This window comes from Crinia signifera, chromosome 3, assembly GCF_055691185.1.
Source record: "Crinia signifera chromosome 3, ASM5569118v1, whole genome shotgun sequence".
In the NCBI taxonomy this organism is placed as follows: Eukaryota; Metazoa; Chordata; class Amphibia; order Anura; family Myobatrachidae; genus Crinia; species Crinia signifera.
In genome coordinates this window covers 306,920,238-307,064,416 of record NC_139219.1, presented here as the reverse complement: position 1 = coordinate 307,064,416, position 144,179 = coordinate 306,920,238, and the positions used below count along the sequence as shown (strand labels likewise).

General features: G+C 45.9%; 1 protein-coding gene across 1 annotated transcript; it reads right to left on the bottom strand.

Moving 5' to 3' along the window:
* Positions 1 to 63,104: 63,104 nt before the first annotated feature.
* Positions 63,105 to 134,548, bottom strand: KCNS3 (potassium voltage-gated channel modifier subfamily S member 3). Its single transcript, XM_083178583.1, has 2 exons — positions 134,378 to 134,548; positions 63,105 to 65,268 (listed from the first exon to the last, which is right to left on the bottom strand). The coding sequence occupies exon 2, from the start codon at positions 65,220 to 65,222 to the stop codon at positions 63,756 to 63,758; it is 1,467 nt and encodes a 488-aa protein (XP_083034709.1). The 5' UTR covers positions 65,223 to 65,268; positions 134,378 to 134,548; the 3' UTR covers positions 63,105 to 63,755.
* Positions 134,549 to 144,179: the final 9,631 nt, after the last annotated feature.

Sequence of the window (144,179 nt, the reverse complement as noted above, 5' to 3'; positions counted from 1 at the left end):
GCGGAGTTTGTATATTCTCCCCGTTCTTGCGTGGGTTTCCTCCGGGTACTCCGGTTTCCTCCCACAATCCAACAATATACTGGTAGGCTAATCGTCTCCCAACAATTTAACCCTAGAATGTCTGTGTGTGTGCGTGTACATGTGGTAGGGAATATAGATTGTAAGCTCCACTGGGGCAGGGCCTGATGTGAATGTGCAAAAAATATTCTCTGTACAGCGCTGCGGAATATGTGTGCGCTATAAATAACTGGAAGTAATAATAATAATAGTTGCTATTTAATGCCAAACATTACTAATGTACTAATGTACTAAGCTTTGGAGAGAGATAAAGTGGATAGGGAAGTACCACCCAATCAGCTCCTAACTGCCATGTTATAGTGTGCGGAGGAGATGAATTATAGCGGCACATAGCGTTATAGCTCTTTACTATAACGGATGCAATAAGATGTAGTTACATCTTGGCTGCCGAAGTGGGGGAGTGAATACTTCCACCAATGGTGGTCCCCACCAAAGCCCACCACACATCCTATTAGTGCTGTTGCTTTGTATCTATCACTGCAGCGACTGTGAATGGGACGATGACACCTGCAGCTTCCAAATCAGCGCCACCGACTGTTCATATATTGTGCAGAACATTGGCGCCTTATCCAGGGCCGGTGCAAGGCACCGGAGCGCCCCAGGCTGCAGGGGTGTCTGTGCCGGGTACCTGCGGCACTGTGTGATCTGGCGGCGGGGTCCCTGCAGTGATGCGCGCTATCCGGCAGCCAGGCGGCGGCGCGGGATGCGCTGATGGGTTTGAAAACTCGCCGTACGCTGATTGGCTGAATCTCAGCCAATCAGCATGCGGAATGTTTTCAAACCCAGTAGCGCTTCCCGCGCCGCCGCCTGGCTGCCGGATAGCGCGCATCACTGCAGGGACCCCGCCGCCAGATCACACAATGCCGCAGGTACCCGGCACAGACACCCCTGCAGCCTCCATGTGAGAGGCGAAGTGCCGCTCTCCAGTGGCTGGCGCCCTAGGCAAATGCCTAGATTTGCCTAGTGGTGGCGCCGGCCTTGGCCTTATCTTACAGATAGCAGTACCGATAATTACAGGGGGAAATTCCTCCTTCATACAATGGGGAGAAGAAGTATCAACGTTCGTTACGTAATAACAATTAATGCATCCGCTCCTTTAGATTTGAAAATGATTATTGGTTGTTTATTGGGGGTGATTCAGACCCGATGTTCGAATGCTTTTCGGCATTCGCGCACAGCAGGGCGGTTAGTGGTTGGACAGGGGGCTGGCGCATGGGGATTCCTATTAACAGTGCACATTGTTAACAATATATCGCCCATATGATATAAGATATAAATATGAATCCCCGTGTGTTTTGGATGGCATATAAGTCCCCAACCTTATGATTTTAGGGTTCCATTGCATTTGACCACATTCCTCTGTTGCCGGTACTTCTGTTAAGCGATCCCACATATGAAGCCGTTAAAACCATCATACACTTCATAACTCACGTATTGGTGGCACCAGACTAGATCAGGGGTAAGCAAGTCATTTTTAATGGAGTCCGTATATTTATAATTATTTTGGTCGAGGTCCAGAATTTTTATATAAACAGGTTGAGTATCCCCTATCCGAAATGCTCGGGACCACGAGCATTCCGGATAGGGGAATATTTCGGTTTTTGGAATACATTTTTTTTGCCATACTTACCTGTCCCCTAATGGTGTCCGGTGGTCCCTCTGCGTCCACGCAGTCCCCGGGCGTCCACAGCAGGCCTCCGGCATCTTCTCTGGGTGACGTCACCGGCGCGCGTGCACACCCGCGCAAGGCATTCCTGGGACCGCTGGAGACCCTGGAGAAGATGCCAGAGGCCTGCTGTGGACGCCCTGGGACTTGGTAAGACTTGGTAAGTATAAAAATGAGGGTTAGGGGGGGAAAAAAATTATTCGAATGATTCCAAAAACCACGGTTAATGGATGCACGGATACAGGATACTCAACCTGTATATATATATATATATATATATATATATATATATATATATATATATATATACACAAAGAAAAACAGAGTGCGCTTAAGGTGAAATACACAATTTTTCCTTGTTTGTAATAAAATAATACAAATATTGGTACTTATGTAGTATCTGGGCTGCCGATTTCTAAATCGGGTCGGATCGGGCACATCACATCGCATCGCATGCGACCATCGGATGCGATGCGATGCGATGACCCGATTTTTCCATAGGAATCAATGTTAAAATGGACTGAGTCCATTTTAACATGTAATTCAATGGGAAAAAGGGGTCCTTTTCATACCCCTACTATCCAAGTGGGCATGGAGTTGGATATAAACCTGTGGCGAGTGTAGCGAGCCACCGAGCCTGAAGCGTGGCGAGCGTAGCAAGCCCCGCGAGGGGACACAGAATACCGTCCGCTCGCCACGCATCTGATTGTATGCCTTAACTTAAGGCATACAATCAAAAAATCGGCAGCCCAGATACTACATAAGTACCCAAATATTTAATAACAAGGCCTTCAGTAAGGCCTGCCACTATATTGGACTGTATGAATTGACTTTGTAAAATGACCGTGTATACGCTGTATCTTTTATAAGCCTTACTGAAGGCCTTATTAAATATTTGTATTATTTTATTACAAACAAGGAAAAATTGTGTATTTCACCTTAAGCGCACTCTGTTTTTCTTTGTATTTCTATCTGTCCTGGGTCCTGGCTAACAGGGGACTCCCAGAGGTGCTGCTGTCCATTATTAGGGCGCGGTTTCATGTACCGCTGTTATAACTCTTGTACTTATGGAATAAACCACATCTTTTTCTTCACTACTCGTGTGCCGGTTTGGACTCCTTCCGCAGTGGGGGAATTCTACTGTTTAAATGATTGGAGTTCCGCCCTGTTACCCAATCCCTTAAATATATATATATATATATATATATATATATATATATATATATATATATCAAGTGCAGGGTCTAGCACTCACTTACATGGGCTGTAGTGGTGAGGTGCCTTCCCAGGAACATGGACCGCCAATATATCGTGCTGTAATACAGGCGGCACTCATCAGACTTGTTTGTTGCATAAAAAGCATTTAATCTCCAACGGCGTTTTCAAGGACATACAAGTGAACACAACCACATTTATAAGACAGACATAACCCACCCCCCGTAACAATCAGGTCGCACCTGAACTCACCAGACACACCGGCAGGTAGACGCCAAACCCAGCACCCAGCAGAGAGTCCTCCTTCCCCGCCTCGCCATGGCAGCGGAGCATGCACACACTGCTGCGCTCCGTCACCCGGAAATGACAGGTCCCGGCCGCACTCACCTCTGGTCAGCAGACCGGCGCCGCTCAACGCCCGGCAGCATCCTGGACATCCCTGGGACCGCTGCAGGCGGATAGAAAAGCGGACCGTCTAAACTCCTGAAAACTAGTAGCGCCGCACTGCTAGTTTCAGGAGTTTAGACGGTCCGCTTTTCTATCCTTTGCGGTCCGGAGATGGACAGCGGTCCGCCAGTTGCCGGTCCCTGGACTAGATGCACACATTGTCTAATTTCTGTTCCCTCTGCATGCCGATAAGTCTTGTACTTACACACATACAGTATCCTGCATTGCTCCCTGCAAGATGCATAAACAATCTATAGCCTTATAATAAATCATCTCCACCTCACCGTAGTGTTTGATAAGACGCATGTTTCATAGCAGAAAAAAATTGTTGTCGGACTCGCGATGCATCACAAATTGGAAAGCTGCAAAGAGAGGAGTTTAAATCTATATTGTTCTGGTGCCGAATCTGCCATCCCGGTCCTCTAGGGTAGGATAGAACAAAACTAATCTGTATAATATTCATTAGGTACAATACAAATCCAGCGCCGACACACAGCGAAGTTTGTGTTTAGATGAAAATAAGGCGATGCGGGTGTTAATGTTTATGTTTCAGGGGGAGATTCTCTAACCTGTTACGCAGTGGTCAGCCGTCTTTTACGGCGCCGCTGTGTCTTCTCCATATGTTCAGTCCCCCGACGGTGTAGTGCGCGTCTCTGCACTTCCGCATTCTTTGTTTCATCGGAGCGCAATTCTTTCCCCATTGATTTGTATTGGGGAGGCGCGCGCACCGTATGCTGTAAGCCCCGCCGCGGTAATCTGAGCTGTGTTCTAACTCGCCTCTTCAGGCTAGCGAAGACACACAGCCAGGACCGTGGAGCCGTGCAAGCGCTGCCTCAGACTGACCACCTCACGTGACAGGCGGCGTCAGGAAGAAGCAAGTGCGCATGTCTGCCCAGAGCTCCGGCCGGGCGCATGCGCAGAACTTAAAAAAAAAAAAATAATAACATCGCCGCAGCACTCTATAACGCTAACTGCAAGCGTTAAGCGAAAGGACAGAGAATATGTAGAAAAGGGGAGACATAACGTGGCGATGCACAAGCGGTAAATACCCGGAAATTAGCAGGACTCGCAGCGATTGTTAGAGAATCTCCCCCTATATGTGATAATCTGATAATAAGGTTCATTTTATGAGCCATCATTTATTGGAGGCAGACACAGGAGATACCAGAGTAAGGCATTTTTTTTTTAATGGGGGCTGCAGAACACTTGGTCCCCTAATGCCATCTCGAGATGAAGTTAGCCTAGGCTTTAATTTCACAATTTTTTCTGATGGGTCTAATATCTGCTCATGCACATACTGAAACATCTATTTGTCAGGAGCATTAGACTTCCAGGGGTAAATTTACTATGATCTATAATGGGAGTTCTATTAAAAATGTGATGTTGCCCATAGCAACCAATCAAATTCTACTTATTTATTTAGCACCTGCTACAGAGTAGTAGATATAATCTGGCTTGTTGCTATGGGCAACATCCCATCTTCATTGGGACCAGCGAGCGGGGGGGGGGGGGGGAGAGGTCTCACTCCAGATTGCCCTGATGCTTGGTATGTGGATTCAAATTTTAGAAAATTTGATGGCACCATTAACCCTTTGATTGCCAAGTCATTTTGTCAAAATAGGGGTAAAAACTGCCATTCATCATAATGACCTGTAATATTTACCTTATATTTATTACTAGCTGACCCGCCCGGCGTTGCCCGGGACAACCTCTTGTTTTTTTTTTTTTTATTTCCAAAATTGCTGTAAAATGTTGTCTTATGCTGCATTTATGGCTCAAGATTGTAATTTATAAAAGCCTCCACCATAATGTTAGAATGTGTTTGCATTGATACGAAATCAGGTGTGGTATTGTTGTTGTTGTTTGAAACGCACCACTCCTGACTTGATAGCTGGTGTGTGTTGATGAATTCCACATCCACTCCTGAGATTTAGCACCTATGATTAATTTTTTTTGTGTGTGTTTGTGTGCGTTGTACTGTTTTTGTGTGTGTTGTAGTGTATGTGGGTGTGTGTACTGTGGAGTGGTGTGTTGTGTTGTATCTGTCCAATGTGTGTGAGGTGTGCTACGTATAAATATGTGTGTGCAATGGTCGAAGTGGAAATTTTGAAGTGGGGGTATGGGAAATTAAAGGCTGAAGTTATGTGCACACTCCAGAAAAAGAGGGTGGCGCCTCTCAAAAGGGGGCATGTCCTTGAGTGTAGTGTACCATGCTGTATGCCCCTTATACACATTATGCAAAACAGTAGTAGACCCCGTTACACTTGCCCCTTAATTATTATGCCATGCGGAAAGAGCCAAAATTCCACTTATGCGACACAGAATGAGCAAAAAAATACACATTATACCACCCGGAAATAGCCAAAATTCCCATTATGCTACATAAATTGAGCCAAAATTCACATTATGCAACATGGATTGAGGCAAAATTGACATTATGCCACCTGGAATAAGCCCAAATTCACATCATGCCTCCCGGATTGAGCCAAAATTTACATTATGCCACACAGAAAGTGGCAAAATTCACTTTAAGCCACACGGATTGAGCAAAAAGTCACATTATGCCACCCGAATTGAGCCAAAATTCACATTATGCCACCTGGATTGAGCCAAAATTCACATTATGCCACATGGCGGGGTGACGCATGGACAGAGACGGTAGGGTGATACAGGGGCAGAGATGGCGGGGTGATGCAGGGACAGAGATGGTGGGGTGATGCAGGAACAGAGATGGCAGGGTGATGCAGGGACAGAGATGGCAGGGTGATGCAGGGACAGAGATGGAGGGTTGATGCAGGGACAGAGATGGCTGGGTGATGCAGGGACAGAGATGGCTGGGTGATGCAGGGACAGAGATGGCGGGGTGAAGCAGGGCAGAGATGGTGAGGTGACGCAGGGGCAGAGATGGTGGGGTGATGCAGGGACATGCACCTCTATGTCACACTTCATGTCACATTCATCCCACCTGCTACCTGTCACATTCATCTGACCCGGCTCCTGGTTACATCAATGGGGGAAGCCCAACCTCCAGACCGCAGCATCCTGTGGTCAGTATGGAGGTTGGATGGGGGTCACACACCACCTCCGCTGCTGTACTCTGCAGACAGCAGCGGAGTCAGGGAGGAAATAAATGGATGTCTGTGTGCGGCATCCATTCACCTCGCAGACTGGGGGTGCACGGGGGCTGGGCTTTCCCCCAGGGCGATGATCGGCGGTCCTGGCAGGGGTGATCGCGGTCCCAGCACTTGGAGATGATGTCATCTTCAAGCGCCACCTTCGTCTACACTTCAGGTAGGCACCACAGTGTAAACGGTTATGTGCACACTCCAGAAAAAGAGGGTGCCGCCACTCAAAAGGGGGCATGTCCTTGAGTGTAGTGTATCATGCTGTATGCCCCTTATACACATTATGCAAAACAGTAGTAGACCCCCTTACACTTGCCCCTTAATTATTATGCCATGCAGAAATAGACAAAATTCCCCTTATGCGACACAGAATGAGCAAAAAAATTCACATTATACCACCCAGAAAGAGATAAAATTCCCATTATGCTACATAAATTGAGCCAAAATTCACGTTATGCAACATGGATTGAGGCAAAATTGACATCATGCCACCTGAAATAAGCCCAAATTCACATCATGCCTCCCGGATTGAGCCAAAATTCACATTATGCCACACAGAAAGTGGGAAAATTCACTTTATGCCACACGGATTGAGCAAAAAGTCACATTATGCCACCCGAATTGAGCCAAAATTCACATTATGCCACCTGGATTGAGCCAAAATTCACATTATGCCACATGGCGGGGTGACGCATGGACAGAGACGGTAGGGTGATACAGGGGCAGAGATGGCGGGGTGATGCAGGGACAGAGATGGCGGGGTGATGCAGGGACAGAGATGGAGGGGTGATGCCGGGACAGAGATGGCGGGGTGATGCAGGGCAGAGATGGTGAGGTGACGCAGGGACAGATATGGCGGGGTAATGCAGGGACAGAGATGCTGGGGTGACGCAGAGACATGCACCTCTATGTCACACTACATGTCACATTCATCCCACCTGCTACCTGTCACATTCATCTGACCCAGCTCCTGTTTACATCAATGGGGGAAGCCCAACCTCCAGACCGCAGCATCCTGTGGTCAGTATGGAGGTTGGATGGGGCTCACACACCGCCTCCGCTGCTGACTGCTGTACTCTGCAGACAGCAGCGGAGTCAGGGAGGAGATGAATGGATGTCTGTGTGCGGCATGTATGCACTATGTATATATGTGTGTGTAGTGTGCTGTGTGTATCTGCGCAATGTCTAAATGTGTGTTCTGTGTGTTTCTGTATGTGTGCAATATTTAAGTGTGTGTGTGCGTGTATTTGTGAGTGTTGTACTCTTTTAGGGTATGTGTTGCAGTGTTTGTGGGTGTATGTTGCACTGCATGTGGTGTGTTATGTGTGTGTTGTGTGTATCTAACTAATGTATAAGTGTGTGTAGTGCGCTATGTATCTATGCGTGTGGTGTGCTGTGTGTGCGTATGTGGTGTACTGTGTGTGTTATGTGTGTGTGAAACTTGCCTACCTGACTCTCTCTTTCAGGGAGAAAATGCACTGTTCCTGGACTTCCCTGGTAATGTCTGATTACTGTCACCTGTGGTGAGATGGTTAATTGATAAGAAGGGTATTTCATCAAAGGGTAACACATTACCAGGGAGAGGGTGAGGTTGTGTGTGTGATGTGTGGCATATGTATATCCCCAAATATTCCTTATTGTTGAAATCCTTCACCATAATGTTGGAATGTGTTTGCATGCATATTCAATGGGAGCAAAGAATTCAGGTGTGGTGTTGTACTGTCATCATCTGTTTCCCAGATCATCAATCTTTTTTTCCAGATCCTGATTCAAGGCAAATTTAATCTTGGTGTTTTTTAAATTTCAGAGTGAAATTTCCCAAAAACGGCTTCGAGGTGCACACCACCGGGTATAGAGGTACTTTGTTGCCAAATTTGGGGGCTCTGAGTGCCACGGTGTGTCCGCAATTATGCAACGGACACGCACACACGCATACACACTCTTCAACTTATTATATAGATTATTTATTTATTTACAGTTTGTTATATAGCGCAGCAGATTCCGTTGCGCTTTACAATTGGAAACAACAGTGAATAAACAAACTGGGTAGAAACAAACCGACATAAAGGTAGGCGGGCCCTGCTCACAAGCTTACAATCTTTTTTTACACAACATTTTTTATTTGAATTTATATAACACATGTGAGAGACGCCGGCGTTTTTAGTGGATATTTTGAACATCCCTCACAGAGATGGTGGCACTCAAAGGGTTAATAAGTGTCCCCCCTATTTGTGTAAGTGCTTGTAGTTGTCTGCCCAATGCTATATACAAGGCGAGGACCCAATTCACCATCATCGCAAATCCCAGGCAGCATTAACCTGCACCAAGATTGGCAGAGACTGTTTATAAACCCACAAGGCGTATGGTGATTACAGTATCCGAAACATTGGTAGACACTGATTATGTGGACGGTTAATAGTTCGACGTGGTCAAAAGGACGACACAAGCAATCAGTTGACCTGAGTTTTTCCTTGTTTGTCTATGTCGACATAAGTTGACATGGACACCATATAAGTGTACCGCATCCCCCTTGCATGGTTCACTATTCTCGGCACCCTATTATCCCACTCTATACCCACTGGGATAGTAAAGTAAGAAAAAACAAATGTCGACCTTTTCCATATAGACCTATTGCTTGTGTCGACCGTTGGGCCATGTCGACCTAGTGTCCAACTTTTGACTGACAACCTAATTACTGTCCACCTATTAACCGCATCCCACCTTAAACATGGCTCCTGTCGACTCCTTCCAACAAGCTAGGGCCTGGGTAATTCGTACCATCCCCCCACCCCCAGCACCGATGGGCAGCGGCATTTGCATATTTTTGCCTACTCATTGAGTAGTAGATTTATTAAGCTCAGTGAAGTGATAAACTGTCTGTTTTTTTATCACCAGCCAATCAGCTCCTACCTGTGAAGCTACAGGCTTGGTTTGAAAAATGCCAGGTAAGAGCTAATTGGACGGTGATAAAAACCAGACAGTTTATCACTTCACCGAGCCTAATAAATCTACTCCTGAGTACGAATTTGCAGCTTTACTGGCATTTGAATGAGACACAGAGGGGACTATGTAAAAACCGGACCTGGACCATACCCCGGACCGCCGGACCAGATATCAAAATCTGTAGTCCGGAGCTTGTAGTGTCCGGTCCGGGGGGTGTCTTGTCCGGGGGGGTCCCTGTGATAGCTATCATCAGGGACATGGGGAAGGGGAGATCACAGCCTCCCCGTATGGTCCGGACCGTCCGATTTTTGCTACATGCCCGGACCATACAGGGAGGCTTTATTCTCCCCCTCCTCCTCTCCCTGGTGACAGGTGTCACAGGCAGCCCCTCCGGACAGGACACCCCCAGAACCGGATGCTACGAGCTCCAAAATGCAGAGTTTGATGTCCGGTCCGGGGGTCTTGTCCTGGTTCGGTTTTTACCCATACCCGACACAGAGGTCACATGGAGGTCCGACACTGAAGGTCATTCGGTAATGTTATACACGCGGCCATTTTTCTCAGTGTGAACAGGGCCGGTGCAAGGCACCGGAGCGCCCCAGGCGAGTCCGGGTGGGGGCGCCCCGGTGCCAGGGGGAGGGGGGGTGTACCTGTCCTGCGGCTGTGTATATAAAGCTTGCGGCGGCGGCGGCAGCGGGGGGTCCTTGCTGATTGAATCTCAGCCAATCAGCGTGCGGCCAGTGTTTCCACAACAGAAGCGCTTCCGCGTAGCCAGGCGGATAGCGCTCGTTATTTCTTGACTGCAGGGACCCCCTGCTGCCGCCGCCGCAAGCTTTATATACACAGCCGCAGGACAGGTACCCCCACGGCACGGGGGGGGGGGGGTGAAATGCCGCCCTCCAGTGGCCGGCGCCCTAGGCAAATGCCTAGATTTGCCTAGTGGTGGCGCCGGCCCTGAGTGTGAAATCATGTTATGGTGGAAGAATGAAAGATTCTACATCACTTTCCCTGTGACAGAAACATCTCCTCATTTGGGCATATGTGGAACTATTTGCTAGCGAAGGATTTGTGAACTATTCCACTCTTGACACATTTTACTTGTTGGAAACTCTTCAGTAATTCTTAAAAATCAGACATGTAACAGTACGGAGAGCCTATTTATATTACTTGCTAGTGGTTAGCTGCTGCGTCGTTCTGTTTGGGATAGTTTAAGGGAATGTGTAAATGCATTTTTAGCTACATCAGTAATACTGGATAGAGTATGGTGGGGTGATCATTTCCAGGGGACAATATATCATTCATCACTGGCGTTTTTAGAAGACTACACAATGGGGGTTATTCTAGTTCATTCTTTCTGACAAAATCCTTCTTAGATGGACAAAACCATGTGCACTGCGGGTGGGGCAGATGTAACATGTGCAGAGAGAATTAGATTTGGGTGGGGTTTTACTTCAAAGTAAGATCTATATTGCAGTGTAAAAATAAAGCAGTCAGTATTTTCCCTGCACAGAAACAAAATAACTCACCCAAATCTAATTCTATCTGCACATGTTACATCTGCCCCCTGCAGTGCACATGGTTTTGTCCATCTAAGAAGGATTTTGTCAGAAAGAATGAACTAGAATAAACCCCAATGTCTGAACTGATTGCTATTGCTAACAACATGACCGTAGTTTGGAACTGAAACAAGTTCACTTTCATCCATTACGGAACGTTCTAGAGGCTGATGTCAGACTCTGATCCAAATGTATAATAATAATAACCATTAAACTATAACTATACAGTGTTTTATTACTTTTTGTTCCCAAGTGTAAATCTCAATGTAATATGCTGCTCTACATAAGTAACTGTGAATTAATAAATAAATATATTTGAAAACATGCACATCCCAATAATATACAGATATTACATTATGGATAGAGATGGTCTCGGCACTCCTAGCATTTGTAAATTCACAATTCTGCCAGGTGCCTTCCCGTGGCAATAGTATAATTTAGAGGTAGAAGGTGGCACTATTGGGCTTTCATTAAATAAATACCTTCACAGGTATCAGGTAAATCATTATATATATACAGAGTTACTATAAAAAAATTACACTTTTAACAAGGGGCAGATTGGCAATTAAAAGTGGCCCTGGAAAAAATTCTAGAAGTGGCCTCATGGGGGCAGCAGCAAATCAATTTTAGGCGGAATTAATACCAAAATAGGTATTAACACATCACTACTAGGGATTCCTATCCCGGGAATGGGATCGGCGGGGTCCCGGGATTTAGGGCATTTTTCACCGGGATTTGAATCCTTGGATTGGAGGCTCCAATCCTGGGATTACGAGATCAAAATGCACATGCGCATTTGATCCCTTTCTCCCGTGTAGTGCTGAGCGGGCCGGGGAGGAGGCTGGTAACTCTGAGTCCGGGCAGACGCGGCGGCGTGAGAACACTGTGTGGTTGTGCAGCGTGACCTCTAACATCACGCTGCGCTGCCTGGCAACAAGTTTGTGTGGCTGCGCAGCATGATGTGAGAGATCACATCACACTGCGCAGCCACACACTGTTTCCCATGCCACCGCGTCTGTCCAGACACCAAGTTAAAAGAGTTATTTGTACTTATGTAGTATCTGGGCGTCCGATTTAGAAATCGGATCGCATCGCATAGCATGCGACCAAATCGTATGCGATGCGATGGTCAAGATTTTTCCATAGGATTCAATGTTAAAATGGTCTGAGTCCATTTTAACATAGAATTCAATGGGAAAAAGGGGTCCTTTTCCTTTCCCCACTATCCAAGTGGGCATGGAGTTGGATATAAACCTGTGGCGAGCGCAGCGAGCCACCGAGCCCGAAGCGTGGCGATCGTAGCGAGCCCCGCGAGGGGACACAGAATACTTTTTAAGAAATATGCGTCCCGCTTCGGGCTCGGTGGCTCGCTGCGCTCGCCACACAATATAAAATCAACTCTATGCCCACTTGGATAGTGGGGAAATGAACAGGACCTTCTTAACATTGAATCCTATGCAAAATCGCTAAGGCATACAATCACAAAATCGGACGCCCAGATACTACATAAGTACCGAGTTATTTGTGTGGGAGAAAGGAGGGGACTGTGGCCATTACTCTGGGCAGAGACACATCTTAAAAAAAGAATAACTGGCTGACAGGTGGCCTCCCAGGTGCATCGGCCTCCCATGAAGCTTCACTATGAGGTCCGTGGCCAATCCAACCCTCCTCCTGCATGTCGGACATTTTTAGGTGTCAAAATAATTACTGTCGACCAATAAATGATCGGCCTAGTGACTGCGAACCTAGACACTGTCCACCTGTCAACCGGATATCCCTCAGACATTCCCTCTATCTGGATGGATGATGAAACTACTGTGGTAAATACTTTTCCCGCCATTATTGGCTGATGTGGCAATGTAGCTGGGTTGTCTGTCATTTGGGGGGAGATTCTCTAAGAATCTCCGCCCCCCTTCGCCGCCCATCGCATTTATAATTATCGCATATGTTCTAACATATGTGATAATTATAGCAAAGGACAGCTCTTGCGTTAAGAGCTGTCCTTTGCGGTGAGAGTCGCCGGGTCCCAGCAGGTCCCGGCGGCTCCCCCCTCCCTCACACACCCTGCTGCTGCTGCGCTCGGCTCTCCTCCTCCCTGCACCTGGTGCCTGCTGCCCGGACACAGGTGAGGGGGCGATGCGGGGCGGCGGGGGTCCGTGCAGGGCGGCAGGGGGTTGGCGCGGGGCGGCGGGGGGATGTGGTAGAAGCCCATTGGCTTCTATGGGGCATCGCCAGATTTTTCTGGCGATGCCCCCCGCCGCGTTAACCTGGCGGGGGATGCTTAGAGCATCCCAAAATGCGGTAAAAACCCTGATAACGGGGTTTTTACCGCATTTCTTGCTTAGAAAATCTCCCCCTTGGTGCGATGTATACACCCAGGCAGAACCAATTACCTGACACGTCATTTAGAAGAACAAACATCAGATGATTTGATTATTTGTATCTGGTATAAATACATTTTGATCTGCACTACTTCTGTGACCCCTGGAGATACATTGGGGGAAATTTACTAAGATGTGTATTCGACTTCACATGTGATGTTGCCATGGGCAACCAATGAGTTCCTGTCTACTATCTTCTATAAGGTGCTTAATAAATATGAAGTAGCTTCTGATTGGTTGCCCATAGCAACATCACATGCGAAGTAGAATACAGATCTTAGTAAATTTCCCCCATTAGGTGGTATTAAATAGTGTTGTATTAGAAGAACATATGTATTCAGGTCCCTTTGCTCCGCCGCGGATTCGCACGGGGGAGCAATGTTTTGCACCTGCGCATGTGCAGAAAAGATGCACATACCCATCTTTGCGGGCGGAGGGCAGGGGGAGCAATGGGCACCGGGTGTCGCATTAGCTTATGGGAAGGCCCAACGTTTCATGGCCATTCTTATGAGAAACGCTGGCCGCTCTCATGCTAATGCAGCCCTGACAGACATGCGGGGGGCGGTCAGCTGACATCACCGAATGTCACTTCATCCCGAACGCACGAGCTCAGAGCAATGTTACATATGCGTGCACCTTCCACATCTTTCGATGTTCGGCGACCATCAAGAGATGTGGGAGGGTCCCAGTGGCATGCGAATGCACCTTGCGAATGGTGGGCTGGCGTACCACCATTCGCAAGGCGGAATCTGGGCCACTCGCAAGGATGCAAATGAACCAGAATAACCCCGATTGCTGCTCCTCACCTCTATGGGGGGGATTTAAGGGTGTTGTGCTCTGGCAGCCAGTAGATGGCACCTGATGAAGCAATTAAAGTGTTCCTCTGTTCGGATGCTCAAACTGATGGTTATCCATCAATTAGTTTACCACTATTGATGGCTGAGTGCAGAAATGCCATCGATGGCAACCATCGATGGCATCTGCACCAATGGCCATCTCTATCACTAACTTGTCCCAGCTTGGCTTAATATGTACAGACTCTCTTGGGCATCCTAGGTATGGGTAGACTATATGGGTGCAAAGCATTTCATTTTATTTTGTGTTTTTAAGATTTGTTCTTAACTTGTTTATGGATATTGGATAATATACAATATCTCTTTTGTGTGTATTACTATGGACCTTATTCTCGTCCATAGTAGCAGCGCTACATGTAGATTTAACTCCACCCACCGCTCGCACAGGCCCCCACCCCTCTCACTTGGTGAGTTCCCCGCACAGCTGCAGATGGATGTTTTGCATAAACATCCATTTGCTGCCTTGGGTGCGGGGGACAAATCATCGCCGACCACTCTCAGGTGCCTTAGCTTTGCGTGTTCCCTATACGGGAACAGGGAGGACAGCTGACATTCGGTGATGTTAGCTGCCCACCCCCAGCAGCTGCGTCACTGCGTAATTCACATAGGAACATCCAACGTTTTCATGGGAACACCCCTTGGTACTTGTTTCCTAGCACGGCCACAATCGCGGGCATCGGGTGTAATTTTTAGTGGTCTGCGACGCGACCGACGCGATGCCCCCGATTTTCCCATTGAAATGCATTGAAAAAAGTCAAAATCGCGTCGGTCGCGTCGTATGCGGCTAAAAAAGGCTTAAATGGTCCAGACGCGATGCCCCCGATTTCCCATAGGAAACAATGTTAAATGCGTCAATTTACCCGCGATGCCCCCGATTTCCCATAGGAAACAATGTTAAATGCCTCAATTTACCCGCGATGCCCCCGATTTCCCATAGGAAACAATGTTAAATGCCTCAATTTTACCAAATCATCATAGGGAACAATGGTAAATGGGCCAGAAACCCCTAAAAACACCCCTGAACAGTGAAATGTCCCCACAAAAGTAGTTTACGCCACCCCACGATCAACGCGAACCCGAAGCATGGCGAGCGCAGCGAGCCCGCGAGGGGCGGCGGTACGCTTCCTCCAACCTTTTCATACCCCCACTATCCACGTCGGCGTGGAGTTGAGAATAGAATAGTGTGGCGAGCGCAGCGAGCAACCGAGCCCGAACCGTGGCGAGCGCAGCGAGCCCCGCGAGGGGACGCGGACAGTGGCGGATTCAGGGGGGGGCACCTGGGCACGTGCCCCCCCTTCCATGAGGACCAGGGCTTTCCAACGAGCCCAGCCCCGTGTCTCTAGCCCCCCGGGAACCGGAGATATCGCCTGGCAAACCTGAAACGTTTTTTCCCCATAGGATAATATGGGACCCGTCAATTCCGACCCCCACCCGGTTCCGACGGCTGCCAGTTCCCGTCCTGGCATCACAGAAGCTTGTGGTTGATTTCATTCAATTCCAAATAGCTGTGCCTTCAATATGATACCAGGCTGGTCCAAATCGGTTAATCGATTCCAGAGATATTGCGTGTAAACCGATTTTTTTTATTTTTGAAATGTAATTTCATGGCTGTTTATGTTTTTTGAGGGCAGATTACTCTGGAACCAAACATTCCAGTTTCACTGGACCAAAATCATTCAAAGCCCACTCAAAAGTTCTTCAATATGATATTTGTCTCATGTAAATGGGTCAGTTGGTTCCGAAGATATAGCCGGTTAAATGAGAAAACTGGTTAAAGGGGGGAGGGGTGGTTTTCTCTCCCCCTCACACCAGAAAATGCAGGGACTAGGCTGGTGTAAAAAGGGCCAACCTGGGAATGCATTTTCTGGTGTGAAAGGGGTATTATTTCAAATAGCCGGGACCTGCAGTGCTCTGAATACAGCCAGGCTCTGACACTGTCAGTGGCTATCACTTCTGCCTGGCGGCTGTCCCCCATTTACCACAAGCATGTATTCCCCCTTGGCAATGAGCATGTAATCCCACATGGCAACGAGCATGGAAACTCTGGCAATGAGCATGGAACCCTTGGCAATGAGCATGTAGAGAAGCAGCATTTATGTAGCATAATTTTTAATAGGCATTATGGTGTTTGGCATAACACATAATGGACATAATGGCGTGTAACTTAACGTGTAATGGACATTATGGTGTAAATGTTTAATGCGAGCCTTTGGTGGACAATGTCCCTGTTTATGAAGTGTATTGTGAATTTTGGCTTAATCTGTGTGGCATTATGTGAATTCTGGCTCAATCCGTGTGGCATTATGTGAATTCTGGCTCAATCCATGTGGCATTATGTGAATTTTGTCTCAATCCGTGTGGCATTATGTGAATTTTGGCTCAATCCATGTGGCATTATGGGAATTTTGGCTCAATCCGTGTGGCATTATGTAAATTTTTTCCCAATCCGTGTGGCATAATGTGAATTTTGGCTCAATCCGTGTGGCATTATGTGAATTTTTGGCTCAATCCATGTGGCATTATGGGAATTTTGGCTCAATCCGTGTGGCATTATGTGAATTTTTTCCCAATCCGTGTGGCATTATGTGAATTTTTTCCCAATCCGTGTGGCATTATGTAAATTTTGGCTCAATCTGTGTGGCATTATGTGAATTTTAACACAATCCATTTGGCATTATGTGAATTTTGGCTCAATCCGTGTGTGTTATTATGTAAATTTTGGCTCAATCCATGTGGCATTATGTGAATTTTGACACAATCCATGTTTCATTATTTGAATTTTGGCTTAATCCATGTGGTATTATGTCAATTTTGGCTCATTCCATTTGGCATCATGTGTAAGGGGCAAGTATAATGGGGTCTAGTATTTTGTTGCATAATGTGTAGAAGTTGTATATGGTGTTGACACGCCCCCTGTTGAGTGGCCACACACCCTTTTCTGGAGCGCACCTTTGGCGCGCGCACAACTACATCCTTCACTTTTGTCGCCATGGTGGGACTGTGTACTTTAAATGCCAGGGCCTATTTTTAATTTCATTCCCACCCTCTCCTGCCGCTCTCTTAGCATGTACACTGGCACCACTAACACTGCCCCTCCCCCACCCAAACCCTTTTTTATCATGGTGCCCCCCCTGTCATTTTATCCTGGATCCGCCCCTGGACGCGGATACCTTCACAGGTAAACGTGTCCCTTCGCGGGCTTCACAGGTATCCGCGTGCGCTCGCCACGCTTTGGGCTCGGTGGCTCGCTGCGCTCACCACACTATTCTATTCTCAACTCCACGCCGACGTGGATAGTGGGTGTATGAAAAGGTCGGAGGACGCGTACCGCTGCGCTCGCCACGCTTCGGGTTCACGTTGATCGTGGGGTGGCGTAAACTACTTTTGGGGGGACATTTCACTGTTCAGGGGTGTTTTGGGGGGTTTCTGGCCCATTTACCATTGTTCCCTATGATGATTTGGGTAAATTGAGCCATTTAACATTGTTTCCTATGGGAAATCGGGGGCATCGCGGGTAAATTGAGGCATTTAACATTGTTCCCTATGGGAAATCGCGGGCATCGCACCCGATTTTTTAGTGCATGCGATGGCCGCGATGCCCCCGATTTTTACTCACGATGCCCACGATCATGATCGTTGTGGCCGTGCTAGGAAACAAGTACCCACCCCTTTTCCCCCCTTTTTCGCTCATCCATATCCCAAGACTGATTATCCTGAATCTAAGCAGCTGCTGGCTAGGACAATCCCTGTCACAGTGCCATGACCTACCCTCCAGGGGGACCTACACAATCCCTATTCAATGCAGTCTTATTTGGCTGGTTCTTTTTTTTTTTTTTTACTTATACAGATTCAACTCTGTTTAAAGCTAAAATCTGCATCTGCGGAAAATATATGCCAAAGGCCGCAAAATTTATTTGTTGAAAAGTGCTATTTTAACGTCTATCGGATATATTGTCACAATTTTAATAACCCCCTAAAACGGTATTCAGTAATAAATTAATTTTCCATGTATGGTTTATCAGAATACCAGCAGTTAATGTAATTATAAGTTCCGTTGAAAACTAGCATCCTGCGGCACAAGCGATGGCTTCCTAACTGTCATATCTTGTTGTGAAATAATTTTTAAAAAGTTGAAATAGTCTCTGAAGCCATTATTTCTTCTAAGGCACAATAACATCAGGGTACAACAGGCAAGCGTCCGGCATCGTACAAAATGGTTTATGGAACGAGCACAAAAACCTATACCATATACTGTGCTTTCTACAATAAATGTGTCTATGCAATCTACAAGGTCATTGTGGTGAAATATGACGGTCTATGGTGCTATCTCTAAAACTATGGGGGAAATTGAATAGGACGAGCGATTCAGAAAGTGAGAGATTTGATAAGAAATCTCCATTTTTTTTTTAAAAGCGACAATCATTTACACTGCAAAACCAGTTGGAAAAGCATAAGGTCGACAGTGTCTTGGTCCGCAGTCAAAAGGTTGACAAAAAGTTTTCACTTTTATTTGTCCCGAATGTCAAATGGTGCATATAAAGATAGGTAGGGGAGCGTGCATGCACATAGGTGCTAATGAACATGTGCAGGCCCTCCGAATTTCAATTGCCGGGGCGCTCGCTGCCTGATTGACAGGGTGGCACTTTGGGGTGGACACCTGTCGTTTCATGGAGACGGGCAGGCTTGGGCAGAGGGCTACTACAGCCTCCGGCAGAACGGGGTGCTCAAGTGTCTTGTGCCCGCCCCATTCATGGCTATTCTATTGCCAGGAGCCGCTCAGCTGCCATGTTACAGGCTGGAAGCAGGTTATCTGGTTTTTTTCTGCATATTTGTAGCAAGCATTCCGAGTTTGAAAAAATGACAGTTAGGAGCTGATTGGCTGGTTGTTTATCACTCCCCACTTTATCACTTTTAAAAGCTTGATAAATCTGTCCCTATATCTGTTAAACCTTCTAAAGAATGGAGAAGTGGACAAATGGTCATGAACCTGGAAGTCCAGAGACTGGAGCCCATCTGAAAGGACAACTCTTATCGGTAGAGCTGCCCTTTGCGTTACTAATCACATATTAGTAATAATGTTAGTAATCGAATACGTTAGTTAGTGATGTGTAGCAGGACGCCCAACAAGTGCTTGGTACATCCCGCCCCCAGTGTGCTATTAAATCCAGCGAATTGACTCATTGGGACATAGTTTTGACACATTAACACAAACACCGAACAAGTGATCATTGTTCCGAGCAGATTATTTCATTGTTGGCAAGTTCTTTGCAGCTTCAGCCCAGACTGGAAACACAATCCTGATTGCTGCATTAATGTTTTATGCCGACAGAACGCAGCGAGAGACGAATCAATAAGACACGGTGCAAACTGTGTGCGAACACCTAGGCATGGCCATTCCTAGTGTAATTACAGTATGTTCTATGGCAATCTTGTAGTTTAGCTTCATATGTATGCAAAGGGTAGTCTGAATCGGCGATCTGCGCTGTCCAAGGTGTTGGAATAAATCATGAGGCTGAAGTACAATAAAATATGTTTCCATTTTTGTTTTATTAATATTTTTCTTTATTGAAGCATGACATACAGTAAATGTACAATATATCTCAGGGTTGCCGACCCTCCCGGAATTTGCGGGAGTCTCCTGAAAATCGGGTCCTTCCTCCCGGCCCCCGGAAAGGTGGGCAACCCTCCCGGAATCAGGGGGACCCCCACTGAGGCCCCCCCCCCCCCCCCCCGATCGCGGCATTTATATGCCGCAATCCGCGGGTCTCAGGGGAGGGGGCGGAGCTAATACGGCACAATCGTGTCATTTTAGCCCCGCCCCCTCCATGGACATCAGTTATTTCAGCTATTTGTCATAATGGGACGGGGCTTAATGACGTCACAGTTAAGCCACGCCCCCAAAACTCGTAATGCAAGATTCCTCTACGGGCTTCTCCCGGAGAGGATTTTTTTAAAGTCGGCAACCCTGATATATCTGCTCCTTCAAAGATTCGGACAGGGTTTGTATGTAACTTTCCCACGTTTCAAAGAATTTCTCAGTGAATTTTTCTTTTTGTAAGGAAGCCTCGAGCCACGCCATTCTGAAAATATAGAATCATTCATTCAATAGTGAGGGGCTGTGGGTTGTATCAATAATTGAAGGATGCATTTTTTGCAGCCGCGGATACAATTATAAGCAACTTTTTGACTCCTGGTGCTATTCGAGTTTGTTCCGGCGTTATAACGAATATCGCCCATTCAGGGGCAGGCAATTAACTAGATGCTGAGTGACGAATTTCCAAACCTGAATCCAGAATCTGCTTATTCTCGGACAGTCCCATAAGCAGTGGAATATTTCCACCCTTTGAGAGCCACACGTAGGACATGTCATACTCACAAGCATAAGGTATCAACATTGGCACACACTCAGCCAGGGACCAGTGACCGGAACATTGGCTGCCGGTCATTGGGTCCTCCTGGATTGATGAATGACTCCCAGTGCAGTAAAGTGATGCTCTGAAGCGGCAGCTCACTTTACAGCATTGGGCTGGCGGTAGTGGTGGCGATGTCAGCGGCGCATGCGCAGTATATACTCTGAAAAGGCTACGGAGGGCAGTCAAAGGGACAGAGCTTTCTGGCTAGCTGTGTCCACACATGCAATAATTGATACATCAATGTGATATAATAAATTATCGCATTGTCGATTGGGATGATTTTATCATATCACATCCACATCTGAGGATGATAAATCGGCACTATAATGTTTACATGAGTATGTTGACATATACATGATGATAACCTTATCCATGTCAACGTTCATCATGTAGACGGTAATGAAAAGTCAATAAGTATGTCAACATATTGTCCCTGGTGGCCCAGTAGACACGTACCTGTTCCTGCTGGCTACAACATGGCTTCTGGAACCCAGCTGTCATGTCTTCTGGTGCTCCAGTGTTCTGGTAAGTATTTCTCCCGTAACTCTAACCCTAGGTCAAACTATGCACTATTTTGGTCGATATAGCACGGTCCCGCTTAGACTGCTTTATCCATGTCTGTGCTGCTCCTCCTGCAGGGTGGTATATTGCTGTTTCCCAGATACACCTCTTCTGGCCGGCCTGGATGACCAGTGAGCTCTGATGAGGTGAGGTCACACCCAATGTGGGATCCCTCTGTTGAGTTGACATTTATGAAGGGCTTATTGTGTGATGTTACAGCAGTGTGACTAGTAATGCGGGGGGGGGGGGTGGCCAGTGTAGTGTTGGGTGTGGTGTACATAAGAGGAGGGGCCTGTGTCATGGGTCTGGCTCTCACCATGGACAACATAGCTAGCATCTACCTTCAAACACCTGCGCATGCACTGCACACGAAAACTCAACCATGCACAGAGATCCATTAGGCTCAGAATTAAGCCGTGTACTTTTTGAAATCACATTTGGCTGACCTTAAGTCTTTGAAGAGAATAGGGATGATGAGGGAGCTGCAGTGCTACCACTGTCATCACGAACTCCGGAGGGGTAAGTATTGAAAAAATGGGGGCAGTTTGTGCGATGTGGGCCCCCCTGGGCTTAGAGCCTCGTCTGCTCCACACAACACACACACACACACACAATGCACTCACTATAAACACAACAGTACAGTGATCTTAGGACAGAACTTGGAACGTGCCAAGGCAAATTCTGTCAGCATGAAATGCAATATAATGAACGCAGAACAAGGCAAATATTCAGCAGAACAGTTTTGTAAATGTAGATCGTCTCTAAACTGAAACTCATCATCTCTGTAGAAATAATAATTACGGGATAAATACCAGAAGCTCATTGTCCTTTCCTAGGAGTCACAATTCATTACTGTTCAGTGATAAAGGGTGAGATTAGGAAGCAACTCCGGAATAATAATGTTCTTTTTTGCAGTTGATGCTAAACATAGAAAGATGGAAATAAATAGCTGAAAATAACCTATTGATCAGTTAACTCTGCAATGTTGGGTGTTATTATGGGTTCATTCACATTTTACATATATTATTGTGAAGCCCCATTAGCACGGTCCAGAGGCGAAGGGACTAATGCAGAATCTGGAGCAATTTATTAAGCTCTTGGCTTAGCTTTGTGGAGGTCAAACCTGACAGCTAATGTCACCCGCTGATGACGACAAATGGTACTTTCTGGGGGCACGGGCACATGTATTAAGCTTTAGAGGGATTACTCTGTCGATCCACCAACCTACTGTATCTGATGTTTGTTAAGTGCATACACACTTACCAGTCGTCATTCCGATGTGTTGTGCCTGACATCACAACTACAGTAGGTGTCCACATGTGATGTCAGTCACCAAAAGCCTCTATAGCGAGAGTTGGCAGATATATTGGCCATTGGCTGTGCTGCAGGGCCGACACGATATGTCTGAACAACGTCGTTCACCGACATATCGTCAATACGCACCAGCTGACATGCCCACAATGTATCATCCATTCAATTGAACGGGACATATATCAGCCATTGTGTACCCAGTTTAAGTGTGGACAGAGATTAAGCTCCAACCAGTCAGCGCCTTAGCTTGGAACATGAGAGGAGATGATTGGTACTTTGGGGTCTATGTTCTAGCCTTGGAGAGTGATAAAGCGAAGAGAGATAAAGCACCAGTCCATTAGCCCCTAACCAGTGTGTACAGATGGAGCCATCCTCATCTAGCCCTATTATAGGATTAAGTGAGCCAGAGCTGTCGCACTTAATCCTATGCTAATCCCCTACTGTATTGTTCTATGTACTGTATTGCAGCTGAGAACAATAGGTTTTGGCTCACCATGGCTATCCAAGGCTAGCTGAAGAAGGCTACATTTTTACTTTACCTCTCTCCACTTTACCTCTCACAAACAGCCAACCACCCACCAGGTAGGGTGAGGGTCAGAGCCATCATAACGTATTGGCCAAGTGAGCCCTCCAATTCTAGGGACCATCAAGCTGGGGCAGATTGGGCTCTGAGCATCTGCCCCCTGAGCTTCTTGGGAGGCAGCAGAGAATATCAGAGCGGTCAGTTAGCCTTCTCTTCCACCAATCAGAGTGAAACATTCACTTCCTGCTTCCCAGCCTGCAGTCAGACAGTGAATAGCTGTTAGCATTCTTATTGGTGGATGACTGGAGATATCTACCAATCAGAGTGCTGACAGATATACATAGTATGAAGCAAGGGGGAAAATGGTGCAGGACTGCAGGAGGGACAAGTTACAGTATGGTTTAACAAATCCTTTTAATGGTTTGGTAGGGGCCCCAGTGCATTGCTTTGCCCAGGGCCTACAATACTGTAAAGATAGCCCTGGCTAGGACACTAAGCTTCAAAAGTGATAAAATGGAGAGTGATAAACAGCCAGCCAATCAGCTCCCACCTGCCTTGCCACAGACTGTGTTTGAAAACTGTCAGGCAGGAGCTGATTGGTTGGTTGTTTATCAATTTCCATTTTATCACTTTTGAAGCTTAGTACATCTGGCCCACTGTCACATCATGGTGGTACAGTGAATGAAGGCAAGGGCATCTACAACTACATCAAATCAAACATACTGTAATACAGATTCCGCACCAGAACTTTTTTTGCCCACATAAAGTAGCCAACAAACAAAATCTCCAAACCCAACTCACAACATTTGGAGGTAGGGTATGGAGGCCTTGAGGTGTAAAGCCCTACATTCTTGTGGAATCATCTCCGCCCCCCCCCCCCCCCCCACACACACACACACAGACACACACACACGAGTCATTTAAACAAATTCCAGAGTTTGTGGGTCTGCTGGGAGCGGGCAGGACTAAAATGATGCATCTCGCCTCATTTCGCATCACTTTAGCCACGCCCCCTCCCCACATAACCGCAAATCGCTGAGTTTGTGTGGATTGGGGCCAGGGCATTGTGATGTCAGCCTTGTCCCTCGCCATCCGACGTACAGCATTGGGGTCCCCCTGGAGAGGCAACTTTAAAAAGTCGGTAAGTTTGCTGTAATTTAGATTTTTGATTCAACACACCCTACCCAAATCCAACTCTCTCTGCACAGGTTACATCTGCCCCACCTGCAGTGCACATGGTTTTGCCCAGTTGCTTGCTTTTTTACTTTACAAACATGAATCAGGCACTTATCTCTCTCCAAGATGTGATCTCCTGTTATCTATTTACACAAGATCATTATGTACAGAAAATAAGCAGAACACATGTGTACTGTTTGAAACTATATTCAAGTAAATCCTATTGATCCACTACACAAAATTAATAGGTAATTAGATTATTCTACATGCGGCTGATTTACCGAGCTGGCATGGTTGCTGTAGAGATAGTAATACCTGGACCTCTGCTAACACTCATTTCATTAGTTTGCGGAAAGTAATTTTGAATTAGTGTCTAGCGTATAGTAGTAAGATTAACGTTGATGTTTGGAATCACTGCAATGCCTCCGTATAACACAATTTAGACTTTTCCAGGCTTCTGATAAACTGACAAATGGTTCAGGGAATTTTCTTCATTAATAAATGACCTTTTATCATTATTCAGTAAAAGCAAACACATCAAGGTTGTCTACCCTCCCGGAATTGCCGTGAGGGTACCAGAAATCGGGTCCCCCTCCCGCCACATACACACACCCCCTTTCCCCCCCCCCCTGGAAAGGGGAGCAACCCTCCCACATTGCCCTCTGTCTCCAGTGAACTGCCCTTCGGCGCAGGGGGGGGGGGGGTGTCTGAGGGTCAAATGACGTGATCACGCCGGGTCCATGGGCCTTGAACAAACTGTCAGGGCTCGGGTCTCTGGTGTTCCTGGCTGTGGCAGCAGTGGCCCAGTGGTGGATGCTGGGAACTGGAACACAGGAGGCTTTAGGTAGGGACAGTTCATAGAAGTATCACTGACACTGCGGGCACAGCAAGATGGGGGGAGTTGACGAGAATCAGGTCAGAGGCGCGGAGTCTAACAGTCTAACACCACCAACGGTTTTCACCAGGGACCCCCGCAAGGAGGTTTGGACTCTGCTGCATTCGTTGGCAAGGTTGCGGCCCTCTGACCCCCCACAGCTAACTGGCCAGTCACGGGAGATGGACGGTGACTAGTGGCAGAGAGCTTGGAACTGAGGAACTTGGAACTTGGTCTGCGCTGGCCTGGAAGGCCGGAGTGATAGCAGTGGTTTGAGAGATTGCAATGCGGTACTGTAGATTGCCTGGTAACCGGAGGGTAGGCGACGGCCTGGGAGCCAAAGTGATCTTGATGACCTGGGAGTCGACAGGAGCTTGTTGAAGACCTGGGAGTCGACACAGGAGTTGACAGGAGACTGGAGAGCTGACGCCTGTGTTGACTTAGGAGTCAAAAGGTGGTATGGCTCATAAGGGCAACAGCAAACTCTGCTTGAAGATGCTGGAGTGCTCTATCCTCTTCCCTTGGGAGCAGGAGATGTAAGACAGCGAGGAAGGGAACCTGGCAGGTGAGGAGAGCCAGGGAGCTTTAATATTAGCAGCAGATGACAGCAGCAGCAGGTTGCTCAGGGTTTTGCACAGGGCAACAGTAGCACACGCAGGGGGGGGTTTATGAGTACCCAGAAACCCCCCCAGAAGTCTAAGGGCCCTATGCTGAAAGCTGAGGGTCCCCTCTTTCCATAGGTACAAGAATTTAAAAAATCGGCTCTTGGGAACCGGAGATATTTAACTTCAAAGCAGTGGACCCCATCCAAGCCTGTTAATTGCTCTTCCCAGTAAGATATTTCAGGTTCTGTCTGACAAAGTTTTTTTGAGGATAAACTCCAAAATCTGGGACTCTCCCCCTTTGATGGACACTTGTAGCTTGTCTCTACTGTTCCCAGATCCAGAGATATCAGCCTTCCAGCAGCTGGTTACTGCTCCAGCCCCACACACCTGGTATGTAGTTTTATATTCTCATTGGCAGATTGCTCTGCCTCCTGAACTCTGATCCCCTAGTCCATAATACCATTTGGTAGGTGGGATTCTCTAGTTTTTAATTCCATTAAAACTAAGAAATTTATTTCCGGGAACTGGAGATATCTGCAGTCAAGCAAGCTGTCCTCCCACCAGAAAATTATGAATAATAAGCCCACTCCACTATACACCCCTCCTCTGCTTATTAAACATCCTCTACCACCCTGGAAGTTATGTATCAGGGCCCCTTCATTCAGCCCAATTCTCCCTTCTCCCACCCCATCTCCCACCATCTGTGCAGTAAAGGGGTAATTAGTGGAAATTACTGATCCAGGCCCTACATGCTGAGCGGTTGATATAATACTCCCTACAACCCGTGGGACATCAAAGCTTCCCCCACCCCTACCGCTGGAGGATCGGTAGGTGCCCCAATACATTGCTATGCCCAGGGGTCTACACTGCTGTTGACGCCCCTGTATGTATATATGTATGTATGTATATATATATTTTTTTCTTTTTTATTATTATTATTTATATTCATTTGGTCTATCTATAACTTTAACTGACCCGGCATATAAGTCACCTAAGTGTCCATCTCTGTGCTTTGCTCCGCCCCTCTGGAAACCCCCTTCTGAAAATCCTGCGTTTGCCCCTTGGCAACCACAGGGACTCTGGACAGGATCCTGAAACCTTGGACCGCTGATCTTTGATTGGCTGCAAGCTGCAGCAGCAGTTAAGTCCAGGAAGTACCTGTGCACACCTTTGGTCACATGATTCAGTGCACAGGTTAGAGCAATAAGGTCACAGGGAAATCATTGGACGACAGAGTGATATTATTGCAGGTGTCATGGTGGCGTCCATGTTGCGTGGGCCCAGCCCTGGACCAGCGTGGGACGCTGGCAATAGTTCAGGGCAATGCCACTCAGATCCTGCCATGGAGAGTACCCAGGGACAGCACAGGAAAGGGGCCTGCGCCGCAATACACTCCAGTGAGCGGGTAAGGAATGCGGATGTGTGCGCCGATGCGAACGCGCACCGCGGTTTCTGACACACGCAAATGCATCTTACACCAATGAATCCATGCAGAGCCTCCCACTATTCAGTTATTTAGAGCAAAGCTTTTCCATGTTTTTCATATTGAATGGGTGGAGGCCTCCGTTCCAAAAGAGGACCACCTAGGAAACTTTTTGTGATATGGGAAGATATTCATTCACTATCAGTTGATCTTAAAATACAGATTTACAAATTTTATCACTCTACTCAATGGTATGAAACTGGAACCGCATCGGGGGGTGTCCTGATTGATCTCCCAACACACCAACCACAGGTCTGATTATATATGGTCTATCAGTCATGTCCATCAAAATCTACATGTACGTATGCCATTACATTGTCACAATTGCAATGTTTTGTTCTTTTGTAAATCAAATTTTTATCACATCTGTTCAACACCATGCACAACTGTAATTCAATGTCTGCATTCTTGTTATGCTCAATTCTTAATAAAAATGTATTTAAAAAATAAATACATGAAATATATCATTGATATGTATCATGGTGCCCGATTTGGGCCCTTTTCAGTTTTCACCCAGGTTCGACTGATCGGATCGAGAATTCGGGTGAAAAGTGTCAAAAAGTGTTTTATATCCAATTCCGATCCAATGCGTGTACAATACAAAAGGACCGCTACGGTGTATCGTATGTGATGCTGCCACCCAGCATACTGCAATGTCACTTTCGGGGGTATAGCCTGCGATGCTGGCATGTGATACCTCTACGTAGTGTATGGGCATCTTAAGAAAGGACATAGATGTATAAATCTTGTCCCCTCGTTGAGTTGGATGTGAAGAATAATTTATTTACACTTGATTGGTCAAGCTGATTACCCAATTACAGCTCTGCTGAGCAATAAACATGAGCACGGGAGATTTTCCGCTGCTGGGTCAGATTATTGCACAGTGAATACACCGGGCCTGTTACTTTTTAAAAACCTGTCAGATCTGCTCAGACCATCTGGCCCGCTGCCGGAATTAGCTCCCTAACAATATCAGACTCCCCATTAGACATGCACGAGACACCGATATGAACATAATATACACATAATACCAAATGATAATTAATAGACGGGGACAAACATAAAACAAATTGTGATGTTTATTTAACCCTTTGATTGAAATGAATTTGTCAAAATAGGTGTGAAAACTGCCAAGCAAACCTTTTTATTCATCATATTGACCTGTTTTGTTTACCTTATAAGGGAAATATCTTATTTCACACTACATTTTTTATTTGAATTTATATGACAAATGTGAGCGGCGCTGGCATTTTTAGCGGATATTTTGCACATCTCCTACCGAGAGGTTGCCTTTAAAAGGGTTAATGAACAGCTGATCTGCAAGAGGGGAATACGGTCACTAGGTCGACAAGCATTAGGTCAACACCACTAGGTCGACATGCATGAAGATCGACATGACTGAAGGTTGACATGGGTTAGGTCGACAGGGTCATTAGATTGACACAACCATTAGGTCAACATGGAGAAGGCCGACAGTCAAAAGGTCGACTTAGGCTTTTTCACTTTTTTTTTTTTAGACAACATGTGCCGACAGGCGGTATTTCATGCCCGACTACTATCCACTAGGGCATGGTGGGAGAATAAAATAGTGTAGCATGTGCAGTGCAGCGAGCCATGCGATGAGACGTGGTGCCACGTTTCAGTGTCTATATCAAATGTGTCGACATTCGGGTAAAAAACAGTGAAAAACCCCATATCGACCTTTTGACTGTGGACCTAACCCATGTCGACCTTCCGTCATGTCGACCTTCAGTTATGTTGACCCAATGCTTGTCAACCGAGTTTGTGTCTATCCAATGATCCATACCTGCGAGAGGACATTGAAACAGTAGTGTGTGGCGGGGGGGCCCTAATGTGTAGGGGCCTGGGAAGGCTACCACTGGTGCCCCTCCCTTGATTCGGCCCAGGCTTAGTAAATATGGAAATGCAGTAAAAATAAATAAATGGGTTGTTACCGCATTTTCACATTATTACATTCCGCCTATACAAACATACTTGGGATTAACCATGTGCCTGCAAAGGGATGCAGTTAAAATCCCGGCGGTCGGGATCCCGGCGTTCAGAATCCCGACGCCGGAATCCCGACCACCGAAATACCGACACATTCTCCCTCCTGGGGTGTACACGACACCCCTGGAGGGAGAATAAATTAGCGTGCCGAGCATAGCGAGGCACCGGGCCCACTGCGTGGCGAGTGCAGCGAGCCCGCAAGGGGGGGCGATCCACGTCCCCCCCTTGTCGGCATTTCGGCTGTCGGGATTCCGGCGTCGGGATTCTGAACGCCGGGATCCCGACCGCCGGGATTCAATACTGAATCCGCCTGCAAATATGTCATTAATGGTACAACAGGCAAGGGAGATCCACCAACTGGTCTTTATCTCCCGCAGTTACATATACTGAAATATTAACTATGCAAATTGGAAGTGTATTAGTTATGGGATTGCAGGACGGATAAGAGGTGGGTTTCACAGATGGATTTGAAAATTCATTATTTCCTACAGGGAAATATAATTTACGACAGAAAACCATATTCTATTAACAGGTCATGCTACACGTACCAAGGGTTTTGCTAACCAATTAATCACTGGCACACATCGCCTGCATATTTAGTGTAGCAAGAGCAGCGCAGGTCACGGTGTGCGCAAATCAGTTACGTATAAAACATATTCTCTTTATGCACCTAATTTATTGTGGATGGTATTCATTTCTAAGTTCTATAGCTGTGGGAATATGTACTGTGTCATCATTATTACCTAGTCACCAGCAGTATTACTGCACAGTTGGAGAATGAGGTTTATCCGTAGTCAGAATGATGCGTGTTACCCAGGTACCTACCAGATATATCACTCGGGTTCCCAGGGCTTAAAGTCATACTGGGAAGGTGGTGGGGGATGCAGTCAATTTACCAACAGACATTTTCCTGACCTGTTCAATTGACCGACATGGTCAATATACCGACAGGTCAACATGTCAATATGAGGTTTCAAGCTATTTTTGCCCAAAAAGAGACTTTTTCATACTTCACCATCCCAGTGCACCTGGAGGGTGAATATAATGTTGTGCCAAGTGCAGCAAGGCACCGTGCCCGAAGCATGGCTGTGGTACACTCAGACGGTCTCTTTGTCGACCTAGGTCAACATCAACACCCAAAAAAACATAGTAACACATGTTGACCTGTCAGCATGTTTTTTTTTTGTTTGTTTTTTTAAATAACAATTTTTTATTGTTTTTTGTTTTATCAATAATACAAAGAATACACACAGGTAACTCGGACCATTGAACAGCTCAAAGTGACCAATTTTGGAACATTTGCATCTTACATTTGGCTGTTCGTTGCTTTTGAAAAATATAACTAATTTAACTCAAATTAACAAGAAAAGAAGGGGGGGGGGGGGGAGGAAGGTTACATTTTGGTAAACGTTTTGTATCAACAGATTCAATCCAGTTATACATACATAGCATGAGGGTTATATTTGAGTCTAAACCATTTTTGACTGGTGTAATCCTTTATCTGCAGGTGGGTCCTGTTCACTATCCACATTTACAAGAAGACTAGCCTGTCGCCTGAGAGTAGTTTATCCCTCTCCTCATCTAGCTGGTGTTAGTCCTGGATATGGATCCAACATCACAATTCCCTGGCTGCAATCTCAAAACAAAGTGCAATATGTTTCCTGTATGAAGCATGAGATAGATGTGATATATGAATAAATATCTTTTTGTATTGTTTAGAAATATGTGTTCTAGATTTATTTATCTAAACTATGGATATAGTAAATAAAACATGATTATACCGTGGCTATTGTTGACCAATTGGTTATATCAAAGGATTTCAAAACTTTTTCCTTAAGGTCTGGATCCAGGGTTTGAATATAAGCAGACCATTTGCGTTCAAAGGAAGACAATGAAAAAGCTGAGCCTGTTAACCAGGACTTTCTATCAAAGTAAAGTTGTTGAATAATAATTTTTTGCACCTGGAGCATGTTTGGGGCAGTTTTGACTGTCCAATGCTTTAGAATAAGCTTTCTGGCTATGGTGAATAGCATAATGAACATATTCGACAGTGGTTTTACAGCCGGGATGTGATTCCACTCTTCAAAATTTAAGCATAGACTTGCTAAGGTGGAGGGGGTTAAGGACGTGGTGAAGTTCTGATTTATAAATTGGTATACCTTGTTCCAAAAGCATCTGATCTTGGGACATTCCCAGAAGGAGTGGAAATAATCAGCTCTCGATCTCCCACACCGGAGGCACGATCCATCCACCATCGGGTCAAAGTGGGATCTCGTGGATGGAGGCATGTATGCCCTGTGCAGTGTTCTTAAATGAACTTCCTGCAAGTATGCTGATCCCAGCATTTTTTGTATGAATGGAAAGTTATGTATTAATGTGTCAATTGTACTAACTGAGGGGATATCCTTCTGCCAGGAGGTTAGGAGGAATGTGAGGTTTTTTGTGTTTGGAATGTTCAGAAGTAGGTCGTATATATGTTTTAACTTGCATGGTTTCCCCTCCCATCTCCTGAGAAGACCCATCAAAGGATTTAAGGGAGCTGAGTCCCCCCATTTTATTGGTAATGAGGTCACGTAGTGACGGGTCTGGAGGTACATAAAGAAATGTGTATTAGGTAATGTATATGTGTCCTTTAATAGGGCAAAGGTGATAATATTTCCTCCTGGATCAAAAATCTGTGATGCCGCGCACAGTCCCCTGGCCCTCCACTGAAGAAAGAGAGAATTTGAGAGGCAAGGTGGGAAAGAGGGATTTCCCCATAGTGAGACTCTGGATGTAGCTGTATGATTAATTCCCATTTTCTTGTTTAATTTCACCCAATTGAGGTATGTATCATGGAACAGAGGATGGTTCAGTATGTGTGTCGGGATGAGAGATTTTTTGGTATGAAGAAGAGCGTTAAGAGAATAGGGTAAGAAGATCTCCGAGTCTAAATTATAGTCTGTGTATATATTTTTCTCTAGAATCCAATCCGCTGCGTATCTTGCTAAAACCGACATGGAGTACAGAGAGAAATCCGGTGCATGGGTTCCTCCTCTAGTTTTATCCATATTTAACTTGGTCAAGGCAATTTTCGGTTTCTTACCCTGACAAATGAAATTTGTGATGACCTTTTTTAGCCGTTTATCGTCCGTAGGAGAGAGGCAATAGGGGAGGAGCTGCATGACGTATAGTAGTTTCGGGAATATTATGGATTGTATTACAGAGAGTCTGCCTAGCAGTGAAATTGGTAGTTTTTGCCAGCCTTCTAGTTGATTTGATATTTTGGTGACAACAGACCCAAAATTTAAGTCATATAGTTTTGTGGCTGTGTTCGGGATTTGTAGGCCTAAGTATTTGAAGTGAGTGGTGTTGATTGTGAAAGGGAGCCAGTAAAGAAAAGAAGGGACGGTGGCGTTAGGAGGGAGAAGCTCAGATTTTGAAGGATTAATTTTGTAGCCTGCTTTCGAGCCGAATTCATTAATTAGACTGAGTATTTCAGGAATTGAATCTTGTGGCTTAGAAATGAATAATAACATATCATCTGTGAATAGGGAGATCTTGAGCTCTCCTTTGCCAATGGGGATGCCTCTATATATTGGTGATAGTCTGAGGGCCATTTCCAGGGGTTCTAGCGCGATAGCAAAAAGTAGGGGGGAGAGTGGGCAGCCCTGTCTCGTTCCCCTCTCCAATGTGAAGGGATCTGAGAGAAGGCCATTGCAGGATACTTGGGATAGTGGCTTGTGATATAGCGTCTTTACTATGTGAATGAAGTCTGGAGGGAATTGAAAGCATCTAAGCGTATGGATTAGGTGGGGCCATTCAACTAAATCAAACGCTTTCTCTGCGTCTAGAGCAAGGATGACATGGTCCGATGGGGGTGAAGGTGATTGAAGTTGTGCTAGGGCAGCAATCACTTTGCGTACATTTGTGGAGGAGTGACGTCCTGAGATGAACCCTGTCTGGTCAGTGTGTATGATAGAGGGGAGGATAAGTTTCAATCTGTCTGCGATAATTTTTGTTAGGATTTTGTAATTAAGGTTTAAAAGGGATATTGGTCGATATGATCCAGGGAGAGAGAGGTCCCTTCCTGGTTTGGGGAGGATCTTGATTATGGCCGAATTGAAATGTAGTGGTGGGTGGTTACTGTTAATGATTGAATTAAAGAGATCGGACAATAAAGGAGTGAGGTCCAGTCTCATGAGTTTATAAAATTCACCACAAAACCCGTCTGGCCCTGGGGCATTATTGGGTTTAAGTTGTTTTATAACTAAATCTATTTCTTTTGTAGTTATAGGGCCCAGGAGGGAGGTGGATTGTTCCCGTGTGATCGAAGGGAAGTTCAATTTTTCCCAAAGTGGAGAGGGATGAGTAATATGATCATCACTGTTGCTGGGGGGGGGGGGGGGGAGGAGGGGGGATGTGTATAGGTCTTTATAAAATTTTTGCATAACTTGAGCTATTTCTTTGTTTGAAGTGGTATGAGTGTTCTGGGATGTGCGTAGTGGATGAACTATTGCTGGCTTACGGGCTACCTTCAGTAAGTTTGATAAAAGTTTGCCAGTTTTATTTCCAAATTTGTGGAATTTATAATTGACAGAGAATAATTGCCTCTCTCCTACTTCAGACACATAGCTTTCCAGATAAGTCTTCGCCAAAATATAGTGTTCTTTATGTATAGGCGTGGGATCTGTTTGGAATATGGTATAGGCAATGGAGGAGGTTGAAATGAGTGGAAATAGTGAGGGGGTAACTAGTAGAAAATCAATGCGAGAGAAGGAACCATGCGCGGCAGACAAGCACGTGTATTCCCTGTCTGTAGGGTGCAGAGATCTCCACACGTCTATTAGGTTCAGGGATTTTATCAATAGATTTAGGCCAATTTTTGGGAGTTGATTTGTCTGTATCTTTGAGCGGGATCTGTCCAGAGCCTGAGAGGAAACCATGTTGAAGTCACCTCCAACTATAAGATTGGAGACCATGTGGGGGGTGAGTAATGCTATAATATGTTTGTAGTTGTTTTTGGAGTATGGGGGGGGGTATGTATATATTTGCAAGGGTGTAGTGTTTACCTAGATATTTGACTGTTGCTATCGCATACCGTCCGTCCACATCTGAGTTTTCACTGACCACCTCCAGTGCGAGAGACTTCCGAGCCAGAGTCACCACCCCTCGGGCCCTAGATGAAAAGGAAGAGTAAGTAATCACAGACCAGCCCATTATTTGCAATTTCATCACCTCTGTTGGCATGAGATGAGTTTCTTGCAGATAGGCTATGTCACTAAGGCTTTTGTTAAGATATACCAGCAGTTTTCTTCGCTTAATTGGCGAGTTTATGCCCCCAACATTCCAGGTGCTTATTTTAGTAGTAGAGATCATGGGGGGAACCAATAGGAGGGATACAAGAGAGTGCAGAAGGCATCTATCTTAAATAGATGAGATTTGTGATCATCACAAGCCTCTGTACAGGTAATTTGTTCAGACTTATGGTTTTTTTGTGGCAAATCTGTTGAGGTGTTAAGCACCTTTGGTATGGGGAGGTAGGAGTGGAGGAAGGGGATAGGGAGAACAAGAGGACAGGAAAGACAAGCAAAGTAAACATCCCACCAGTATTAGAACTTGGGGATAGGCTTCCTATATGAAATTAAATTCAATATTCTAAAACCCAATATTATGTTTTCCAGGGATACGATGTACTTTCCCTTTAACCCTAAACTGCCTGGGCCATGGCAAAATGTAAACTACACAGATTAAGCATATTTATCCGTATAGGTCGTGTATCCGCTGAAGGGGGGGGGGGGGGGGGGTAATACAAGATAACAATCTTATTCTATTTCTATTAGAATTAACTCTAGCTAAGCTTCTAAACTGATAAGACATGAAGAAAATCAACATAGTCGAGTCTTATTCGCAGACAAAGATTAGTTCAACTCTATGAAAAGGCGCATTTGTCTCTGTGATGCTTAATGGCATCATAACTTTAAAGCAGTGTTCCATCAAGTAGCTGTCCATGTTAGACATATTAATTTCGCTGCTTCGTGAAGAAGGAATTTCTGTCACTGTTCCAGCGAAGTCAGGGTGGGGTATCCGTAATATCCTCTGCTGCTGCTCTGGTAAGCTCTTTCAGATACGCCGTTGCTTCAGATGGGTCAGAAAAGTCTTTGAAGTGGGATCCATCATAAATCCTCAGCTTTGCTGGGTATAAAAGGCCAAATTTTCTGCCTTCAGAGGCCAGGGTAGAGCATATAGGAGAAAAGGTTTTTCTTATTTTAGAGAGTTCGGCAGAGAAATCTTGAAATATGTACAATTTATTGCCCTCCCAGGTGAGGTTCTTGATTTTTCTTGATGCCGACCAGATTTCCATCTTGTGCAGGTAGTTCAGGCACTTGAAAAGGGTAACACGTGGTCGCGGTCTGTTTGGGGTCGGTGGTGGGCCCACCCTGTGAACCCTCTCTATCACCATATCCTTACAGGCTTCTGTTATGCCTAGGAGCGAGGGGAGAGTGGTGCGGACAAAATGAGCCAAGGCGGGTCCCTTAACAGCCTCGGGCAAACCCACCAATCTTATATTAGATCTGCGCAACCTGTTTTCAAGCTCATCAATTTTGTCCCAGAGTTGGTGATTTTCTCTGGTAAGCTTTATAATGTCCACCTGAGATTTTGCAATATCATGCGCAGCAATCCCCATTTGATTTTCCACTGTAGTGACTCTTTGGGATAATTTCTGTATCTGGGCTGTGATTTCATCCACTGCTTTAGATAGGAGCGGGGATATCGCTGCATTAATAGCCTCTACCACTTCTGTATATGTGACAGGCGTCTCCAATCCCCTTTGGGGGTATCCCCCCTGAGAAGTACCTTCTGTTGCTGTTTTTTTTTGAGCCGGTAGAGAGGAGGAATCAGCGTCTCCGGGCGCCATATTATCAGCCCCGCGGCGTCTGTCTGGCCTTTGGTGCTGCGGCTGCGGCTGCTGTGTGGCGAGTGATCGCTCCATGCCAGTTGGTAAGCAGGGTGGTCAGGAGGGGTGAGCGGTACTGCTTGTGCAGTTTGGAGGCTCCAGAAGCCGTGTAACTGTGGCGGTATGGGTTGTGGGAAGCGGAGCTCAGAGTGGGAGCTCCGTCGCCATGCCGACCTGTCAGCATGTTAAATGTCGGTATTTTGACCATGTCGGTCAATTGAACATGTTGGTATAATGAATGTCAGCATATTGACCGTGTCGGTATTTTGACTGTCGGTCAAAGAATGTCAGTATAATGAAATTCGGTCAAAGTCTGTCTGTAAATCATACTGAATCCGGTGGTGGAACTCACTTATTTACAGTTTCTTATATAGCGCAGCAGATTCCATTACAGTGTCTTATATAGCGCAGCAGAATCGGTTACAGTGTCTTATATAGCGCAGCAGATTCCGTTACAGTTTCTTATATAGCGCAGCAGATTCGGTTACAGTTTCTTATATAGCGCAGCAGATTCCGTTACAGTGTCTTATATAGTGCAGCAGATTCCGTTACAGTGTCTTATATAGCGCAGCAGATTCCGTTACAGTTTCTTATATAGCGCAGCAGATTCGGTTACAGTATCTTATATAGCGCAGCAGATTCCGTTACAGTGTCTTATATAGCGCAGCAGATTCCGTTACAGTGTCTTATTTAGCGCAGCAGATTCCGTTGCGCTTTACAATTGTAGACTGTGATAAAACAAACTGGGTAACAACAGACAGACATGGAGGTAGGAGAGCCCTGCTGCAAGTTTACAATCTATAGGGATATAGGAGGGAGACACAAGGACAGACACTTCCCCTGACACCAATTCCACCCCCCTAAGGCAGATGTCGGGACCTCAGGAACACCTCCAATTCGCACCCCTGATTCATATAACACCATAATAATGCTGCTTATTCACATTATCTCACACAGTAGTGCCCCTTTTACATATTATGCCACACATTAGTTTCACTTATACACAATGCCCACAGTAGTAGCACCCCATACACATAATGCGTGGCTCTGCAAATGGTGCGGCTGCTCCATCTGTTTATCCAATTTTCCTTGTTTTCACTGCATTCAGATTAAAACAAGTAAGAATTCCAATTCCTGGATTTGGCTATGGTCCCGTCACTAGGAAAATAATCTTATTCATAACTGTAGATACTTATTTACACCCATGGTTATCTTGTTATAGATCCACCCTGGGATTACAGGAAGAGCTAAAACCGCGCTAAAACCTCCAGTAGTCCGGTATGTGGAATATAAAATTCAATATTTAATAACACCATAAAATTATATTAAAAACAATTCATTGCAATGGATCCAGAAATAATGATAATTATTTAGACAGATAGTCACCCTTATTGACCACCAGTATGCAAACAGGTCATTGGATAGGCATAAACTAGGTCGACAAGCATTAGGTCGACACCACTAGGTCGACATGCATGAATGTTGACATGACTGAAGGTCGACAAAGGGTTAGGCCAACAGGGTCATTTGGTCAACAGTCGAAAGGTTGACGCCCTCCACCCGTTGTTGCTTGGACAACATCTGTCAACTCTATTCTTTCTCATGAAAGATTTATGTATGCTAAACGTAAATGTCCAGCAAAATATGATGGGGTCTGGGGCAGTGTTTCCTCTAAGCTGTGTGCATGTGCGCGCGCACACAACTCGACGAGCGTGCGCACAGACATTACAACAGAGCGCACAAAGCAGCAGTGGTCCATTTTTTGCAGTTGTGGAATAAATTAATGTGTGTTTCACCCATTAACTACATTGTGTGCTGTGTTTTGAATGTTTACATTTTTAATATCATTTTGAAGTAAAGTTAACACAAATGTCGAACGTCATTTTCCAGTTATATATAAGTGACGCACAAAAATGTAAATTTCCTTCCAAAGTTGCACAGCCAAAATCTTTTGCCGCACACAGCCTTTGTAAAATAAGAGGGAACATTGGTCTGGGGACTATGGCGGGCCTCGCAATATTTTCTTTAACATAATAGCCAGGATGAATTGTCCTACTGATATGTTGTCACACGGGCCCTTATTCTGGTTGGTGCGGTAATATCCGCGTGCGTTCGTGCCGCCGATGTTTTGTGTCTGCGCATGTGCAGAGGCGTCTTTGCGCATGTGCGAGCGGGACGCATGGCCACATTCCGCATGAAATGTGTACACTACGAACAGGGGGTGGAGAGGGGTGTGAAGGGCTGTTTGGGCTCATTACCATATGTTTACACCCCGCGTTTCATGGGCGTTCCCATGCAAACGCTGGGAGTACGTATGGTAATGCGTCCGTGACGCACGTGTAGGGGGCGGACATATGACATTGCCGGATGTCAGCTGCCCGCCCAGATCCCTGCTTTTGCACGGAAAAATGCCCGTGTGGTCTGAGGTTGCGGGAGCTGCCTGGCCACTCGGCCCTGCATTCGATGGTCTGCGATCCGGCCGCACCGATCAGAATAAGGACAACGGTTCTTTTCACGTCTTGAGTCGCATTCCTCTGCTGTATTATTACACCTCACTTGATATATTCTTCTGCTCACTGTTGTATATATGTGTTGGTTTTATTCCTATCCTACTTTGAATATATTATTATTATTATTATTTTTGTGATATTTGCAGGACTACTGATGTTACTATTTGAATTAATCTTTTGTATGTAGGATGCATATAATGTTAGGCGCACCTTATTGTTTTTTTTTTGCTTTGTTTTGTTCTCTTGTTTTGTTTTAAACCTGTAACCTGCTAAAATAATAAAACATACTTGAATTAAATATAAAATAAAAACATTTGTTATATAAATTCAAATATAAAATGTTGTTTAAAAATACATTCTATTTCCTATATAAGGTAACATTACAGGTCATTTTGATGAATACAAATGTTTGCTTGCCAATTTTCACACCTATTTTGACAAATTCACTTGGTACTCAAAGGGTTAAAGCTGAGACATTTAAATAAAATATGACACATATAGTATTGCATAGAATGAGAGAACATTGGACATACTGTATTTAATCGATTATAGCACACCAATATATTAAAGTTCCAGATAGCGGCTTTAAATTATCTTTTCTATGCAGAAAAATGTTGCTTAAAATGAATGGTGTTTGGAATAAATCTTCCTCTTCATGTGGTGTTGTCCAAGGTTCTAGGCTTGGTCCCTATTTCTTGCCTTTGCACCTCCTCCCTTGGCTATGTCATCATCTCCTTCAGTATAAAACAACTGTCTAATGCTGATCATAGATGAATTTACGGTACTCTTTACCTAGAACGGCGCCCGCGATTAGAATCGCGGGCGTCGGGGGTAAAAAATCGCGGTCATCGCGGGCATCGCGGGTAAATCGCGGGTACATAAAAATCGTGTACCCGCGATGACCGCGATTTTCCCATAGGGAACAATGTTAAAAAGCCTGATTGACCGCGATTTTACTTTAAAATGCCTCAATGCCCGCGATTTTCACATAGGATTCAATGTTAAATGGGCTACAGAGCCCGAATAGGCAGAATTAACCCTTAAATGTCACCCCAATTTTTGTACGCCACCCCACGATCCACGCCAACCCGAAGCGTGGCGAGCGCAGCGAGCCCGCGAGGGGCGGCGGTACGCGTCCTCCGACCTTTTCATGCCCTACTATCCACGTCGGCGTGGAGTTGAGAATAGAATAGTGTGGCGAGCGCAGCGAGCCACCGAGCCCGAAGCGTGGCGAGCGCAGCGAGCCCCGCGAGGGGACGCGGATACCTTCACAGTTATACGCGTCCCCTCGCGGGCTTCACAGGTATCCGTGGCGAAAAGCGGACACCTGTGAAGCCCGCGAGGGGACGCGTTTACCTGTGAAGGTATCCGCGTCCCCTCGCGGGGCTCGCTGCGCTCGCCATGCTTCGGGCTCGGTGGCTCGCTACGCTCGCCACACTATTCTATTCTCAACTCCACGCCGACGTGGATAGTAGGGCATGAAAAGGTCGGAGGACGCGTACCGCCGCCCCTCGCGGGCTCGCTGCGCTCGCCACGCTTCGGGTTGGCGTGGATTGTGGGGTGGCGTACAAAAATTGGGGGGACATTTAAGGGTTAATTGTGCCTATTTGGGCTCTGTAGCCCATTTAACATTGATTCCTATGGGAAAATCGTGGGCATTGAGGCATTGAATGCAAAATCGCGGTCAATCAGGCTTTTTAACATTGTTCCCTATGGGAAAATCGCGGTGATCGCGGGCATCGCGTCGCGGCCGTTTATGTACTGCCCGCGATGCCGCGATCACCGCGATGGGCGCCGTTCTAGGTAAAGAGTACCCAATTTACTCCTCCACCACTGACCCATTCCCCTCCACCATCACTCTCATTCAGGTGTGGATCATAGGGTCTAAAAGTTATTAGGTCAACAGTGTCTAGGTCAAGTGGCGGAGCTTGTGGGTTGTGGGCCCAGGTGCAAAAATATCATTTGGGTCCCCCTCCTCCACCCGAACCCAAGTTCACAATATGCAACATGGCACTGGGTGACAGGGATAGGCAGGGGGTGACAGGGAGAGGCAGAATGTGACAGGGAAAAACAGTGGGTTCCAGGAAGAGGGTGACTGGGGCCAGTGGCGTAACTATAAATTGTGCTCCTCCCTGCCAAAAAGTTTGTGGCGCCCCCCCTCCAGCATGTTTCCCCAGCGTGTGATGTGATGACGTCAAACTCATATGTGAGAAGCTGAAGCAGGATAGAGGAAGAGAGACCAGCATACTGTACACTGCTGCTTCCCTTGGCTCCGACGCATCCCAGGCCACCCTAGCACGCCCATCTGCCCGCCCATCCTGTACACAGTAGCCAATAGCCGGCTCTGTGTACAGTCAATTGATTCAGTGGGGGAATTTGTCATCTCTGCCATGGCCCCACCTGCACTGCGGCTGACTCGCCTCCGGGGCTCAGTCAGTGGGCAGCGGCAGGCAGCAGCATGTCAGTGTGTCGTGCGGGTGCCGGCGCCCACACAGACCCTGCTGCTGCTTGCTCCCCCAAGCGGCTGCTGGGGCTGCCTTACAGTAGTTACGCCACTGACTGGGGCCCAGTTAGAGTACCGCACCCCCCCCCCCCCCCCCCCCCCGCATGATGCACTCACCATGATTAAGGAAATCATAGTCCGTGTGGATGGTAAAGTAGGAAAAAGTTAACAAAATGTTAAAAAAAAGTTGTGCGAAACTCATTTCAGCCACATGATGTACCATTATCACGTCAACCTACTGACCATATTGAATTAATGTATGTCAACCAATAGTGGTTGACCTTTTGATTGTTGACCTAATAACTGCCTACCTAAATTACGCATGTCCTCTGTTTCAATATAGTGCCTGCATATTCCATGGAGCATGACAGTTGGGAACAAAATAGTAGTAAAACGAGACTGGGTAATAAAGAGACAGACCTAGAGGTGGGAGGGTCCTGCTTGCAGGCTTCCAGCCCAATGGCGGGCCTGATTAAGAGATCCAGCCTCTCTAGTCTAATGCAGAAGTGGCTGGGAGGCACAACAGAATGCTGGACAGCCAGTCCTCCTGGTTGTGACCCCAAATGTCTAAAAGTTTACTGGCCTAGGGAGGCATGTGGCACCCTGCCCCCAGGTTTCCTGAACCTGGAGGGTATTTAATTTCTTAATGAATGGCCTTGATATCTTCCACCTGGACTACGGCAACCTTCTAGTCCCTTGATGGCTAACCTTTGACACGCGTCTGACCACTTGGTGTGTGGAGAGTGAAAACCTGGAAGTGCGCAAGGGATGCGGCTAAGCCAGCACAGCGCATCGCCTGTCCGCTGGATTGTTTGTACTTGTATTATATGTTCTGAAAGGGACAGGGGGACAGAAAGGACAATGTGCAATGGAAACAGTGTGGAGCTGTTATGATGGGGGGACAGTGCTGGGCTGTTGTGATGGGGTACACTACAGTGTGGGGCTGGTTGGTGAGGACACTACAATGTGGGGCTAGTGTGATGGGCGACAGCATGGGGCTGGTGTGATGGGGGATATAACTATTATGGCTGATCTTTATTATGGCTGCAAATATCACCAAATTATTGATATTTCTGTGACATGCGACTCGAGGAAGGCTACACCTTTCTACGATTTTTGACACACCAAGCTGAAAAGGTTAGCCATCACTGTTCTAGTATCTGGTCCTCTGCTCAGCTTCATCTCCTTTCAATGGCTCCCCTTCCCTCAGTTTAAGCTGTTACTCTGCCAAGCCAAGCAAATAGACCAATCAGTGTGTATGGGAGGGTGCAGCGCCGTCACAGTTTGCTGCTCACACCGATGCTGCAAGACACCACCCACCTGCCGATGTCTGCAACTGCCCACCTGCCGGTTCTTCTCGCTGCCTGCCAGCAGATCTCAAAGCCATTCTGCAGGTGGCTAGGCCAGACCAGGAGGGGAGAAGACAGAGCTGGAAGAGGTGTCTATGCCAATGGTGTAATGGGTCTGGGGGCAGGGTGCCACATGCTTCCCTAGGCCAGTAAACTTTTAGACATTTGGGGTCACAACCAGGAGGACTGGCTGTCCAGCATTCTGTTGTGCCTCCCAGACACTTCTGCACTAGACTAGAGATGCTGGATCTCTTAATCAGGCCCTGGTGGTGTTGTTACCCCATACCTAGCAGTAAACTCTATCACTCACCAAACTCCTCCCACTGCCCGATGCAAACGTCTGTTCCTCTGCAACCGCTCTGTCAATCAGTTACAAGTGATCTCGCAGACCAAGGGGGCATCTGTGCGTGTGCAGATCTCACTCCATCGGAGATGTACGTGAACCATCGGGTCTGCATCTATGAATTAAACCACCTTGTCTGTTTTGTCATCGCTATCTGTTGTGTTAGTATTTTCCTACCAGGTTGAGTCTGGAACTCTGCACAGAAGAAGCAAGGAACTTAATTTATTGCTGCAGCTGGGAAACCTTGGATGAGACTCAATAATTAATTTTATTGAATTACCTAATTTAGTTTCACCAAGGAATGGTTCTCCATGCCTAATTAATTTTATTAACTTCATTTAGCTAAGGCAATTATAAGACAATGCATTTACATGCGTCTTGTTATTTATACTGATCTCTGCTCTGCACTGTACAAAACCGCATTTCAATCAATGATTATTGCTTAGCGTTGTTTTGGCTTATCGGGTTGTATCAGCTTATCGGGTTGTGTCAGCCGGTCAGTACCGTTATCCTAACTCTTCCTGTAACATGGAACCAGTTTCTGCGATGAACATATCCTGTAAACTTAAGTCACTGTCGATTATGAACTTGTTTGTAATGAGAACCTATCAGGGCCGTCTTTTCATATGGGCTTAATGGGCACTTGCCCAGGGGTCCCAGGTGTATAAGTTACTGCTCCAGGTCCTACATGTTGAGTGAAAGATAGAGCACCCCCTGCCACCCGTGGGACATCAATGCTGCTGCTGATAGCACCCCCCACCCCTAGGAGGGGAGAATGGGTAAGGGCCCCAGTGCATTGCTTTGCCCAGGGGCCTACACTGCTGTTAAGACGGCCCTGGAACCTATCGCAAGAGAAGAATTCATAAAGAGGACATTCACATTGCCAACCTTCTATAATGACATTGAATATGACAATAGACAAGGTGATGACCATCTTCACTTCAGCAGATAATACAGCTATCATGCTACTTCCAACTGTTGTTCAGAATAACCATACACAACGGCAAACGACTAATGTGGACTTATTGGGGTCTAGTCCTAAAATAATATTTGTGACATATATCCCAAAAAAAATCTGTTTACATGAGTAACCCAAAAATATTAAGGATCCCTCTAATGTGCCATAGAGCGTTGGCAGCCACAGCCCATATAGGTGTCTTTGTAATCTGCTAAACTGTTAGATTTACCAGGTTTGGCCCAGGCAGCTAACGCCATCTGAAGATGATGTTAGTCATTGTAGCTTGTGGGCTACATTTAGCAAAAATTAAGGTACTTGTGTACTAGCACAGCGCCCACGATAATTAGTCGCCCGGTTTTTGATCGCATCGCATGCCATACACCCGATGGCATGTGATGCGATGCGATTTTGCCCCATATGCGATGTTAAATTGTATAAGCACCCTAATGGGTGCTTACAATGTTAAATGCACCCCCACGCCACTCCCCAAGTAGAAACGTGAACCCGAAGCGTGGCGAGCGCAGCGAGCCCGCGAGGGGCGGCGGTACGCGTCCTACGACCTTTTCATACCCCCACTATCCACGTCGGCGTGGAGTTGATTTTATAAAGTGAGGCGAGCGCAGCGAGCCACCGAGCCCGAAGCGTGAAGGTCTGCGCGTCCCCTCGCCACACTTTATGAAATCAACTCCACGCCGATGTGGATAGTGGGGGTATGAAAAGGTCATAGGACGCGTACCGCCGCCCCGCGCGGGCTCGCTGCGCTCGCCACGCTTCGGGTTCACGTTTATACTTGGGGGGTGGCGTGGGGGTGCATTTAACATTGTAAGCACCCATTAGGGTGCTTATACAAGTTATAATCGCATCCCATCGCATTGCATGGCATTGTATGGCAATTTTAAAATTGTATGACATTGTGGAACATTGCGCGATATCGCATCGCATGGTCTGCGATGCGATGGGCGCCGTGATAATACACAAGTACCAAAATTAACATGAGAAGGTTCTGGAGGAACTTTCCCTGGAAATGATCGAAGCCTAACGTTTAATGGTTGGTTGACTATTCTGCTGACCCCAAGGGATGCGTTCAGCATCCTGGCGTACGGGATGCGGATAGTCACAATACCAGCTCTGGCATCCCAACTACCGCCAAAAGACCAGTGCCGAAATGGCATCATGCATGTAAGTATGCATTAGAAGTGGGGTGGTTGGAAAGGTTGTAGGATTAGGCACTAGGGCGTACTTAGGGTTAGGCTGTGGGATGGGAAGGTTACGGTCAGGCTTTGGAGAGGGAGGGTTAGAGTTAGGCACTTAGATAGGGGTTAAGGCGGCATGTGCTTTAGGTATAGGTACCAGCAGGAAAGTTATGGTTCGGCAGCGTGGAGGGAGGGTTAGGGTTGGGGAGACAGAGGGAAGGTAAGTATATTTACCAGACCCCTGTTGGGATTCCATCTATCGGAATGTTGCATCTTTGTTCTGACCACCAGAATTCCCATCATCAGTCCTCCATATGTATCCCGATCACAGTATTTACTAATCACTAGGTGATTCATCGCGCCCTACGGGCGCTCTTCACACCGGCGTAAGGGGCTACGCCCCTTAATTTGTGAACATTTGTATTGTGAGAAATATGGTTAGAATTGTATGAAAGATGCCCTGTATTGCAGCTTCTGGCAGTGGGTGAGGGTCCAGCGTGGCAGCACAGGAGTACCGGACGGTGGCCCTGAGTCAGTGTCTCCTCCTACTGGGTGGGAGTTAGGGTGCATGAGAGCAGGAGGCTGGGATATGAGGCATGATAGGGGTATGTGGGCAACACAGCGTCAGCGATTACCCAGTGGTGGAAGTTACGGTTCAGGAGAGCAGGAAGCTGGGTAGTGATAGGGGTGTGTGGGCTTACGGGGGACTAAAGAGGGTGGTGGACACTGTGCAGCTTCTGCCAGTGGGTGAGGGTCCAGCGTGGCAGCACAGAAATACAGGAGTCAGTGTCTCCTCCGACTGGGTGGGAGTTAGGGTGCATGAGAGCAGGAGGCTGGGCGGTAAAGCATGATAGGGGAATGTGGGCAACACAGGGTGAGCGGGTCTCCACTGGCGGAAGTTACGGGGCAGGAGAACAGGAGGCAGGGCAGTGTCCTCCCACATTGATGGCAAAAGTATTCAACATCGGCCATAAACCATCGATTATTTGAAAATCATTGATGGTCGATGGGCATCCCTAGAACTGGAGGAGGGTGGGGGACAGTATGCAGCTCCCGGCAGTGGGTGAGCGTCTCCTCCCACTGGGAGGGAGTGAGCGTGCATGAGAGCAGGAGGCTGTATAATAGTGGTATGTGGGCAAGACATTGATAAAAGTTGTGGCGCTGGTGCAGAGGGCAGTGGGGAAACCTGCAGTGCGGCAGCCAGGGCCGGATTTCCCACCTAGGGGCAGTACCTGCTTGTGGTGGTACAGGATCCCCCATTGTCACGGGGGTACGTGAAATGCGGGAGCGGGGGCCGCGGTGGTCCGCTGGGGGGTGAAATTGCCGGAAGGGGGTCTGGGGGGTCTGCAAATTGCGGGTGGGTGGGTGGTGTGTGGGGATCCGTGGTTAGCGGGAGGGGGCGGGGGTCCGCAAATCGTGGGCGGGGGTGCGGGGGGGCTTGAATCGTGGGAAGGGGGGTCCGCAAATTGCGGGAGGGGGGTTGTCGGGGTTAGTGAATTGCGGGAGAGGGGGTTGCGGAGGTCCGTGAATTGCGGGAGGGGCGCGTGGGGTGCCGTGAGTCAAGGGGGGGTGGTGCGGGGGTCCGTGAATCACGGGAGGGGTCATGAATCGCAGGAGGCGGGGGTCGTAGGGGGGGCTGCGAATCGCAGGAGGGGGGGTGTGGGGGGTTGCCGTGAATTGCATGAGGGGGGCGTGAATCAAGGGAGGGTGGGCGCAGGGGGGTGGTGCGGGGGTCCGTGAATCGCGGGAGGGGGCATGAATTGCGGGAGGGGGGGTCGTGGGGGGTTCCGAATCGCAGGAAGGGGGTATGGGGGGTGCCGTGAATTGCGTGAGGGGGGCATGAATCGCGGGAGGGGGGGTCCCCGAATGTGTGAATTACGGGGCGGTCGCAAATCGCGAGAGGTGCCGAGGGGGCCCGCAAATCGCGGGAGGGGGGCGCTACGGGGGGTTTCGTGAATCGTGGGAGGGGGGGTCGTGGGGGGTTGCGAATCGCAGGAAGGGGGGTGTGGGGGGTGCCGTGAATTGCGTGAGGGGGGCATGAATCGCGGGAGGTGGGGTCCCCGAATGTGTGAATTAGGGGGCGGTCGCAAATCGCGAGAAGTGCCGAGGGGGCCCGCAAATCGCGGGAGGGGGGCGCTACGGGGGGTTCCGTGAATCGCGGGAGGGGGCGGCGCGAATTGCGGGAGGGGGGTCGCAAATCATAGTAGGGGGGGTGCCGTGAATCGCGGGAGGGGGGGTCGCGGGGGGCCCTTTTAATGCCGGGAGGGGGGGTCGCAGGGGTCCCGCGAATCGCGGGAGGGGAGGATGCAGGGGTCCTGTGAATCGCGGGAGGGGGCTCGCGGGAGGGAGGGGTCGCTGGGGTCCCGCGATTTGCGGGAGGGTCACGGGGGTCCCGCGTTTCGCGGGAGGGGGTGGTGGCGGAGGTCCAGCGAATCGCGGGAGGGGGTGGTCGGGTCTGGGACGGATATTAGACAGCACTTACATCGACAGCCATTACATCGACACCATTAGTTCGGCAGCTCAATAGGTCGACATGGTTTTAGGTCGACATACCATTAGGTCGACATGTCATTATGTTGACAGCTCATTAGGTCGACAGCTCATTAGGTCGACAGATCATTAGGTCGACATGTTTTTAGGTCGACACTGCCATTAGGTCGACAGAGTCTATGTCGACAGTCAAAAGGTCGACATGGGTTTTTTCACTGTTTTTTGGCCGAAATGTCGACACAGTCGACATGGACACAGTTTGAAGTGTACCGCAGCCGCTCGCTATGCTTCGGGCACGGTGCCTCGCTGCGCTCGGCACACTATTTTATTCTCCCACCACGCCCTAGTGGATAGTAGGGCATGAAATACCGCCTGTCGGCACATGTCGGCTCAATAAACAGTGAAAAAACCCATGTCGACCTTTTGACTGTCGACATAGACACTGTCGACCTAATGGCAGTGTCGACCTTAAAACATGTCGACCTAATGAGCTGTCGACCTAATGAGCTGTCGACCTAATGAGCTGTCGACATAATGACATGTCGACCTAATGGTATGTCGACCTAAAACCATGTCGACCTATTGAGGTGTCGAACTAATGGTGTCGATGTAATGGCTGTCGATGTAAGTGCTGTCTAACAATAGTCCGGATACCGGGGTGGTCGCGGGGGTCCCGCGAATCGCGGGAGGGGGGGTTCGCGGGGGTCCCGCGAATCACGGGAGTGGGGGTCGCGGGGGTCCCGCGACTTGCGGGAGGGTGGAAAGCGGGGGTCCCGCGAATTGCGGGAGGGGGGGTGCGGGGTCCTGCGAATGGCGGGAGGGGGGGTCACGGGGGTTCCGCAAATCGCGGGAGGGGGGGTCGCGGGGGTCCCGCGAATCGCGGGAGGGGGGTCGCGGGGGTCCCGCGATTCGTGGGAGGGGGGGGTCGCGGGGGGTCCTGGCAGAGGGTAGGGATGTGCAGGAGTAATGGTGGTTGGTGGCTGTGGAGTAATGGTGGATGGTGGGCGTGTACTGTAGCCCTGGCTGGGCGGGGGGAGGTGATGTCAAGGGGGTGGAACGTCAGACACATGAAAGTGAAACTGTTCTACACAGGAACGTTCTCCACAGGGGTTGAGTGACAGATCTGGCTAAATATATAAGAGATTCCATTATGTGTGGAATATAACTATATTGTGTGAACAATATTTAAATCTCAACTCGCTCAATAGACAGCAGCATCAACGGTACAGGGTGACCAATCCAAGAGTAGTTACACTGTAAGATATAGAAGCAATCCATAAAATGTGCAGGGACAACTGTTAAATACTGTAGTAACTTCGAAGCAATGTACTAGAATATATCTATGCAGTACAGTATTGTACAATAAGTACCATAGGCAAACACAGGGAAGGGGGGAGGGGGTGTTATGGTTGCCCGGAAACCCTCCTCCTCTTGGCAAGTGCTTTCAATTATGACAATAGCACTCGTATATAATATGATCAGTAAAGATGCCACCACACCATGCAGTGTAAGGGACAGAGCAGAGCTGCTGCACATGCCCAGTGTACCAGCTTCTTCTACCACATTTACTGTATGTGTTGATCTGAGTCCTCAAACATCGCACTGGACAGAGAGCAGCTGCCAGGAGGAAGGGACAGGAGCCTTTCCATGAAGTGGGAGATTGTGAGCTTAGAAAGTGCAGAAAATTCATTCTGCGTTCGCACGGGGGAGCAAAGTTTTTCATCTGTACATGTGCATACGCTGAGTGCGAACGGCATGGCAAACTCCTAGTTCGTGGGGTGGCCGCGACGGGCTGCGCCCAGCGTTTCATGGGTGTTCGCATGAAAACACTTGGCGTTCCCATGGAAATTAGGCAGTGACGCAGCTGCCAGGGGGCGGGTAGCTGTTATCACTGGATGTCAGCTGCCCGCCCTCTTACCGTACAGGGAGCACACAAAGCTAAAACAACAGAGAGTGTCTTAGATTTGCGTTGCTCCTTCCAAATCATTTGATGGCTGTTGACCATCGAATGATTTGATCCCCGCACCCAAGGTTACGAAAGGATGTTTATGCAAAACATGCAGGGAACTCGGTAAGCGCGGGGGGGGGGATGTGCTGGGGGCGTTTATTCCACATGCAATTCAAATTCACAGCGTTGCATGTGCATCAGAATAAGGTCCCAGGTTTCACAAAAGATTACTAAACCTTAAGGTGGCCATACACACGCAGATTTATCTTCAGATCTGGCTGGTTGGAACAAAAACATGGTTATGGATGAGAGCAAATGACAGTTGACCATTTGCTTGGAAATGCTGGAAAACTGACAAACTGTCACTGATCCATAACCATGTTTTTGTTCCAACCAGCCAGATCTGAAGATAAATCTTACTAGTGTATGGGCACCTTTACACTGCAGCCGAACGTGTCACATCTCCTTCTTAGTGAATGCTGGGAAGTCTGCGTCATCCTAATTCTCTACCGTACATCTATCAGCTTCTTTACTTAGCAAGAAGACTTAAATATATAAAGTGATCCACGTCAGTAGCATCATCATCTCCCTAAATGATCACATTAGCAGAGGAATCAGTGCCTAATGCAGCGCAGAATTATTACACGTTGTGTCCCGGATGCACCCAGGTTCCCTGCTAATTGCTAGACAATTATCTCTATTAGCATACATTAGTTAAAGCTAATTTCTTGGAACCGTGATGAGTGGAGCTTATAATGCCAAAAGTGTTCTTAAGATATTTCTCCAAATTGTTAGAAGTTACAGTATATTGAGTGCAGCCCGAGAAATTCTGTTTTAAAGACACAAATTATATAGGGGCTCATTTATCAAAGAGAGATAAAACTCGCTGTGGTGTTCAGCCCCTAACTGACAGGTGTTTGAAAAATTACAGTTCAGAGCCGATTGACTGGAGTACCATTTATCATATACGACGAGTCGGCAAGTGGCCCCTGATTAGAGAGGCTCTGTTCCATTGTTTACAAAACAGGGGCAAGATGTAATGGTGTGCGATATTGTGACTATTGCGATAAGATCTCAAAAAGAAGTCAGAAATCGCACTTTTTCCGAAAAATAGGATACAAATCGCGGGGAAAAAAAATTGCACTTTTTGCAACGAATTCGCACAATCTGACCTGGCGATATTTAGTCACACTTCAATTCGCATCTTGATGTTTTCCCATTATAAAGTATACAACTCGCAAATGTAATAGGGTGCGATTTTTGGTAAAGGTTACAAAAAAATCGCCAAATAAATTTGATTAGGCGAATTTGACAGAAACCATGCACCGATCATTGAGATCTGTGCATGGTTTGGTGTGAAAATATGTCTAAAAGTTACAATTTAAAAAAAAAATGGCATGGGGTCCCCCCTCCTGGGCATAACCAGCCCCGGGCTCAATGAGCCAGACCTGGTTCCAAAAATACGTGGGACAAAAAGAGTAGGGGTCCCCCGCAATGTTCCCTCTAAATTTATGAAGGCTGTGTGCGGCAAAAGATTTTGGCTGTGCAACTTTGGAAGGAAATTTTAATTTTTGTGCGTCAATTATATATAACTGGAAAATGACGTTCAGCATTTGTGTTAACTTTACTTCAAAATAATATTAAACATTCAAAACATTCAAAACACAGCACACAATGTAGTTAATGGGTGAAACACACATTAATTGAGTCCACAACTTCAAAAAGGGACCACTGCTGCTTTGTGCGCTCTGCTGTAATGTCTGTGCGCACGCTCGTCGAGTTGTGTGCACGCGCACGTGCGCACAGCTTAGAGGGAACAGTGGTCCCCCGTATTTCTGAAACCAGCCCCGAACTCTTGGACTGATCCTGGTTCCAAAAATACAGGTAACAAAAAAACTGGGGGTCCCCCGTATTTTGGAACCAGCACCGGGTTCCTATACCCCGCGGTGTCATGCGACAGCCGGGGGACACTTTTTACATAAGGTCCCCCGGCCGTTTCATGCTCACCGTGGTGAGTCAGCTCTCGACGGGATACCTGGGCAGAATGTACGCCGGGCTGATACGCGTAAAAGTATAAAAAAAAACCATTGCTTTTTACAGGTGAACTACAAGTCCCAGCAGGCCTTCTCCACATGCTGATACTTGGTGAATCACAAGTCTCAGCATGCGGAGCATTAATGGGCCCCCTTGGACTTGTAGTCCACCTGTAAAAAAAATGTTAAAAAAATCTCAGGTATATGAGAGCGCAACTGAGATTATTGAGATTATTTGTGCTACATTGTAAAGTGATACAACTTGACCCATTCCATTAGGTACAAAATGATTCTGGACTTCTTCCTTCATTTAGGATTGCCTTCACCTTTGCTGGAACACTGTTATCGTCGCTGAACTAGTTCAACACAGGTGACTGCAATTATCAATTAAGAGGGAAGTCCAGGAGCAGAGCATTTTGTACCTAATGGAACGGGTCATGTTGGAGGGTATGCAGCGCCACTGGGAATACTGGTGACAACCGCTGCCTCCGCAGACTCGATGCTGCAGCTCCCCCTACTGACAGCCAGCAGCCGTACAGTCAGCTTCGTCTCAGTAGCGGTGTAAGGAGGAGATAATCCTGACGTGCTGCATGCGCGTATGGCGGGGGTGACTAGAGAAACGCAGATGTGTCTGGACCGTAGTTCTCTAGTAAATACATGAGAGGTCCCGGCCTCTTACCTGCATAGGGATGCTGAGAGGTCCATTGCTGCATCCGAAGTCCGTCCGATGTTCCCGGTGTTTTCACTTATATACTGTATGTCAAGAGCAGATGTGAAACACCGGGTGTGAGGGTCTCTGTGCACAAGATGGCGGATGAGTCATTAAGATACTTTTGCAAGTACATTGCAAACAAAATCCAGCTGCACATGCGGGTTACATACGATATCTCAGCAGTCAGTATGTCTTCTGATGGCAGTCATGAATGACGGCATTGGTATATTCAGGGCAGTCATCCTGACCACATGCAGCTGCCTGCACTTCTGTATCAGGCCCTGAATCCTGTACAGGCCCATTTTTACAGTCAAATTTGGATTGTCATGGAACATAAGGGACATATGTACTTTAGAAGCCAACCTCCGCCTCCCTACAGTATCTACCTAATGCTGCTGCCATAGGTGCCGATTCTGTGGCCCGAGCACCCACGGGCCCGAGTCCCACTGCTGGGCCACCATATTATCTTGCTAATTTGCGGCAGCAGCACCTACATCGCCGGACCCGCCACCTGGGAAACAGTATGCCGGGAAGAGTGTATTCTGTCCGCGGAGTACCTGCACTGTGGGGGCATTTATGTATCTGCAGTGTGGGGGCATTTATGTACCTGCACTGTGGGGGCATTTATGTACCTGCAGTGTGGGGGCATTTATGTACCTGCAGTGTGGGGGCATTTATGTACCTGCACTGTGGGGGCATTTATGTACCTGCACTGTGGGGGCATTTATGTACCTGCACTGTGGGGGCATTTATGTACCTGCACTGTGGGGGCATTTATGTACCTGCACTGTGGGGGCATCTATGTACCTGCACTGTGGGGGCATCTATGTACCTGCACTGTGGGGGCATCTATATACCTGCACTGTGGGGGCATGTATGTACCTGCACTGTGGGGGCATTTATGTGCCTGCACTGTAAGGGCATTTACTGTATGTACCTGCATTGTGGGGGCATTTATATACCTGCACTGTGGGGGGGGGGGCGTTTATATACCTGCACTGTGGGGGGATTTATGTACCTGGACTGTGAGGGCATTTATGTACCTGCACTGTGGGGGCATTTATGTACCTGCACTGTGAGGGCATTTATGTACCTGCACTGTGGGGGCAGTTATGTACCTGCACTGTGAGGGCATTTATGTACCTGCACTGTAAGGGCATTTACTGTATGTACCTGCATTGTGGGGGCATTTATTTGCCTGCACTGTGGGGGCATTTATGTACCTGCACTGTGGGGGCATTTATGTAGCTGCACTGTGGGGGCATTTATGTACCTGCACTGTGGGGGCATTTATGTACCTGCACTGTGGGGGCATTTATGTAGATGCCCTGTGGGGGCATTTATGTAGCTGCCCTGTGGGGGCATTTATGTACCTGCACTGTGGGGGCATTTATGTACCTGCACTGTGGGGGCATTTATGTACCTGCACTGTGGGGGCATTTATGTATGTGGAACTCTGATGCCGTAATGTGGGGGCATTTATGTACCTGCACTGTGGGGGCATTTATGTACCTGCACTGTGGGGGCATTTATGTAGCTGCCCTGTGGGGGCATTTATGTACCTGCACTGTGGGGGCATTTATGTAGCTGCCCTGTGGGGGCATTTATGTACCTGCACTGTGGGGGCATTTATGTACCTGCACTGTGGGGGCATTTATGTACCTGGCACTGTGGGGGAATTTATGTACCTGCACTGTGGGGGCATTTATGTACCTGCACTGTGAGGGCATTTATGTACCTGCACTGTGGGGGCATTTATGTATGTGGAACTCTGATGCCGTAATTTGAATATTGGAGACAACTGTGCTCCGTAATATAAATTGGTATTATTTTGTGGCCACACCCCTTCCCCATAAAGCCACTCCTCTATATTTTTGGCTTGAGCACCCACCAGCAAAAACATAAATCGGCACCTATGGCTGCTGCTTTCTCAAAACTCTGGTTGTTACATGTATCGCGCTGACCAACCAATGAAATAAACCATTAATCCGCTATCAGCAACATGCACGCGGCATAACAATACGCCAATGTGCGCCCACGGACATGAGCAAGTCAGTCATGTAAGATAACTAGAGGAGCTGCTTCATAAATGTTCCTTTCCTAGAGAGACTTTGAGTAATGTACACAATTACTGCTGTAGAGAGCAGGACACAACATGACACACGCTTTGTCAGTTGCAGGCAGCGCAAAGGGGTGATAAAATACGCTACAATGCCAGGCTTTAGCCTCCAGCTTATCTCCAGTAACACAAGTTAAGATCCCACAAGATAATTGATACCATGCAAATTTCAGTGCATAATGGACAAATGCAGCATTATGTAGAGTAGAAGTTAGCAGTGGCGGATCCAGAGGGGGGGGGGGGGGGGGGGAAGGGCGGTGCTGCATCATAGTTCAGAATTAAAATAGGCGAGCAACACCAACTGCCAGTGAGTCTGTTTAGAATGGCAGTTGGTGGCTGTATAAGTGATACAGTGCCTGGTAGTTTATCACCTGCCAATCAACTCCTAACTGTAACTTTTTAAACCCAGTCTGTAACTTAACAGTCAGGAGCTGATTGGCCGGTGATAAAGTACTAGGCACTTTATCACTTCTCCTCCCTTACCACTGCTTCATACATCTGCCCCTCAGTTCTTGGGTTCGAATGATACAAAGGGCCTAATGTGGAGTTTGCGTGTTCTCTCCATGTTTGCATGATTTTCTCTGGGTTCCTCCTCTGAGATTGAGGTTAATTAGCTATTGACAATAAATTATCTCTAGTGTATATGTGTGTCTACATGTGGTAGGGAACATAGATTGTAAGCTTCAACGGGGCAGTGAATCATGTGAATGGCCAATACTGTATTTCTCTGTAAAGCGCTGCGGAATATATAAAATACCGGTAATAAACCACTGGTCAACCTTCTCAGACTTTATGGGACTTACTAAGAATGTCTACTTACCAGCTGTCCTTTTATAGGTGAGTCAGGGTGAGATGTATCAAGCCTTGGAGATAAAATGGAGAAATTGCCCAAAACAACCAATTAGCATTGATCATGTAGCTAGCACAGTATTTAATATCAATTAGAAGCTGATTGCTTTGGACAGTATTTTTTAAACATCATAGGAACTGAAGTGTGACCTGGTGTTTTGCATGATAATTACCACTAAACATAAACCTGAACTAACGACCCGGAGACTTCAGTTTGGCAGAAAGTGTTAGCTGTATTTATTAAAGAACTTTAAACTAATTTAATTGATTGTAATTAAAGGTGGCCAAGATTAAACGGCTAATTATTTAAGCTCCACCCATAACTATCCTTCCTAATCAACAAATAACCTAACAACAAGCAGTATCCGCTCAGTCTTCTACATTGACTGCCCACCCATCAGGGTGGTGACACTGTCCCCGACTGGGTGATCCAGCGAAGCCCTATAGTCAACGAAGGGGAGTGCACCGAAAAAAAAAACTATATACAACAATTCATCGTTTAACGAAGACCTTAAATCAATTGACCAGCCTTTCTCTCCAGCCAACGCAAAGAAACACCCACCCACATCCAAATAAAGGGGAGGGAGAGCGGGAAACTCAGAAAAACGGGAAGACTCCTCCTCTTCCTGCAACTCATATCCAGGGCTAACTTTGCCATCCCTGCATCCATTTTGGATGCCGAGTAACATGCTTCACTACGTCATCACAGCCTCGGATGTTTAACCCACTACATGCCTAACTCAGTAATTCCATTCTTCTTCTATCAATCAAGATTCAGGAGGCAGACGTATTTATACCGTCTCTAAGGTGCTGGAGATTGCCACGCTCAGGGAAGCCTGACGATACAGATAACTGCGTAAGATTGCCACGCTCAGGGAAGCCTGACGATACAGATAACTGCATAAGGGAACGTGAAGCAGCTACTTAACTGCTATATACAGTATGTAACGCCAACAAAAGAATATAGCCACATGGGAAATTTATACCAATCTGTTTGTAAATAACAAGTATCCATAAATGTCCACAGGAGGGGAGGCTGAGCCGCAATCTTACCCTATTCATATCCTAAATTTATGGGAGTCCAGAAGGAAGGACAAAAGAGAACCATACAGGTTTTTTGGGGCACTCTTAACAATATTAATTAGTAATTAATGACTGTATAAAACATAACTTTTAATAAGAGAATAATAAAAACTCACACAAAATGAAATGATATCTCAGGAAGGAAAAGACAACACACACAAATATAGATTAATCAATGAATTAAACGCATACAAATATTACGATAATAAATAATTAATCATAAAATCACGCATCAAACAAGTAACAATTAATCAATAATGAATTAAGAGTTATTATGAAAAGTAATTTTTCAACAAGCAAAGATCTCTAAATAAGGGCGAAATGTTTAAATAACCCCACAGAGCTTTACATATCTCTCATTCTCAGTTTAAAATACATAATCTTAGGGGTTTTAAGGAGGCCACTATCAAGTATTTCTTCCACACCCTGATGGTGTGTGGTAATGTCTAACCATTTAATAGGATAATAGTGACGTAACTTCCAATGCTGATTCGACACAAAAGGTGAGGGAAATAATCAAAGCATAAGAAGGCAATTGGGATATGTTGAAGGGAGATTTAGTTGAGATAAGAGTATTAGGGTAATGTATCCTTGGTGCATACAATAGAGTGGACACATATGGTCAACATTTATATGAAAATGCCGATCATTAGTGTAACCAAGGACAACCACAAAGTGATTTTTAATAGATACCAGGTACAGAGTACGATGACTGACGTAAGTCCCGTCACAGTTCTGGACTTGGAAATTATAATTATCACTTAATAGAAAAGATGAAATGAAGACAATTGTTAAACAAAATCAAATAACTTAGCAGATCAAAATTTACTTAATGGAAACAGAAGGTCAACATGCACATGTCGACCATATACATCACCAGGGACAAAGGAATGATAATATAAGAAGAACCGGGTTAGGAGTAATTATAAAGCACAAATTATAATTAGTAACAAGGAATCAGTGAGAGTAATAATAAATAGTGATCAGCAGATGAATAAGTATACAAATATAGAATCGGATAAATTAGCAGATCAAAATTAATGTTAAATCAAACTGAACACATAAGGGTAATGTGTCCTTTATGTAGATTTGGAATGTAAAACCAAATAATGGAAAACAAATTTATAAGTAAATATAGAGCACAAGTTATAAGTAGTAACACAGGGGTCAGTGAAAGCAATACTAATTTATGATCAGCAAATGAATAAATAAATATAGCTAGATCAAGTACCCACATACGCATGTACGTATAAGCTACATCAATTTTGGACCTGAATAGGTAGCAAAATCAGAGGGGGCAGTGTCATACGCTCGGCACCCAGATTGGGCCGAGAAAAATATATTACCCCTGCTTCAGGTCCCGGCACGATCGGCGCCGCCGTCAGCCGCCGCTAACTACAGAGAAACGCTGCTCATGGCTGTAGCGGCAGGAGAATCATGCCCGTGGGCTCAGTGTTTTGTTTCTATGGGCTGCCGAGGGCAGTGAGGGAAACGTAGCCGCTATATAAGACACGGCGTGCACAATTGGATGGCGTGTAACAACCGGTGCCGGCGGTGGTCCCAAATTACCTTCCCGTGGTATGCACCGAAGTGCAATAGCACGGGTTACGTCAGGGAAGGAGTGGCCCAATCTGGGTGCCGAGCGTATGACACTGCCCCCTCTGATTTTGCTACCTATTCAGGTCCAAAATTGATGTAGCTTATACGTACATGCGTATGTGGGTACTTGATCTAGCTATATTTATTTATTCATTTGCTGATCATAAATTAGTATTGCTTTCACTGACCCCTGTGTTACTACTTATAACTTGTGCTCTATATTTACTTATAAATTTGTTTTCCATTATTTGGTTTTACATTCCAAATCTACATAAAGGACACATTACCCTTATGTGTTCAGTTTGATTTAACATTAATTTTGATCTGCTAATTTATCCGATTCTATATTTGTATACTTATTCATCTGCTGATCACTATTTATTATTACTCTCACTGATTCCTTGTTACTAATTATAATTTGTGCTTTATAATTACTCCTAACCCGGTTCTTCTTATATTATCATTCCTTTGTCCCTGGTGATGTATATGGTCGACATGTGCATGTTGACCTTCTGTTTCCATTAAGTAAATTTTGATCTGCTAAGTTATTTGATTTTGTTTAACAATTGTCTTCATTTCATCTTTTCTATTAAGTGATAATTATAATTTCCAAGTCCAGAACTGTGACGGGACTTACGTCAGTCATCGTACTCTGTACCTGGTATCTATTAAAAATCACTTTGTGGTTGTCCTTGGTTACACTAATGATCGGCATTTTCATATAAATGTTGACCATATGTGTCCACTCTATTGTATGCACCAAGGATACATTACCCTAATACTCTTATCTCAACTAAATCTCCCTTCAACATATCCCAATTGCCTTCTTATGCTTTGATTATTTCCCTCACCTTTTGTGTCGAATCAGCATTGGAAGTTACGTCACTATTATCCTATTAAATGGTTAGACATTACCACACACCATCAGGGTGTGGAAGAAATACTTGATAGTGGCCTCCTTAAAACCCCTAAGATTATGTATTTTAAACTGAGAATGAGAGATATGTAAAGCTCTGTGGGGTTATTTAAACATTTCGCCCTTATTTAGAGATCTTTGCTTGTTGAAAAATTACTTTTCATAATAACTCTTAATTCATTATTGATTAATTGTTACTTGTTTGATGCGTGATTTTATGATTAATTATTTATTATCGTAATATTTGTATGCGTTTAATTCATTGATTAATCTATATTTGTGTGTGTTGTCTTTTCCTTCCTGAGATATCATTTCATTTTGTGTGAGTTTTTATTATTCTCTTATTAAAAGTTATGTTTTATACAGTCATTAATTACTAATTAATATTGTTAAGAGTGCCCCAAAAAACCTGTATGGTTCTCTTTTGTCCTTCCTTCTGGACTCCCATAAATTTAGTTTGTTTTTGAACTAACTTTGGGTGCACCACCAACCCTGTGAATATTAAGGATGGCTTTTTCATCCCCGGGTATTAAATACTGACATGTTGGTTTCTCTCATCTAACACTTCAATAATTTTCTATATGATTTGAAGTCTGTGCCGACCTTTGCCTTAGATATCATCCTATTCATATCCTGTTATGTCATACCTTAGACTCAAATCTGCATTATGCAAAATAACTTACAGAGATACAGGGCCCAATTCAGACCCAATCATCACGGGCCGTATTCGGCTCTGTCCCCGATGTTTGTAGTCTGTGCGAATATGCGCAACCCCCAGTAGCGAACAGCTTCGGCGAGTTTTACACTTGCTGAGCCGTTCGCTCAGTAGTGAAGGGAAGGGGGGTGGTAGCAGGGGAACAACCAACCTTTTTTGGGCGTTCCCCTGTAGACGCAGGTGTGGCGATGCCTGATTGGGGTGGGCGGCTGACGTCTGATTACGGTGGCCGCTAGAAAAGTCAGTCCAGGCTGACAGGAAGCAGCATGGCAGCAATCAAGATGCACATCACTAGATAAATGGCCGCTGCGTGATTTTTGCATGCGCACTGGATATGTCCTCGGTAGCAAAGCGCAGGTACCATGTTCCCGGAGACCTGCGCACAATGCCCGAGTCTACTCGCCCCCAGAGAGGAGGGGACCCTAAATGTGGCTGCACTCGACTCTGGCCGCCTGTATTTAAAAACAGTCCCTAGTTAATAGATTATAGGTCATGAAATGGACAGCATATTGTATATTGGTTCCAGTTCATTAATCTACAGTATCCAGATAGTTCTATCCCAAAAGGTCGACATGCAATACTTCGACAGGTTCAAAATGTCGACAGGGTCAAATTGTCGACACAAAAAAAGGTTGACATGAGTTTTTTTTTTTTAATCCAGCTTACTTCACCACCTACGTCGACACAGAGGGAAAATATAATAATATAATAGTGTGCTGAGCGTAGGGATTCACCAAGCCCGAAGCATGGTCGAGGGTATGCGTTACACTAATTGGGGGTCCATGTCAACAGTTTTCGACATGGACACAAAAAATGTGAAAACCGCATTTTGACTTTTTCATTGTCGACATTTTTTTTACTTTGTCGACATTTTGACCTGATTGCATGTCTACCTTTTTGGGATAGACTTATTGAGTATCTATCTAATAATCAACACCAAATGCCACACTTTATTTTATTTAGAAACCCACAAGCTCTGGAAGAATTTTAGAATCCATCGCACAAATCAAGGCACGCAATTGGATAAAAGATTTGTTTGCCCTGCAGAGGCCATATCTTCCTGTCATACAGTGAGTGACCTGGGGGGGGGGGGAGAATTCGCTACCCTGGCCAATTATAGGAGGACTGCACCATGTGCGAATATCCCAAGACTTACATTTATTTGGGAAGGAAAAAAAAAAAAACAATTTGACGTCTATCGACTTATTCTTCTGCACAGCCGAATGCGAGCTGATGTGTTAGCGAACGCACGCGCTCGCATGCTAGTGAGAGTATTCAACAAGTCTGAATCAGGCCCCTGGTTTGTATTTGTTATTCTCGCCCCATCGCTGCGCCTTGGCTATTCCCAATCAGCGCACTGTAATTTGGAAGCTGTTTTATACTAGGCAAGGGCGAGTCCTTGCAACCTCCTCGCACTCTATCTCAGGATTAGAAATGGGTGTTTGAGCACGAGCCCTTGGCATGAAACGCACGTCTCAGATGCAGCCAAGTCTTTTTAGGAGAAAAGCAAACAAAGAAGCAATCAAGAAGATAAAAGAGATTATAGCGAGAGAGCAAACTGGCATACAATGTCATCGAGAGAATACAATCACGCTGGAAGAGGCATCAGATGTTTCATTACAACCAAAGCAATTCAAGTAAAACATTCAGGAAAAGTAAAATGCACAGAATTGTTTAGAACCTGTCTATATTGATCTGTTAGAGTAACCGTCTTTTCTGAGTCACTTACTGCCAGCAATTGTCATAGATATCCTCCTTTCCCTATAGACCGCATCCAGCTGTCTGATCGCTCAGCCGAAAATCCCCACTCACCTTATTTACCATCTGGTCAGAAGTTCTGAAATATCGTCTCTGGGTTCATTTCACAAAGAAAAGTATTCAGCCGCGCACATGGAAGTGTTAGTATTAGTGAGGGTTCTGCCAAACTCTGTCAAAGAGCAGTACGACCGTGCATCCCGGTGGGAAATTCCTAATTAAATCTGAACGTCGGGATAGAGGAATAAAAAAATCAATTCCAAGCCTTCCAAGGGTCCTAGACATGATTGGAAGGGATGGCAGAGCTACAAGGAAGCGGCTGTGCAATTCTGCGCCAATGCAATAGCAGCAGGAGGCATCTGTAGGAGATAGAGAAACCAAGGGGGTAATTCAGATCTGATCGCTAAGGTCCGAATTGACCCCCAGTCCCAATGGTGGGGGTTTGCATATGCGATTGTGCAAAGCCCGTCTTTCACACTTGCAGGGGTGTTACGCTCAGTGGTGGGCGTGAAGGGAGCAGCATGGAAATGGACGCAGGGAGCTGCCCATCATTTAAAGGGCATGTCCACAGAAATGGTGTGCGCGCCCATGGAAACACTGGGCGTACCCCTGTGAGCACAGGCATGCCCATGCACCCTCAGGTCTGATAAAGCTACAGGTTGGTAGCGAAACACATCGATGCTGCTGGCTCCCACAATCCAGGACTCCTCCTTCTCCAGCAGACTCTTTCATCGCCACAAGTGGTTCCCACAATTGTGGACATATCTTATTGGTACCTTCAATCTACTAGAGAGGACTTACCGTCTACCATGTACCGGTACGCTGTTCCAGATACCTCCCTCCAGTGGCCCCAATACATCAGCCGTATACACTAGAGAGGTCTATTGGATGGATTGAGGACAGCTCCAGACTTCACCTGCAGCGACGGTACCGTTTGGTAAAGGGATACGGTCATTTGGTCTACCTGTGAAGTAATTTGCGTCCCCTCGCTGCGCTCGCCACACTTCGAGGTCGGTGGCTCGCTGCGCTCGCCACACTATACAAAATCAACTCCACGCCGACATGGATAGTGGGGGTATGAAAAGGTCGGAGGACGCCTACCGCCGCATTCATCGTGGGGTGGCGTTAACAATGGGGGGGCATTTGACCGATCATGGTGGGGAAACAATGAAAATTAGGGTCTGGGGGACATTTAACATTGGGGCCAATGTAAAATCAGGTCTCAGGGACCATTTTACATTGGTTCCAATGTAAAAATTGCGTTGATCGCATCGCATGCGATTTGGTTGCATGCGATGCGATCTACGCGATTTTTTGGGACCCGATGGATACAATTTCCATCGCTGGTGCCGGGCTAGGAAACAAGTACCATAAATATAACCACTTTTTTAACATTCACTTGATTTTTCATTGTGTTTTATATTACCAGGCACTGTTCTTTTCTCTTCTTTTTAAGTTTACAGTGCAAAGGCTAGAGCAGGCGTGTCCAAACTATGGCACTCCAGCTGTTGTGAAACTACAAGTCACATTATGCCTTGCCACAGCTTTGCTACTAGGGAATGCTAAAACTATCGAAGGCATTCTGGGATGTGTAGTTTCACAACAGCTGGAGGGCTACAGTTTGGACATTCCTGGGCTAGAGTAATCATTCGATGGTGAGTGACCATCAAATTAATTCTCCTCCTTGCGACTGCATGCAAGCTAATGTGTTAGCGTACACATCCCTTCGCCTGCTAGAGCCGGGATTCGGGAAAACCCAATCATTGACGAATATACCCCTTAACCAGTCAAACAGGTCAAATAGAAGTCATGCCCTCATAATCTATCTATTTGTGTCACTGACTTTTATTTAATAATTGAAGCAGTTGTTTTTAAAAAATGTCACTGAAACAGGAAGTTTATTAGATTCCATAGTTTCATATCAGACTTACATGCTTTCCTGCATTCACAATTGTTCGATAGTGCATACCGTACATGCCAAGGAGATGCCTGCAAATCTTTAAATACGTTTCCCAATAAGTTTAACAAACTCCCTAACGTAAGACTAAATAAGATATGGCCAAGTCAGGTATCAACAGGTAAAACACTACCTAACTTCAGTAAACGCAGGGAAATAAATAGTTCTATACTGTACGTATTTAAACAATTCATTAAAAAAAAACAATTCATTTTCTATTATCGTTAAGGGAGAAACCTGCAACCCCCTTATAAGTGGTTTGACATGGCAATCAAATAAATATCTATTTTATGTGCATTCAATAAAATGTTTTTTTGTTTTTTTTAAGATTCTTATTCCGTACAAAAAATATATGTAAAAAACAAAAACAAAGGCAAATTATGATTTTCAGTTAAGAAACCGAAAATGCAAGCTACAATATTAATTCGGTAGCAATAAATGTGCTAAATTATGGCTACGAGTCATACCCTGAGAATTAAGTGCTATAAAGAACATAAGACGTTATGGTTTGCATAGGGAGGTAGCAATACATGAGAGAAATCATAGGTTAACATGGAAAGAATTGTCATTTGAACGTTGCATTATAGGAATCCTCCATTTCTTGGATGCTGGAGGCATCTGTTGAGTCATTGCTTGCAATAATTCCCACCGATGAAAGACTTGAAATGAAGGAATTCATCCTTCTTGCATATCTATCTCTTATATTAAAATATGGGAGGTCATTAAATTTATCTTTTTGGTCATCTTCATTGCAACCATCCACATCTATTGCTTTCTGCTTTTGGTAGTACTTAGAAAACTTATTAAAAATTATAGTTATCGGAAGAGCAACCACTAGTATACCGCAAAGGATGCAAACAGTTCCAACAAGCTTTCCATATAATGTGACCGGGTGAGTGTCACCGTAGCCAACAGTAGTCATGCTGATGGTCGCCCACCACCAGCAGGTCGGGATGTTGGTAAGAGAAGATAATTCATCGTCTTTTTCCAAGTAATAAATAAGTACTGAAAATATTGAAATCCCAACAGCTAAAAATAGAAGTAAAAGCCCAACTTCATGGTAACTGTGCCTTAAAGTTGCCCCTAGAGACCTCAAGCCGACCGAATGCCTGGCAAGCTTTAGGATACGGAATATCCTCATCAGTCGTAGTATCTGGACAACCTTTCCCATGTTCTCTATGCCTTCATTTTCAGTGTCCTTGGTGTCTACAACCAAAGTGGCATAAAATGGTATGATGGAGACAAAATCGATTATGTTCATGGGGTTCTTCCAGAATTTTTTCTGTGAGGGAGCAACAGCAAGTCTTGTAACAAGTTCTGTAGTAAACCAAACAATGCATACTATCTCCACCACTTCCAGGGCGGGATCTTCCAGTTCTCGGTCATTGTCATCAAATTTTTGGAATTCGGGCATGCTGTGGATGCACATGGCTACGATGGAAGTCAAGACGACACTTAAAGAGGAAATGGCAAAGAGCTTCGCTGACAAAGAGTATGCAGGATTTTCAAGTCTGATCCATACTTTCCTTCGGAATTCCCCAAACTTTTTTGTATCAAACAACTCCAGTTCCTTCTCAAAAATAGAGGACTGGTCAGAAGATGAATCCAAACTGATTACGTCACTCTTCTGATCCCAGTCCTTCTCTGAGATAGTATCTTTTTTTTCTTGGTATTTGATACTGCAACAGGAATCAATGAAGAGCTCATTGATACCCCAGTATTCTATTTCTTGGCAAAAGGAAAACACGCACAGTTCTTCCATCACGTGAAGTTTTCCCGTGTAGTAAAAGTTTAAGATGTATCTAAAAAGGGAAGGGTTCCTGTCAAAGTAATATTCCTTGTCTGCAACATTGTAATCATCGCAGAGTTCCAGTATGGCTTCTTCTGAATGGCAATTGAGTAGTTTCCCAAGTCTGGTGTGAGGGAACTTTAAGAGAGTCGTCTGGGCTACCGACTGCTTGAAACCTCCAACGTTCAGTTTCACCTCTTCCTCATCATTTCTAGTTCTATGAAAGAATTCTCCATAAACCATCTTGACTCCTAGTGTCTTGCTGTGAATCGGAGTGGTTACATTTCACCTATGTGTGAAGAAAACAGATTAGATTATACATATTACATATAGAATATTTCACAGGTTCTCTGTCCTAAGGACCCAATACAGTGCATGTTTTACAGGTCTCCTCATAATCGCAAATTAAATAATTAGCTCCACCAGGGGATCTTTTTTAAAATGTATCAGTGAGTGATGAATGCACCTGTGCAACTGCCAGTTGACCTGGAAATGTGAAATGTGTGGGGTCCTAAGGAACAAGCTTGAGAACCACCGTAATATTTAAAGAGCAGCAAATGCATTTAACAATTTAACATAAACATTAATGAAAGCGTATTTGGGAGACAGATAATGTACATGAAGAACTTCATGCAACTTTACAACATGCTTTCCGATCATTCCCTCAGAGAAAGATGACTCAGCTTACAAAGGTGGTGCTTCTTCGTCTCACAATTCTACAACTACAAAGCTTGTAGTCTGGCAAGCAGGTGTCCATTGCAATGCAACACATTGCATGGTTTAGACTGGCAATTTGGTAGTTGTAGACCAAATCGACTGTACGTTGGATCATCGGTCCCATCAACTGTCAGTTGGAACTTTCAAAAAGTAAAGTCACATAATGATTGCAATCTGACCTCATATGGTCATCACTAGCTGTGCGTGACAAGGATATTAGGGAGTGGTACCAAGAATTGGAGAGAGATGAAGTGGAGAAGTTGCCCAAACAAACCAGCTGCCACTTTTCTAATAGTCTATGAAATGACAGTTGGAAGCTGATTGCTTTGGGCAACTACCCCACTTCTCGTAACTAGAACCCTGTCAAAAAGTTTCTCCCCATATATCACTTTTTTACCCGCATGTTCATTGCTATGGGCTTCTGGTTCATTTCCAGGGGTTACATGCTCATTTCCAGGGGGGGGGGTTTGTGCGTTGCCAGTGGTTTCATGCTCATTATCAGGGGTACTTGTTCACAGGTGCACCTGTGTTACTGGAATCTAGTCCTTCCAGGTAATGCTACACATGCTTTGTTTCCCTGACAGATGCTACAGGTCCAAACCTCTAGCAACAGCCTCCTCCAAGGTGGTGGCCATTTTTGGAGGGTTATTTTCATCAGAATCCATGCAGATGGCAGGACCGCATTGAATCTGCATAGACCATGCACCTGCTTGATGCTGGCTCCCCCAAGTAACCGTTTGGACTGCGGCGGCATTGCTACGCAACTGCCTCCAAAGCTTCATACATCTCCTCCAGCATGTGTCCAACATGTAAATGGATATGGCAGCTCTGCATTGAGATTCTACGGTTTATGAGCACATTAATCTATATGTTCTAATCGCCTAAATATCAGTCCTCTCTGATGATTGATCCATATCAGTAGGTGTTAGAGATGTAATGGCATCAGTTGTCTGTAGTAGCAATGGTTCGGTCCTAGGGGGCTTTTTATAAAAGCAGCACAAAAAATTATATTTCGGGTTATGCTTCATATATTTAGGTTCAATTGCTGGGCTTTAGCCATCATTTGATTTGTAAAAATCTTCGACGGCTTAAAATATATTTTAAATACAACTATAATACAACTGTAAAAGTGCGTTTCATGCATTCCTTACACAAATAGCGCATTGTTTGCAGAGTAAACTCATGATTCCATTTTAAATAAGAATGAGCACAAGGTTATGGTAGTGGCATTGTGATCTGTAAGCATGAAATAACCTCTAACTCCTTTTGTAATTACTAGAAAAAGCTTCCATACTTCGCTGATTTCCAATTTTTTCTGTGATTGACATTTACTTACACTTTTTCCAGGCGCCGCTTATAGAACGCTGCATTTTTTTCAACGCTTTCATTATTTTTAAAGGGTATTTGCACAAAGCGTAGACCTTTTCTTAAACTGTTGTCATACTTTTTAACCTTTAATACAATGGCTTTCATTGATGCTAACCTATTTTTTCCCCCCATCCTATTGATAAAAATGATAACCCTCCATTCCTACATTTCTCCCCACCGTCTTTCTGTCCCTAATTACACTATTACATCCTACTGTCCTACAGACATACCACCGGGGAGATGTATCAAACCTTGGATACAGATTATTATTATTATTAGCCTTTATATGGTGCCAGAAGGGATCTGCTGCACCCAATTACATAAACATAAACTGGAAGTGACTTACAGTGAAATACAATAGAGGACAAGTAAAGGGTACATAAATGGCAGCATCAGCAGAGGACACTGACATACAGTAAGTATCAGGGTGACAGAGAACCGCAGGATTTGGTGCCATCAAAGATGTTTAAGAGAGAGAAGCACATGAGGGAAGAGGGCCCTGCTCGTCAGAGCTTACATTCTAAAGGGGAGGACAGACAGACAGGGGTGACACAGGAGAGGTACAGTAGATAGTGAGTGTGCAGCAGAAGGTTAGGGAGAGATTTTGCTGGGTTTGGTGATGTTGATCTTGAGAGCCCATCAGATGTTTTGTAGAGAGGTGTGGAGAGTCTGAGTGAGAGAGGGAGAGAAGTCCAGAAAAAGGGAGCAGCACAAGAAAGGTCTTGGGAGGTAGGAGTGGGAGGAAATTGGAGATAAAATGGAGAGAAATAACATACCAGCCAATCAGCTTCTAACTGACATTTTGCAGGCTCTGCATGAAAAATGACAGTTGAGCGCTGATTGGTTGGTACTTAATTTTTTTTCCATTTTATGTCTCTACGAAGTCTGATACTGTGCATCTCATCCATAAGAGATAGCCTACAGTGGCATATCCTTTATGGGTGTATGGGGGAGGGGGGGGGTTACTTTGCACATCCAACACCCTTTAAAAATACTTATATTGTGGACGCTGCTGCAGCTATCACCTGGAAAATGAAAAAAAAAGGTCTAATTTTCATGGAGTTATGCCCATGTGTAGTGGCTATACCATTGTGAAAATGGCACCAACACCATGCTCCAGGAGATATACGGCACTAAGCTTCAAAAGTGATAAAATAGAGAGTGATAAACAGCCAGCCAATCAGCTCCTACCTGCCATGGCATAGAGTGTTTATAAAACATCAGGCAGGAGCTGATTGGCTGGTTGTTTGTCACTCTCCATTTTATCACATTTGAAGCTTAGTGGATCTGACCCATGAGCAGTAGACTCTGCAGAGCCTTTGGGGTTGTTCCTTATAACTGCGAAGGGTGCTACTGTATGTGCTGTAGAGTTTCAAGTAGGGATGGCCATCGAACATCGATGATTCGAAATCATCGATAGTTCATGGTCGATGTCAAATACTTTTGCCATCGATGGGGCAGAACCAGATAGTTTCCCTCCATCGATGGAATAGCAAAACAATGTTTTGTGTGAATTTCGGCAGCTGTAAAATGCACCCACTGCTTGGATGACTTGCACCTGTGAGATCACCGCAGCCAATTGTAGCGACCCCATAGACTGGGAATTTACTGGCGTGAAGGGACTGCACCAGGAGTTAAAGTGTAGGGGGGGGGGGGCTGGAATGGTGATGTGGGACTAGTTTGATCTCCACCTCAGCCCTGTACAGTAATTTTAACAGGAAAGCACTAAAATTTAAAGGTGGTGCCATAAACCCTACCACCGTCCCTGGCTCTGCCTAATGGGGGGAGAGGAGGGGAGGTAAATAGTTGGCCGAGGAAAATGAGTTCCACCACCTCTACAGCACCATTTTAAGCCCTGGACTGCACAGACCCATAACATTTAGGGGCGCAGCTGGTTTAAGCACCTTAACTCCAATAGAAAGAGGATGGATACAGAAGGATCCGATATGTAATGCCGACCGCCGAAATCCCCACATGGGGGGGACGTGGAGCGCCCCCCCTTGCGGGCTCGCTACGCAGCGGGCCCGGTGCCTCGCTACGCTCGGCACGCTATCTTATTCTCCCTCTATGGGTGTCGTGGACACCCACGGAGGGAGAAAGTTTCGGGATTTCGGCAGTCGGGATTCCAGTGTCGGGATTCCGACCACCGGGATCCCGACCGCCGGCAAATTGACTGCATCCCATACAGAAGGACAACTACCATGAGTCTGACATTACCTGCCTCTGGTCCCCGATACTTTGGTGTAACTCCACTTATACCCGCAGGCAGGACCAATAAGCAAAGACTCAGTGGCTACCTGATATATAGATACCAACTATCCTATTATAGACATATTGCCATCACCGGGTGCCGGACGCGGTCCCGACAGTCGGGATCCCGACAGTCATTTACCCGACGTCGGGTTCCCGACTATCAAAACGCCGACAGACAGGTGCCCGACGGCCACCCGCTATTTTTCCTCGTGGGGGTCCACGACCCCCATAGAGGGAGAATAGAATAGGTGGCGAGCGTAGCGAGCCACCGTGCCCGCAGCGTGTCCGGGCAGTCGGGATCCCGACATCAGGCTAATGACTGTCGGGATTCCAACTGTCGGAACCCTATACCACACCCGCCATCACCAACCGGGTGTGAACAAATAAGGTTCTATATAAAGGCACTGAAAGACTGTCAATCTCTAGATTTATCATTTGGTATGGCAATTGCTGATCGTTCTTTTTAATTATGAAACAAATGTTGCGGTCAATTGAGAGATCAATATTATAATAATCTTTCTCTAAAAGTCTGGTTACTTAGAATATTTATTATTGTGTTAAGGATTTGTAATTTATGCTTTTAATGTTTTAATAAATTATTATTGCTGCAAATATTAATTGTGGATAAACTCCTACGATGTCGTAATTTACAGATTAGTCTTACACCACTTTGTACTATGGAGCCTACTCAGACTTGTTCATAGAGGTCCGTATTTTGCCCCGTCTCCCGACCCCATTTGGCCCCCCCGGCGCGAATGCCTTCAGCGAGTTTTACACTCGCCGGGGTGGTTGCAAAATGAGTGACAGAGGGCGGTCCCTGGGGACGGTGGGCGTGTCCATGGAAACACTGGGTGGACACTTGAGTATACAGGCATGCCCCTACCTGCTTGAGGCAGTCCCCGCCCTCAATTCGCACAAGAACCGCCGGGATAAAAATAAGTCCAGGTTTACATTCATCTGCGAAGAAAGGTGAAATCACTCGATGCTGAGCAACCACTGAATGATCTCTCTCTGCAGACGCATGCGAGGAGATGTGTAAACGGGGGGGCGCTGTGCATGTGGGGGCGCCGGGGGCTGCGGTGCTATAGTTACACCCCCCCAATCCCCCGCAGACTTACCTATCTCGCTGGTCTGAAACTGTCTGCTCTGAAACTGTCTGCTGTATGGGGGCGGCCATTTTGTGGTGGTCCTCAGCAGAAGAACGGAGCCGCCAGGACCAGCGCGATAGGTAAGGCTGCGGGGGATTGGGGGGGGGGGGGGGGGGTTTGCATGGACGGCGGGGGGGCGCCCAAAACTTAGCTACGCCACTGATCGTAGCATGGGAATTCGGGCGGTGGGGGGTGTGTGCGCTTGGCGGGGCGGCGTTTCCCTGATCGCTAGTCAGCGAATATATGCAACCTAGCGAGCAGGGCTGAATCGGGCCCTTTATGCAAACAGCCAATCACAGCTGGATCACGCCCATTTAGTCTTATTTTAAATTAGAGGTAAAATCTCCCCCTATTCATCTTCAGGTAGATGGACATGAGATTTATCAAAGCTTGAGAGAGAAAGTACCAACCAATTAGCTCCTAACTGCCAAAAGTTACAGTTAGAAGCGGATTTGTTGGTACTTTATTTCTTTCCAAGTTTTGAAAATTCTCCCCCTTAGTTTCATTCAATTCCTTCTCATTGCCACATAGGAGGAAATAATATTTTTATTTCCAACTAGCCCTAAAAACGGACTTCAGCATTCAATTGCGCCTGTTTTCGCATGATTTTTAGTCATGTTTCATCAATGCCGTTTAACTTTTTTAAAGTCGTAACTGCATCGGCGAAACACAACTAAAAAAAACAGTTGAAAATGGCAGCCATTTTGCTAAAAACAGCAAAAACTGCAGTTGTTTTGAACTGTCGAAAATCCAGCATGGAATTGAATAACCCCTAAATTATTTCCTTTCCTTAATCTGATTATTTTCACTGTTTTCCCATTCTGCCCTTATCAATTGCCTTTAGCCCTTTATCACGATGTCACCCGCTTCTACTTACTATTAGCAAAGTTTAGATAGCTCAGGTGCCGTGTCAGCACAGAATACCGGGGATAAGGCTTTTAATAACACCGTTCGTGTCGTTTGATAATTGTAAATTGATCACTCCATAGGCAATCTGAATTTGTAATGCAATTACTTGATCAGACACTGCTGAAATGTGGAATGCAGTCCCCCTAAGGGGATAGCGTTTATAGAGCGCTCACAGTTCTTTCCTTAGTTACATGGGATTTTACAGAGGTGAAGGTAAGTAATAATCAGGGCTCAACGTGGAAATTTTAAAGTCGGGGTATGGAAAAATAAAGGATTTAGTTATGCGTGTGCCTTTGAAAAAGGGGGTGTGGTCACTTAAAAAGGGGGCGTGTCTTTAAGTGTTGCATACCACACTATATACCCCTTATACACCACACTAGTAGGACCCCTTATACTATCTAGTACTAGTGCCCCTTACACATTGTGCCATACAGTATGAGCCAAAATTCAAGGACAGCAAGGACAAAGGGACAGGGAGAGTGACAGCAGAGAGAGACTGACAGCGAGAACACAGAAAAAGTGACAGCGGGGACACAGAGAGAGTGACAGAGGGGACACGGACAGCCACATATGTATATTGGGCATCACTGGGTGGCATAGGTATAATGAGCATCATGGTGTGTGGCAAATGTATGACGAGCATCACAGTGTATGGCAAATGTATAATGAGCATCACATGAGGACAGCTTCTCAAAGTGGGTCCTCAGGAATTCACACAGTTCATGTTTTCCGGGTCACCTGTAGATTTTTAAAATGTGACAGGTGATACACAGCACTCCTACCGGGCGACCTGGAAAACTTGACCTGTGTGTGGTCCTGAGGACCGAGTTGGAGACCCACAGGTGGCCTGGAAAATTTGGTAGATATGGTAAATATGGTTGGTAGATCTTGAGGATCGGTTTGGCCACCCCTGCTTTATGCTGATGATATGATTCATGCCTCTCTGTCAAAGTAGAGTGCGGTGATACCCTCCCACCCCTGTTATTTCCTGCCAGTGGTAACATTCGCTGGCTCTTATTGGCAACGTTTAACCAACAAGTATCATGGTGGTATCTTAGGATGGAGAGAACAGTACAATATCAGTGATACGATTGCTTTCTTTATTCCTACAGAATTTCGTGGAGTTATTTATAACATTTTAGAGTAAAAAAAGAACAGAGCTAAATCCGTACTATTAAATTATCTCAATGCTCCAAATTGCTAAAAGAAAATATAACTCAATATGTCAGTATGTAAAATGATCCAGTTACCCAGCTTAGAAACAGTCAATACATTTCGATGAACTCCCAGCATACTATAAAACAAACAAAACCAAAATATAAACTCAAAGACATACATGTACAGTTGGGAGGAATTTGCATTTAAATTGCAAACAATATATATACGGCCTGATTCATCATCTAAACTGGGCAAAACCATGTTGCTCTACAGGTGGGGCAGGTGTGACAGAGAGATTTGTGGGTGGGGTGAAATCTAAATTGCAGTGTATAAATAAAGCTAACATGTATGGGCTACATGCTAAAGCAGTAATTATATAGCCTGCACAGAAAAATGTGTTTGTTCACCTTACATGATAACATGGTTTGTTCCAGGCAAAAAGTTACTTGCCTTTTTTTCTTTACTTACAAATATAAATCAGGCCCCAGGCATGCAATTTAGAGGCAAATTTCTTCCACCTGTAAATGTACCCCCCCCCCCCCCTTTTTTTTTAAATGGTGCATTTTACTTAAGCTTAGTATAGATAGATGATTCCGGCATGTATGCAGCTGTGTAACTACAAAATAGGCACCCCCCCACCGGATAATTTCATCAGTGTCTCCCAACCCCCCTTCTCTCTCCCCCTTCCCCCCAGTAAAGTTTAATCTAACTCACCCCTCTGCTTGCCGCCGCAGGGTCTGTGGGACCTGCAGAGCTACTTGCTAGTGGTCCCGGCGCTCTTCCTGCTGCTACTGTATAATGCCTCCAACAAAATGGCCGCCCCCCTACAGCAGACCGTTTATGCCTCCTCTAGCATCCTCAAAACCAGTCTGCTGTAAGGGGGCGGACATTTTGTTAGAGCCATTTTCATTAGCAGCAGCAGCAGGGGGAGCTCCGGAAGTAGAACTGCAGGTCCCGACAGGCAGTAGTGGTGCAGTGATAGCCCCGCAGACCCCCGGCACCCACATTTACTCAGCATCTCCTCGCGACCACGGGGTCTGCGGGGCTAATGTTACGCCACTGCATGTATGTGTGTGATCCCCTACTGCATCCAAGACCACAGCATCGGACCTTCCTCAGGTTGTGCAGACTGGCTCTGCCGTCTAGGCTAGGAAATCTTCCTCTGGAGACGGAGTCCCTGAAATGGCACACCCACCGGGAGAGAAGGTCAAGCTCTTCCCTTCCAACTCTGATGAAATGGGCGAAATGAAAACGCTGTGATTTATTGGGTGGTGCTTCACTCTCTGATCAAATGAAAAATGGGCATAACCCTATGGGAAGCTGTGATTTAGGGGAAGGGCTTCCCCCTGATGAAATGGGTGGGACTCAGTGACCAGCGGGAAATCTGGCACTGCCTTCAGCCATAACCCCAAAATGATTGGCTGGCGACAACTTAAAAATGGTCCACGTGCTTCAATGAAATTAATGCAGTATTTTCAGCAGTGATTATTAGTTATCTATTTATCTACAGTTTCTTATATAGCATGGCATATCCCATTGTGCTTTACAATTGGAAAAAACTGTGATAAAACAAACTGGGTAGTAACAGGCTGATATAGAGGTAGGAGGGCCCTGCTCGCAAGCTTACATGACATCTTGGCCTTGGCCTAACAATTCCATCTTATCAGTGGGTGCAAACGGATGGAACAGCCAAGTGCCACAGGTACAGTACAGCTGTGTTACCTAGGAGACTATCTAAATGTAAGGCCAAGTAATAGTTCATATTGGAAATACGCCCTCATCCACATATATGCATCATCCTGGAGGAAAAGTATACTCCATGAATGATAATAACAATGGCCACATATGTGTTAGGGCATGTCACTTGTTACATTGAGTTACGCTTCGCGGCGCTTATGACAGGATAATTGGAAATTACAGAGCAAAACGGTTTTTTTTTATGGCTAATTGCAGAAATATTATTGTGTCTGAGGTAATAAATGTGTCTTTCACATGTTTCATTTCTGCAATATATGTGGAAAAAGACTAGCAATTAGCGGATGGCTACGAGCTGAATGAGGATTGATTAGATTTTCACAGGAAAACAAGTACAAAAGGAGAAGGACCAATAAGAGCTGGCTGGCTTATTAATGCTTTTCCCTGAGTACTTCACTAAAAGCCGTCTGATCCTCTGCTGCAATGCCCATAATGCATCAGTTCTTCTGGCTTCCTCCTCCACACACATCTCCAGATACATCACATTTTCGGAGATAGATTTGCTTCCACAAAGACATTGCCGAACTGCACAATGTTCTCTTCCCTAGTAGGGAATATTGAGATTTATCAACTACAAATCAGTGTGTGATGTGTGTTCTTAAAGGGAACCGGACACCTGGAAAAATGGGCCGTGCTCAGAAACTCGGCCAAGATGCGGTGACATCGCCGGCTGGAATTGCTCCGCTGTGCCAATAGTAACCTATCAGAGATTCCTGCTGCAGTCCCTCCTACATATATTTTGGTGATACGTAATATTTTGCGGCAAACCCCAGAAAATGGGTGTTTTCAGGGAATTAGCCACAAATATTATATGATAAATGGGACTGTTTGGGGCCAGATTCACTAAGCTTCAAAAGTGGAGAGTGATAAAGAACCAGCCAATCAGCTCCTGCCTGACATCTTTCAAACACAGTCTGTGACATGTCAGGTAGGAGCTGATTGGCTGGTTGTTTTCATACCCCCACTATCCACGTCGGCGTGGAGTTGACTTTATATAGTGTGACCTTTTCATACCACCATTATCCATGTCGGCGTGGAGTTGATTTTATATAGTGTGGCGGTCGCAGCAAGCCCGCGAGGGGCGGCGGTACGCGTCCTCCGACCTTTTCATACCCCCACTATCCACGTCGAAGTGGAGTTGATTTTAGATAGTGTGACGAGCGCAGCAAGCCACCGAGCCTGAAGCGTGGTAAACGGAGCGAGCCCCGCGAGGGGACGATGATTAATTTACATGTATTCCGCGTCCCCTCGCGGGGCTCGCTACGCTTGGCGCTCACCACACTATCTAAAATCAACTCCACGCCGACGTAGATAGTGGAGGTATGAAAAGGTCAGAGGACGCGTACCGCCGCCCCTCACGGGCTCACTGCGCTTGCCAGGCTTCGGGTTGGCATTGATAGTGGGGGTCGCGTTGACAACGGGGTGGAATTTAACACATCGGCGTGGAGTTGATTTTATATAGTGTGGCAAGCGCAGCGAGCCCGCGAGGAGCGGTGGTACGCGTCCTCCGACCTTTTCATACCCCCACTATCCACGTCGGCGTGGAGTTTATTCTATATAGTGTGGCGAGCACAGCAAGCCCGCGAGGGGCGGCGGTACGCATCCTCCGACCTTTTCATACCCCCACTATCCACGTCGGAGTGGAGTTGATTTTATATATTGTGATGAGCGCAGCGAGTCACCGAGCCCTCACAGGCTCGCTGCGTTTGCCACGCTTCGGGTTAGCGTTGATAGTGGGGGTCGCATTGACAACGGGGGGGAATTTAACATTCTGGGGGCATTTAACATTGTATGCACCCATAAGGGTGCTTGTACAATTAAAATTCGCATGCCATCGCATCACATACCATATTTAGTGGTATGCGATGCGATGGGCGCCGTGACAAGTACCGCGCATATATATGCTTTACAGAGTATAGTTGAACATTCACATCAGTCCCTGCCCCAGTGGAGCTTACAATCTATGGAGGTTATTCTGATCGGAGCGGCCAAACGTGCGTACGTTCGCTATTAACGTACGCTATCCGTACGCGGCCGTTGGGGTTAAGTCCACCCACAACTCAGCCGCATTCGTACGGCCAGAAACAACGGCAAAGGGGAGTGGCGTACAATTGAGCGTACGCCAACGTACACGGACGGGCCAGCCCTTACACTCCGACAACTGGCGTACAATTGAGCGTACACCACCGTTTACGGACGTCTCTCGGCCGTCTTCCCACCGACTTCTTGCGGCTATCTGAGCGTACGCCAGCTTGCACGGACGGGTCCCTATTGTTTTCAATAGAAAAGTCAGCTTATGTCACCGCTCGTGAGAGTGAGCGTACGTCCGTGTACGCTGACATACCCTTCACATATATGGACCTGCAAATCTTGCCTTTCAACTATAATTATGAAAATTAATTAATTGATTGAATTAATTAATGTGCAAAATAGTGGCCATGGGCTTAAAACATTGCTGAAACATCCTTTGTAGGTGTTAGATGTGGTTTATGTTATTGTATCATAAATACAAAACCTATGTTTGTATTAGAGTGAACACGTTGACACATGTCGACTTGTGTAGATTGAGTGTGCTACTGTGTAAAGTCTATGAAAGCACGTAGTGAATGTGTATAACTGTTTAACAAATACCTACCTTAGCATATATAAGCAGGTCTTAAAAAGATTCTTACCTTAAATTAAACAAACCTTTAAATGTAGAGAAGTATAGAAAGATAAGCTTCCAATGTGTTTGAGTGCTGTGTGTGGCTTGCAGGTAGTGAAATCATGGTTTGGACTTAATAGACTGCAGCATTGGTTATTACATTCAGGTGTATGTGTTTGGTAGTAATCAGCGTAAATTAGCAAACCCAGGCGCACGCTGGCATGCGGTATCTGTAGGGGTGGTTTGAGATGGCGGTTGGCGGCCGCCTGTTTTGTGTCCGAAATGAACGGTGCTTTAGTCGATCGTGCGGTAGTAGCACCGCTCATTTTTGGTGCACACCCCTGTGTACGCCCATATTTACGCCCATTTTCCCTCATTATTTCGGCCGCTCCCCTCATCACGCCCCTATGCCGCCCCCAATGCCCGTACACTCGCGTACAGGTTTTTTCGCACGTAGAGACCCGTCCGTAAGCGTTGTGGAGTGTTCGCGCCTGCGCATTAGCGAATGTATGCATGCGCAGATCATTAAAAACCCCGGGACGTACGCGTACGGCCCGGCCGTACCAACCAGAATAAGGCCCTACATTCCCTACCACATGTACACGCACACACAGACATTCTAGGGTTAATTTTTTGGGGAAGCCAATTGACCTACCAGTATATTTTTGGATTGTGGGAGGAAACCGGAGTACCCGGAGTAAATCCACGCAAACACTGGGAGAATATACAAACTCCACACAGTTAGGGCCATGGTGGGTATTGAACCCATGACCTCAGCGCTGTGAGGCAGTAATGCTAACCATTACACCGTCCGTGGTGCCCATATGGGATACTATTAATTTAAATGGCACAGTGAGAGTGTGCAAGCGATCGCTCTCCTCTATGCAGCGACATCCCCGCTGGATGTAAGAGGACACGACTGTAATTACCTTTTTTTTACCTAAATGAAATATGATTTTGTAGATACTGTAAATATAGTTGTCGTACACCAGTATATTGGGCAGCACGAGCGGTGTAATGGTCAGCATCAGTGGCGGCACGTACCTTATGGTAGGAGGGGGCTGATGCTGGACAAGATGCTGGCACTGTGCATGCGCAGATCCCTGGATTTTATGGACTACTGTTCAGCAGCCCATAGGGAGGGAACACCTCCCAATGGGACTGCCTTGGTGGCTGGCAGGTCGGACTTCCAATAGGAAGTCAATGCCGGTCATAGTGAAGCCAGTGCAGTCTCACAGACTGCATCTGGCTTCACTACAGTGGCGGATGTTACCTGGGGGGGGGGCTGCACCCCTGCACTGAGGTCTTCGGTTTGATTCCCACCATGACTCTAGCTGTGCGGAGTTTGTATATTCTCCCTGTACTTGCATGGGTTTCCTCTGGGTACTCCGATTTCCTCCCACAATCCAAAGATATACTGGTCGGCTAACTGGCTTCGAACAAAATTAACCCTAGAATGTCTGTGTGCGTGTGTACATGTGGTAGGGAAAATAGATTGTAAGCTCCACTGGGGCAGGGACTGATGTGAATGTTCCAATATTCTCTGTAAAGCGCTGCGGAATATGTGTGCGCTATATAAATAACTGGTACTAATAATAATACATACATACAGGGCACCTCTACACAAATCACTAGAGATGTTGCTGTATGTACGGCTCATTCAACAAAAAATAAACTCGGTTGCCAGATGGACAATTAAAACAAACAAAGAACGCTTACATAGGGATTTAGGGATGCTTTCCGATGACGCGGGTAACAGACAAACACAATTATTAAGGACTTTTTAACTTCCAGTTTTCAATACAAAAAAAAAGTGAGGGACTCTGAACAGAATTTCTGTTCAACCTGTTTTTGTAAAACCTCTTTCCTATTTTCCTTTGACGGCAACATATTCCGTGGCCTTTTACAATTGTGTACAAAATAGTAAAAAAAACAAGACTGGGTAATAACAAAGAGGTAAGAGGGCCCTGCTCGCAAGCTCACAATCTATTATGAAGTATTTATCCTTGCCACTAACTAAAAGATTCATTTTGGCATTTTCATTTATTACCAATTCATAGAATGCCTGTGGTCTTAGTAGTGACTGAGATTATCTACTGTTTGAATTTGTTCAGTGCCAGTGCTGGTTAATATAAACAGGGGAAACCAAAACATTTGGGGATAGATTTATGAAGCGGTGATAAGGGAGGAGCAGTGATAAAGTGCCTGGTACTTTATCACCGGCCAATCAGCTCCTGACTTTAAAGTTACAGGCTAGGTCTAAAAAGGGACATTCAGGTGGTGATTGGCCGGTGATAAAGTAACAGACACTTTATCACTTCTCCTCTCTTATCACTGCTTCATACATCTACCCCTTGGCTACTGTAGGGGCTGGTCACGTCAATGCATTGGTAATAGTGTCCTGCCCCCTTTGTGCTCTGGTGCAAACGATTCCCCATTTCATAGAATCAGTAGGGCGTGAGGTTAGCTGCTATCCTTTATATACCTGAATTTATAATCCCAATGAGGATAGCAGCAACTGAAAGTACTCTCACCATTACCAATTATCGTTTTCAGCACCTTTCAGCTGCCTACTTCCTATTGCATCGTAGTACGGCCCTACCACAAACGAAGATACTTGAGCTGCCACCTAACAAAGGCTTGAAGCGGAGTTGTCGGACTCGCCGGCATGCTCTCCTGTGTTGACTTCGGGCTTTTACCGCACAATCATTGAACCTATCAGTTCAGAACTGTCCCAACACTTTATCGGTAAGCAATCAGTATTTTGACAATATCAACACTCATAATGTGGACACCAGAATGTCGACAGTTATGATGCCCACTTGAAATATATATTTTTATATATATATATATATATATATATACATACAGGTATCGTCGTTCGGCACTACTGCTGATTCAAAGTAGATCCCGTGGTGCCTTCCTCAAATAGCATTATATGCAAGGTTCCTTATGTGCCGACACGCAGCTTCAATAAGGCAGGCGGCATGTTGAGGTACATTATTTACAGGTAATGCTGGCTGTATATACAATACTCTGTGTTTCTTTATGATGCAGCCTGGAACTAAAAAAGGGCTATATGCTGTAATTCAAGAACTGGCTTTATTCCAAACACTAGATAGCACTAGCTGTGCCTCTATAGAGTTGCACCTGTAGCTTACTCTGCCTGCCCAGATGTGCTCAATAATTATAATGTGTATACTTAGTGACACATGATGCACTGAGAACACGTCTAACAAGGGATCCTTACTGCTATGGACTGCCCAGAAAGGCATGAAATAAATAAATGTTCTTTATGATGTATAAAAGAAGAGATTACTGTAAGAGGAGTTTGCAATAAGTTTCCTTTTGCACAAAAAGTATTATACTTACATAATTAACATGAAATAAGTCTTCAACAGAAAATTCGCTGCACGCTCTGAAACCACTTGGTGAAGCAGCTGGACCAGTCCGAAGCAGGAAGGTCATCTGCATGCTGGATCAAGGTCTCCAATGCAGCTTCTTTTGACTCAAAAGAATATCCATATTTTGCTTTTGATTGACTCGAAGAAGTTGCAGGGGGCCAGGCCTGGACTGTACGGTGGATGACCAAACTCCGGAATGCGTTCATGGGCCAGAGTATCCACCACTTTTCTTGGACTTGTGTGCAGAGGCATTATCAAGACGAAAACTGTGAAGATGCTCCGATCTAGTTTAAATTATGTCAGGATGTCTTAGAGTGGTTTATTAATATACTTTAGCTTAGTAAAAGAGAGTACAAGCTTGTCCTAGTGCAAAGTGACTGACTTTTGTGGGAGAAAAAAATCCCTAATAATTAACCCATTTTAATGGTTTCAATTGTGAATATGGTGTTTTCTCCGGAACGTGTTTCCTTTTTTTTTTTGGGGGGGGGGGGGAGGATGCTCTGAAATTGATGTGATCTCGAATAGAAACTTGGTGGGGGAAAAAACAGGGTAAATCCCTTTTGTTTGCCCTTAATAGAATAGTGCACCTATGTGTCTTCTAATGTCCAACAAACTCTTTACTGAATGTTCCAGTAAGTTCAGTAACAATGCATTACACTCTGTTCTTTAGGTGCAGGATTTAAAACACTTCTGTTTATTGTCTTTTCTTGGGGCAGTTTATTTCAAACATGAATCCCCTATGCTGGGAACATGAAAGGGCTGGATTACAGCATATCATTATGCAAAGATAAGCCAATATATTAACAATTAAATATGTTGAAGTGCATTATGCTGTAATAAACAAATACATCTAATGTTTAGCAAAATAAAATCAAGAACATTTATTCAAAAATAACAAGTTAATCATTCTATGAGTGGTGTCCAGCAGTACATATTTGCCAATCACTGTGTTCTATTCTAGGCAGGATTGATCAGCAATACTCATTTACACTTATTACAGCATAATGCACTTTGACGTATTTAACTGTTAATATATTGGCTTATCTTTGGCATAATTATATGCTGTAATGCAGCCCAATCATGTTCCCAGCATAGGGGATGCATACCTGTTTTTTTCTGTCAATAAACAGAAGTGATATGTAAAATGATACATTAGACAGTTTACACTGTTACTTGTAATACTTATTGTAACAGTTACTGTTTTTCAATAACAGACTGCAACAGTTATTTCTTATTTATGTAAATCTTTGCATATGCACTGCAAAGAGAGCAGCATAAATCCAATTTCATGTATTTCAGTGACACTGTGTGAAATATAACACTGCATGTGGGGCAGATGTAACGTGCAGAGAGATAAACTGGCCATACAACTAGAGATCTATTGTCAGATTGGGCTGGTTGGAACAAAATCCTAGTAATGGATGAAAGGAAATGACAGTTGACCATTTGCTTTCAAATGTTGTAAAACTGCCAATACTGTAACTGTCATTCAGATATTACCAGGTATTTGTTCCAACCGGCCCAATCTGACAATTGATCTGTAGATGTATGGCCACTTTTAGATTTGTGAGAGTTAATTTGTTTCCGTGCAGGGTAAGTACTGGCTGCATTATTTTTACACTGCAATTTAGATTTCAGTTTCAACACACCCCACTCAAATTTAAGTCTCTCTGCACGTTACATCTGCCCCACCTGCAGTGCAGCATTATTTTTGCCTATTTTGAGAACAAATTTGTACTGCGATCAGGTCTGATTAAGGGCCATTATGCCGTGTTATATTTCACACAGTGTCACTGAAATTCCATTTAGAGTATTTGTGCTTCTTCTATTATAAACACATTCAGGAGAAAACACACAATATTCACCATGAAAATGGGTCAATTATTAGGGATTTTTTTCTCCCGCCAAGGTCAGTCACTTTGCACTAGGACAAGCTCGTACTGTTTTTTACTTTGCTAAAGTATATTAATGAACCACTCTAAGACATCCTGACATAATTTTAAGTAGATCGTAGCATCTTCATAGGTTTCGTTATTTTCACCTAAAACGTGAAACTTTTTTTCTTATTCAGGTCAAGTCACAACTTTTTGAACCGATTTTGGATTTCTCAATTTCAGTTTTTTCACTCCGCCCTAATATATATATCGAAAAAAGTGGTTATAGAGGAGCGCTAGCTTAATTTGCCTAAATATTGATAACACCTGAAGAGGTTCAGTCTTTGTACTTAGAAATGCTCCAACAGAGCCTTCATAAAAAATACAAAGTCCACAGTTTTTTAGGACCGCTGCTTCCAACTATAAAAATTCTGTGACCCTCTTGGAATCAGTAGAAATCTAGAAGGTGAAAACAGAAGGAACGCTTCATAGTGTAATATTTAATTCATAAAAGAGGAGAAGCAAGGTCGGAACAAGGGACCCAAACGGACCCTTGCTGGCTCACTTCGCTCAAGGAAATTAGTGGTGGCGTGGATAGTGAAATAACAAGCTCTCCGTGCCCAAAGTGTGGCAAGAAAAGCCCGTGAGGTCCCGTTTGGGTCCCTTGTTCCAACGTTGCTCCTCCTCTCCCCACCCCCTCTCCGCCCCAGGTTCTTACAGCAAAGGGAAACTAGCCGATACCCTTGACTTATACGGCAGACTTGACAGCACCCCTTGACTTATACAACAGACTTTATTCAGGAGGAGAGGGCCTGGGCTACTAATAATGGGAAGTGCTGCCTAACTGAGACTTAGTATAACACAGGGTTGCCTACCCTCCCAGAATGGCAGGGAGGCTCCAGAACATCGGGTCCCCTTCCCGACCATCCGAAAGGTGAGCAACCCTCCCAGAGGGTTCAACTGAGCCTGCCTACTACTGGTCAAGGTGACCTCGTCAGACAGGTCCCTAACATTATAAGAGTTCACCCCCCAGACCACCCCATCCAGGCCACCACACAAATAAAAAGAAAATAAAAAGTGGAGTATCAGAGTGTAAGTGTTAAATGAAAAAAGAGTGTTTGTATTTTATACTAAGTTCACCTGTAAAAAATGTTTTAACATAAACACACACAAACCTAGAATAGTACAACTTTATTACACACAATTTACACCAATGAATTCATACATTACCCTTCCTCACTCCCACAAGGCTTCTCCTCCAGCGCAGATCACCTCGCACTGAGAGGGAAGAATTCCGCTGACCTCCGTGCTCGGGAACCTGCTTAACCCTGACTGGCTGAATGTGTCTCCATGGAGATGCCTACAACCAATCAGGCCTGAGCTAATCCCTGATTGGCTGTAGGCGTCATCTTGTGTAAAAAGTGTCTCCTGGCTGTGGCATGACACAGCTGGCTGTTTGGAGCCTGGTGCTGGTTCCAAAATACAGGGGACCACCAGTTATTTGTCCCCCTTATTTTTGGAACCAGGACCAGTCCAAGAGCCCGGTGCTGGTTTCTTATACACGGCGAAACCCCACAATCTGTTTCCCCCGTATATGGGGAACAAGGACCAGCTCAGTAAGCCTGGGCTGGTTACTCTTGGAAAAGGGAACCCCACGTAATTGTTTTTTTTAAATTATAAATATGGAACACTTTTTTGGTCAGAACCATGCACAAATCACACTGATCTGTGCATGGTTCTGTCAAACTCGCCAGACTTGACCTGGTCTATTTGTTTTGCATTTTTTGGTAATTTCAAGGGTGCAAAATAAAAATTTGCACCCTATTACATTTTCTATGTAAAACATCTGGATGCGATTTTTGATGTGCGATTTTTTTTAGACAGGTCAAAAAGTCTGTGCGATTTTTGGTAAACGTGCGATTTCAGATGTTTTTTTTTTTTACCTAATAATCGCACACGTGCGAATTGCACCCTATTACATTTCGCCCTATGTTTCTATGGAGCATGAGGAAGTGCTAATGCCGCAACACCCACCAATAGCATTTTCCAATTTATCTCTGCTAAAAAAAAACTATTTTTTTTCTGGACCAAAGATCTTTGGTGTATTGAACTGCAAAATTTGTGCATACTGTTCTACAGTAAAGTACAATTTATACATTAGCTCAGTCTTACACATACATTCTAACAGCACTTAAGTACAGAAAACAGGAAATCCCCATAAATAAACATCAATCAATAATACCAGGAAAATGAATTCGGAGCACCCAAGCGTTTCAATATGACATTTTAATCTGATATGCTTATAACTCCGTACAACTGTTTCTCTATATAGAAGCAGGAGGACAAAATTCCCAGAGAGCCGTAATCCAAATGTCACAGACAGTCATGAGAATATTTTTTCTTCTTTGTGAATCTGGCAAAACATTGAAAGCAATGTAAAAATAACAATGGTTATTTATAAGGCTGTCTGTGCAGAGAGGAAGCATTGGCTGCACTATTGCATGAGGAACGTACTGTATCTCATGATTTTATCTCCAGCATTCTGTCGACTGTTCCACAATAATTGTCTATAGCGGTTCTCTGTGCAGAGATGAAACGCCGGGATGTTACCATAATAATGTGTTACAGAAATAGTAGTAGTGTTCGGCTGTCACAACTAAACCTTAAAATATTGTAGGATTTGCCTAAACGTATGTAAGGTATTTTTGCAGGGATGGGTATGCAATGTCGACATGTGAATTTTGATATTCAAGATGTCATCACAATATTGTTGACACGTTCAAAATGTCAACATTGACAGAATGACAACAGTTTTATTTTAGCTTAAAGCCGTAATCCTAATTGCAGCCTAACCCTAAATGTTGCACAACCTTAGCTGTTATTGCTGCCTTACCTTAACACTATTTGATCACTAATTGTTGCCTAACCCGAACTCCAATTGTTGCCTAATCCTAGCCCTAATTTTTGCTTAACCTTAACCCTAATTATTACTTTACCCTAACAGTATATGTTGCTTAACCCTAGCCCCAATTGCTGACTAACCTTATCCTTGACCCTAATTGTTACTTTACACTAACCGTATTTGTTACCTAACCCTAGCCCCAATTGCTGCCTAACCTTAACTCTAATTGTTACTTTACCCTAACCATATCTGTTGCTTAACCCTAGCCCTAATTGCTGCCTAATCTTAACCTTGACCCAAATTGTTGCTTTACCCTAACCGTATCTGTTGCTTAACCATAGCCCTACTTGCTGCCTAACCTTAACCTTGACAATAATTGTTACTTTACCCTAACCATATATGGTGCCTAACCCTACCCCTAATTGCTGCCTAACCTAAACCATGACCCTAATTGTTACTTTACCCTAACCATATCTGTTGCCTAACCCTACCCCTAATTGCTGCCTAATCTTAACCTTGACAATAATTGTTACTTTACCCTAACCATAGCTGTTGCCTATCCCTAACCCTAATTGCTGCCTAATCTTAACCTTGACAATAATTGTTACTTTACCCTAACCATATCTGTTGCCTAACCCTACCCCTAATTGCTGCCTAACCTTAACCTTGACCCTAATTGTTACTTTACACTAACCATATCTGTTGCTGAACCCTACCTCTAATTGCTGCCTAACCTTCACCATGACCCTAATTGTTACTTTACCCTAACCATTTCTGTTGCTGAACCCTACCCCTAATTGCTGCCTAACCTTAACCATAACCCTAATTGTTACTTTACCCTAACTGTATCTGTTGCCTAACCCTACCCCTAATTGCTGCCTATCCTTAACCATGACCCTAATTGTTACTTTACCATAACCATATTTGTTGCATAACCATAGCCCTAATGCTGCCTAACCTTGACATTAACTGATCCTTAACCTTAACCCTAATTGTTCCCTAATTCTAACACTAATTGCATGTGCCAACAGTGTTACTGTCGATAGTCACAACGTCAAGATCTTTTCTTTACCATGTCCACATTATGTTGATGATGATAGTGTGGATGACGTCCTGGTATCTGTCAACATTTTGACTATGGCAAAATCCTGAATGTTGGCATTGAGAAAATGTCAACATTCTGGTGTCAACATTTTGATTGTCAACATTCTGACATTGAGTGCCAACATGTCAATCCATTTTCATTAACAGTAATTCCCACTTTCCATTTGTAATAAAGCAACAAATGTGAACAATTATTTTTATCTTCACCCCATTCATTGCCTACCTCTTTTCATAACTTTATCACAGTACAATGAATTATTGCCAGAATAAGCTGCTCGCCACACTAAGGGCCAAACTGTTATTCTACCACCAACCCCCCTCTGATTGCCACCCTAGCCCCTCCCCATGACTGCTGTCAACATTGTGGTGTCAACAAATGTGGACATTGTTATTGTGGACCTTTGTGCTACATATTCATCTGGACAGGTCTTAAGATGCTCATTTTGCTCATTTCTAATTTTCACTAATTTTCACTAATTTCATTATTATGGAACTACTGTAGTTCCAGCAATTAAAATTGAGACCGAAAAAAAAAAATTAAACAAAATAATGCTCACCCCGAGATCCCCCACAACTAGGGTTGCCACCTCATTGGTTATCGATTCCTGGAGATTTCGATCCCATATACTAATGCGAGCGCCGCAGACGCGCACGCTCCCGGGAAAGTGGGCATGGCCTCATAAAATGGGCAGGGTTTATTTAAAAAGTGGGCGTATTAGTCTCTGTCCGGCCCCCGGGGCGGCTCCCAAAGTTTTCCTTGCATAAAACTGTAGTATACACATATATGTGTGTGGGTGAGTGTGTGTGTGTGTATGTATATATATATCTATATATAAATATATATATATTATATTTTAACATAATTCACATAAGCATAATATAAATTATTGCACCTGAAAACTGTACCTAGTTGGCAGCAGCATCTGTTTTAATTTTGAAGGGCCAGGGAGCCAGCACCCACTGCCAGGACAGGAGGGAGGGAGCCGGGAGGCTCAGCAGTTAAGTACTGAGTAGGACAGTCCCGGATCATCCGCGTGACCGGGTGGCGCATTTGCTTGTGCCACTGTGACTTTGCTGCAGTGGAGGTGCATAGCAGCAGGTACCAGGGCAGTAGTAGCAGCCCGCCCGACTGTCCAAAGTCACGTTGCTGGCTGGCCGCCAATGCCTGACCGCGCCCGCCCTGTACAGCATTACTGGGAGTGTGGGAGGGGACGCGGTCACGCAGCGGCCGCACTAAACAATGGTGGGGAGGCGCCCGCCGCTTAACAGCTTCCCCTCCCACACTCCCAGACCCAGTAATGCTGTGCGGGGCGGGAGCAGATGAGCATCGGTGGCGCAGCGGCACCAGGGCACCGTACAACTGCTGCTCTCATGTTGTATTATTATTTAGGTCTGGCCCGGGTGTTGCCGTGCGGGGGTGGGGTGGATTCAGGCATTTGCCATGCCTGAATCCACCAACATTTTGAGTTACTTAAAACTGTGACTTTCCGCATCCCGGGATGGGTTTGACCGGGACACGGGATTTACGAGTCAAAACCGGGACAGTCCTGGGCAAACTGGGACGGTTGGTCATCCTAGTCCCATGGCAACCAATTAGCTTTGGTATAACATTTATCAAGTGCATTCTATACGATTGCACGTACTTACTGGTTGCCGTGGGCAACTTCTGCACTGGCTCAATTCTACAACTGTTTTCAGTACCGTTGTTTTCCGGTATAGATTTCCACGTGTCACTTTAGTATAATATTAGCATTGCAAAGTAAAGCAATGACGATAATCTACTTACACAGAAATAACATGATCAAGGTTTTTTTTCAGTCTCCAACTGTTCTACAAGTCATTAGTATTCTCTCCAGAAGCAGAAGACTGACAATGCAGGAATATTCAATACTTGGCTGAAAGCACAGCGTCACCGCAAAACACAACTAATCTCTGCTGACAGGTTGCATCACCTTGCAGTTCGATTTGTGCCCCCCCCCCTCTCCCCCCTGCACCGCAAACTTTGCCAATCTGAAGCAATTGCTAACTCCTAGCCTTCTAATCAGAAACTGATGATATTTTAGTACTGAGCTGCCGACTTCTCAGCAGTCATTCTACCGAGGATCTTATAATCAATATCAATAACACATTTTATGGGGTGGAGGTGGACTTAGGGAAGCCATCGGGGCGATGGTTTCCCTATGCAAGTGTAGCGATCTCCACTCAATTGTGCCATCACACCATGAGGTATTAGTGTAGGTAAATGTTTATTTTTTGCATGATCCCCGTATTCCTAAATTAATATTGTAAGATCTAAAGAGCAGGGCCCTCCGAACCTTGTTTCGTGTCTTTACCTGAAATGTATCCTTGTGCATAACATCCTTTCTTTGCACTATCTCTGGCTAGGAGGGGTTGGGATCATTGGGTCTACAGCATGAAGGTCGACAGTAATTAGGTCGACATGGTAAAATGTCGACATGGTGTAGGTCGACATGAGAAAAGGTCGACATGGTTCTAGGTCGAAAGGTCATTAGTTCAACATGTCGTTAGTTCGACAGGTCATTAGTTCGACAATGTCTATGTCGATAGTCAAAAGGTCGACATGGGGTTTTTCACAGTTTTTTAAGCTGCATGTCAACACAGTCGACATAGACACAGTTTCAAGTGCACCGCATCCCCTCGCATTGCTCGCTATGCGTCGGGCACACTATTTTATTCACCCACTACACCCTAGTGGATGGTAGGGCACATGTCGGCTGAAAAAACAGTGAAAAATCCCATGTCGACCTTTTGACTGTCGTCATAGACATTGTCGAACTAATGACCTGTCGACCTAGAATAATGTCGACATTTCCTATGTCGACCTAGACCCCTGTCGACCTTTTCCCATGTCGACCTAATGACTGTCGACCATCATGCTGTAGACGAAATGACCGCTCCCGGCTAGGAGATGGGTGGCTTAATAAAAGTGGTCGAGCATTTCATCAGGAGTACAGTGCTGCTGATGAGCTTCACAACTAATTAAATTAAATAACAAAGTTGGGATGAATTCGGAGACTGGATTGAACATCTTCTGTGCCCAACAAAATTATTGATTCCTGTGCTTGTACCCTTTGGGCTATACTGGCTGTACCTACTTCTTTATTCTTAGAGAGTCTCAACTGAACTTCAGGGGCGGTGACAGAGCATGACATCATAAATCCCACCCTATCTTGATAAACGTCACGATTTGTCGGTCTACGTGGAGGAGGTGGGGCTAAAATTATGTGATTTTCATCCCCTCCCTCAAAGAGCTGCAAATGTCGGTAATTGATCAGCAGAGGAGGGGGATGCAGGGGGCTTGCCCATCTTTTCCGGGGGCTGGGAGGAGGGAGAAGATTTTCGGAAGCCTCTCGGCCAATTTCGTGGGGGGGGAGGGGGGGAGGCAGGCAAGTATGTTTTGGGCCCAAGAACAAGTCTGCATTTGGCCGTATCAAGCTGTACTGCTCATGTGTTGTAACCTACATATGCAGCTCTGCAAATGTACACACATTCCAGTTTTACGCATTTTAGTACGCACGTTAGTAGTTTCTCTGCGCTCTTGTATACCCCTTTCAGATCGCAAAGCGGGGTCAGACCCGGGATCTGGATCCCAGGTCTGACCCAGCTCCGGCACTTTCACATTAAACACAGACTGCTTATTATACAGAGTGCACCTCGGGTTTAACCCTTTTTATAATCCAGGTCGAATTGCCAGGTTAGCCAACCCGGTTATTAAGCTTTGGTGCTTTCCCACCGCATGCCAGCAGCATGGCAATTACTGGGGTCCGAGGTGCGGTGTTAAAGGGCCTTTTCTCATGGCAACTGGGAGGCAGCAATCTGAACTCATGTCAAAGTTTGGGGTGTGTTGCACGGTGACACATGCATGTAACCAGAGTTCTTGCTTTTCATGTACTGTAGAAGCCAAATCAGTCACATCTCCTACACCTACCATGGGACAGGTATAACAGCCAATGATAATGACTTCCTCACGTATGGAATGTGGGGAGGTGCAGGTGCCCTGTAGTCACATTAGAATCCTATTCGCATTTCACTCGCAGCCCATGTTCGGACTTGTGTCCTTATGACTTACAGATGAGAATCAGGACCGTAACAATTTAGTCCATAAAGTGGTGTTCTACATTATAACAATGGGCACGTGAGTGCATGTGTAAGTAAGCTCCTACTGTATTTTATTTGGTATGCAGTCATTAGATCCACAGTACAGTGTCTATGTCGACAGTCAAAATGTCAACAAATATTGGTCGACAGTCAAAAGGTCAACATGGCAAAAGGTCAACAGTCAAGAGCTCAACATCGTCAAAAGGTTGCCATGGTCAAAATGTCGACATTCAGCATGTCAACATGGTCAAAAGGTCGACATGAAAAAGGTAGACATTAGTTTTTTGTTTTTTTTTAGCCGGCATGTGTCGACAGGCGGTATTTCATACCCTACCGTCCATTACGGCGCGGTGGGAGAATATAATAGTGTGTCGAGGGCAGCGAGGCACCATGTCCGAAGTATGACGAGGACGAGGTACACTTAGACAGTGTCCATGTTGACCTATGTTGACATAGACACAAAAAAACATGAAAAACTCATGTCAACCTTTTCCATGTCGACCTAATGACTGTTGACGTTTTGACCTTGTCGACCAATAGTGGTTAACCTTTTGACTGTAGACCTAGAGATTGTAGATCTAATACCCCGTTTTCACTGCAGGCAAATTCCCGGGTCTAGCATGTCGACCAGGGAATTTGCCTTTTAACACAGTTTTTTTGGCAGTGTGAACGGGTCGCATACCTGGATCTCATACACGGGTAAAACCCTCCTTTTTTTACCCGTGTTTGAGATCCGGGTATGCAGACATGGGTTGACCCGTTCTCATTGCATAAAAACCCGTGTTAAAAGGTCATGCCGGGTAAAAACCGTGTATTTCTCACTGGCAGTAAGAACATGGTATTATTATAATATATCGTGACCATTTTATTCACATTTGAGGGTTTTTTAGCTTTCTTCTAGTTTACCTGACCTTAAAATGAATGGTTACATTATACTTAATAATTAATGATTGTTACATAATTGGAACTGGTCTATGATGAGGATAATGGAACCTCAAATCCAAGTGTAAGCTTGTGCAGTTCCACAACATCACTATCAGTAATTGTTTTTGCAGGATCGACAATGACAGACACAGACCAGCTGCCTGGGATCTCCTGGGAGCATTACACTGATGCTAGGTTAAGATGAGGACTAGAGGAGATCTCATGGGGATTTAGAGAACTGGCAGCAAGTCAAGGACCGGTCTACAGAACAGACACATCGCTATAGGCTGCCAGAATAAAGCAGGGCGCAACAGGGACACTCAGGCCACAGGGGCAGAATGAGGAAGTTGGGGAAGGATTATGTGGGCTTCAGAACTGGGACACGGTCAGTAGGCCACTGAAGGTTGACTTGTGTTAAGTCCAGGGCCGGCGAGGGCGGTAGTGAGCTGCAGGCCATCAGCAGCAGCAGGAAAGGTACCGCAGCAGTAGAGGAGAGCCGGAGGAAGGAAGCTGCATCTGCCAAGCACTTACAGCTATTCGGTGAGTGATTCGGTGCCTGGCAGCATCGCACTACCCCCTTCCCGAGCAGCACTGCGGAGACATCGTCCCCCCCCCCCCCCCCCCTGAGCAGTGCGCCGGCAGCATCGTACTTCCCCCTCCCCCCTAGGTACTTAGGGCATGGAAGGGAAACAACAGAAGAGGTGCCTCCTTCAGTGCTAGAACCCAGCGGTAATTGACTCCTTTGACTCAGGCAATTTCACCCCTGTGAAGAGAAATAAGGTGGAGGGAGATAATTAATCAGCCCCCAGGGGCGGATCCAGGATAAAATGACAGGGGGGGGCACCATGATAAAAAAGGGTTTGGGTGGGGGAGGGGCGGTGTTAGTGGTGCCAGTGTACATGTTAAGAGAGCGGCAGGAGAGGGTGGGAATGGAATTAAAAATAGGCCCTGGCATTTAAAGTACGCAGGCCCACCATGGCGACAAAAGTGAAGGATGTAGTGGTGCGCACGCCAAAGGCGCACTCCAGAAAAGGGTGTGTGGCCACTCAACAGGGGGCGTGTCAACACCATATACAACTTCTACACATTATGCAACAAAATACTAGACCCCATTATACTTGCCCCTTACACATGATGCCAAATGGAATGAGCCAAAATTGACATAATGCCACATGGATTGAGCCAAAATTCAAATAATGCCACATGGATTGTGTCAAAATTCACATAATGCCACATGGATTGAGCCAAAATTTACATAATGCCAAATGGATTGAGCCAAAATTTACATAACACACACAGATTGAGCCAAAATTCACATAATGCCAAATGGATTGAGCCAAAATTTACATAACACACACAGATTGAGCCAAAATTCTCATAATGCCACATGGATTGAGCCAAAACTCACATAATGCCACACGGATTGAGACAAAATTCACATAATGCCACATGGATTGAGCCAGAATTCACATAATGCCACACAGATTAAGCCAAAATTCATAATACACTTCATAAACAGGGACATTGTCCACCAAAGGCGCGCATTAAACATTTACACCATAATATCCATTACACGTTAAGTTACACGCCATTATGTCCATTATGTGTTATGCCAAACACCATAATGCCTATTAAAAATTATGCTACATAAATGCTGCTTCTCTTCATGCTCATTGCCAAGGGTTCCATGCTCATTGCCAGAGGTTCCATGCTCGTTGCCATGTGGGATTACATGCTCATTGCCAAGGGGGAATACATGCTCTTGGTAAATGGGGGACAGCCGCCGCCAGGCAGAAGTGATAGCCACTGACAGTGGCAGAGCCTGGCTGTATTCAGAGCACTGCAGGTCCCGGCTATTTGAAATAACACCCCTTTCACACCAGAAAATGCATTCCTAGGTTGGCCCCTTTTACACCAGCCTAGTCCCTGCATTTTCTGGTGTGAGGGGGAGAGAAAACCACCCCTCCCCCCTTTAACCAGTTATCTCATTTAACCAGCTATATTTTCCGAACCAACTGACCCATTTACATGAGACAAGTATTATATTGAAGAACTTTTGAGTGGGCTTTGAATGATTTTGGTCCAGTGAAACTGGAATGTTTGGTTCCAGAGTAATCTGCCCTCAAAGAACATGAACAGTCATGAAATTACATTTCAAAAATAAAAAAATCGGTTTACATGCAATATCTCTGGAACCGATTGACCGATTTGGACCAGTACCTGGTATCATATTGAAGGCCCAGCGATTTGGAATTGAATGATATCAACCACAAGCTTCTGTGATGCCAGGGCGGGAACTGGCAGCCGTCAGAACCGGGTGGAGGTCGGAATTGACGGGTCCCATATTATCCTATGGGGAAAAAACGTTACAGATTTGCCAGGCGATATCTCCGGTTCCCGGGGGGCTAGAGACATGGGGCTGGGCTCGTTGGAAAGCCCTGGTCCTCAGCTACAAAATAAATGACAGTGGGCACGTGCCCAGGTGCCCCCCCCCCTGAATCCGCCACTGTCAGCCCCTAACAGTAATTGGTTATAGCCTGTAACATGGCAGTTATAAACGGATTGGCTAGTACTTCATCTGTGTACACTTTATCTCTCTCCAAGGTTTAGTACATAGGGGCAGATGTATTAAGCTTTAACAAGAGATAAATGCAAGGGTGATAAGGAGAGATAAACGTCCAGCCAATCAGCTCCTTACTGACTTTTTTCAAACACAGCCTGTAACATGGCAGTTAGCAGGTGATTGGCTGGACGTTTATTTCTTAATACATCTGCCCCATTGACCCCTATGAAATAAATGCAGTGCATCACTGGCTGTCTTTGACATTATGTTTGACAGGGCCATCCCTTTTTTGAGCCACTACTTTACTACTGGCTGAATTACTGTATATTCTATTATCTATACAGTTTTTGACACTGCAAGACAGAATATGAACCATAGGCTAAGAGTGAGTTTCACATTTCAGAACAGCCCAGCCACATGTGGGCAATTAAGCCCCTATATTGGTCAGTTCTCTTTACCACAAACTGACCTACTCTCCTGGATCATCTGGGAGGTGCCGCTCCCACAGACCCCCGCTCTCCCGGCCCTTATCATCAACCCCCAAAACACACACACAGCTGTCCTTGAACCTAAACGTCCCAGGGAGGCTGATGACACGTTTCTGCCATTCTGTTAATCTGCAGAGAAGCAGATGCTTTGCAAATTGGTATTACAAAGAAGGGTGACTGCATAACATCTGCAAATTATACGTTTTTATGGCTATAACTGCATCGCCAATTATGTCATGGTTGATTGGGCCTCACAGAACAAAGCTGTATGACAATGACTGCAGTAAATGTCATTTGTCTTTTTGGTCTCAATGAGTAATGCTGATTTTACAGGTGTCTTGCATTTTGACTTAAATATCAACAGGAGATTCGGGTGTGACCTGCTAAAGGGATAGGATTGTGTCTCTGTGTTGCTGTTGCATGTTGGGTATCCAGGACAGCTCCACCTCTTTCAGTAACACCAAGGACAACTATCATTCCCCAAACTGACACATTCACAGACCAAGCAAAAGCTGTAATTTACGTCATGCAACGTTCTCTCAATAATGGCAACTTCAAGCTCAAGATACAAATCATATCATAGTGAGGGTGGTGTATTTAGGAGGGTGGGGGGGGGAGGTAGCAGCGCTATAATGAAATAAATAAAAGAATTGGATGATCTTTACAACAAATATTTTACTGAAATAGATATATAAAAATAAGAACATATATATAAACATGTAAATTAAAATAGTCGACATAGATAGCACAATAAATGAAAGCCCATTGTCACACAAATATATAGCAGTAGGAGAGTCCGTTCCTATTTTGCCCGGATAGGGGGGGGGGGGGGGAATTGGGGGTTAGTTTGGTGGGTATAATTACCGCTCCACACTTAGTTGGTATAATTGTCCTGAGGTCCACGTGGTCGGCCCAAGATGGCAAAAAATTACCGACCTCCACTGGAGTTTGGGTCTAGGACAGTTTTGTAGATAACCTCAGGTACCTGGGTATTGTGTGCGGTAATATTCCAGATGGTGATGTCCCCAGTTGGTGGAGAGGGGCAAAGAGGTTTTCTCCTGGGCTGGTCCGGACTGCGATCCAATATAATGATGGTGGCAAAGGGGCAACAGCACCTCTGATGCGTTTCGCTGCCACAGCAGCTTTATCAAAGGAGGGTGACTGTGAAGTGGTCCTAATGCAAATAGCAGGGCTCTGGAGAACTGCAGAAGTGTGTCTTTACTACTTGAAAGTCCTACTGGACAATGACTGCAGCATCACTTCCTGTTTAACAAATCCCGCTGTGTGACAATCCCTTCCTGTATATCAAGCCGATAGCAATGATGCAGTCTGCATACCGCATACATCTACAGTGACCTTTACATCATTTATACATTTGAATTAGCTGTAGTCATACGTTCATAACTCCCAACATTTACAATAATTAAATTGGACCAAGCTGCATGCTCCTGAACAGAGGCTTGGCCTTGCCAAAAGGAGGGACCACGCTGCTGTTTTTGGGCCTGCCCAGTGCTCTGTGAGCTGCTGGCATGCTCCCTGCTCCTCTGTCTCCTGTAAATAGACACTGTGCGCATGCTAAGCAGAGCAGCGAGTGACTGGCTCTCTCCCTTCTTACTGTGGGACTCTGCTATACGTGGGTAGGATGCAGGTCAGTCCCAAAAACTGAAATGTCCAATGAAAATGGGACAGCGGAGAGGTATGACGTACTGAAGTTATGGTAGTAAGCCATACTTACTGACTTTTAAAGTTTCCAGGAAAAGCCCGGAGAGGAAACCTAATTCTGTACGGGGCTGTACGATTCGCAGGTCCACAGGGGAGGAGATAAAATGATGCAAAATGACATGCCATTTTAGTCCCGCCTGTGGACCCACGAATTCCCGATCTGTGTCAGACACTCTGGGGGGTGCAGGGGCATTGGGGAACATGCATGAGACTCGATTTTTGGGAGCCGGGAGGGTAGGCAAGTATGTAGTCAGGGCCGCCGACAGGGGGGTGCTGTGTGTACAGCTGTCCCAGGCTCCGGCCTCTGGAGGAGCCCGTGCAGCTGTGCACAGCGACAGCGGCACAGTGCCACCCCCCACCCCTGCGGCCGCACACCGCCTCCACCACCCGGCGGCTCCCAGTTCCAGGGGTGTATGCGAGGAAGGTCAGTTCCGGGCCCCAAGGTTACTGGTGGCGGCCCTGTATGTAGTAAGCGATGGTGCTCTTAATAGATGTGGGTATAATGAGGGATATAAAAGTTCCCCTGCAATGTCAAAAGTACTGCAGGGCTAAAAGTATGTGCAGCCAAAACAAATAAATGATCCCAAAATGCAAAGTTCACAGCATCTCCCAGCAATAGGGATGCCATAATCCAAAGTGCTAATAAAAAAAGACTATCACAGCTCTGCACTTACTGTAAATAATATATGGATAAAGGCAATTAATGAAAACACACACAGGAAGGCAATTAGGCTCTACCAACGCTCTCATGCCCCTTTCAGACCGCACTTTTAAAACGGTAAATTGCAGTTTTTTTACCGTTTTAAAACGGTAATGTGTGCGGTCTGAAAGGTCCAGTCCCACTTAACCGGTTAGAAAATGCCGTTTTTTCTAACCGGTTAAAATGCAGGGTCCTACCCGTTTCTGAACCGGTATTTTAGCGCAAAAATCGGCTCAGAAACGGTATTTAGGACCCAGCCAATGAGCTGGGTCCTAAATTCAGCACAGTGAATACTTAATGAGCGCTCATTAAGTATTCACAGCACTGGAGCCCCCCCGCGCGTGTCGACACCCCCCGCGCGCGTGTCGACGCCCCCGCGTGTCGACCCCCCCGCGTGTCGGCGCCCCCCCCCCCCGTGTCGACTTACCCCGTGCCGGTATCTCCGTTGTGGTTCCCGGCACTGCAGCTCAGTATGCTCGGAAAGCACTTATGAAAAAAGTGTCTTTCAGAAAATGGCTGCCCCCCATACGGAAGACAGTTTTTTTAAACAGGGTTTCCTATGGGGCAGCCATTTTCTGGAAGACACTTTTTTCATAAGTGCTTTCCGAGCATACTGAGCTGCAGTCCACAACGGAGGTACCGGCACGGGGTAAGTCGACACGGGGGGGGGGGGGCGCCGACACGCGGGGTGGGGTGGGGGGGCGTCGACACGCGCGGGGGGCGTCGACATGCGCGGGGGGCGTCGACATGCGCGGGGGGGCGTCGACATGCTCTCGGTCGACACGCGAGGGGTTGGGGGGAGCTGCACGGAGGGGAGGGCTGAAGGCTGCACTGGCTTTGACCCTGTATTTGGAAAGTTTCCAAAAACGGGTCTGCCAGTGTCAAAAAATCGGCACTTAAACGGTAATATACCGTTTAAGTGCTGCGGTGTGAAAGGGGTTTTATCTGGCAGACCCGTTTTTGGAAACGTTTCCAAATACAGGGTCAAAGCCAGTTATGCGGTCTGAAAGCAGCATAAACGACCTCTCCCAGTAAATCAAAATACCTCCTGAAAATGCAACAATGGGAGCGATTACACCCTTCAGTGCTCTAATTCCCAGCTTCTCACTAGCTAAGTACATACTCTTCTCAACAAGCATCTCAGAGAGCCTGTGGGAGCAGCACCTATGAGTGCAGTATGGAAGTGGTGTGTAGCGCTCCCCCTGAGTATGGCTGCATTGTAGCCCAGTAATGGGGAATACACACGTTGCGATAAGGGGAAATAATAATTAGATGGTCGGCGATCATTGAATTATTTCTTGCCCCTTCGCCTGCATGCAAGGGGATGTGTTCGCACACATCCCCTTGTATGGTACCAAGGGGATTTGGAGGTGGGGGGGGGGGGGGGGGAGGTTTGACCGGGCAGCGGGAGGCGTTTCAGGGCTCACAAAGCAGCGAAATGCATTTACCCTTTCGTATATCCGTCCCTGAGGGGTAGATGTATGAAGCAGTGATAAGGGAGGAGAAGTGATAAAGTGCCTGGTACTTTATCACCGGCCAATCAGCTCCTGACTGTCCCTTTTTAAATCCAGCCTGTAACTTAACAGTCAGGAGCTGATTGGCTGCTGATAAAGTACTTTATCACTTCTCCTCCCTTATCACTGCTTCATACATCTACCCCTGAGGCTGAAATAAAAATGACATTGCGAAGTACCTCATGTAAAATAATGCAGCTAAAGAGACAAGAAAAACTCACATAGAGGTTGACATTTAATAGGATGCAATTTTATGGCGTTTTCCGAAATCGCACATTATCGCACTTTATAAAATCGCAATTTTCCCCCGGAACGTGCATAGTTATTGAGATGCGAATTCCGGGCAAAAAAAGTGCGATAAAGTGCGATTTTTAGTCATGAAAATGTGCAATTTTTAGTCATGAAAATGGAGGATTTTTAGTCATGAAAATGGGCGAATTTGAGGACGTGTGCGATTTTGTGTTAAAAAAATGAAAAAAGCGTAGGGGTCACCTGTATTTCTGAAACCAGCCCCAGACTTTTGGACACATATTTTAACATGGAACCATGCATTGTTCCCATCACAACCTTCCCATCTGCTTGTGTGGCGATTTTTAGTAACGTTTCCCAAATTTGCATCTTATTAAATATGCGATTTTGTATTCTGTATAATGGGAAAACATCTTGATGCGAGTTTCAGCGTTACTAAAAATCGCCACTTCAGAATGTGTCATTTCACTGCAAAAATGCATGATTTTTGCAGCATTTCGCATCTCATTAACTTGGTGATTTCGGAAAAAGTGCAAAAATGGCTGTTTTTTGCGAAAACATCCCCCCCCCCCCCCCCAAAAAAAAGTGTCCGACTCAGAACAAGTACCAGAATACGTTGCAAATATCTCTCTTTAAAAAAACAGTGTCTAGAATAATATCCCGTAGCCATGAAACTTACAATTAGCTGCCAGAGATTGCACTCAGGCATAACTGTTTGCCTAAGAGTAATGTGAAATTCTGAGCGTGATTATTATTGGCACCAAATAGAAATTATATTTGCACACAGACAGCTTTTATTCATGTAGCAAATTCCAATTACTGTACCACAGTAGAAGCCTAAAACTGGTGACATGAGCAGTTATGTCTGCAGAAGAATAGGAGCTGCAACACTACATAGCGCACACTGCATTACGCATACTCCTATGTATTATACAGCTAAAATAAAGGCACTGTCTTTATACAATGCACGTTATTTCCTGGGAGGAGATGTCTCGCACCTAAAATCAATATTAAGCCAGAGTTGTATTAAAATTCATACAGTATATGTATAGACTTGCAGGATTCAAAATAGATCCAAGCAAAGCAAAGCTTTATATTTCAGTTGTAGCTGTTTTATTGTAACTTGACTTTTACAGAAAGCCTATAGGTACAGGTTTGTAGTGGTTGCACTGGCGAGAAGCAAAGTAACAGAATCTTGTGCAGGCAGAGGGGTGATGGGTTTCTACCTAAGAATAACATGTGATGGTGCTCCTCGCTATGTACAAGTGCTGCAATGAGATTTAAAGTTGCACCAATTGTTGCAATGTGAAAACACAGTGAAGACAGTTGGGCCCTTAAAATGCAGAGCCTAACCTTCACCAGTTATAAAAAGCAGGCACTATACCAAGGTACAGTAGATCTTCATTGTTAGGGGCAGATTGTCCAAAGGACTCTCCTGGAAGGTTCCCAGTGGGTCAACGCTCCAGTGGGGCCACCTGTAGGCCCGGGAGACTTTATTTTGGGGGGTGGATAGTGTGAAGGAAGATATTTACTAAATCAGTCACCCGGATTGTCTGAGAGATCGGGTTGACTTATAAGGTGGGCAGTATTTGGGGCTAAGAGGGGACACAAAACCAGCCGTCAAGGGAGTAACAGTGGATGCCAATGTGATGGGTTTCAAGCTGCCTAAAGAACCCAACTTGCTGCAAAATCTTTCCTAGGTAGGCAAGCGCTCCACCTCTGCTGCTCCGCTTAACCTCGCTCCACAGTGTTTGGAGAGATAAATGGGGCTCCCCCTTCAAGTCAGTGCTGCAATGGGAGATGACACTGCTGTAGATCATTGCCTTTGCATTTCATGGTAGACTACATTGCTGTGCGCATGTGTGCAGTGTCTTATCACTGGAGAGAGGGAATGGGGTAATGACCAGCAACCTGCAGACCGATAGGAATCGCCCCAGCATGACAACATGAGAGGAGCGGCTTGTGGGCATGGTCTTTCACTCAAGGTCATACCCTTCACCTCAAGGCCTTAATTCTCCCATCTCCTCTACACATACATGCCGCCCCTCTACCGCCACCAGGTAACCTCACTCCCACTTGAATTCCCCCATGGACAGATCTGGTTGCTTTTCTGAGCCAAAATCTATAGTTATCCACTAACAGCAGCCACCAAAATGGACACAGACATAGCCACAAAATGAAATTAGGCTCTTTCACAATTTCAATCTGGTGGAGCAAACCAGCCCAACTGTATTTCCTATTGTCCGAGCATGGGCAGTCATAGTGATTGCTTCTGAAACAAGCAATTATACCCTACACACCAGTCTTTCCTTTTCGCATGACTGACCAATCTGCACGCTATACTGTATAAACCATTTGGACCTCTGTGTGGCTAAATTGACATTGAAAACACCGTTCATTGCTGTCATTTAGCACTTGGGCAACATAAATTGACCACCACTATATGATGCTTAATTGAGCGACATCTGTTCAGAAACGTTCTGGGATAACACAGGCCTGTTCGCGTGGCTGGAACATTACAGCACAGAGAGACCAATTAGCACCATCTTTTCTTGCCACCTTCCAATTAATTTACCAACATATTGGCACTGGAACGGCTGACGTCTCAGTACATTATCTTCAGTCTTAGGTTAATTTTGTGACTGTACCTTTTGCCATATTGTTACACTGCCCCCTTTATGGTTAACATAGATACCAGATTACAGATGTGTCCTCACTTACTGGGACTCCGTACGCTATATGGCAAGGTGCCCAGAGCAACGGAGATTCCCAGAGAAGAGCAGTGTACAGTACCTGCAATTTTAACTGTATTCAGTATGAATTGGTTTTACAAACATACAAAGGGGCAAATGAAGCACAATGGAGTTTGTGGTCAGAAAAAACCACGGCGGATGTCTTCAATTCCTAACCAATGGGAATGATATTCCAAAAAACAGATTTTAACCATTAAAAACACCCATTAGCGCTTTCACCTACATGGGGAAATGGCCAGATTCAGAGGGAAAGGATGCGGCCATTTAACAATACGATTGTCTGATACACTTACAAAATCACAGCTTTCTTTAGGGACTGCGTAAAAGCCCCGTTTAACAAGTCAGCGTTTCGGAACTTGGGAACATTAGCTAATGTTTTGATGGCCATAATGTTCCATAATCCTTACTTCCCTCTCCCATGTGCATTATTAACAAAGCTATCTCCTTATTATTTCCCCCTCTGCTGGGATGGGCTTGGTACACCACAAACAGCTCTGAAAATACTATCCAAATCATCATGTACATTTCCAACAACAAAATCACAAAATAGGTTTGACAGAGAATGGTAGCTGATTTATTTCAATAAACTCTAAACCTAAATATTTGTAAATAAAAGGATTAAAAAATGGTGGCAAAGAAAGAACGGCTAAACTCTAAAGGTGCCCAAACACCTGTCAGATTTGGGCCTATTTAGCTTGATCCAGACAAATCGGGCTGAGAAATCGACCCAAATCGGATGTGTTTGACATCCTCCGACCCTATGTGCGGTCTCGTGCACATAGGGTCGGAGTGGGCAGGTCGGAAGGGCTGCACAATAACTCTATCAGATCGGACCCTTCAGTGTCACATTGCAGTTGCTTTTTTAGCACCCGGGATGTGTTGGTCCGATCCGTAGGTCTGGCACACACCTATGTGCAGCAGCGGGGTCTGGTCGGCGGGGTTGGAGTGACGGCTGGGAGCATGTAGCGGAATTTGCCGGGTGGTAAGCACTGCTGAATTTAAATAAAATTAGAAAGGACTGGCTGAACGCTAATTGGCAGAGAGAATTCAGCCAATCAGCGTCCGCCCAGTCTTTTCTATATATGTTTACAAATTCAGCAGTGCTTCCCAACTGCCACTCAGCAAATATTGCTACAAGCTCCCAGCCGCCGCTGCTCAGACCCCACTGCCTGCCCCTGCTGCAGATCCCCGGGGGATATTACATGCAAAAAATTGCATGCCATTTATTGCATGTTTAATGGCACGTCATGTGCCACATCATAAGCGAGCCTCCTGGGAAGCTGCCGGGAGGCTCTCAAGGGCAAACTGGTCCCACTTGTCCTTAGGACAAGTCAGACTAGTGTATAGGGGCCTTTACCCCAATCAAACCAAACAAACTACCTTGACTACCCACCCACCCATCTGGGTGGTGTCGCTTGCTCCATTTAGGTGGTCCAGCAGATATTAAATTCAGTCATTACTCTTTTAAAAAAGGAGAGACATAAACCACTGTTATGTTACTGTTACAAGACACAGCCACGTCTTGTCTCCTTGGCGCATTCCAGTTGTTGGTAAGCAACCGGGACATGGCATTTTCCAGCTGCAGTGGATGCTAGGCATCCTGTATCCCGAACTGCTACATCACCTGTGGTTACCTATCAGTCTGACACCTATAACTATGTGCATCGATGCAGCTGCATGGAATCTGTAATTAATGTGACCTTCCAATTCTGGCTTTCCTCATCGAACCAGCTTGCTGCTATAAGGCAGTTAGCCCAGCCCTCCCCTGCTGATTATAGTTTATTTATACCTGTCTTTGTCAGATTCCAGTATTATGTACCATTTCCTGTGGAGAATCTGTGTGATCCTGTGGATTTTACATATACCCACTGCACGGTACAAACATGCAGGGTGCTTCATCTACAACTGCGGAGACATAGTCCATGCTCTGCTGGTTAAACTTTCTGTGTTCCTTTCATTGCTGGAAATCAGTCTATTGTGTATTACTCCACCCAATCATCCTGCGGTCTCCAGCCAACTGGATAAGCCCTTACTGCTTGAGGTTTAAGACTTGGTGGCATCCTAAGTGCCAGTGTGCACATAATAAATGAAGAAAACAAAGGATGGCTGTTGTCAGCGAAATACCATCCCTGTGGTTCTAGGACACTCATACAATTGTGCTGGAGTTCCAAAACAGTTACAGGTTGTGTTTGAAAAATGACAGCTGCATGGTTAGTACTTTATCTCTCATCACTTTGGGGGTGATATACTAAGCCTTGAAAAAGAGGTAAAATGGTAAAACTGTCATTTTCAAGCACAGCATGTAGCATAGTAGTTAGAAGTGATTGGCTGGTGCTTTGGGGTAGAAGTATGAACCAATGATGACAGTAGGTGAATCCTGCTACGTATCATTTTATAGTTAAAGTTATGTACTTTAAAACTGATTGGTTGCCAAGGCAACTTCTTCACTTTTCATACACCTATTCTTCTTTCTCTTCCACTTTATCTCTTCCACTTTATCTTCCAACGTGTGATAAATCTCCCAGATAGCATCTATATAATAAGGAGGAAATTCAATTGTGGGCAAATTGCCGTTGCTGCAGCATTTAAATGCCACCAAGAGCAGCCAGATGCACCCCCTCTGACTGACAGACCTACTGCCCGATTCAGGTAAAGCGAGCGAGATTCCTTCGCCGTAAAATGCGGCACTTTATTGAATTCCTCCCTATGGGCAATATTCAATTAATGCCGGATCCATTTTGCCGGAATGGATCCGGCATCCATTATTCAATTCATCGGCCAAATCCGGATGTCGGATTTGGTTTTTGTTTAGTTGAACTCTACAAATGATAACCCTCACCCCAACCATATTTACTCCAGATTTTAAACGTTGTCCAATGTTTAGCCGTGAGACTCTTACATACAGTTTTAACATATTTAAATGTAATGTAATCTACATAAATGAATTCAGATGAATCTAAATTCCATTTATTTACATTCATTACATGAGCGAAATATGCTGCAAGGTAATGTAGACTCTAAGTTTTACATTGAGATACCAGCACTTATCAAAGATGACCTTTACGTAAGATATTTCTCACCAGACTACAGACCAAGATTTAAATACACACAAAACAAAGTAACAAACCTGATCCTTTCCTTGAGGGATGCTGGAAACAGCAATGATTAATTTTCCTGCCATTACAAATATAGAAACATTATACAACACCGGACAGAACATTTGCAGTGACCACAAATAAACTTGATATGCAGCTAAAGGAATTGAGGCCTTGAAGATTCCTCAAGAGGGACGATCACTGACCATCCTGGGGCTTAACTGAGACCTGAGCAAATGCCAAGTTAATTTAAAGAGGACAAGAATAAAATAATAAATATGCATTCAAATAAGGTACATGATGCACTGGAAGGAAATGTAATTTAGGGCTTTTCTCCCTATGATAATTAGGCCGCACAATCCTCTTCTAATTGCAGTATTGTCTTGCTTACCTAATAGAATCTTCCTGCAAAACATGTAATTCATTCATACATAAGCAGGGCTGGCTTAATATTGGCGGGGGCCCCTGGGCAGAACATTTTGCCCCCCCCCCCCAACATACACCCCCCTTCCACATACCTATGTGCAGCGTGGTCTGGGCAGCGCCGGCTGGGAGCTTGTAGCACTGCGCTATTTGCCGGGCGGAAGGCGCTACTGATTTTGAATACTTGCCGGACACTGATTGGCTGAGAGAATTCAGACAATCAGCGACCATCCAGTCTTTTCAAAGTCAGCTTCCCGCCCGCCACCCACCAAATATCGCAGCACTACAAGCTTCCAGCCGCCGCTGCCCGGACCCCTCTGCCCGCCACCCGGCGCCACCGCAGCAGCTCCCCAGTGCAGTGCTGTCTTCCCCATTGAGGTGGGCCCCTTAGTGGGCAACTGCCCATTAAGCCCAATGTGAAAGATGGCACTGTACATAAGTGGAGCAGACATGCGATGATTCAGGACCGATCGGTGCAATCCGAATTCCGCCCTAGCCCCGATGGTCGGGTTTGCGCATGCGCATTTCTGCGCATGTGCAAACCCCAGCACCAAACGGCTGCAGCGAGTTACATATTCGCCAAGCCGGAGATAGGGAGGGAGCTTCAGGGGAACGGCCAGCGATTTATGGGTGTCCCCATAAAAACACTTGGCGTTCCCTTGGAAACGCAGGCATGGCGTTCCCTGCTCGGGGCAGGTGGCTGATGTCACATGATGTCAGCTCCGCCCCTTCTTTGGCTGACTCCGACAGAAATAAAAGTCCAGGTGCATGGTACAATTATTATATGCGTTATGGACTAGATGCGATTTGCATGCGATGAGATCTAGTTCAAAAAGTATGCGCAGCACAAACTTTTCGAGCCGCGCAAAGGGATGCGCGCGGGAGTGCGCAACTCATCGCACGCGGCAATTGTACCATGTATGGGCGCCTTCAGTTCAGGCTGACTTTTATTTTCGAAGGAGAGCGAAATCATTCGATAGTCGGCAACCATCGAATGATTTGGCTCCCCTTTGGCCGCATGCGATGGGATGTGCTCGCATACATCCCCCCGCATGGCACTGAGGGGATTCGGTGGTGGGCGGAAGGGGCGTTCGGTCAGGCAGTGTTCATAGGCTTGTTAAGCAGCGAACGACTGCTGCTTAGCGCGTCTTGCTGAATCAGGCCCACGATTCATGGGAAGCTGATGATAACAACAGTAAATACTCCCAGATATGTCTCACATGACAGGGGAGGCAGACACTGTCTGTTCGCAGCTAAGTGATTAGACCGCTGCCAGAGTCATAATGGCTGTTTTTAATTCACTTTAGGATTTTGCTGGCTCAGAACCTATTTAGCGACTGAGTGCGAGCCAGCGGATGACGCGACGCTGCAGCAGATACTGGCCAGCGTCACGTTATTACTAGGAAATAGTCATCACAGACTGGGCATAGTTATAACACAATCGCCTGCTGTCAGCGTGTGCTCACCTCATCGGTCTGACTGCCATACGCTCTCCGCAAATAGGCTCCGGCATATTCCACAGAATGACATGCTTTGCTATAATGTAATAGGTACATAAGTATGACCGGCGGTGGTGATGCCGGCGTCCAGCCGATGGCATCCAGATACAGGGAATCCAGAGAGGGGTATACGTACCCAGAAATACTTTACCTTAACCATAACCTTCCCTGCTAGTGCCTAACCCCAGTACCCTACCGACTAAACCCAACACCCCCCCCCCGCAGCCTAACCCCAGTACCCCAGTGCCCAAACCTAACCCTCCCAACATGCAACCTAACCTAACACCCCCCCCCCCCCGCAGCCTAACCCCAGTACCCCACCGACTAAACCTAACATCCCTCGCCGCAGCCTAACCCCAGTACCCCACCGACTAAACCTAACACCCCCTCCCCGCAGCATAACCCCAGTACCCCACCGACTAAACCTAACCCTCCCGACATGAAGCCTCACCCTCACCCTATCTAGTGACTGGTTGAATAAATCTGTTAATGGCGCTACCAACACATCTTTTAGTATTACCACCCCAAAAATGGCGCTACCAACACATCTTTTAGTATTACCCCCTCAGTATGGCTGCTCGGGGCTGGCAGTTGTCGTCATGTGACGTCACTTGCCAGCCCAGAGTCGGCCATCTCCGTTCCAGATAAAAGTAAGTATAAACTTACTTTTATCCACGAACAGAGAAAAAAAAATCAATCGATAGAGAACGATCATCAAATGATTTTTCCTTCATGCGGCTGCAATGCGAGTAAGCATACACATCCACTTGCATGCACGTTCAGAGAATTGCTCGGTGACAGGGGCGTGCGTTCGGCGGGGCGGCATTTACCTGCTCGCTAAGCAGCGAATATACACAGCTTGACGAGCAGATCTGAATCAGGCCCTTTGTGCTTTGCTGTACGATGTAATACCTTAGCTTCCCTTATTTTCTATGTATGCGCCTTATCTGGCAAACATGACATTTATACTACACTCATAGATCTGGGTATGGATGTGCAGTAGGCATTTAAAAAAGAGATTAAATATAATTTGTTTCCTATTGAAATGCTTATTGTGATGGAACATAAGGAGTTAGTCAGACATGACCGCTGTTGTGCAGTTTCACACGGTGATTGATTATGGAATGACTGCACACTACGCATGTGCGACGCCAAAAAGCGACAAAAATCAGCCATTTCGTTACTTTTTGTTTTTTTTATTAAGCGTTCTCTACAGGACACCTCGGTGGGCGAGGTCAAGAGGTGGGCGAGTTACAGCTCTGCGGCCCTTGAAACAATGATGCCACTTATGGCATATCGTGTCATCTGCACATTTCCAGTGGGAGAATGGGAAGTGCAGTATATGAAAGTCTGGTTTACTCTCCAAAGAGTCTAAGGAGTAAGGCCCTTATTCAGATCTGATCGCAGTACAAATTTGTTCTCAAAATGGGAAAAACCATGTGCACTGCAGGTGGGGCAGATGTAACCTGTGCAGAGAGAGTTAGATTTGGGTGGGGTGTGTTGAAACTGAAATCTAAATTGGAGTGTAAAAATAATGCAGCCAGTATTTACCCTGCACAGAAACAAAATAACTCACACAAATCTAACTCTCTCTGCACATGTTACATCTGCCCCACCTGCAGTGCACATGGTTTTGCCCATTTTGAGAACAAATTTGTACTGCGATCAGATCTGAATAAGGTAAATGTACTAAGAATTGTATCTTCCAACTAGTCACCCCTGGCCATGGTTCCCTGGGGGAATGAGGATCCCCCTATAAAGGGGTCACTCCAACTCCAGAGCAAACAAGACCAGAGCTGAAGCCCAGGGCTATGCTTGGTACCCCTAGCCTAATAGATGTTCAGTTCATATTTATTTTATTTATTTACAGTTTCTTATATAGCATGGCAGATTCCGTTACAGTGTTATATAGCGCAGCAGATTCCGTTACAGTGTCTTATATAGCGCAGCAGATTCCGTTACAGCGTCTTATATAGCGCAGCAGATTCCGTTACAGTGTCTTATATAGTGCAGCAGATTCCGTTACAGTGTCTTATATAGCGCAGCAGATTCCGTTACAGCGTCTTATATAGCGCAGCAGATTCCATTACAGCGTCTTATATAGCGCAGCAGATTCCGTTACAGCGTCTTATATAGCGCAGCAGATTCCGTTACAGCGTCTTATACAGCGCAGCAGATTCCGTTACAGTGTCTTATATAGCGCAGCAGATTCCGTTACAGCGTCTTATATAGCGCAGCAGATTCCGTTACAGCGTCTTATATAGCGCAGCAGATTCCGTTACAGTGTCTTATATAGCGCAGCAGATTCCGTTACAGCGTCTTATATAGCGCAGCAGATTCCGTTACAGTGTCTTATATAGCGCAGCAGATTCCGTTACAGTGTCTTATACAGTGCAGCAGATTCCGTTACAGTGTCTTATATAGCGCAGCAGATTCCGTTACAGTGTCTTATATAGCGCAGCAGATTCCGTTACAGTGTCTTATATAGCGCAGCAGATTCCGTTACAGTGTCTTATATAGTGCAGCAGATTCCGTTACAGTGTCTTATATAGCGGCAGCAGATTCCGTTACAGTGTCTTATATAGCGCAGCAGATTCCGTTACAGCGTCTTATATAGCGCAGCAGATTCCGTTACAGTGTCTTATATAGCGCAGCAGATTCCGTTACAGTGTCTTATATAGCGCAGCAGATTCCGTTACAGTGTCTTATATAGCGCAGCAGATTCCGTTACAGTGTCTTATATAGTGCAGCAGATTCCGTTAGTTTCTTATACAGCGCAGCAGATTCCGTTACAGTGTCTTATATAGCGCAGCAGATTCCGTTACAGTGTCTTATATAGCGCAGCAGATTCCGTTACAGTGTCTTATATAGTGCAGCAGATTCCGTTACAGTTTCTTATACAGCGCAGCAGATTCCTTTACAGCGTCTTATATAGCGCAGCAGATTCCGTTACAGTGTCTTATATAGCGCAGCAGATTCTGTTACAGCGTCTTATATAGCGCAGCAGATTCCGTCAGTGTATTATATAGCGCAGCAGATTCCGTTACAGTGTCTTATATAGCGCAGCAGATTCCGTTACAGTGTCTTATATAGCGCAGCAGATTCCGTTACAGTGTCTTATATAGCGCAGCAGATTCCGTTACAGTGTCTTATATAGCGCAGCAGATTCCGTTACAGTGTCTTATATAGCGCAGCAGATTCCGTCAGTGTATTATATAGCGCAGCAGATTCCGTTACAGTGTCTTATATAGCGCAGCAGATTCCGTTACAGTGTCTTATATAGTGCAGCAGATTCCGTTACAGTGTCTTATATAGCGCAGCAGATTCCGTTACAGTGTCTTATATAGCGCAGCAGATTCCGTTACAGTGTCTTATATAGCGCAGCAGATTCCGTTGCGCTTTACAATAGTAGACAGTGATAGAACAAACTGGGTAACAACAGACAGACTTGGGGAGCGATTCCCTAACACAGAAATGCGGTATAAACCCCGTTAAGCCTATGGGCTTCTTACCGCAGTGCTGTTTGAGGGATACCTCCCGGCATGCCCTGCGACCAGCGCCGTCACTCTGCGCACGCATTCGCACAGGGGAGCGATGGTTAGAAACTGCTCATGCGCATAAACTTTTTTGCGCATGTGCAGCCGCTTCGTGAGAGCGGCAAATTGCTCATTCGCTGGGCCCATTCGCACCCAGCAGTGCGGGCGGGGGGGTGGCAGCGAGGAGTAGCGCTAATGGGAACGCCCGGCGTTTCATGGGCTTCCCACTGAAAACGTTGGGCTTTCCCATGAGAATGACGCGGGTGCGGGGGTGGGCAGCTGACAACAGCGGATGTCAGCTGCCCACCCACCCTCTTCTCGTACAGGGACGCCGCAGATCTAAGCAGGTGAGGTGTCTTAGGTCTGCGAGCGCTGTAGAAATCATTCAAAGATTGGCGACCATCGAATGATTTTTGCCCCCTCACGCAAGGTTGCGAATAGATGTTCGTGCAGGTGCATTTAAATGACTCGCATAGCTGCAAAGTTTGCAGCTTAGTGAGTCAACCAGAATCCTCCCCCCCCCACACCCATGTGTATGGACCTTAAATCTCAACAATACCAAAGTACATTGCCTAGGCAACTGACCGATACACATATTATGTACCGGATTGTTACAATTGGGCAGTTTGCTGATGTAAGGAGGCTTCAGGCGGCATACCTTAACCCCGCCTGGGCTAGCAGCACCTGCAATCACAATGTTTTGCGGTGGTAGCACTTTTCATATACCGGGCGATGCCACAGCCAGCAAAAAAGTTTGTACAAGTTTCCCAATCTTATTTCTACGGCTTACAGATAGTTCCCAGCAGCTGAAGGCACTTCCAAAAACTTTACCGTATTGATCACGAAATAAGATTGTACTCTCATTTCTCTTCTAAAGTTATTTCTGAAAGGTTGCACTTTTATAATTAATACTTGGACACATCTAGAACCTCAAACGAGAAGATATTGATATTCTGCAGAACAAAGCATCGTGTCAGCACACTTTAAGATCCAACCCTGTGTATTCTCTATTACTAATAGGAAGTGCTCTGTGATATCAACTAGCGGTGCGCATCGGCCACTTTTCATGTTTCGTGTTTTGGAACTGTCTCTCCGGCCGTGTTTTTGGATCTGGATCTGTTCCAAAACACCACTCTTCAGTAGTATTTTGTGTTTTAAAAAGAAACATGAAAACCTAAAAAATTGCAGAATCTGGGTTTTTTCTTGTTCCTACGCTATTATTAACCTCAATAACATTAATTTCCACTAATTTCCAGTCTATTCTGAGCACCTCACACCTCACAATATTGTTTTTATGCCAAAAGGTTGCGTCAAGGTAGCTGGATGACTGTGCCAAGCGACACAAGTGGGTGGCACACCTGGACTGATACGGCACACCTAGCATCACCCCTGGACTGATGTGGCATACCTAGCATCACCCCTGGACTAATGTGGCATACCTAGCATCACCCCTGGACTGATACGGCACAGGTAGCATCACCCCTGGATTGATACGGCACAGGTAGCATCACTCCTGGACTATTAAGGCACAGGTATCATCACCCCTGGACTGATATGGCACAGGCATCATCACCCCTGGACTCATACGGCACAGGTAGCATCACCCCTGGACTGATACGGCACAGGTATCATCACCCCTGGACTGATACGGCACAGGTATCATCACCCCTGGACTGATACGGCACAGGTAGTATCACCCCTGGACTGATACGGCACAGGTATCATCACCCCTGGACTGATACGGCACAGGTATCATCACCCATGGACTGATATGGCACAGGTAGCATCACCCCTGCACTGATACGGCACAGGTATCATCACCCCTGGACTGATACGGCACAGGTATCATCACCCATGGACTGATATGGCACAGGTAGCATCACCCCTCGACTGATTCGGCACAGGCAGCCTCACCCCTGGACTGATACAGCACAGGCAGCCTCACCCCTGGACTGATACGGCACAGGTAGCATCCCCCCTGGACTAATACGGCACACTTGGCAGCACCCCATGAATTATACAGCAGACTTGGCAGCACCCCAGGAATTATACGGCAGACTGGGCTCACCCTGGGAATTATACGGCAGACTGGGCTCATCCCAGGAATTATTCGGCACAGATGGTGGCACCCCTACCCTGATACAGCACACATGGCGGCACACATGGAATTATATGGCACAGATGGCTGCACCCCTGGACTGATAGGGCACACATGGAATTATACGGCAATTCTGCAGTTAAAAAAAAGAGAGAAAAACTTCTTTATTCTTTTAATAAAATAGGCAGCTCCCCAGGAACTATACGGCTGAACAGCAGCACCCCAGAAATTATATGACACACTTGGCTCACCCCAGGAATTATATGACACACTTGGCTCACCCCAAGAATGATATGACACACTTAACAGCCCTTGCAGTACGAAAAAAAAAACATATATATTTTTTCTTTTATTTAACAAAAAGGTAGCACCCCAGGACTTGAACGGCAGACTTAGCAGCAACCCATACATTATACGGCACACTTGGCTCACCCCTGGACTGATACAACACCCCTGGTATGATATGGCACACTTAGCAGCCCTTGCAGTTAAAAAAAACAAAACAAAAACACATTTTTTATTTTTATTTAATTAAAAAATGGAACATTGGGCAGCACAGCTGTACTGATACGGGGCAGCCCTGTAGTAAAAATATATTTTTTTTTTACAGCGAGCCCCTTAGTTGTCCCCCACAGCAGTCCCATATAACAGCCCCCCTTAGTAGTGTCCCATAATAGTAGCCTTAGTAATGCCCCCTTAGTAGTTGTGCCCTAAGCAGTTCCCCCTTAGTATAGTTTCCCCCACAGTAGTTCCCACTTATTCATTGTACACAGTTCCTCAACGAGTAGTTCCCCCTTAATAGTTGTATCCTGGCCTTTACTAGTTTCCCGCTCAGTAGTTCCCCCTTCGTAGATGTACCCTTTAGTTTCCCCATCAGTACAGTTGTCCCCCTTAAGCAGCCCCCGTTAATGTAGGCAGCCTGTTAGTTCCCCCATTAGTTTGTCCTACATTAGTTAGATTTTCTCCCTGCAGCCTTTCCCCTCTCTCACATCCGTGTGGGTGTGGATCATTTGGTCTACAGCAACTAAGTCGGCAAGCATTAGGTCAACACATGCAGCAAGGTCGACATGGATCTAGGTCGACATGGGGCAAGGTCAACATGGGTCTAGGTCGACAGGGTCACTAGATCGACACAAGCATTAGGTCGACATGGGCAAGGTCGACAGTCAAAAGGTATATATGGTGTTTTTAGCTGTTTTTTTACCCGGATGTCGACACTGTCGACATGGACACAGTTTCAAGAGCACCGCATCCCCTCGCATCGCTCGTGCGCTTGCCATGCTTCGGGCATGGTGCCTCACTACGCTCGGCACACTATTTTATTCTCCCACCATGCCCTAGTGGATGGTAGGGCATGAAATACTGCCTGTTGACAGATGTCGACTCAAAAATTTGTGAAAAACCCCATGTCGACCTATTGACTGTTGACCTTGCCCGTGTCGACCTAATAACCTGCCGACCTAAACCCAAGTCGACATTGACCCATGACAATCTAGACCCATGTCAACCTTGCTGCATGTCGACCTAGTGGTGTCGACCCAATGCTTGTCAACCTAGTTGCTGTAGACCAAATGACCGTATCCCATCTGTGCTGTCTGAATTTTACATGCGGACTGAAGAAGGCGCCGATCTCCTGGACTTTTATAGACTTTTATAGAGTTCAGGTCTCGTGGGAATCCTGCAGCGGGAAGATGACGTTTGGCCTCGTTTTCGACTCGGATTATTAGCGGCACGGAAGCGAGATGCTCGGAAGCGCCTCGGATCAGGTACGGTGAATTTGGATTTCTAGGATCCGAACAGGCTCATCCCTAATATCAACATTTTGTACAGTCCTGTTTCACTTCATAAAGATCAGTATTGACCAATGCTATTACTGGACACATCAAACTAGGCATGGCGGTTAACCATGTATACTCCCATTGGATTTTAGCATTGGCGGACATCCCTGCTTGTCTTTCAGAGAAGGCAGTATGCCAATCAAGAGATGGGGGTGGGGCTTCTCTGTGCATCGGGGTGGGGCTAAGCCCCTATTTTCCTGTAGAAGAAGAATGGAATGGTGTACCAGTGCTGGCTGTGATATTTAACCTATAAAATTAATAAAATGGGAAAGTTTCTTATAACGATACAGTATTTAATCAAACATATAAAAACAATCTGTATAGAATTTCATATCATAAATATATAAAAAACAGTATGTGCACGTTACTTAAATTCATAAGACACAATACCACTTTTCCATTAGCAGAATTAACCCGGTAATCTCCGCGGGCATCTACCTGGGTTTTCCGCTAGTGGAAATGCTCCCTGACAAATAACCCGGTTTGGATTCCCCAGCAATCCTACCCAGGTAATGATCAGGGTAGTACCCGGTTAGCACACGGATTCAAGGATAGTGGAAACGCTCCCTAACCAGGTTATTTGACTGGGAATGTTAAAATCTGCACTGATTGGTGCTGCTGGGATGCTGGTGAGTGATGTCATCACTCATAGCCCCGCAGACAGCGCACATGGTATGGAGGACCGCGTTCTGTGCACATGTGCTGCATATCTGTCCTGCTGACTTTCCCCATCGGAGGCTGCTCCAACAGCCACCTTCCACTCTGCCGCCAGCACCACAGGCTGCCCCAGCAGACACTGCTGTTCATCCCACAGCACATCAATATGGCTGCCAGCAATTGGTCTGACGCTGAAGTCAAGGAGCTGCTGCTCATTAGGGCAGAGGAGGAAATCAAGTGCCAGGTGACTGGTACCGTCAAAGACGCGGTTGTTTACCGAAATATCGCCCAGATGCTGGAGTCTAGGGGCTACACCGCTCTCACCAGCAAGTGCTTAACAAATTGAAATCACTGAAGAGGCAGTTCACCAAGTTCTCTCTACAGAACAGGAAGAAAAGTGGTGCTGCACGTGTCGAGTGGGTCCATTACGATCTATGCTGCAGGGCATTTGGCCACACAGCTCTGAGTACTCCTGTGGCACTGTCATCCTCGTTGGCCAGCCAGATGGATAGTAGCCAGGAGCCATCTGACACACAGTCCACCATGGCAATGTCGCCATGCTGCCCAACTTCTCCGCTCCTGATTTCCAATGATGGTGATGAAGAGTGCAGTGAACTCTATAGGTCACTCTTGTCCGCCACCCCACAGCCCACAGTCCGATACAACAACGAAGCAACCGACCTGAACACAAACACCACAACTGCGGTCAAATAGTAAGTAACAAATCAAAAAATGTTACAAAAAATTTCCCAGTAATCTAAATGGAATATGTTGCAGAGTGCCGCTAGTGTGCAGGTGGGAGAGGGCCACAACCCTTTTTTTTTTTTTTGCAAACACCTCTGCTATTTAGTCTTTTTGTTTTATTAATAGTGTTTTTGGTTTGTCACACTTGCAGTTTACAGCGTGCCACAAAGGAAGGAAAAACAAACCCGTCCCGAACAAGCAGCGAGAGCTTTCTCTTCCATAGTAATAGAACAACTGCGGGAAATGGACTACGACATGCCGGCCAAGGAGGATGTTTTGGTGGAGAAGTTCTTAGAGAATGAAAGACAGCTGTAGCACTCTTTCTTGGAACAGTTAAAGGACAATCTGGACAGACAAATGTCCTTCTTGGAACGGATATTTGCACGTGGGTATACGCCTCCTCCTCATTATCCACAGTATGCGCCACATGTTCCACAGGCCCCAGCATACCCAGCACACCATGAGTATGCATATGGCCAATACAGTAGAGGGCCAACTCCCTACACTCTGAGCACTTTGCCTGAGCACCAGCCACACCTAGAGCATCCACAATATAGAGGACCCAGTAGCCACACCCCCGGCACAGCTACTAGCTACGCCCCCAGCAGTGGTGCTAGCTACGCCCCAAGCACTTCCACTAGCTATGCCTCCAGCAATGGTGCTAGCTATGCTCCAAGCACTTCCACTAGCTACACCCCCTCCACTGGTGCCGTTGCCCCACTAAACCCAGAAGCCATTGAGTGTAGTGGGCCACATCCCCCTAGCCGTGTAGTAGACAACATGTCTACTACACTGCCCCCAAACCTAGACTCCCCTGAATTTACGGTACACCGTAATTTGTCCTAAGAAATACCTGTTTGTTCTTTGTGTCCAATTTCGTATTGCATTGTTTCACTAATGGTTCATCGTTGATGTTTGCACTTTAGGGTGTATGCAACGGGTTCCCATACGGTGTCCACAGGGCTGCTGGACAGACCAGGTAGGATAGATAGCTTGTATATCATGATCACCTGGGGCCCAGTGTAATAGTGTATGAATTCATCAGTCGTGCAGTAAGCGGGGCGGACTTGGAGTTTTCTAGGGGTGGGGCAACCATTTACAAGGCCAAACCACGTCTTGTACATGATTGCCCCTTTTCAAAAACTTCCAACTTTGGCCTGCATCCCACATGGCTGCTGAACTCTGACGATGCTATTACATCTGGACCCTGGTCTATGCTGTTCAACCACCTTTTGGACACAGTTTGGTTAAATCCTACACCTTGCACTTTTTTCAATTTTATGGGCACTTGTTTTTGAACATGTTTACATGCACTTCCTTCATTATGTACACCAATCCCCAAGGACCAGCCGGCCGGCCGCCTTTTCTAAATCTTATCCGTACCCTCAAGTGGAGCTTGGCTTATTTTACATCAACTCAGAAACAGGTTTGAGGATTTCAATTGTGAGAGCACTTCCTCCCCCTATACCTGCAGACTATTGAAAACCAGTAAATAGAAGAATTGGTTAACACCCTCCTTTTATCTGACTGGCTTATATACAACGGTTTACCATCCAGATTACTGGACTGCTTGCTTTGTAATCATATACTTACAGACTGGCTGCACTCCCACTAACCATGTTCTTATTGTCTGGATAAATAAGCAAGTCTCCTATTGAGTTGGAACTAATCTATATTAAGATCAACCTATCCTCACTAACAGTCATTTTTTTAGATTTTTTTGATAATATTTTTTCTATTAATTTATTATTTCTAGTTCTATTTCTAATAACCCAGTCGAACCATTTTTATCTAATTTATATCTTTATTTGGTACTGTTTACCTAGCACGGCGCCCATCGCATTGATCGCATGTAGTGGCATGCGATGCAATGGGTGTGATTGTAGCGATTTTACATAGGGAACAATGTTAAATTACCTTCCAATCAACCAGATCAACCCAATGGCCCCGATTTTACATAGGGAACAATGTTAAATTCCCTTCCAATCAACCAGATCAACCCAATGGACACGATTTTACATAGGGAACAATCTTAAATAGCCCCCAGACCACAAATTGAATAGAATAAGCACCCGAAGTGTGAAATCCCCCCCCCCCCCCATTGTTAATGTCACCCCACGGCGGTCAACGTCATCCCGAAGCGTGGCGAGCGCAGCGAGCCCGCGAGGGGCGGCGGTACGCGTCCTCAGACCTTTTCATACCCCCACTATCCATGTCGGCGTGGAGTTAAGAATAAAAAGTGTGGCGAGCGCAGCGAGCCCCGCGAGGGGACGCGGATACCTTCACAGATCTGTGATCTTTATTGGTTTGTACGTGGAGTGCTGATCAATACACAAGTTGCACCCTCAGCAAGCTGTACATCAGACACAGAGAACAAATATTTGCAGACAGCAGAGGACAAAACCTAACGCAGGAGATACAAACACGGCTGATGTATAGGCCGGGCTCCCTGACATCACACGACAAACCAGGAACATTACTCGGGCTTATAGAACGCAAGTCAGAATGCTGAACAATGGCCGCCTAGTACTACACAATGGCCGCTTAGTACTACACAATGCCTGCTGAATGCTATACTGCCTACACAAACTAATATAGTGGCTTCAATAATGAATCAGCTTCTTTCAAAGTGCGCCTGTCACAATGCAGTCAAGGACAAAGATCATCGAAATATAAATATTTGTTAATAATGTAATAATGTTTTCTGCTGATTAACAAGTAAATGTTTGTCTTGAATCACGTGGAACTGCTGCAGGGTAAATATTAGTATTGGGGCCATTTAACAATAGGATAAAGCTTTTTTGAGCTCGGCTACAATAGTTAGCGAGGTTGTGGCTGTGGGCTGCATTCAGAGCCGGATAAAGGCTTGTGGGGGTCATACGGCAACTAGGTTGTAGGGGTCTCTACCAATAATATTTAGTGTTCCTTCTAGGAACGAAATGAGGCAGGGCACTGGAGGGGCGGACTGGGCACGCCGACGTCAGTACAGGGGGCGTGTCCGGGCCGCCGACGTCACTACGGGGGGCGTGCCCGGGCCGCCGACGTCACTACAGGGGGCGTGCCCGGGCCGCCGCGTCACTACGGGGGCATGCCCGGGCCGCTGCGTCACTACGGGGGGCGTGCCCGGGCCGCCGCGTCACTACGGGGGGCGTGCCCGGGCCGCCGCGTCACTACAGGGGGCATTCCCGGGCCGCCGCATCACTACAGGAGGCGTGCCCGGGCCGCCGCATCGCACATGGGGGCGTGCCTGGGCCACCGCATCGCTGAAGGGGGCTTGCCCGGCCATGACTACGTTGCTGAGCTGCCGGGACGTAGCCATGGCCGGGCAAGCCCCCTTCAGCGATGCGACGGCCCGGGCACTCCGGCGGGACAGACTGCAGGCTGATTTAGCGGTGCACTGCTAGAGGGGCAGGGCGCATTTTGCCCATTAAAAATCGGGCAGGGCGCAGCGCCCCGCTAAAACAGCCTAGCGGGAACACTAATATTGCCAATATTGGAGGTCATTCTGGTTGACTGGCACAGCTGCAAATTTTGCAGCTTTGCAGGCCAACTAAACGAATGTCCCCACACACATGCAAATGGATGTTTTGCTCAAAGTCGCCGGCCCATTCGCATGGATCAGTGCGGGCGGGGGGGTGCGGGGCAGTGGACATTGGTTGCATCCTAGGGAAAGCCCAACGTTTCATGTGCGTTCTCATGAAAACGCTGAGCTGTTAATTCGCCAGTGACGCGGGTGCGACTGATGTCAGCTGCCCGCCCTCTTCCCATACAAAGGTAGCTGCAAATCTGAGACGCCAGATAGTATCTTAGATTTTCGAAGCACCTTAAGGTGCCCATACACACACCGATCCCAGCGTGCATTCTGGGCTAAAATCGCATCGCATGCCTTGTGCATGCGTTTTGCATGCAATGCGATGCAATGCGATGCAATGCGATGCAATGCGATGCAATGCGATGAAAAGCAAGTACAAAAAGTATGTGCAGCCCATACTTTTTGTACTGTGCGATGAGATGCCGTGGGAGCGCGCACCTCAAAGCATAGATCACACCGCGGGGATCGGTGAGTGTATGGGCACCTTTAGAAATGATTCCATGGTTGGCGACCACGCAAGCTGTGAATGGATGTTTATGAAAAACATCCCGCATGCGTGCGGGTGAAATGTGCCTGCGTGCGGCAGGAGGTCGTTTGTGAGGGGCGACGTTTACTTGACTCGCAAAGCTGTGAATTTCGCAGCTTTGTGAGTCAATCAGAATGACCTCCGCAACGTGGTCACGGGAAAATAAGGGAATGAGGACAAGAGGCACAGAGTGTTCAGCACTGGACCAGCTGTATGTCAGCACATAGGGCTGTGAGACTGCCAAGTGCTTAGGACGGATACAGAGCACGCCGGCCACACAGGTGTTTTCCATCTGGCTATGGAATGAAAGTGCTTTAAGAATGGCACCAGGGGAATAAGATGTGCTAGTACTGAATACAGAGAGGGGAGACAGCTAGAGAACTGATCAGCAAGTAATGTGATAACCTTCCCTGAATTACTGACACACAATTACAGCCATCTATGTATAGCATTTACCTGGCTATAAAACACATAGGCCTAACTGTAATAGGCTCCGACTTGCTGGACCCAACGGGATTCCAGTGACGCTGCTGCTAGATTTAAAGTAACAATTAGTTTTAACCCTTTCACTGGCACTCCCGAGAATTTTCCGGGCTATGCTTAAGTGCTGTAAGACTGTCTCTCCCCCCCCCCCCCCCCCCCCGCCTCCTTCCCCCGGCTGTCTGCGGCATGGCTTGCTAACATCACGATGCACACAGCCGGGTTGCCCGGCCCCGTGAGACACAGTGGTATGGGGTTTTTTAGGGAGCTCTTCTTTTTCACAAAAAATACCTCGATGATGTACTGCACATGCGCCTCCACTACTGTTTCCGCCGGGACACCCACCTCCCGCGCCGTGCTCCTTCAGCTCTGCTGGTCTTCGGGGCTTCCTTCTTCTGTTGTCCCCGGTGCTTTTAAATGACCAGCCGCTTTGCAGCATCAATTTACTTCACCGGGGTCACGGCGCAGCAGCCCCAGAGACCTAAGCAGAGATCCCCTTGACTCTGGGGAGGAGAGTATGATTTTTTTTTTTTTTTTTACACTGTGATCAGCCTGTGTGTCCTGTCCCCGCACAGCTTTCTCTAGGGGCAGAGAAAGCTGTGCAGAAGCTACCAATGCACATCTGAGCCCTGTGATTCACCAGCTGAAGCTGGCATTATTACAAAAGGGACACTTTTTTTCTTTTTTTTTGGCCAGGTCACGTTTCCCATTATATGTATGGGAAATGTGATCTGCCTACTAAAAAAAAAAAGGTGAATTGAAGGGTTTGGAGCAGTTTTTCATAAAAACTGCACCAAAATCCCTTTATTACATTCAGGGGAAACTAAAATAATATGAAGGGTATTTAGTAAAAATAATGTTAGGAATTGGGCACCTATTGGGGGGAAAACACGTGGCCATGTTAACCCCATTTCTAAGCGATCTGACTAGATAATAAGTTTAGGCGGGAATATTCTATGTAAACCGGGGAGGGGGAGGGGCTTCTAACTTAGGTCTGTCATGCGGCAGGTTCCCCAACAGCAGTTATTTCTGGCAGCTGGGAAAAGGACGGCAGTAAGGCCCACAGACACTACGCCAGGGCACGGCATGCAAACCTCGTAGGCGATACGCCGGCAACTCACATATATTCTATGCGCTTTTTGTATATGATGGATCCCATGCAAACCTATCCACCTCTGCGGGTACGACAAATCGTTATTGCAGCAGTGACATTCTGCGGATCCGATCCAGTCAGAATTGTAGGTGAAAGACATAGGATTTGACACTTTTCCCAAAATGCATCAAAATCGTGTGAAAAAAAAGGCAAATTTGCCCCAGTGTATGGGGGCCTCTATAAATCACTGCAATCCATTGGTATTACAGCAGCTGGCAATGGATATTATAAGACAATGTAGACAATGACAGCAATAGCTTTGGGATTGTATTGGCGGGTGTGGATAATAAAGTCGACAGTAAAAAAGCTCGACCACTATTGGTCAACAGTCAAAAAGGTGGACACATGAAAAAGTCTGGTGGCTGCATACCTGCGAGTGCGCAGGTACCCAGCAGAGTAATGGATACATAGCCAAAGGTACTGTACTGTATTGGTGGTTGTGTGCGCTGAAGACACACAATCAGCTCAGTGCAAGCTGACCATTAGTCTGTGCTGACATTTCTAGTTACTGTGAGTGATCACTTTATAGAGCGATCCTGGGGCGCAGCGTTGATCTGTAGTGACGCCAAGCATTGTGTGAGCGCCCCGTGGAAACCGACGCTGGGCGCTTGGCGTACAATGTGCACGGCACTGTGTAATAAAATGTGACTTGCGATGTAAAACATACAGTATATATGAGCGTGTGTCGTTTAACCACCATAGATAATTGTGCAGTGTGCATCATTGCTACAGTAAGGTGCACTACAAGGTCAATAGTGGTGTAGAGTCCATTACGGCTCGCTGGCATACAGTTTCATGGGAATGAAGCCTGGGAGAAGGTCCTGAGCCTAGTGACTTGTTTACGCTGCCTGAAAGTGATTGGCCGACTTTTCAGGGAACCGCTGACACGTGTTTTCAGTACTGTAGTTTTGGTCTGTGGAGCATTTGCCGCCCAGTGGTTAAACTGTGTATTGCATGGCGTAAATCTCTCATGGTGAACCGTATGCCACGTAAAGCTGGGCATACAGTAGACAACAGGGAAAATTACTAAGATGTGAGTTCTATCAGATGGGATGTTGCTATGGGTAACCAATCAGATATTATCAATTATCTATCTAGAAGGTGCTAAATAAATAAGTAGATTCTGATTGGTTGCCATAGCAACATCTCATGTGAAATAGATCTCCCATCTTAGTAAATTTCTCCCAACATCTCATATCGGAGAAGTCGCCCATGATCTGCCTGGGAGCAGGACCGTATGCTATCCCAACCAAGCCTGCCTGGCTCAGAAGCAACCTAGCAGATTGCTTCTGCAGCCGTTGTGATTCGCAGGCTCCGGGGGCAATGCCCACGGGACCGCGCATCGGAGTTGCTGTCAATCACATTCAATTTGGGCACTTTTCATGCGATTGATCGCCGCAATCACATGCAAAGTGCCCTAGGGAGGGAGGGAGCCAGAGCACAGGAACACCCAGCGTTTTATAAGTGTCCCCAGGCGGCTATAAGCTCGTGAAGGACCACCGTGGTGAATCACCGAGCGGTAGTGAATCAGGCCCATAAATTGTAAGTTCCACTGGGGCAGAGGCGGATGTGAATGCTCGGTACTTGTGGAGTATCACGGCTCCCACGTCCTTCATCGTATGCTGATTGTATGCTAAAAATCGCATCGCATACGATCAAATCACATGCGATGCGATGCAATCGCACCTGATTTTGCACTGAAATGCATCAGAATGCATTGAAATGTGTATTAAACTTGTGAAATGCCCCCAAATGCCCATTTTTCATAGTGCACCACCCCCACTATCAACGTCAACCCGAAGCGTGGCGAACGCAGCGAGCCCGCGAGGGGCGGCGGTATGCGACCTACGACCTTTTCATACCCCCACTATCCACGTCGCGTGGAGTTGAGAATAGAAAGTGTGGCGAGCGCAGCGAGCCCCGCGAGGGGACGCGGATACCTTCACAGCGTCCCCTCGTGGGCTTCACAGGTATCCGCGGGACTCGCTGCGCTCGCCACGCTTCGGGCTCGGTGGCTCGCTGCGCTCGCCACACTTTCTATTCTCAACTCCACGCCGACGTGGATAGTGGGGGTATGAAAAGGTCATAGGACGCGTACCGCCGCCCCTCACCGGCTCCCTGCGCTCGCCACGCTTCAGGTTGACGTTGATAGTGGGGGTGGTGCACTATGAAAAATGGCATTTGGGGGCATTTCACAAGTTTAATACACATTTCAATGCATTTTGATGCATTTCAGTGCAAAATCGGGTGCCATCGCATCGCATCGGATGCCATCGTATGGCATCCGATGCGATCGCATACGATTTTTGAGCAAAAATGCTCAAAAATCTGTAAAAATCGTATCGCATCGTATGCCATCGTATGCCACTACATATGGCATACGATGCCATACGATGGGAGCCGTGATACTCCACAAGTACCGAATGCTCAAATATTCTCTGTAAAGCGCTGCAGAATGTGTGTGCGCTATAAATAACTGGTCATAATAAATACATTTACTTGTACTCTATTCAACCATTTCCTGTTTGCTTATTTTGTTTATTTGGGTGCTACGGATCCGAATACGGCCCCATATAAATAAAGGATAATAATAATAATTTATTATACAACACATCTAATTTACAATAAAATGATACATGATATTCAAATGTGTTAGTAAGTATTTAATAAAGTTATTGAACCTGCTTGAAGTTAATAAAGTCAATCTCCTCTTCAGGGAGACGGGCAGGAATGGGTGGGGTCGGGATGGCGAGGGGGACCGGTGGCGGCGGTGTGGACCCGGGGGGGGAGCCCCTGCCTATATGAGCCTGGCTCCATCTGTACAGTATGTGCAGTATCCGTATGATATCCGTCAGAATCAGGACCTATACTATATTGCTTAGCATGAGCTCTGACATAACAGCACAGAACATGACAAGTTCCCAGGAACCGTCATTGAATAACAATCAGCACATAATCTACTCTCCTGCTTCCCACAGTTCCTATGGGGAATCAGGGGGCAGCGCAAGGCACTGCAAGCCCAGATTACAGTCAGGAGATGCAGGAAACATCAGGAATAAAAGTCTTAAGAGTAGATTTGTATTGGGGAAAACATTTTATTTATCACAAGGAAATCAAATCCATTTGGATTAGTGATGTATTGCACTGTTGTGTTTGTATATTTCGGGTATCACGTAGCTGTATAACAGACACAAACAATAAATAGTCAGTTTCTATGAATAATACATTGGTCCTGTCCTATGCCAACACATTCACGTGGTTTATATTTATAAATATTGTACACCGCACCTTAAACTTTAGAGACTCTGCCACTCCCCCCACCCACAAGCTTTGCATTTGTAGAATATTATCTATGTCATGATTTATTTTGAATGGATAACATCATGGGGGGTGAGGTATTCAATTAGTACTATTTTTTTAGTATAGGCAAAAAAACGGAACTAATCCGACCCTGGCTATTCAATTGCTGCTGTTTTCTCCAACATTGAAGGCATTTTTCACCAACGCCTTTTCACTTTTTTTTTTTTTTTTAAAGCGAAAAGGTATTGCTAAAGAATGCCTAAAAAATCCACACCATAAGGCCATAATTTCGCCGGCAAAGTGGTGGAAACATGTGGATCAGCGGCTAATTTGCCGTTCTGGGTGTTTTTTGCAACTTCTACATTTTTTGCCTAGGTGAAAAATGGACATTCAAATTGAATAAGGTGAATGACAAATTGCCTTGGAAAAGAAATCGACACTAATTGAATACACCTTATAAGTGGTTCTGGGGAATCGTTTATGAAAAGGGGTTCTATCATCATCAATAATTATTACTAGGGCCACTAAGTTATAATGCCAACCATAAGGGCCACAAAAAGATTGAGGAAGCTGCACACCCCGAAGGCGCTATGGCCACCCCACCTTAGGTTCTTGGTTTGTACTGCCCCTGGCAGGACAGGCACCTGTGGGCAATACTGGCCCAAAGATGTCAAAAACATTCCAAGGGAATTAGAGCCCAGATCTGGACTTTCAGTGCCACCGATAAAATAAAATGTTGGGTTGCACACTGACTGATATCACCATTGGTAACGGTCTACATTGTTTGTCTATATATTTGCTATTCTTGTTCTTGAGAACTTGAAAAAACGTTTAAGCGATCACATCTATTATAGTTATCAAGTTTCAGAATAAAATATTTTGTTTCTGGTCTTTGGTTATAGGGATGGCCATCATTGCCTTTGCCATCGATGGTTGCCATCGATGGCAAGAGTGCAACCGACCATCAATGGTGTATAAGTATGCAATGGATGACCATCAATGTTTTTACATATCGATGGTCATCCATTTGCTTTGAAAGATTGGCCTGTGGGCCAATAAAATTACGGGGGCGGGGCTTCACGGGTGTTGGGGGCAGAGCTATGCTCCGTGTCCCGGCCCCTTGATGACAGGTAAGCCTGACATCGATGGTGGGAAACCATCTGCTTCTGCCCCATCGATGTCAAAACTATTCGACATCCGCCATAAACCATTGATGATTTCTAATCATCGATGGTCGATGGCCATCCCTACTTTGGTATGATCACTATGCTCTAAATGCAGGAAAAATCGTAAACCGCATTCACACAGGGCGGGGAACCCGGGTTATTGCCTGGGTCCAAGCTCGTGTGTAAGGGTCAACCTGACTCATGCATTCCAGGTCCATTACCTGGGTCATGACCAGGATTGGACATTGATTGGAGTTATATTGAAGATGGGGCGTTTCCCATAGCAACCAATAAGATTCTACTTCTTATTTCTCTAGCTCCTTCTAGAACAGGGATGGGGAACCTTCGACCCTCCAGCTGTTGTTGTACTACACATCCCAGCATGCCCTGCAACAGTTTTGCTATTTGGCCATACTAAAACTGTTGCAGGGCATGCTGGGATATGTGGTTTAACAACAGCTGGAGGGCCGAAGGTTCCCCATCCCTGTTCTAGAAGATAATAGATAAATACTGATATGTTGCTATGGGCAAAATCCCATCTTTAGAAGAATTCCTATGTTAATAAAGGGAATTCCATGCGCTTGTAAAATACAGGATAACGGTCTCTAACTGGAGCAAACAGGATGTTCTTTTTCCTCTTGTAGCTTTATTTATGTATTCACATATTTATTTTATTTATTTATTAACAGTTTCTTATATAGCGCACACAGATTCCACAGCGCTTTGCAAAGCATAATTAGGAGCAAAAACACATAACAAATTACAGTACAAGACAGTTTAGGACAAGTACATGGTAAATATGGATAGTTGCACCAGGGGACAGGACACTGAAGCAATCATCAGGGTGGCAGAGGTTTATATATTCTAAAGGTGGGCATACATCAAGCCGATTTGGACCGATTTTGGCCGATTGCGATCAATCGGCCCGATAAATCGGACCAAATCGGTTCTTTGTGACATGGGGTCGGGTCCGATGCGCGGTCCCGTGCGTATCGGACCCGGCCCCAGGGGTCGGACCAGCGGGACAAACGATGTGATCAGTCGGGGCGGTGAGGAGCAGTGGTGGCGGGCGGCTGGGGAGGTAGCAGTGGGGCAGCAGCGCGTTACCAGATCAGTGCTGGCTGGGCGGGCAGCGGTGACCATCAGTCTCACTCTCCACTATCCGTCTCCAGCGCTGTAGCGGGCAGCAGCCGCGGCTATTAGATCTTTAAAATATGTCAAATGACTCTCCGGCTTTTGATTGGCTGAGATAGAGCACTCTCAGCCAATCAGCGGCCGCGGAGGGAGGCCACTGATTGGCTGAGAGTGCTCTATCTCAGCCAATCATTAGCCGGGCAGTCATTTGACATATTTTAAAGATCTAATAGCCACGGCTGCTGCCCGCTACAGCGCTGGAGTCTGGACACGGATAGTGGAGAGTGAGACTGATGGTCACCGCCGCCCGCCCCAGCACTGACCTGGTAACGTGCTGCTGCCCCACTGCTTCCTCCCCAGCCGCCCGCCCCCACTGCTCCTCACCGCCCTGCAGCTCCCTGATATTTTTTTTACATGTGATAAATCGCATGTAAAAAATGGCACATCAAAGTCCTCATCGTATGTGAGCCTCCCGGGGAGCTGCCGGGCGGCTCGGAGGAGAATAGGGTCCGACTTGTCCTTAGGACAAGTCTGCTCTATGTATGGGGGCCTTAAGATAGGCACATAAGAAGAGAGGGCCCTGCCCGTGAGAGCTTACATTCTAAAAGGGGAGGGTTAGACAGACAGGGGTGACGCAAAAGGGAAAGAAGTGGGCATAAACAGTAGGTTAGGATGAGAGATGGTCAGGTTTTATGCAGGAGGGTGGGAAGAGGTCAGCTTAGTCTTTAATATTTTAAGTCTAAAAAAGTGCTGGGTCATCCAAGAGTAGACAGCAGAGAGACAGTTGGAGATATGAGTGAGGATATAGGGAGAGAGATCAGGAAAGGAGCGGTAGATTTAATATTATCAGCATAGAGGTGATAGTGGAAGTTAAGTGAGCAAATAAGCTCACCCAGAGAGGACATGTAGAGATAGAGAAGAAGAGGACCAAGAATAAAATGATGGGGGACACCTACTATCAATGGAAGAGCAGGAATGGTGAAGTCATTAGAGGTACAGCTGTGCATTTTCAAAACAGACAGTGCAAATACAAGCATTAACAGTGATATTCAAAGTTTTAGCAGTTGCAGAAATGGTGATAAGCTGGATGAACAGTCAGATATTCAGGAGTAGTATGTGAGTATGAAGTGAGCTCACTCAAAGCCGTCCCTTGGTTTTCTGAGTTGCTGTAGTTTCTGTTTTTTTGAATCACTTTGATATCAAGATGTTAAGTTGGTTGGCAGTTTCTGTCCAGTTTAAGTCCAGAATAAGTCCAATCTTTAATCTATGTAACTTTTTTTTCCCTACTTAAAAATCTTCCTACTTTAAAAGCTGACAAAATATCAATAGTCAGCTTTCAATAGTCAGCCAGGCTGTCAGCCTAGTATTCTCACTAAATACTAAAAGCTGTTTCTAAGTTAATTGATTAAGATTGATTGATTGATCCAACAAGAGGATATTAAAATCCTCTTGTTGGATGAGATAAAGCCACGTCTATATGTACTGTAACAGATTCTCTATGCAAAGTTTACCCAACTTGTTAAGGGGGAGATTTTTCAAAACTAAAGAACAAAAGTTGAGGCGTCACCAATTGCAGCCAATCAGATTGTAGCTATTGTTTTATAGGATAAACCAGACCAATGACATATCGATCTTGATTGATTGCTATGGCCAACACCTCAGTGTGTCTTTTTTCGCAGGTCTTCCCTTTAGATGCAAGAAGAGATTTAGAGCAGTATTCAATGCCCTGACGGCGAGCTATCGGTACATAGAAGAGCCGATAGCTCACTGTCCGGGTGACTCTGATTCACTCGCCATTTGCCTCCTCACCTGTTCCCTGAGGCGTGGTGGAAACGGTGAGTGTGGCCATTAAAATGGCAAGGCTCGACAAAAAATGTGTTGGACTCGCTGCATTTGCGGTGAACCTCGCCGTTTAAGGGCATCCTCAGCGGCTTCTCACAACGAGGATTTGGTCCTTATATTGAAAACGGCGAGGCAGTTTGACGGCCGTATAAACCCCTTCGCTGGCGGCATTGAATACCGCTCTTAAAGTACAGAGAAAGTACCAACCAAACAGCTTTGGTGTTGGAAAACAGTGTTAGAAAACATAGTTAGGAGCTGATTGGTTGGCAGTTTATCTCTTGTCAACTTTATCTCTCCCCAAACTTCTATAAATCTCTCCTGAAGGGGCAGCTTTGGAGAGTGAGAGAATAAATGACACATCAACTAGCTCCTAACTGTCAGGTTAAAGGCTGTTGTTTGAAAAATGAATTGATCATTTATATCTTTCCCATGTGAACTATTGCAGTTGGTTACCTACGCATATAGGGAATTATCCCTTCCACTAAGCTGTATTTTATCACTGTGGCGACTGCCAGGTGATCAGCGAATGTTAAATTGTGGTGATAATATTTTTATCACTGTCACAAACTAGATTATGGGGGTTATTCTGATTCACTCGGAAAGGCACAATCACTCTCTAATGGACAAAACCATATCAGCAAACATATGCATGTTGCTGATGTAACATGTGCAGAGAGAGTTAGATTTGGGTGTTTTATTGTTTCTGTGCAGGGTAAATACTGGCTGCTTTATTTTTACACTGCAATATACAGTAGATATCAGTTTGAAGAACACACCACACCCAAATCTAACTCTCTCTGCACATGTTACATCAGCCCCACCTGCAGTGCACATGGTTTTGTCCACTAGAGAGAGAGTGAACCAGAATAACCCCCTCAGTTATGGTACCACTGCTCACCCACTCAACCTAGGGCTTCACACATCGAAAATGAGAGTCTTCTCAGAATAAGTAATGTAAGTTAATGATCTAAGTCAGGCTTGCCTTCCCTCCCGGAATTGCCAGGAGGATCCCGATGGGCAACCCTCCTGCATTGGCCAGGCAGCCCCGCAGCCCCGCACACACACACACACACACACACACAGACACACACACAGACACACACACACACACACACACACACACCCCCCCCCCCCCCCCCCGTTCTGACCAAAAATATAATTTTAGCTGGGTCCGAGCTGAGGGGCGGGCTAAAATGTCGCGAATCGCGTCATTTCGTGTCATTTTAGCCCCTCCCCAAATCCGCGGACCTGCGAATTGCGGTGTTTGTCTGCCATGGGGGCGGGGCTTGATGACGTCCTCCTCACCCCACCCCCTGCCATACTACTATCTGGCCTCCTCTCCGGGCCTCTCCCGGAGAGGAGACAACAATTGTCCGCAACTATGATCTAACCCGGCAAACATATGATATTAAACTCGACCTTGTTACAACCTGTTTGCGCTAACCTCATACTGTATGTTGCTGTCACACACCACTGAGGTCTGGAGAGTTTACTGTGCAGTCAATTAGCTTAATAAAATACTGAAATCCGCCCGCATAGTGCTCAGGTGACCAAAAGGTCAAAAAGGTGATTAATTGCATATATTTACCCACAATTCCATAGTGTTTCCTTATATACTAATTACCTCTTTGGAAGTTTTTCTTATCATTTGCTTCCAAAAAAATAAAATAAAGCCAGACAGACAGAACTATTAACAAAACTAAGTGCTACTTCCAACAGTTATTCGTACCACTGTGATGAGTTATTCTAGATCTCAGAATACGGTACAGGAGGGAACCTTGTCACTGCTTGTATTTGCTCAAAACACATTAGGGCCCGGCTGTGATTAAGCGGCACATTTCCAGGAAAATCAGTTGTGTTCCGGCTTTGTGTTACCACTTACAGAGTCTGTGACAACAACGGGTTAGATTGTACAGAAGCAGCACCAAAGTGACTACGGACAGGAGGTTCTGGGGTTGTAGTGTCAGCAAAGGAGACCCAACCAAGAGCCCATCTGGAACAGTAAGAAACCTTGCATCCGTCCTCTTGTTACCACAACCACCCACTTCTACTCCAAACCTTCACCCATTTTTGTCTTAACAAAGAATGGGGCAGATGTATCATAGCTGCGCGATAAGCGCAGCTATGATACTTCCTGCTTCGCCTCAATAGCGAGGCGAAGCAGGAAGGGACATCGACAAGATGTATTAACATCTTGTCTGCCGAAGCGGGGGAGCGCTAACTCCCCCCTTCGGCGATGTCCCTTTCTGGAGATAGCGCATCAGTTAATACTGATGCGCTATCTCCTGTCCCCCGGCCGGCCGCACTGGGCATGCGCGGGATCTCGCTGTTCACGCGAGATCCCCAGCGCAGCCCACAGCTGACAGCAGGGACAGCGCTGTCCCTGCTGTTTAGATAGGGCTTCGCCAGCCTGAGGCTGGCGAAGCCAAACCCGGCTTCGTGCGGAACGGTCAGCGATGCTGACCGTTCATACATTCGGCCTGCTATCATTTTGATAGCAGCGCCGATATGGACAGGGGCGCATAGCGCCCCTGTCCATTATCGCACGCTGGCTGCTTCATACATGGGGGAGAAGCGGTATCAGTGCACATAACGTGCGCTGACATCCCTTCTCCCCCATAACGTCCCTTCATACATCTGCCCCATTGTGAGGGCAAATAAGGACCACTTGGCCAATCTAGTCTGACCATTTTTTATCCTTTAGGCAATCGCAACCCTTTTCGAACCATTAGTTCTTTGTAAGGATATTCATATGCGCATCCCTAGCATGTTTAAAATGCCTTTATAAACTCAGTTGGGAGGCTATTCCACTAGTCCACTACCCTTTCTGGCCTTTATTCAGATCTGATTGCAGTACAAATTTGTTTGGAAAATGGGCAAAACCATGTGCACTGCAGGTGGGGCAGATGTAACATGTGCAGAGAGAGTTAGATTTGGGTGCGGTGTGTTGAAACTGAAATCTAAATTGCAGTGTAAAAATAATGCAGCCAGTATTATCATACTTACCTACTACTTTCTGGCTGCCCTTTACGGGAGAGGGCAGCCAACTCAGGGGGGCAGGGGCTGCGGGGTGTGAAAAGGGGTGGGGTAGGGGCAGAGCCACGCTAGTGGCTACTTGTTTGGGGGTGTGTATCGAGTGATCGTGCCATTTTAGCCACGCCCCCGATGTGCAATGCCATTTTGAATGCATTGTACACGGTGGGCAGGGCTAAAACAGGGCGATTCGCGTCATTTGACCCAAGGATCCCCCCGCAGATGTTACATCTGCCCCACCTGCAGTGCACATGGTTTTGCCCATTTTCCAAACAAATTTGTACTGCAATCAGATCTGAATAAAGACCTCTGTGAAGATATTTTTGAAGCCATTTTTCCTTAAATTTAAAAATCATGTCCCCCCTTTCCCTTCTCTGCTACAAACTATACATATTGAGATGTTTCCGGGTAAGTTTTGTGATGTAGGCCATGCAGCATTTTAATTTCCCTTCTTTGTACCATCCCTAATGTATTTATATCCTTCTGGACATATGGCCTCCAGAACTGGATACGTTAATCTACATCAATGGTTCTCAACATCAGTCTTCAGGACGCCCCGACAGTTCACGCTTCCCAGGTCACAGGTGCGCTCATTATTCACTGACACATTTTAAAAGATCCACAGGTAGGGCTAATTACTTCACTTGTGATTCTGTGTGGAGATGTGAACTGTTGGGGGGTCCTGAGGACCAGGGTTGAGAACTGCTGCGCTAGATGTTGCTGTACCAGTGACCTATACAGTGGCTTATCCCTTCCTCTTTGCCATTGGGAACAGGTGCACTGCGACTCATCATCCAGCGTTATGTCCAGAGCTTGTGCGCAGCAGCTCAAATGCTGATGGACCTAATTATGTCCTAAATACTACACCGTACGTGACCTTCACAACACAACCATGTGACTAGTTAGCCTATTGCCATTTGACCATAGCAGTACTTCTATGTAGAATAACACAGTTTAGGGCAGATGTATGAAGCAGTGATAAGGGAGGAGAAGTGAGCCAGAGGAGAAGTGGCCCATGGCAACCAATCAGCACAGAAGTAACATCTATCATTTGCATAATACAAAATTATACAGAGCAGCTGATTGGTTGCCATGGGCCCCTTCTCCTCTGGCCCACTTCTCCCTTATCAATGCTTCATATATCCACCCCTGTATTCTTTAGTACAATTGTACATAAGCTTGTATTCCAGCACGCGCTCCGAAAAACTACTGGACCTGGGGTTACACTAAACAGAAGACAACTTTTTGAAAAGTCAATATACTATGTCAATGCTGTATATGGATAATATAGCAAACAGCAATACAGAAAAACATAAGGGTGCTCATACAAAGCCAGCTCCCACTGCAAAATAACACTGCACATAAATATGCAATTACTGTAACAAACCAAAGCATAAGAACACTGGCCCCAGTATTTATAGGTGCAATAACATAGACAGTAAAACTAATAGTATGTCTGCAGCAGGAGCTGCACCGCTATGGTATAAGTCCTGTCAAAGTCATATCACCTGGAGAAGTCTGATTATATGCTTTGCAGAGGACATAAACTGAAGTTTATATGACATATTCATACAGTATATACAGCAAATGGGCCAAATTCTCTAAGCTTCAAAAGTGATAAAATGGAGAGTGATAAACAGCCAGCCAATTAGCTCCTGCCTGACATTTTTCAAACAAAGTCTGTGATGGCAGGTAGGAGCTGATTGGCTGGCTGTTTATCACTCTCCATTTTATCACTTTTGAAGCTGAGAGAATCTGGCCCAATATGTATAAATAAAATGTCAGCAATAATGCATGTCATACTATATACATTAGTGTAAAACTTAAATTAACGAGTATGGGTAAAACCCAGAACCGGACAGCAACCCGGAATGCCGGACAGGCTTCATTCATCAATATCTGCCATTCTGGAGCTTGTAGTGTCCAGTCGGGGGGGTGTCCCGTCAGGTGGGGGTGCTGTGGCAATTGTCATCAGGAAGAGGAGAAGGGGGAGAATAAAGTCTCCCTGTATGGGACGGGGATGTAATAAAAATCGGAACGGTCCGCACCATGGGCCTTATTTTGGTTCATTCTTTCTGACAAAATCCTTCTTAGATGGACAAAACCATGTGCACTGCAGGGGGGCAGATGTAACATGTGCAGAGAGAATTAGATTTGGGTGAGTAATTTTGTTTCTGTGCAGGGAAAATACTGACTGCTTTATTTTTACACTGCAATATAGATCTCACTTTGAAGTAAAACCCCACCCAAATCTAATTCTCTCTGCACATGTTACATCTGCCCCACCTGCAGTGCACATGGTTTTGCCCATCTAAGAAGGATTTTGTCAGAAAGAATGAACCAAAATAAGGCCCCATATGAGGAGGCTGTTATCGGCCCTTCCCCAATGTCCCCGGTGGTAGCTATCACAGGCACACACACCCCAACCGGGACACCCCCGGACAGGCACCCCCTGGACCGTACACTACAAGCTCTGGAATGCAGAGTTCAAAGGTCTAGTCCGGCGTTCCGGGGTCCAGTCCGGCGTTCCGGGGTTTGTACTTAGTCCCTAAATTTACTGATCATAGAAAATTTGATTTGTGATGACAGCACATAAACTCTATTGACAGTAGCCTATTAAACATACTAGATGCTGTATGTGTGTGTATACAATATACTGTAGATGTCTTGTACAATACTACAGATGTCAGCATCCTATGTATATTTGTAATTACAATGCAAACAGGATAGCTATTATAAGGCTATAATAGAGAACATCTATATCTAATACACACACACGTATACAATATTATAAATATACAGATTGGTGGTGACAGGAGCACACTCACTACTGTATAATGATAGAGTGCATCATGCAGCACAATGTAATAGAGCTTTGAATGAGTTTGCAATTGTGCCAGGACTTTCTCCCTGCTGTGGTGCATGCAGAGCAGGCGAAAAGTTCTCAGCAGCTGGTGGAGGCTGAGTAGCCCGGGGTCCCAGCAGCAGCTACAGCAGAGGAGGTGGGTACATACCTGGGTAGCCGGGCACAGCATGGGGGACGTGCTCCTGTGTCACTCACTGATCCTGTGTGTGTGCTCCTGCCTGGAGCCGGGCTGTGCTGCTGCAGCCGGTCCCTCCCGATTACACACAGCAGCAGCAGCAGCAGGCTGCATGGGGAGGGGAGGCTGGCAGGGAGGCAGAACCGTTATTGGACCTCCTTATCTCTCCACGGTTCTGCCCCCTCCTGCCCTGGGAATACCTAGCAGGGAGCAGCAGCAGTGCCCTGTGCCAGATGCCCGGGGACTCCCTCTCCATGTACTAGTACATATATCATTGTGGTTATACAGATTCCTAATGACTCAGTATGACAATGTAACACCATCTCCCAGCTTACCATTCATATGTACCATGGGGTTTGTATGCAGTGCCCTAGCTTATATTTACTAAGGAAGTGCAGAGAGGGGAGCTGTCAATCACACCTGCGCTGCAGACCCCAATCACAGTGGATCAGTGCCTGTTGGTATAATAGGGCACTGCAGATGTATTAAGCCTGGTAAAGTGGAAGGTGATAATGCCAACCAGCTCCTAACTGTAATTTTTGATCACAGCTGGTGCATTACCACCTTCCACTTTATCACTCTTTAACACTTTACCAGGCTTATTACCATAGTTGCCTACCCTTCTGCATTCTGCAGGAGACTCCTGGAAATAACAGCAATCTCCCTCTCTCCCTCATTACTCTAGCAATCTCCCTTATTTCACCTAGCCCACATTACTCTGTTACATCATAGTTGCCTCCCCTCCTGCATTCTGCAGGAGACCCCTGACATAGCAGCAATCTCCCTCTCTCCCTCATTAGTCTAGCAATCTCCCTCATGTCACCTAGCCCACATTATACTGTAACAATTTTGGGGGAAAAAGGAATGAGAGATAGATACATTTACATTGAATCATCAGCACCATTTCCGAGCACTTTACCAAGTATAGTAGCTCTTACTAACTGCTTTGGGGCTCATCTACATTTGTATATAAGTCATTTTAAAAGATTCCTCTCAGATGTAGCAGTAAACACCCCACGCTTCTAGGTGCCACGTTCACAATCTCTCCATATATGGAACCAGACATGCCCATTGGGTGGAGCATGACAATGGGGCGCCCTGCAAAATTCTACTAAAAACTATAATCTCCCTGAAACTAGTTTTTTTTTAAAGTAGGCAAGTATGTTAAATACATCTGCCCTTTTATTTGTTTCCCAAAACATTAGGGGGACAATTTAGGTAGTAGTGCTTTCCATAGTGCAAAATCTCAGGGGTTAGGTAAAAAGCCGGATCCCGGAATGTCAGTACCCTGGTAATCCTTCCCGCCCCACCTCCATGCTGAGCTACAACAGCCACCCACCCAGACAGTACTGCACAGTCCCTGGACAGGGAAGGAAGGGGACGAGCACTACAAGTTCCAGCATGGCAAGGTTTGTGCACAGCTGCTGACGCTGACATCACTAATCATTTTGGCTGGTAACTGGTCGTACATAATTCGACCCATTTGTGAGCTCCTAGAGACATCAGTATTGGCTAAAAGTTACTACCTAAACAGGTGTGGTATGATATGTCAACAGTTATATTGTCGGCTTCAGAATGTTGATCTGGTCATTATGCCGACATTGTCCATGTAAACATTTATCAGTGGTGAAAAGTCGATATGTTAGAATGTCGACATTCCCTTCTCCCAATGCCTACAGCAGCAACATCAGCACTCCTGTCAGTCACCTGATATAGCAGCACTCAGTATATCTGCCCAATCCCTGACGGTAAACCCTATAGCTAACCCCCCCAAATATGACCACCTTCCCTGGAGGAGGGACGCAGTGCATGCCCAGCTGCAGCAGCTCCTCCTCACATGGGCCTTAGCACAGTCCAGCAGAATGAGTTTGCACTGACTTCCTGCAGCCAACCCAGGCCTCAATATCTTCTGAGTCCAGGCCGTGTGAGTGCTGTGCAGGGACTGCTGGGTGGATGGCCATAATTAGGTTTTAATAATGTGTGGAATATGTGTTAGCAGCATTACTGTGCGGCATTATGGGCCTGATTCTGGTTCACTCGCAAAAGCAAATTCTCTCTAATGGACAAAACCATGCTGCACTGCAGATGCGACAGGTGTAACATGTGCAGAGAGAGTTAGATTCGGGTGGGGTTTGTACTTCAAACTGATATCTATATTGCAGTCTAAAAATAAAGCAGTCAGTATTTACCCTGCACAGAAACAAAATAACACCCAAATCTAACTCTCTCTGCACATGGTACATTTACCCCCCCACCCCCACCCCCCAGCAGTGCACACGGTTTATTTCATTAGAGAGAGAATTTGCTCTTGCGAGTGAACCAGAATCAGGCCCTATGTGTATAAGAACATTACTAATGTGTGGCATAATGTGTAAGGAGAATTACTGTATGGCAATATGTGTTTAAGGACACAACTAATGTTTAGCATAATGTGTAACATGCATTACTGTGTGGCCTTATAGTGTTCTTCCTAGTACCCTGCATCTTTCAAAACTCATGCAGTTCTTTCCTGCCTGGGGTGTCGCTCTCTGATGTGGTGCTTCTAGTACAGGTCTGGTCTGCATAACAGTGCTGAAATAGAGAGCTCACTGTGCTATAAGCGCCATAGCAGAGAGCGACACCCCAGGCAGGGAAGAGGAACTGCACATGTTTTGAAAGATGCAGGGTGCTAGAATGAACCCTGCATTATGTGTATAAGTGTTGCTATTACTATGTTGCATTATGTGTAAATATTGTAATATGTGTATATTGTAAATATTGCACTACTGTGTGGCATAAATTATATAAAGGTGTGGTGCAGTGGGAATAAGGACCAATACAGTGTATATTAATGTGAATAAAAAGCAATACTGTGTAGTGTAAAGTGAATAAGATGCAATATGGTGTGGTTTAATGTGAATGAGGAGCAATAATGTGTGGTGTAATGTGAATAAAGAGCAAAATGGTGTGTTGTAATGTGAATAAGGAGCAATACAATGTGGTGTAATGTAAATAAGGAGTAATACGATGTAGAATAAAGTGAATAAAGAGCAATACAATGTGGTGTAATTTGAAAATGGAGCAATACGGTGTGGTGGAATGTGAATGAGGAGCGATACAGTGTGGTGTAATGTGAATTACAAAAAATATGGTTTGATGTAATGTGAATAAGGAGCAATTTGGTGTGGTTTAATGTGAATAAGGAGCAATACCATGTGGTGTAATGTGAATAAGGTGAAATACGATGTGGTGTAACGTGAATAAGGTGCAATACGATGTGGAGTAATGTGAATACGAAGCAATATAGTGTGGTGTAATGTGAATATGGAGCAATATGGTGTAGTGTAATGTGAATAAGGAGCAATATAGTGTGGTGTAATGTAAATGATGAGCAATACGGTTTGTTGTAAGGTGAATGAGGAGCAATACAATGTGGAGTAATGTGAATAAGGAGAAAAACAGTGTGGTGTAATGTGAATACAGAGTAATACAGTGTGGTGTAATGTGAATAAGGAGTAATTGGTTAGGGGCAGAACTATCAACAGTCTTAGGGGGCACCAAGCAAATTCTTACCTAGGGCATGAAATTTGCCAGGGCCAGCTTTGTCTACATTGATAATGTCGAACCAATAACTACATGCCATATGAACTATTCCAAGTGCATTATTAATCATTGTGGGGGGGTCTGCACCATGGCCTGATTCATAGAGGAAAATTGGATGTTAATGTGCATCTCTGACTGGAAACATGCGAAGAAGCCACTTGCACATACGCACATCTGGGTCGGCGATGTTGCTTGTAATGTCCCAAAAGCTGCAGCATGACTGACATAGTGCTGGCATTTGGGGGGAAGGAGGGGGTGGGCAGCGCTCCAGAAAATGGGGGCTCATCAACTCTGTTTTCTGGGTGTGTTGAAGCCAGTGGCTATGTCCACGGATGCAGCTTTACTAACCCTGGCAGTGCGAATTACGCAGCACACTTCGTCCCGCCCACATTTGCAGCGTTTTCCCTTCCTGCTGTGAATGGCCCGGCGTCAATGTAAATCGCCAAGGCCATCCGCAGTTGGGGTTTGCACATGCGCAAAAGTGCACATGCGCAAACCGCGACCATCCTGGCAGGGGCCGAATTTGGTTCACTGAGTGTGATCCAGAATTGGACCCTTATTCCTTTAGTACTGAGGCAAATTGAAAAAAAAACAAAACATGGAAACTTTCCCCAGCAAATGGTGAATTCTTCTTCTGGTCTGAATGCCACATATGTATTATTTACCTCACTATAATGAAGTAACTGCACCTAATACAGATTAAATGTTCATGTTTTATTTATGTTTAATAATAAAGTAAAAGCAACATTTCACTTCATCATCACAATGTGGTATATACATGTATTCCTTGGTATCCGGATGATAGGTTGACAGTGGTGATGCCGACACCTGATGGTCAACATGCTTGTGATCGACATGGTCAAAAGGTCGATGTGGCAATGATTGGCACATGAAAATGTTGACATTAGGTTTTTTTATTTCTTTTTTTTTTTTACTTTTTTGTGGAGTGTAATAATAATAATAATAATAATAATAATAATAATAATAGTATAATCATAATAATAATAATTATAATTATTATTACAAAACATCACAGAGAGTGGACTGTCATATGGTTCTCATTAATCTGTAAGAATTTACTGATGTAACATCTAAATTATTGTATGGAAAACTGAGCCCGTTCCCAACAAGGGGTGTGGCCTTGAAAACAGGGGCATGGCTTTGCGAGATCGTAAGCCATGCCTCCAACTCTGTGAGATGCTGGACTGCCCCTGACCCTCTATCTGCAGTGATTAGACACAAATGTGCAAATGGGAGACTCCTAACTGGGACATTGGTCAGTCATAAAACATTGGCCCTTATTCTAGTTGAATCGGTCGGATGTGTATTTTCGGACAGGAATCGAATGTTCTTAGCCCCGCCTTCCGTACGGATCGCTCACATCATCCGAATGCGGTAAGACGTCGACTGAACAGACCGCAAGTGGATATTTCATGTGAACACCTCCTCCATCTGTGGGAACCTCCCCCATCATACGATGGTCACCGACCATCAAATGCTGGACCCAGTGGTCAGGCAGCACCGAGTGCTCCAGACCACTCTGGCATTTCTCCATGCAAACTCAGGGATATGGGCGGGCAGCTGGCATCCGGCTATGTCATATGTCCGCCCCCCTCACGGGCGGATTACCATACGTACGCCCAGCGTTTTCATGGGAACGCCCATGAAACGTGGGGCGTACGCATATGGTAATGAGCCCAAACAGCCCTTCACGCCCCTCTCCACCCCCTGCTCGGATTGTTCTGACCAATCGTTTTCTGTATGGAATTCACGCCGTATTCAGACGTGCACGGCGTTCGCACATGCGCAGATACGCCTCTGCACATGCGCAAACACCAACCATCGGCCGTCCGACCGCATTCGGAGCCGTACGACTCAATCAGAATAAGGGCCATTGTGACTGTCCCATGAAAACAGGGAGGTACTGTATGCCCAATAGCCCTGTAATCATTTTTAGCCTCAGGTTCTACTTGCCCTTGTGCTGGCCCTGGTAACATTGCAGACTTTGGCATATATAGAGGGGTGTGGACTGAGAGGTCACAGTGTTTAGGTAGACAGTCAATAGGTAGACACTAAAAGGTTGAATGCACTAAGTCGACACTGACAATAGGTCGACAAGCAATAGATCGCCATTTTCAAAATGTTGACATGGTCGAAAGATCAACAAGGAAAAGATAGACACATAAAAAGTTTGACATGTGTTCTTTGCGGTTTTGTGTGTCAATGTCACCCGTCACCATAGACCCCCAAATAGTGTAACATGAACTCTTGCAAAAATATAAAAAAAAAAAACTGTGAAAAACTTATTTTTCATGTGTCCACCTTTTCCATTGCAAGCTTTTGACATGTCGATATTTTGACCATGTCGACCTTTTGACTGTCAACCTTCCCCATGTTCACCTAATGCTTGTGTCAACCTAATGACCCTGTCGACCTAATCTCATGTCGACCTTCAGTCATGTCGACCTTGAGTGGTCGACCTAATGCTTGTTTGTCCTATGATCCGTACCCTCTGATTGATGCTGGCCATACACTAGAGCATCTGGGCCCTTTTTACCAGATTCTGACGGATCGTGATGAGAAATTGGGTGAATTGTGTCAAAATCGCATTTGTTTGATGTTAGATCCGATCCCGTGCGCATCACATCAGATTCGGACCAGTGTGCACCCGACCTCGGGCAGGCTCCAGGCAGCAGGGAATGGGAGTGCGTGCGATGTATCCAGGGCTTAAAAGTGGCCCTTGAGAGGTGGTGGAACTAATTTCTCCATCCATCTCCTCCCATTCCAGGGCTTACCTCACCCCCTGCAAACTATAAATATGTAGCCTAGCTTATGGGCGTTTCCATAAAAAAGCTGGGCGTTCCCATGGAAATCACCTGGTGACGTGGGTGCGGGGGGCAGGAGGCTGACGTCAGTGGATGTCAGCTCTCCGCCCGCTTCCCACACAGAGCACTTGCAGATCAGAGACACCATAGAGGTGTCTCAGATCTGATCACTCAATGGTCAAAAATAATTTCTCCCCCGCACCCAAGGCTGCGAATGGTTGTTTATGCAGATCATACATTCACAGCAGTGCGGGGGATTGCGGCATGTGAGGGGGGGGGGAGCCATCCCTGCGGGAGGCGTTTAGTCCACACACACCGCTGCAAATTTCACAGCATTGCATGTGTACCAGAATAAGGTCCTTAGTGAGGACAAGGCTGCATGTGACAAGAGAATCTGTGGGGAGAGGTGGACAGAGGGGAGCAAACTCAAACTAATTTTGGAATATTGTGGTGTCAAATACACCTCTCAACACATGAAGGTCATATCCCGGGTATGGATCATTAGGTCTACAGCAGTTAGGTTGACACCATTAAGTTGACATGCAGAAAGGTCAACATGGGTCTAGGTCAACATGGGTGTAGGTTGACATGTCATTAGGTCGACACAAGCATTGCATCGACATGGTCAAGATCGACAGTCAAAAGGTCGACGTGGGGATTTCACTTTTTTTACCGAAATGTCAACATAGACACTGAAACGTAGCACCGCGTCCCCTCGCATGGCTCAGGGAAAAATATCTTATTCTCACACCACACCCTAGTGGATGGTAGGGCATGCAATCCTGCCTGTCGGCACATGTCAGCTCAAAAAACAGTGAAAAACCCAATGTCGACCTTATGACTGTTGACCTTGCCTAATGCTTGTGTCAAACTAATGGCATGTCGACCTAGAAACATGACAACCCAGACCCATGGTGACCTTTCTGCATGTTGACCTAATGGTGTCCACCCAATCCATATTGACCCAATGCTTGTCGACCTAATGACTGTATTATCCCCAGCTTGCTGCTATTGCATTGCCCCAATCCCACACAGCCAATGAGAGCTCTTATGCTGCTTTCACACCGCAAAACCTGCTTAGACCAGGTATTTAAAAAAAAAAATTAAAACGGGTCAGAGCAAGTTTAACCCCTTTCACATCGCATGTAAATACCTGGTCTAAAGCAGGTTCGCAGTGTGAAAGCAGCTGAGACATCCTGGAGATGCGCTGGGAAGTGACCTCTTGGAGGTATAGAGAGAGAGGGGATCAGGCAGCAGAGCCTGCACCTAGACTGCCAGTAGGAGCTCCAGCACTGCAGGCAGGGAGGAGAGCTGCAGGACGCTGGAAGGGTAAGGGTAGGGGGTCTGACAGTGAGCATTAGCTGGTCCGTTCTGAGCCAGCGCAGTGCATATTTAATGAGCCAGCCGCTCATTACATATGCGCATATGTAATGAGCAGCTCATTACATATGCGCATATGTAATGAGCGGTCGGCTCATTAAATATGCACTGCGCTGGGGACCAATAGTGCTCACTGCTGCCTGGGTACCGTTTCAGACCCGTTCAGACAGCAAAAAAAAAATGGGTCTGAAATCACTCTGCACCTTTCAGACCGCACATATTACCGTTTTAAAACAATTAAAAATCGGCAAAATACCGTTGTTTTTTTTTGTGTGATCTGAAAGGGGCATTACACACGCACCTTGCTCTATTCATTTGCCATTTACCAGGTGCCAACAGGTAGAGAGAGCAAGCAGAATGACCTCGCCTTATTCCTCACTGAGCATTTACTAACAAGAAGGAAAGTAAAGCTATAAATACTGTAGTAGGATAATATTTCTCCGCGGCTGCCAGAAAAGCTGGGATGTGTCTTAGTAACATTATCTTATCATTCTCGTTACTACAGCACAGAAGTCGTTACAGACTGTTACATCACAGTCACTTCAGGGTCACTTCAGAAGGAAGAAGATTAAACATTGAAAGACTTGCTGTATTTACTTCTAGTAGACCCCAGTTGAAAACATGAAGCTGTTCAACCTCCGGAGTGTGTATAGAAATAGGAGCAGGGTATAGGGAACGGTATCTGGATGGCTGATCGTCGAGACGGAGGTGGACAATACCACAGTCGACCACTAGAGGTCTACGGTGTCTAATTAGACAAGGGCTGGGCAATTGCGGCCCTCCAGATGTTGAGGAACTACACATCCCAGCATGCCTTGCATCAGTTTCAGCATGGCCACATAGCAAAACTAATGCAAAGCATCCTGGGATGTGAAGTTCCTCAACATCTGGAGGGCCGCAATTGCCCAGCCCTGAAGACGCTTATACTTGGTCGTCGGCATTTAGATAGACAGTGACAGGAGATCGAAGAAAGGAAAGAATCAACGGGAACCTGGTCGACAGTAGCAAGGTCAACACGGGTTTTTCGTCTTTTTTTTGGTCCTGGTCCACTTGGTTCCTACTCTACTATTCAAGTGGACATAGAGTAGGAATATAATAGTCTTCCAAGCACAGCGAACCATGCGAGGGGACACTGTGCAGGAATGTCAGTGACACGGGACACTGTGCCAAATGTCACTGAGGTGTCCACGGTCACCTCACTGACATTCGGCATCAAAAGAAGATAAAAAACCCATGTTGAACGTGCTACTGTTGACCAGATTCCCATAGATGCTTACCTTCCGTCAATCTCCCATCATTGTCTATTTAAATGCAGACGACTAAGTATAGGCATCTAACTAGAAGCCATCGACCTCTAGTGGTCGATCATGGTAATGTAACGCCTGCAATATTTTGTTTCCTGTTAGTAACTACAGTATATCTTGGCTGTGATATTTATATTTTTCTCACACAGCACAAAATACATGATAAATGTGCTGCATATGCAAAAAAATCCAAATTCAATTTGACCTTGTTTGAATTTATCCCTAAGCATATAAGTATATTTTTGGTGTATTGAATGTCATTTTATGAACACTGGACTGTATTTATATATGTATATATTTATCTATCTGTATATAGATATATAGATAGATACATACCTCCCACCTGTCCAAATTTTTGCCCCCACAGCGGCCAAAACAGGTTCCATGATCGACCCCGAGTGTCGGGGTTTTGACAGTCGGGATCCCGACGTCGGGGTAATGACTGTCGGGATCCCGACTGTCAGGAAACTGTCCGGCACCTCCATGATCGCAGACATTTCACAAAGCCACGCCCCTTTTAGTCTAAGCCATGTCCCATTTTTTGGGCCTGTGCATCGCAGGCCGCACAGGAGTCCCATCTGGGGATCTAACAATGCTAGAAGGAATGTATATAGCAAACACATGAAATACACACACATATATTTTATTTGTGCATAAAACATGAAACAACGTTTGTGTACAATC

What these genes read in the sequence shown, in the direction of transcription:
- KCNS3 (XM_083178583.1), bottom strand. Translation starts at nt 65,222, where the DNA reads ATGGTTTATGGAGAATTCTTTCATAGAACTAGAAATGATGAGGAAGAG.